Below are 144,179 nucleotides of genomic sequence, written 5' to 3' on the forward strand. Positions count from 1 at the left end.
TGAAAGTTTTCCAACACCTTTGAAGTGAGAGACTTGAGAATTTTCTGGCTGCTTAGCGTACATGGTTCAGTAGACCTCAATGTTCCTAGGATGGTTGATTCTTTCTTCTCCCTTCCTTTCAGTCACAGGAAAAGCTCTTATTTTCTAACTTACTTCTGTGTCAGAGAGACACTACTTCTAAATAACCCTTTTTCTCCTGTTCACTGACTGGGTGGGAATATGGCTAGACCTGGAAGAAGGCTCCTTTTATCTCTTGTCTTTTATATGCTATACAATACAAGAGTGACACTGGAAATGTCTACTTTTTAAGGTAAGTGCACAGGTATTAATCTTATTTTAGGAAAATGAAAACTATTTGAAACAAAGTTGTAAGTGAATCAACTAGCCATCTCCTCCATGCCCACCTCCATAAAAGCAACTGTGTGGAATAGTTGGGTTTGCATCATTGGTTTATTCCATGAAACGTACCATGTAAATCAAGATAAGAAAGTATCACCCGACCTTTGACCTGAGATTTTTTAATGAGTGGACCACCTTTATACAACTCATTTGCTGCTTCATTCAAGATACTTATGAATTTTTTCAACTTGATAAAATGCTCATCCTTGATAGTCAAAACACTTCTGAGTAAATTGGCCCAGACACTTCTGGGAAATACATACTAGTGCATTAAATTGTCTGTAGGAGATTATAGAGTGAGTGAGACATGTAATTAACTCTAGAGCAGTAAACATCAAACTACAACATCTTTATGATTCAACTAAAGATCTTATTGGGGCAACCAAATCAGAATGTTTTTAAGATTTATTTTACTTGAAACGAAGAATGAAGAGAGAGACAAAGACAGAGAGAAATCTTGCATCTGCTGCTTTATTTCTCAAGTGCCTACAACAGCTGGGACTAGGCCAGGCTGAGACCAGGAGCCAGGAACTCCATCTGGATCTCCCAATTAGGTGGCAGGAGCTCAAGTACTTGGGCCGTCATCCATTGCCCCCCAGGTGCATTAGCACGAAGTTGGATCAGAAGCACTGAGTAGCCTGGTCTTGAACTAGTACTCCAGTAGGAGATGTCCAAAGCGGCAGCTTAACTTGCTGTGTCACAATACCCATTCCACAAATCAGGGTCCTAAAGTCAGGCGTGGGGGTCTGACATGCTGTATGAATCTGATGCCAGACCCTGAGAGGGTGTGGCTCACAGAGTTTACTTTTCCATGAGAAGTTTATGGAAGAATCTCACAAACTTAAAAGTACTTTATCTCTTAGGCTTATCATGTTGTTTGATATAAAAGCATTTTTAATTATAGTATGGAGGTGAGTATTCAATGCTATTGCTTTTTAAAAGATGATTTACTTATTTATTTGAAAGAGTTATAGAGAAGGAGAGGCAGAGGCAGAGAGAGAGAGAGAGAGAGAGATTGATTGATCTTCCATCTACTGGTTCATTCTCCAAATGGCTGCAATGGTCAGGGCTGGGCCAGCCCAAGGTCAGGAGGCAGGAGATTCATCCAGGATTCCCAAGTGGGTGCAGGGACCCAAGGACCTGGACCATCCTCCACTGCTTTCCCAGGAGCATTAGCAAGGAGCTGGATTGGAAGTATGCCGGCACTGAAGGTGAAGGCTTTATTAGCTAAGCCACAGTGCCAGCCCCCAGTGCTACCTCTTAAAATATGAATATATCAACCTGAAAAAGAAATATACTTAATATGTCACAGTTATTAATACACTGAGTATAGAAAATAGTTTTCTAGGCTTCATCCAGTAACAGAAGTGTGACAGATAAGAACAGGAAAGAATTGTTGGAAGGGCATCATAAACATTTGGAGGCACAGGCACAGCTGCCATTTGGAACACCCATATCCCATATCAGAGTATTTGTTTTAGGCATGGATACTTGGCACTTCTAATCCAATTTTCTGCTAATGTGCTTGGGAGACAGCAGGTGATGGCCCAAGTACTTGGGTTCTTGCTTACCCACATGTGAGACCTGTATGGAGTTCATGGCTCTGCCTTTGGTCAGACCATCCCTTGACTCTTGCCAGCATTTGGAGAGTGAAACAGTGGACTGAAGATCTCTTTCTCTCCCCTACCTCTCTCTCTGTCTCTCTGCCTTTGAAATAAATGAATAAATATTTTTAAAAAGAAACATTAGGAATGAGAGTCACTGTACTAGGAAGTTAGGCAAGATTCAGAGCAGTAGGCAATCAGCAAGGGAGGAGCAGGACTTGTAGCTGTGACTGAAGATAACACATCAACTCACTTATGTGTACTTTCCACTTCACAAAGTGGTTTCATGTACACTTTTACACGTGTTAATCTCATAGTAATTCTATAAAGTAACTAGTAGAATCAGAAGAATATAAAAATTACTAAAGATGTCTCTAGAGTAAAATTTTCCTAGATTTTAATTCCTGTTTCACTACTTCCAGCCTTTCTGAGTTCTGACAGAAAATGTCTACCTCTCCGAGTTCCAGTGCCCTCATCTGTGTACTCCATGGGGCTGTACTGAAACTCTGGATATTGAACACTGAATATTTACTTTCCACAGTGTCTAACATGACACAAGCTTAGATGAGAGCTTTTCTTATTTTTCATTTGGAAGGGAAACTAAGAAAAAAAATTAAGAAAATTAAGTGACTTGCTCATTATATCTAGTGATTAAGTTCAGAAGCACTGAAACCGTGTGTTTCTGGCTCATAATCCCACATCCCAACACTTTCCTCTCTACCATAACTTCTGAAAAGAACATGTTAGAGATCAAGAATGGAAGAGTATATTCATAATTTACACCTTGCTTACTGTGTCAATGGCCTCTTGTGAAGCTGTCCTAGGATATTATTGTCCCAAATATATCTTTTACAAATATAATAAAATTAGGATAAATTCTGAGTTAGATTTTTGGGAAAAAAAATACCTGTGGGATTATCCAACTGTTGCTTTAAGTGTAAGATAAAAGCTAGGCTGGCGCCGCGGCTCACTAGGCAAATCCTCCGCCTCGTGGCGCCGGCACCCCAGGTTCTAGTCCCGGTCAGGGCACCGGATTCTGTCCCGGTTGCCCCTCTTCCAGTACAGCTCACTGCTGTGGCCCGGGAGTGCAGTGGAGGATGGCCCAAGTCCTTGTGCCTTGCACCTGCATGGGAGACCAGGAGAAGCACCTGGCTCCTGGCTTTGGATCAGCGCAGGGCGCCGGCCGCAGCACACCGGCTGGGGTGGCCATTGGAGGGTGAACCAACGGCAAAGGAAGACCTTTCTCTCTGTCTCTCTCTCTCTCACTGTCCACTCTGCCTGTCAAAAAAATTTAAAAAAAAAAAAGATAAAAGCTAATCCTTCAGTATTACAAAACCCAATGAAGTCCTTGGAGATACCCTGAATAGGTCTAATTAAAATTTATTCTGAGCAGAGAATGAGTCCTCCTGTCACTTCTAGCGTTTGAACTGTACTGTAGTACCTGTGCTGGCATAGGATTCCCTGGCTTTCCTCTTCAAAGGAGCTGCTCAAGAAATAATCCCCAGGGTGTACAGGAGCCAACTATCAGCACCAGTGGTTCTATCAGCTTCCCTTTGTAGGGGAACTCAAGAAAAATAAAGCCAACATACTACAGCAGTTGTGGGAATCAATCAGGTAAAGTCCTAAAGTGTGAGACCAGCTACAGGAAAAGGACTACCTGATTTGCAGACTCCCAACAGACCATCTAGCTCCTTGGGCAGTGTTGAATATATTCTAGCTATCCAAGCTAGTCAAGCAGTCTATCAAAGAGTTTCTGGGATACATACATAAAATATATAGACTTATACATATATATGTAATAATTAAGAGAAAAAATCAGTGGCAATATTATCTGCTTATGAAAAATCAGAATATATTACCCTGTAACAGTTTGTGACTGAGATTACCATAGACCAGTATTCCATTGCCCTTTCACTGCAAGCCCCCCAACAATCACAAAGAGAATGAAACATCTTCATGCATTGACCAGTAACAACTGTTCCACAGGGAATCAACTAGAATAGGAGTAAATAACCTCTAGCCATTCCTGTACTAGTAAAATGCACCAGAGTTGTGATTAACACAAACCTTTGGATCCAAGTGTTAAATAGCAACAGTTACAAAGCCTAACGTGCGATTTTCCTTCTCTCACTCTACGTATTGACTCCAAATTACCAAGTCAGTACTTGGAGCATGTGCTCTGCATTATGTATGGAGGAGAAATATTGACAGTGAGTGCACTTAACTAAGCCTACCCCATGCTCTGAGGTTAAAGCTAGAGTATCTGTGATCAATTCCCTCAGGGAGCTGTTAAAAAGCCAATGTGAACAAGATTCTCGATCCAGATGAGCCCACAACACGCTTATTAAGTCACAAAACACCGGACTAATGGCTATCAAGTGGTCAAGTGCAAAGGGAACTTGAACTGGAAAGGAGTTCAGCTTCAGGTCTGCAGTGTCCCTGTCTTTTTTTGTTCTATGGCTTTTTGGTTAAAAGCTTTGACAGAGAAGCAGTGCTGACCCTGTTTTTTCACCTAAGTAGATAGCTGTGTTATTCTTCTGGCTTTGTTTTATAGTTACAATTCAGGATTCCCATTGATCTCATCCCATTTGTACATAAATCTTTACAACCCATACTGCTTATGGATAAATAGTTGGGGGTAGAGAAGCAATGCCATAAGATGAAATTTTAAGTCCTCTAAGAAAAGCAAAACTTTCTAAAGGATCCATTCCCCTTAACTGCATTATCCTCAGAGTAATAATAGGACCCCTTCCCTGCCTTGGACCAGGTAACACTGCAAAATTTCAGCATGGCAAATAGATTGTGAGTACTGAATTCAGATTCATTGTAATGAGCTTTGCAGCCTTAGCTTTCGCTCATGTTATTTCTAGCAAAAGTAACCCCAGCTTCCAGCAACAGACACCTTGCTTACTCTTGAGTGTTTTCCTGGTAAATGTTGATCCTTTGCTGGGCTCTGAGTTCTAGTTACTATGAAAAGTGTTCTGTTGGTTATCTTAGAGCATAGAGCTGATAGCTCAGAGACTTCTGCAGGTGAACTGTACTAACAGTGATGAGATCATTTAATGTGCCAGATTTCACAAGGTTAGCAGATCCAGATTCCATATCTCACTGAGAATATGACCAGCGACAGCCAAGTCAGTTTCAGACTTGGCTTGCTGTATTCGTGTGATGACATTTTGGCTGTGTTCTAAAAACGTTTTAAAGGATGAGCCAGTTTTTGGAATTCATTGTACTCTCAATTTTGTGTGTGTGATAGAATAGTGAAAATTTCAAAAAACAAATATCATGGCATTAAAAGATCAATGATAGATTGAGGATCCTCTACAGGTGGGTGCAGCTTCTCAGATAATGACCTCCCTCTCCCACCCAAACCAATCTCTCAGTTTTGCATTGTGTCCTTTGGTTTCACTGCAGGCACATTTTCTTTCCTGGAAAATGGAAAGGTTTTTACATGCACCTTTGAAAGCATTTTCACCCTACAGCTTCCATACATAGCCTGGTAAGGATTCTGAGTCTTCAGGCTGGGTCCCATGAGCACACCGGAATCAAGCACTATGGTTGGGGCGGGCGGTGAAGAGTCCTAAGCTGCTGGCTTTAAGTCAATACTCCCTCCTTGGTCTCTATGGGCAAGCAGATTATAAGAGACTAGGACATGATGATTCTCAAAGAAAGGAATGATTGACAGAAAAGCAAAGCAAAAACAATCACTTTTCACTTTATTGACCAATTAGTTTTGTTTGTTTGTTTTTTGACAGGCAGAGTTAGACAGTGAGAGAGAGAGACAGAGAGAAAGGTCTTCCTTTTCCGTTGGTTCACACCCCAATGGCCGCTACAGCCGGCACGCTGTGCCGATCCAAAGCCAGGAACCAGGCCCTTCATCCTGGTCTCCCATGCAGGTACAGGGCCCAAGCACTTGGGCCATCATTCACTGCCTTCCCGGGCCTCAGCAGTGAGCTGTACTAGAAGAGGAGCAACCAGGACAGAATCCGGTGCCCCAACTGGGACTAGAACTCGGGTGCTGGCGCCACAGGTGGAGGATTAGCCAAGGGAGGCGCGGCGTCAGCCGACCAATTAGTTTTTCACTGTCCAAGGCTTAGCCTGGTTTTGTCTCTCAAATGGAAACTGTGCTTGTGGTAAGTTTTCATTTATGTAGATGAGTAACTGACATCCACTGTCATCAGTTATGTATTGAAGTAGTTTGCTTGGTTTCTTTTTTTTTTTTTTTTTTTTTTGGTTCATGAGTATTACTGATGAGGTCCTTTGTCTACAGATACCCCTGAGATATCTCACGTATTTGGGATGTTTTTCTGGAGTTTCAAAATGTTTCCAACAGTATAGGGAGTAAGTTCTGGTGCTGTCCTCTCTTCTAAGCTTCTGAGGCTTGCAGGACAGAGTTGTCAGTCCTGGCATACTAATGGGTCTATTGTTTCAGTGTTCCACTTTCCTAATTATAGAGACAACGCAGGCTGGGCATCAGCAGTGCCAGAGGAAAACCCATCACACAGCCTTGGAGAGTCTCTTGGAATGACCCAGTTTCTCCGAGAAGTGCAGTTTTCTAGATCTACTAGAAGTTTCTGAACTTTTACTTATTTGTTTTAAAAGATTTATTTAATTTGTTTGAAAGGCAGTTAGAGAGAAAGAGAGAGACAGAGATGTCTTGCCTCTGCTGGCTCACTCCCTACATGGCCACCATGGTCAGGGTTGGGCTGGACTGAAGCCAGGAGCTAGGAGCTTCTTCTGGGTATCCCACCTGGGTGCAGGGGCCCAAGCACTTGGAGCATCTTCTACTGCTTTCCCAAGTGCATTAGAAGTAGAACACCTGGGACATGAACTGGCACCCATGTGGGATACTGGTGTCACAGTCAGCAGTTTTACCCACTATGCCACAACGCCAGCCTCCAGTTTCTAAACTTTTAAAAGTGAATTAGTAATGTGGGTTAGATCTTCCATTTTCCTGCAATTGGAATTTATGAAAAGTAACACACTAAATTGTAGCCAAAAACCTTTCTGTTATTCATGAGTTTCTGATTGATGATGGCCTATAGAAGTCTATAAGTATGCTAACCAGAATTTCCCCAATATCCAGTACTGGGCCCAATTTCAATCAAATTAATGCAGTAAACCAAGACAATCAAATACTGTTTGATGTTGGTGGTTAAGTGAAAATGTCAGGTTTTCTGATATTATATCTCTTCATCTTCTGAAAAATTTTCACGTTTTTTTCCTATTCATGAATCAAGTTGCTAAGAGAGAGTTCAATTCCCATGGAAATAAACAACTAAATATTTTGAGATCAACAGCGTCCTGCATGCTTAAGCTCCTTACAAAGAACACACATCACATTGAAATTCTTTGTACTCCCAAAACTGAAGCTGCATTTAACATTACTCCCCTGCTACTATACCTACATCCAAGAATGATATGGAAGAGAAGTAAATAAATGCATTCTTGGCCTTTGATAATACAGATGGCTTTTTTCCTGTTTCTATGTTTTTTCTATATAGTATTTCCCCAAAGGCTGCGATCTTTGTATGTAAACTCTTCTTTAAAATCATCTTTAAATCATGTAACTAGGGCAGATTTCTTATTCTGCAATCACTTTTTAAAGCTATTTCAAAAAGTTCATGGAAAAGAGAAATTAAAAGATAAGTTTACTTTGGTTAAAAAAATTTTGAAATATGAGCAGATTTTTTCCATAATGTGCATTTTTCTATGAACTTTTTGAAGTACCCTCATACTACTATGTGGATGTTATTGTATTTCCCTTTATTCTTTTATCTTTTATTGTTTTATTTTTATTATTATTTTTATTTTATTTTTATTTTTTTTCTGGGGTGAGGTGCAACCTCACTGTGGTTTGGATTTGTATTTCCCAGATGGCTAGTGATCCTGAGCATTTATTCATGTGCCATGTGTTGGCCATTTGAATTTCCTCTTTTGAAAAATGCCTTTTCAATTACTTTGCCCATTTCTCTTTTTTTAAAGATTTTTATTTATTTATTTGAGACAGTGAGAGGGAGAGACAGAGAGAAAGGTCTTCCTTCCGTTAGTTCACTCCCCAAGTGGCCACAATGGCTGGAGCTGTGCTGATCTGAAGCCAGGAGCCAGGAGCTTCCTCCAGGTCTTCCATGCAGGTGTAGGGGCCCGAGCACCTGGGCCATCTTTTACTGCTATCCCAGGCCATAGCAGAGAGCTGGATCAGTACTAGAACTGGCACCCATATGGGATTCTGGCGCTGCAGGTGGAAGATTAACCTATTGCGCTGTGCCGGCCCCTGTATTTCCCTTTATGGATCCAGATAGAAATTGTCAAACTCACGGGTAAATGTAGTGATACATGAAAGGTATAACTCTTATTACAACCACCAAATGAGCAGGAAGTCTTTGATGCACATAAGCTTGAATGTATTTCTCTCTCCAAATCCATAAGAAGGACAACATTGGTTCTTGTCATAGTTGCTAATTTTCAACGCTTTTATTATGTATCATTCATCTATAAACAACTACTAATTAGCTACTGTTGGTAAACTTAGATGTATGCATAAGTGAATGCCTTGCTGATCTGGTTCTCACTGTTTACTGATTTCTATAGTTACAGACATGGAAAAAAATATGGTTTGGATAGTGTCTGTTCCAAGATGCTAAATATTCCTCAATTAGAGTAAGAAATGAGAAGGAAACAGTTTAATACCAAATATAGTCACCCTGTTTGAGAACTGGTACATTTGAGTAAATAGAAATGTTCCACACAACTATATCTATTTCTTCAGATGCTGGTGACTGAAGTCTCAACGCAACAAAAATATAGGTGCCTGATTACTTTGAGCCACATGCCCAAGTTTAATTGCCCCACCATTGTTAAAAAGTCAAAATTGGCTTCCAAACAACATTGTGCCTAGGTAAATATTTGATAATTTGCAGTCCTGTTTGCCCCAAAAGATGGTTATACTGCTGTGTACTAACCTGCGAGATGGAAGTGGATTTCTGCTGATGTTTTCTGGAAAAGTCTTTGATTTACTGATGAAAGAAGACATTTGTGGCTATTGTACCTCTGCTCTTTTTTCTGCCTTGTATGGAACTAAATTTTGGGTGTTGAAGCCACCATCTTACCATTACAAAGGAAACACTAAAGATATTGGAGATGTATTATACAGCAAAGAGATACTGAAGCAAGAGCCACGGCCTCCTGAATCTACCCTTCCTGATTTATGGGAAAAATAAATTATTATAAAATCACTATACAATGTGATTCTGTTACTTGCAACTCAACACTGAATTGACGCTTAGATCTGATTTTCTCCCATACTGTTTAAAAGCATTATTCAAGTCTTTAATCACCAAATAAAAGGAGTGAACATGAGGCATAATAACCACACACACACACACACACACACAAACCCTTTGGATTCCATTCAACTTAAACTATTAAAATTACATGAGCATTCAAGTCATACTTTTCAGTTATATTTTATGATATACATTGCATCCTTGTGGATTATTTAATACTTGCAAGCTATAATTAACCTTTATACGTAAAGCAAGCTAAGGTTCATAGAGGACAAGTAATGCTTTAAAGGACACAGATAATAAATGACTAACTCAAGACTTAAGCTTAAGTTTCTGATGCCAACTAGTATTTCTGTATAATACAACAAACCTAGGTCAAGGGGGAATGACAAAGAGAATGTAGTCCAGAATTAATTACCAGAAGCAGAAATGTTTGCCTCCTCCAAACCTGTAAATAATGTAAACTGCATGTAAGATGGACTGATATAAGAGATTGGATATGGGCTGGGGTGTGCATATGCATGTGAATGTATAAATGGTGGGGGATAAGTATCTTACATTAGAGCTCTGGAATGTCACTCTGAGCATTGGTGGCTTCACATTCTTACATTTCAACACTGTGAAGTTTGTTGTGTATGAAATCCCCGCTCATTAAACAGTACTTGAAAAAAAAAATTGACTTTCTCTAGGGCGGGAACGTCTGAGCCTGTGTGCCATATAAGGCCTGCAAAATCATTTGATCTGACCCTGAGAATGCAACTGCACTCAGGATCCAAAGTCCAATAAATCTATAGTAGGCTAATTTTTAAATTGATAATTTTGTATGGCCCACAACTTATGTTATAAATATTAATATGGCACTTTGTCCCTGCACGCCATGGTTTGAATGAAGTTTGTCCCCCAAGGTTTCATGTTTTGGAATCTTTGTCCCAGTGTGATGACGTTAAAATGTGCTACTGAGCATTTAAGAGTTGGAGCCTAAGGTCTTGCTGGGGATGCTGCCTCCAGAAAGAATCAAGGTAGATGGATGGGGACCCTGAGTTAGTTACCTTAAGAAAGAGTGGTCATAAAAGAGCAAGACAGGCCCCTCCTGGTCTCTGACTTCGTGTCTCATCATGTGACTGCTCCTTCTCACAAGTGCTCCCTCATGAAGCCATCAGTCACAATGTGATGCAGCAACGAGGGCACTCATGAGAATCCGCATCATGTTGCTTGGATTTTCAGCCTCTGACACTGGGAGCTAAATAAATCTCTTTCCTTTATACATTACCCAGCTTCAAATATTTTGTTAGAGCAATGGAAATATAACAAATAGATAATTCAATTATAACCTGAGATGCAACATACTTTATATTTTCATTTGCTCTTTATGCCGTATTTCAGTTTCTTGTTGGCTATTTTGTATTACAGAAGAAGTTGGCTGCATTGAATTCTGGAAAGTAGTTTGGAAAGCCAATTTATGTAAATGTGATAAATAAATCAAACTGAGGTCCAATAAATTACATTAGAATCTTCTAGCATTTGTGATCAAACTAATCAACAAATACTGTTATATAGAAACCTGGGGTGGGAAAACTCCCTCCATTCAAACAGGCACCAGAGACAGTGGAGGATCAAAGCAGTTTATTATGCCAGCAGGCTCAGCTGGTATCTTTTCCTGAGAACTGAGCAACAATCCCAAGTTTCTTACAATATTTATAGGTTCATCAGTGTCATACCTTAGCTGTTATAGCATTGGTGGGTTTAAATTGCAGCTACATGACTTAGGACCACATTTCTAATGGTAGGTGGGCCTGGTATGTTTGTAAAAAAGATACCAGGGGCAGATTTATTAGGACAGATTCATGACTGATGTTTACAGAAGCAGAACTTAGGACATCTTCCCTCCCTAGACAAGATCATAGTGGGCAGCTGCTTCATTAGTTAATTGCAAGCAGCCACTTTTCAAGGTTTGTGTTGGGAGGAGAGGTCCGCTTTTCTTTGTCTGGTTCTGGCCGAATTTCCTCTACAATACTAGACAGCATTTATCGTGAGCAGCAATCATGTGCTATAGTTACTGCTGTTATACCCAAAGAGTTTTAAAATCATGATTCTTTATTTATAATGCCCGTGCTTTACCTCAGAGTCAAGTGCTGCTTTAACTGCATCCAGTCTGACTGTCAACTCAATGGCTCCCCACAAACATCATTAGAGGTCATGACATTTGTTTGTGGTGTGTTTCTCTCCCTCAAAGACAGGTTTGGTGGCTGTCATCTACCTGTAACCAGGAGGAAACCCACACATCCTAAGTCAGCCCCTTTTCTCAGGAGCTAACATGCCAGAAATCTCCCCATTAGATATTTTGGTCACCAAAGTTCCTCTAGAAAAGATCTGTGTCTTACGCCTCTTTGAACCTTGGTAAAGCCTTCCCCCCAGTGTCTTGCACAGTGTAGGTCCTAAATAATAAGAAAAATCAAAGCAAGAGGAATGGGATATAGGAAGGTAGAAACCCAATATGAACCGCAGATTTCAACTATTTAATACTTTTGCTTAAGGTAAAGTTAGGTTAGGAAAAGGACACAAAGGCAGCTCCTGGAGTCATTCCAGTCCGATATTTGCCTGAGGCAGAGCAAGATACATTTCTTTGCTTTGTAAGCCAGTGACCTTTTTGTGTCTGGCATTGACCTGAAGGCATAACAAGGCTGTCAAGGATGGTGTCTTTCTTGTAGAGTCAGGTTCTTTGAATAAAAAGGGAAGAATGCCTGAAGGCAGGGTGGTGAGATTGAAGACACATCTGGGGCACACAGGAAACTATCTCAGCAGCAACATTCCCCTGTCAATCTCCTAAGTGCCACTTCTGGTCCGCTTGGCCCCATTCCCCCACCAGGAGAGAAAACAGTGGTGCTGGGAGAGAAGGAGTGCACCAGGGCACTAGCCAAATCCCAGTTTGAGTACTTAACCACTTACAGGGTTTGCTAAGAGTACCATGTACCACACAGATGCAGCTTAACTAGGCATTTCTGTTGATGGTGGCGCCCCAAATCTCCTTGCCATTTGAAATGGACAGGCGATCCTTTTAGTCCTATGTGAAATATTTATGAAGTTGTGTATCTGTTAAAAAGAGGCCATGTTGCTTCCCAGATCTGGCTGCATGCCAGAGAAACAAGTCTGAAATAAAATATACCAGATCATCTGCATTACTTAATGAGTAGTGTGTGGATCTAATTTAGAACACAACTCAGCTATGAATCCATAACATGATTTCTCCAAGAGAATGAAAGATATTGCATTAATGACACAAATTAATATACAAAAGAGGTTGACCGTTTCATCATCCATGTATGAAATGGCAGTTTGTAGATTCTAAATTAAAAAAAAAAAATCAACCTGAGACTTATTCTCCTTATCACATAGCTGTCCTAAAGGTCATTGTTACTGCCTTCCTTGCCTCCTTCCTTCAAATACATTTTTCACTCATTAAATGTAGGAATTTATATTAAAATCAGTTTTGACTAATTAAAGCTGCATGAAGTTATGCAGGTAATATAGCATGAAAGAATTATTTTTCCAAATGTCTTTTATTTCCCATACATTTTAAAAACCATTTAAATATTTCTATTAACAATAATTATGCACATTTATGGGGAACAGTATGGCATATCAATACATGAATACAATGAGCTTCACAGAATTATTGTAAGCAGTAAATGACATCATGCATGTGAGGATGCTTTGTAAAATTTAAGCATTATGTAAATGTGAGTGGTTATTATTGTTGCTAACTGCTGTAATTGTGGTGTGGTCATTAGGCAACTGGCATTGTGCTAAGTGCTTTCCATATATTATCTTGTTTGACATTATTCTTACAACAATCCTGTCATGTGAGCGCTGTTAGTATCCTAGTTATACAGAAGAGGAAAATGAGACCGAGGGAAGTGAAGTAACTGGATGAGTGGTACACAGTGACCAAAGGATGGCCAGGTAAAATCTGAGGTCAAACTAGTAACGGTATGGTTAAGAACCAGATATAGATTCAACTCCATTAGTTATTGTTTTCCATTCACTAGTTCACTCTCCAAATGGCCACAACAGCCAGGTCTGGGACAGGCTGGAGACAGGAGCCTGGAACTCCATCCAGGTCACCCACCCAGGTGGCAGATACTCAAGCACTTGGGCCATCATCTGCTGCTTTCTCAGGTGTGTTAGCAGGGAGTTGAATGTGAAGTAGAGCAGCCCAGATTTGAACCAGCAATCATATAGGATGCCAGTGTCACAAGCAGCAGCTCAACCTGCTATGCCATGATGCTGGCAACTGTAATTTTATTTAAATAAACTCCTTTTATCCTAAAAGAAGATTCAGAAAAAAACCATCTTTTGCTGACCAAGAAATGGAGAGTGGATCTGTCTCCTGGTCTCTGTAAAATTGTGGTCTCCCAGAGTACATATCTTGGGTGTGAGGATTGGGGTGAAGACTGGGGTGAGGGTTGGGTGGGCTGTTAGACCTTTACCTGTTGAAAAGCTTTCCAGAGTAGTAAATATTGACACATCATAGACATAGCTGTCACTGAGGAAACTCCAAGGGCTTAGACTAGAAATGGCTACATCTCTATGGAGGTGGGGCTAAATTCTATACTGCATATACAAGCACAGCCCAGACTTCTGATTTAGTTTAGAGTTCAGACAAGTTAGAGGAAAAAATCGTATCTCATGAAGTGTAAGTATCTTCTGGCACCCTGTCCAGATTTGCTTCTACTACCCTAAATGATTACTAGAGTAAGAAATCTGCTTCATAGCAGCTATTACAACAAAATACTTTGAAAAAAAAATATCAGGCAATGGTGGGTTAATATATGATGTTAGTCCTAGATCCTTAATTTGTATGCCCTCTTCCAATGAGGATGAAAGTCCAATAATAAGGGAAAATTTGTTAGTAAAGAGAAAGTAGGGAAGAGAAAAAGTTCTACAAGAGGTAATGGATTTCTGCTTAGTCTTTCTGTTGAGGAGTGACTCGGGATTGTATGGTTTTGGTGGAGGTTAAAAAAGGGGGTGGTGTGGTGAGAGAAAGCCATTACGTTAGCAAAACCAAGATTTTGAGCATGTGTAGCTAAATATGAAACTAAGAACTGCCCTAGAGCCTTCGTGTTTAATTATCAAATAAAGAATCTACAAATAAAAGAGGATTGAGTAACTGGATAGAAAACTTCAGAGCTAAAGACAAGGCTGATAAGAACTCTCTTCATCTCGTGTCTTTAGATACCTGATGTGGCCAATGAGTAATCTTAAAACTCCTGTATCATAGTAGCATTTTCTCCTATTCATGAACAGATTATTACATAAAAATATATATGTCACATATTGAATTTTTGGTAGAAAAAGAGGGAAATAAGAACACATGTGTGCACTTGCTTCTTTTTACAAGAGAAATACAATAGATTTAATCCAAATAACCAAAGAAATTGTTTATGTACACAAGGTACTGTGCAGGGGCAGGCAGGGGTGGGGAGGCAGACTGTGAAGGAAAGGCTAGAACATGATAGTTCACTGAGTATAATTTTTTGTACATTTTTTGGCTTTGTGGAACTTGTGTTTTGTATACTCAAAAATAAAAATTAAACCAGTAAGAATGGTAAGAAAACAACCGATAATTGACTACAAACAGAAACAATCACAACTGTCTTTCAAATGAACGGAGTAATCACAGAGGAAGAGCAAAGAACAAGTCAACATATTTTAATCTTATTGCACAATTACCAATAAGTAATAGATGCTTAACAAAATTCACCAGTCTCCCACTCTGTTCATTCCACTTATTCAGTGTATGATTCATTTTCTATAATATTTGTAAGGTGGTTGGAAGACAGAGGAAGTGCAGCAACAGGTAGTCTTGGAAGACATGACTGCAGAGCATCATATACTGTTTGCCTTTAGATTTTCTGTGGAACATTAAAAAGTTACCATTTGTCCTGGACTTTCCAGGGAAATTATTCTCTCAAATATTTTATTACAATGTACTTTATCTTACCAATGTTTGGGATTAGACAATATGATTGCTGCTAGCATATTTTATTCATTTAATAATAAAACGAGTTGTTGGAGAAATCATAACTTGTGAATGAATGGAAGATCATCTATAAGTTTTGTTTTACTTCAGTCTGCTATAATGAAATTCCATAAACTATGTGACTTAAACAGTAGACATTTATTTCTCATAGTTCTAGAGTCTTTCAAGTCCAAGATCAAGGTGTGTGTCAATTTCATTCCAAGTAAGGGCTTTTATCCTGGCTGGCTGATAGCACTCGTCTTTCTGTGTTCTCACAGTGCAGGGAGAGAGAAAGAGAGAGCAAGCTTTCTAGTATCTTCATGTATGGCTACTAATCCTATCATGAGGATCCTACTCTGATGACATTATTTAAACCTAATTACTTTCTACTATCATCTTATTGGGACTTAGGATTTCAGCATGTGATTTTGGTACATTATACGTGTCTAGAACTATGTTTATAACAGAGTTCCTTGTTTGAATACCCACAATCCAGAGGGAAATCTGCAAGCAAATCTTAAATTTTTTATTTAGTTTTTTCACTTGTTTTTATAGTGGTATGCATGTAACAATTCTAAAAGTACTGTGTGTATTGCTAAGATTGTGTAAATAAGTAAATATAGTGAAGTTGTAGGAAACTAGGGTTTTCATTGTGATAAAATGGACTATGAAATGAGGGGAGGCAAAGATGATCCAGTGGGATTAGACTGAAATTGGAGGCATCAAAAAGAACACATATTTCCTATGTCCACTGAAAGGGCAAGAAGCAGTGACTTATCAGGAATAATGACCATTCTTACAGCTTAGATTTTGGTTTCTAAATGTCATTGCTCACTAAGAGGAAACAAGGCTAAATGAAGATATGACTGATTCTAGCACCGGAGCAGGGAAGATACAAGATGAACATCTGGTTGTTGAGGATACAATAAAATGGAGGTGTATTAAAAGACATAGGAACCAGCTTAAGGGGTTCCCACTGAATGCATTAGGTAAAATTCAGCATCAAAATTAAGTAATTCAATGGTTTTTAACATAATTAATAAAACAGTACTCTATGAGGGCCTAATGAACACAGAAAATAGGAAAGAAGGTGTCTTCCCAACAGTTGAATGCTGAATGACAAGTGATTGATTTGGAAAAGCTCTCTGTTGCAACCATCACAGAACAACTAGCTTTAGGCAAGAATCTTCAATGGATACCACATCTAGGGAGAGAAGTTTGATGAGAAACAGAATATTTTCATAATCTCAATCTCTATCTCTATAGATTGTTAATTAGCCTTAAGAGATGCGGGTGGGAGGATGGTTACTCTACAGTGGAGAAGTTGGACAACAATTTGACCTAGGAATCCAAATTCACACTACTAATGAGTAGAAGGTAGACAAGGAGCTCAAGATATGGCATCCTTACAAGAATACACCCCCTGTATCATGATCTAACCAGGCATATGTTATCTGAATGGAATGAAAAGAAAGCAGCAGATATAACTACTAAATTAAATGAATGACTTCAGATCCTGTATTACAGGGAAAAAATGCTATGAAAATAAAAAATTTGACAAAACTGGAATATGGGCTAAAGACTGAACAAATTTTGAAACAATGTTTAATTGCTTGTATTTAAAATGCCTCTCTTTCTCTCTTTGTATATAATAATATAATATATATGAGACTATAATATCCATGATAATATGTTAGCACTGTATGATAAAAATTAAAGGGTGATGGGGCCAGCGCCATGGTGCAATAGGTTAATTCTCTGTCTGTGGCGCCGGCATTCCATATGGGCGCCGGTTCTAGTCCCAGCTGCTCTACTTGCATCCAGCTCTCTGCTATGGCCTGGGAGGGTGGTGGAAGATGGCCTAGGTCCTTGGGCCCCTGCATCCACGTGGGAGACCAGGAAAAAGCGCCTGGCTCCTGGCTTCGGATTGGCACAGCTCTGGCCGTTGCAGCCATTTGGGGAGTGAGCCAACAGAAGGAAGACCTTTCTGTCTCGCCCTCTCGTTGTCTGTAACTCTACCTCTCAAATAAAATAAATAAAATATTAAAAAAAAATTAATGGGTGAGCAATGGTGACAAAGTAGTATACACTGGGCAGTGGCCAGCAGTGTGGTACAGTGGATTGAAGCCCTGGCCTGAAGTGCCAGCATCCCATACAGGCACTGGTTCTAGTCCTGGCTGTTCCTCTTTTGATCCAGCTCTCTGCTATCGCCTGGGAAAGCAGAAGACAGCCCAAGTCCTTGGGTCCCTGCATCCACATGGGAGACCTGGAAGAAGCTCCTGGATCCTGGCTTCTTCGGATCGGCTCAGCTCCAGCTGTTGCGGACATCTGGGGAGTGAACCAGTGGATGGAAGACCTCTCTCTCTGTCTATATCTCTCTCTGTAACTCTGTCTTTCAAAGAAATAAAACAAATCTTTTAAAAAAATGTATACACTGGGCAAACTGGAAAAGGGTACACAGAAATCCTCTGTCTTAGCAGCCTTCTTGTAAGTTAAAAGTATTACTTGTTTTTTTTTTTTTTTGCTTTCAAACTTTTATTTAATGAATATAAATTTCCAAAGTACAGCTTATGGATTACAATGGTTTCCCCCCCATAACATCCCTCCAACCCGCAACCCTCCCCTTTCCCACTCCCTCTCCCCTTCCATTCACATCAAGATTCATTTTCTATTCTCTTTATATACAGAAGATCAGTTTAGCATACATTAAGTAAAGATTTCAACAGTTTGCTCCCACACAGAAACATAAAGTGAAAAATACTGTTTGAGTACGAGTTATAGCATTAAATCTCAATGTACAGCACACTAAGGACAAAGATCCTACATGAGGAGTAAGTGCACAGTGACTCCTGTTGTTGACTTAACAAATTGACACTCTTGTTTATGGCATCAGTAATCACCCCGGGCTCTTGTCATGAGCTGCCAAGGCTATGGAAGCCCCCTGAGTTCACTGACTCTGATCATATTTAGACAAGGCCATGGTCAAAATGGAAGTTCTCTCCTGCCTTCAGAGAAAGGTACCTCCTTCTTTGATGGCCCCGTTCTTTCCACTGGGATCTCACTCGCAGAGATCTTTCATTTAGGGTTCCCCCCCCCCGAGTGTCTTGGCTTTCCATGCCTGAAATACTCTCATGGGCTTTTCAGCCAGATCTGTATGCCTTAAGGGCTGATTCTGAGGCCAGAGTGTTGTTTAGGACATCTGCCATTCTATGGGTCTGCTGTGTATCTCACTTCCCATGTTGGATCATTCTCTCCCTTTTTGATTCTATCAGCTAGTATTTGCAGACACTATTCTTGTTTCTGTGATCCCTTTGGTTCTTAGTCCTATCATTATGATCAATTGTGAACAGAAATTGATCACTGGGACTAGTGAGATGGCATTGGTACATGCCACCTTGATGGGATTGAATTGGAATCCCCTGGTATGTTTCTAACTCTACCATTTGAGGTAAGTCAGCTTGAGCATGTCCCGAATTGCACATCTCTTCCCTCTCTTATTCCCACTCTTACATTTAACAGCGATCACTTTTCAGTTAAGTTTCAGCACTTAAGAAGAATTGTGTATTGATTACAGTATTCAACCAAAAGTATTAAGTAGAACAAACAAAAAAAAATACTAAGAGGGATAACATATCAAGTTGCTTATCAACAGTCAGGGTGAGGGCTGATCGAGTCACCGTTTCTCCTAGTGTTCATTTCACTTTAATAGGTTTCCTTTTTTGGTGCTCAGTTAGTTGTCACCTATCAAGGAGAGCAAGTGGTATTTGTCCCTTTGGGATTGGCTTATTACACTCAGCATAAATTATTCCTTTTTTAAAGATTTATTTGTTCATTTGAAAGGCAGAGTTAAAGAGAGAGAACAAGAGCAAAAGTGAGAGCGACAGAGAAAGAGAGAGAGGGAGAGAGAGGGAGAAAAAGGGAGAGAGAGGGAGAGAGAGAGAGAGAGATGGAGAGATGGAGAGAAGGAGAGAGGGGGAGAGGGAGAGGGAGAGGGAGAGGGAGAGGGAGAGGGAGAGGGAGATGGAGAGGGAGAGGGAGAGGGAGAGAGAATCTTCTGTCTGCTGGTTCAATCCCCAAATTGCTGCAACAGCCAGTGCTAGGCCATGCTGACACCAGGAGCCAGGAGTTTCATCAAGGTCTCCCATGTGAGGGGTAGTGGCCCAAGTATTTTGGTCCTCTTCTGCTGCTTTCCTGGGTGCATTAGCAGGGAGCCACCATGCTGGCTCCTGAGCTTATTTCTAAGGACAGGTGCTAGGCCTAGCAGTTACATTGCCCACATTCCATATAAGAGCACCTGGATTCATTTCCTGCCTCCAACCTTTGGCCTAGCCCAACCCTAGCCATTGAGGACATTTAGAGAGTGAACCATTACATAGGAGTGCTCTTGCTATCTCTCTGTCTCTCCATCTCTCTCTCTACCTCTCAATTAAATAAGTACTTTTCTCTCTCTACCTCTCAAATAAATCAGTACTTTTATAATAACCTAAATTTCCAAATTAGAATATTAAATGGAATTTAATTTTTATAAATTATTTACATTGAAAACAAAACCCCAGGAAAATAAATGAAGGGCTAAATTTACAAAAATGAGTCCTAAATTCCTGACCGATGGCAAGATAAGCAGGGTTTTTCCTTTCATGTATTTAAAGCCTCCTGCTTGATCGAACCCCTCTGAAAAGGTTTCTTTCCCATTTGCTCAACTGCAGTTTGTGGGTCCACCTTCTGATTCCCTTTCTTCCAGCACAGTGACCCCATGAGTAGCCTGTGCGTCCTCATTTGCTTCCCTTGCATTGCTGCAGTCCAGGGAGGGCTCCCAGAAGAGCACAGTGAACGAACGCCTCACAGACTTGGGAAGATTCCCAGGCCATTCCTTCCTCCAGGGGTCCTTTTCCCATTCAGCTCCACATCCAATTTTTTCCTCTAGGTAAGCAACCAGATGGCTCTCTGGGCCTCCATGGGGCCTCCAATGTAATGGGACCTAATTTTACATCTTGTAGAAGGGATGAGAATTAAGAATCCTGACCAATCAAATTACCAATTACCTCATATCTGTGAAGCAGTCAGCAGCTAAGAGAACTTTAGGGACATTCTTTCATTTACTCTCCATGGTCTTTGCAGCACAAATAAGGGATGAGAATCACATGCCCCACCTTTCAATAGGAACAGCTGAGGCTCAGATGTATTAAGTGCACCATTCACAGATTTGGCAAAACCTCCTCTTCAGAAAAGAAACATTTTAACCTTTTTGACAGCAAAGTTTTGCTTTCAATAATTCTTTTGAGGTCATAAGGTACAATAATCATTAAAAGAAGCAATTAACAGTGCTATTATTATGCACCCATCTTGGATCACCTACAAAAGAATACCCTACAGCACCTGTGAGTCCTCAAATATCCTAGGACATCCAGGGCATGACTCTGCGTGTGTGTGTGTGTGTGTTTGTGTGTGTGTGTCCAAATTCATATTTTAATTGCCCTGTTAATGACTTTAATGTATCTATTCTTTGAGAAAAAGCATGAGATTATGAAATATGTCACTTTTGCTTTGAGTTTTGCAAAGTAGAGCTTTCCAAATGCTGCAGAGTTGTAAAGCAAGGGGGACTTGAAACACCGCCACATCTATTCATTCCCTTCTAGCAGGGTCTTTTTAGAAGGAATCCATGAAGATGACACTGCTCTTTATTATCCTACAGATTGGCGAATCAATAGGAACACAATGTAGACAAAGGCGTCATCATCAACATCAACTAGTATATTCATCTCCACAAATTTCATTTTTTCCCTGTATATCTCATGAGGAGTCTCCAGCATTGTGATTGTAATTATTTATCCTGGCAGGTGTTGGGTCTAGAAGTTAAGATACATTGGAGTGCCTAGATCTGACTCCCAGTTCCAGCTCCTGATTCTAGCTTCCTTCTGATACAGAGCCTGGAAGGCAGTGGTAATGGCTTACAAGTTGAGTCTCTGCCACCCATGTATGAAATCTGAATTAAATTCCTTCCTCCTGGTGAAGACCCCAGGCCAGCAGCAGTTGATGCTGGCATTTGGGAAGTGAACCATATATGGGGTGCTCCCCCTCTCTTTTTGTCTAATAAGTAAATGATTTATTCTTCATTTTGGTAATAACATCATTAGTGTTTATTTCTCTCTCTCTCTCTCTCTTTTTTTTTTTTTTTTTTTTACTTTGCTTTCTTCTCTCACTTTTCTTTAACCTGATTCAGTGGTCTTTTTTTCCTCTGAGTTTTGAGTGTTGCATCATACTTTATGTCCACTTCAGTGCTGCCTTTCCTTCTTCAGATTTAAAACTGAATCTTAGACCTTAAAGGCTTTCTCCCTCAGTCCACAGTTACAGGCATAACATGAATGCTGATCTTGAATTAACTGCATCCTAGGTGAGGGAGTTTCAGAATGTTCATAGAAACTTGTATTATCTTTTAATTTTATTCTCCCCTGAACTTCTGAAGCCCTTAAATTACTAAGCATAATTATTTTAATAGGGGTTTAGCACTTAAAATGTGTTTCCCCTATAAATTATGCTGTCAATTTGTATTTTTTGCTTTTTTCAGAATTCATATATTGAGATTTATTAAAGGAGTAATTATGGGATGTTTGCTGATGATACTCAAAAGCTAATCTCTGAATGTGGCCCATTGCTACCAAGTGAATATGGAAGCCTGGGATCCGAGCTTTTTCTAAGCAAAAATAATTGGGAAAGAATTTAGTGCAATTTCCTACTTAACTTTCCCACCTAATAGTACATAAGGCCAATCTCCTATGACAGTAAGTCAGGGAAATTATTGCTCTTTCAGTGCTAGAAGTTGAACCAGTTTGTTATTTCATTTTATAAATATTTATTGAGCACTAAAATTATGAGGCATTGTTTTAGCTAGAAACTAGATGTGTGGGATGCAATGATCAATGAAACAGTGCTCTCTGGAAATTTATATTCCCCAGGAAAAGACAAATAATACACCAGCAAATAGACAATGAGTAGGATGGCTGTAGGTAGTAACAAATTCCGCAAAGAATACAAACAAAGTAAGGGGATGTGTGAGAAGAGATGTGGGCTTGGTGGCTGGATGGACTGTTCAGGGAAAGCTTTTCAGAGGAAACAGCATGTGAGCTGAGACCTGAATGATAAGAGACAGTGAGACAGTGAATACAGACACAAAAGTCCTAAAGCCAGAAAGATGGTGGCATTTGAAGAACAGAAGAAAGGCCAGGGTGTTGAGGGCAGGGAGCAGGGTTTGGGGACAGGAGAAGATATCAGAAGGGTGACTCCATGCTTATTTTGCATTTATAACAAACAGATGACATAGTGGAATAGGGGAGGTAACTGTATAAGACAAACGAGTTCAGTTACTAATCCAAGAGAATAGTGATGCTGGTCATTCTTAGGGCAAACTAAATTTTTGCTCTGCCTTTTAGCTAAAACCTCTAGAGTCATGGAATGAGGAACTGAGATTGGGTGGGGGTGGGAGGTGGGTCTTTGTTACTCATGATATGGACTCTGCAAGCATACCAGAAAGTGTCTGCTAACAAGGTGAGTCATGTTTGGTCCCTAGCTACTCTGTTCTGTTGAAATGACTCAGGCTGAGGGGTGCCAATGCCAGAAAGATCATTGCTTGGGGCCGGTGCTGTGGCTCAGCAGGTCAACGCCCTGGCCTGAAGCGCTGGCATCCCATATGGGCGTGGGTTCTAGTCCCAGCTGCTCCTCTTCTAATCCAGCTCTCTACTGTGACCTGGGAAAGCAATAGAAGATGGCCCAAGACCTTGGGCCCTGCACCCACATGGGAGACCTGGAGGAAGCTCCTGGATCCTGGCTTTGGATCGGCGCAGCTCTGGCTGTTGCGGCCATCTGGGGGATGAACCAGCGGATGGAAGACCTCTCTCTCTGTCTCTACCTCTCTCTGTAACTCTGTCTTTCAAAAAAATAAAATAAATCTTAAAAAAAAAAAAAAAAAAAAGAAAGACCACTTCTTGATTACAGGGTTTGACTCAGGTATGAGGGAACTGGAGATTGAGTTTCACCATGTAGGGAGTGATTGCATGAACCATGCCATGTCATAAGACCCAATGAGGGGCCAGCGCCATGGCTCACTTGGTTAATCCTCACCTGTGGCGCCGGCACCCTGGGTTCTAGTCCCATTTGGGGTGCTGGGTACTACTCCTAGTTGCTCCTCTTCCAGTCCAGCTCTCTGCTGTGGCCTGGGAAGGCAATGGAGGATGGCCCAAGTGCTTGGGTCCCTGCACCCGCTTTTCAGATCAGCACAGCACTGGCCGTGGTAGCCATCAGGGGAGTGAACCAATGGAAGGAAGACCTATCTCTCTGTCTGTCTCTCACTGTCTATAACTCTCTCTCTGTCTCTCTCTCTCTCCCTGTCTAACTCTGCCTGTCAAAAAAAAAAAAAAAAAAGACCCAATGATAACTCTGTAGATCAAAGCTCAGGTGGCTTCTAAGTCTCAATGCTGGAAGATAGCATACCCATGAGGACAATGTAAACTTTGTCCTTTGAATCCTTCCAGGTTCTGCTTGATTTGTCTTTTTTACTTGAGTGGTCTAAGTTAAATTATTCTAGTATAATAAAACTGCTGTTATGAATCAGCATTTCACTGAGTTCTGTGATTCATTCTCATAATTTATCAGATTGCAGATAGGTCATGGGAATCCTTGAACTTGTAGTGAGATGTGAAGTGAAAGTGACCCTGAGGACATAAGGGTTTGCAACTGGTATCTTACATAAGGGAAGTATAGTAGGGATTGTTGCCTCAGTTGTACAGTTTGTCTAACTCTTAGACAAATATTAAAATGAATTAAAATATGATCATTTTAGATAACAATAGTCCTAAAATTTAAGTTCTTTGTTAATTTCTATTTAGAGTTCCATTTCCCCAGTTTCATGGTTCATTTGGAACCTGAGGAAAATACTTCAAAAATTTGTGGAAAAAAATGAAATTGAAAGATAATTTTGGGGCTGGTGTTGTGGCACAGCAGGTTAGGCATCCCCTAAGAGTGTTGGTTCAAACCCTTGAAGCTCCACATCTGATCTAGCTCCCTGCTAAAGCATCTGGGAAAGCAATGAAGGATGGCTCAAGTGCTCGGGCCCTTGTCACCCACTTGAGAGACCCAGATGGAGTTCTAGGCTGCTGCCTTTGGCCTGCCCCAGCCATGGCTGTTGCAAACTATTGTGGGAATGAACCATGGATGGAGGATTCTTTCTCTCTATCTCTCTCACTGTTTCTCCCTCTTACTCTGTGACTCTGCCTTTCAAATAACCAAATCTTTTTAAAAAGAGATGTTTATTTTGATGCAAAAAACTGAAATCCATCCATAGATTTTTTTTTTCTTAATATAACTTCCATGGGTTTTGGGGGTTGGGGACAGATAGACACAGAGAGAGACAGATAATTGAGAGAGAGAGAGAGAGAGAAAGTTCTGATGGTTTACTTCTCAAATATATGCAACAGCCAGAGCTATAGCTAGGAGCCAGGAACTCAATCCAGGCAGATCACATGGATAGCAGGGTCTCAATTACTTGAACCATCACCTTTTGCCTTACAGGGTCTTCATTGTTAAGAAGCTAGAATCAAGATTCAGAATCAGGAATCAAACCCAGGTATTCTGAATGGTACATGGGTGTCTTAATTGCTAATCCAAAAACTTTGCCCATCATCAACTCATCAGCTTTCTGAAAACCTCCCAAATGCATGGAATTCAAAATGTTTTTGCATCCAATAAACAACATTATTTCCATTTTCTAAGAATTATTGAAGACAACTTGCACATACATACATGCATTTCCAAATAAACAAAATTTATAGAAAATAAATAAATACAATCTTGTTCATGGAAATGGAATGTGCTCCCAACAATGGGGCAAAGAGATAAGGATGGCTGGTTTCCAAATAATGTTGCCAGTTTATGAATGTCTTGAAGCGGTCATTGTAATGCCTTGCAAGTGTATATGTCTTAAATGACAGCACCATGGTTCTGCCAAGATTATGGGTCTTTAATCATTTTCTCATCCTAAAAGCAAGGGTTTATTTTATTTCCAGTTATGACCTGTGTTAAACATTGCTGAAGATCATACTCTGTTCTGCATAATAGCTTCACAGTGAAAAGTTAGTAGATGAAAACTGAGGGGTATGCTTTTTTCTCCAAGTAATTCAAAACCTGAAAATTAGATGTCAACAATCACTCAGACCCAGTTCAGTTTGCTGCAGTGAAGTAATTACTAAATGAAAAAGAAATTAAGCCTATATATATTTTTTTATTCTGCCTCATACTTTTTCTAAAGTAGTCCATCACACAGGCAGAGAATAGAAGCACAAAGCAAGAATCTGTTCTAAATTGTGGGTGATGGCTATACCGGAAAAGTGTCTTGCTAACAACAGACCTCACTATTTCAGCCCTTGCCCCAGAGCAAGCCTTGCTGAGATAACTCCAGATAGGCTCAGTCTGGTGGGGTACATGTCAGTGTTCTAAGGATAGCAGGTCCTAGGAGAAAAGGGGGTGAACAAAGTAGAAGATGTAGGGGCAGCAGTATTGAATTTTTTAGAAAGACTCCTGAAAGCCATTTTTCCTTAACAAGGCTCTAATCACAGTAAGGTTCATGCAAATTAATTCCAAGTACTAACCCCTTTCAGATTAATGGTAGTTTCTAGGACTGAGGAATAAAGAAGAAAAATGACAAGCCAGCACACAAGCATTTAAGTTTCTAAAACTCATTCATTCATTTTCCCTTGCACATATTCTACATGTATTTACTCTTTATTATATTCTCGCTGCTGTTACTGTTTTTGGAACAATGACTACGTATTGGTTAACTAGATAGACATGTTACTGCCCATGACTATGTTAACAGCTTTTAGGCTATTGAATGTATGCACATGCCACAGGTGTACAGGTCTAGAGAGGGAAAATTCCCACCCTCAAAACCAGTCGACCTTCAAAATTCACACTGGTATTTTCATATAAGGTAGAGAAATGTGTTTCCATTTGCAGTTTGGAAAACGGTCAAGGAATCAGTTATTTTGGTGTCATAGAAGAGGGTCTCTCTCACATTGGTTTCCTTCTATAAGATGTGCTGATGATTTGTGGATCTAGTAAAAAAATAATATTTCTCTACCCTCACACTTGCTTTAACAACAAAGTATTCCTTGACTAACCAGAAGAAAACATGCAGATGGAAAATACAATAGCCGTATGAGATAGTTCTGAGAGCAAAGAGTTGAAGGCAGAGACCCAGTTCATCTTATTCACCATTTATGACCAGTGCCACATAACAGTGGCTGAAATACATTAGGAGCTCAATGGCCACTGTGGAAAAAATGCATGAATGGGTAATGGAGCTTTGGAGTATTTTAGAGGAAGGACATGATGCAGACAACAGGGGAGGAAAAAACTTTGTCTTTCCTAATATAAAGCTGTTATGTATCTCTTCTTATAATAGTTGAAGAAGCAGCTATTTCCCATGAGCCACTTTATATTAAGGAGAATTTATAGGTACTAATAAATTCAAGGCATTTTATCACAAGTCTTATGAGGAAGATATGCAGCAGTTACTTATAGAGGTGCCTTCATACAGATTGACAAGGCTGATTGAGAGTTTTGTTATCTTCCTAACACTTACCCAAGGGTGATGCTGAGACTCCCAAACTCATACAACACACTATTTGTTACTCACTTCTGTTAATTCAAATGAGAATAAATGTGTAAGCCAGAAGAAGCCTCAAAATATATCTTTAAAGACTTTGATCTTAGAAATGTCACTTCCTATTTATAAACTTTATTTTCTTTGTTTTCAAAATAGAAGCATTGATGCCCATAATATTTATGGTCCATTAAGAACAATTCTATTATTTTTAAAAACTGCATAGAAATTATAGGTGCAACTAGAATTTTCATCACAATTTAAAGATCATTGTTTTGGAAGAAACTTTTGAATACAGATCTTCAAAGTCAAGTTACTCTGTGTTTTTTTTTTTTTTAAATCAAGGGCATCTTTTAATACCAAAAACGTGGATTTCAAGAAAGGATACAGAGCTTCTCACAGAGTTTAGAAGAACACATGGCAGAGGCATTTCAAGATGATTGAGGGGTCTTGACCCTGAAATCTTAAGAGGATGGAGAAAAATGCTCATACATCAGATGGATAACAATGGAACTGACAGATGAAGGAGAAAAAAGGAGAGGAGGAGACTTTTAACTATAATTCTCTAAAAAGAAAAAGTGACAGTGCTTACATGACTTAACATACTATGAATCAATGCACAAGCATAGAAAATAGAATGTGATCTTTGATGTTTAATACGAGGATTCAAACATGATCTTAGTCTTTAGGGAATAACAACGCTGGCAAGAAGATGGAAATGCAAAAGAAAATTTCTGACCTGATACTAGAAACGTGCCATAAAGCATTTGTGCACAAAAACAGTCATGCTTGTTAATGAAAATGATATTGCTGAGCAGGCACATAACTGTTATTGTTTATATATGGCACCATTTTTCCCACTAGACCTCATGTGGCATAAGGGTTCAAATGTGTCCCAGGACTTATTTTAGTTGCTAGGATATAATAATTCCATTTTTGTGGAATTAGTGCTAAGTCATTAGTAGCTACTTTTCAGCTACATACATGTTTTCATATATATACAAACACTGTATGATTTTACTTGCATGATGCATCTAAAGTAATCAAACTTAGAACAATAGAAAGAATGATGAGTGCCAGGGGTTGACTGTTGCTCAATGGGTATAGAGTTTGTTTTGTAAGAGGAAGAAGTTCTGGGGATCCATTGCACAACAACTCAACACTTCTGACCTATATACTTAAAAACATTTAGGATGGTAAATTCTAGGCTGTGCATTTTTTACTGAATTGAAAAAAAAATTAATTATTAATGAAGATGCAGAGCATAATCTATAATAAAACTACTTGACCAAAGGAATCTAAGTCTGCTGAGGATTCAGACTGCTGGTTTTAGAAATTTACTCCGTATATTTGTATACTTTCTCAGTACAACCAGTGTGGGGGGGATATTTAAAGAGTTGGTAGTATTTGGCTGGGTACACTGTCAAAAGCATCCTGGAAGCGTAACTCCTGCCTCCCCCTGTTCAAGAACTGCTGTGATCAGATCCCTTCTAAGGAGGCATGGACAATCTCCGTGAATAATGCTCTTCTCATCCTCCACTCCAGTGGCCTCCATAGCCATGAAGGGCAATGTGTCTGTTTATTATTCCCTTGTGGCAACCGGACTACCATGTGTGAAGCAAGCTGAAACTCAATTAAAGCGGATATGGCACCTGCAATCTTTCATTAAGTCCTTTGGCAACAAACACAACTGTAGACATTTCTTCTTTTCTGCTCCCTGAGAAGCACTCCATGGGTATCAGTTCTGAATGAGGAGACATGTAGAGGCTCCTCCAGGATCCTGTTCTGAAAAATGACTTCTTGGATGGAAATTCAGAGAATGTCAATAAGTAGCCTCACGCTGTTGCAGGGAGACGAAGAGGAATGGATCTTATTGCATTTCCTATCGATACTGTAAAGGAGCAGGAGGGGCTGAAGGAGGGAGGTGCGTTTGACAGTAATGGTTTTCAGCAGCTCTGACAAGCCAAGAAACTTCATCCGTTCATCACACTCTTCCCTCACTGCTGATTTTAAATGAAAACCCCTTACTTCAAGCCTGACTGACTTCTCTCTTGATTCAGAGTAATTGGGATCCTCAGAGGCTTCCCAAAAGGAAACGTTTGCTGGTTGTATCATCTCTGAGTGCTAACACTGGATTCGGGCGTGGCTTCTGTTCAGTATCTTGGGTATCACACCGAGGACTGAGAGTGTTGGGCTGCTGAAACCCACAAAGCCCACAGTGGGGGAAAAAGTCACATTACCAGCTTCTCCTCTCCTAGCTGGATCATCACCCATTTCAATTCCAATATATAATAGAAGCCATGATGCAGCCTGAAATCTTAGCACTCAAAACCATCTTGAAGTATTTCCAACAACTCCAAGCCATGCGACAAGCATGCATGTGTTGATATATGAAAGCATTAAGTGCATATTGCAATCACATTGATTACTACATGTCATGATTACAGATGGTCTGAAGAAGTGTAGGATTTTAATGAGCCAGTATGAATTTCATGTTCTACTTTTGGTCTGAGAAACAGTAGTAGCTCATTTCAAAGGAGATTGATTCCAACATGCCTCAAATTCTAAGGTCAGCTTGTTTCCTTTTGGATGGGACTCTCATTAAATGGACAAAGCACAAGAATCCAGGCCTGAGGTTTAAAGTAGAAAGGAAAAAAGAAAAATTTTCTAGGAACTTTGATTTAGTACAGAGTTAACATGGATAATTCAGAGCTTTTTCATCAACAGCTTTCAATCACCAGCTGCTTCAGCTCTTCTCATAACATTGTCTGTATAAAATATTGGAAGAAATATCACTTATAATATCCTCCTGTTTCCAGAACATATTTTCCTTGAACTTAATAGAATGCCTGTCTTTTACAGAAAACATTCTCTTCACCTGTCTGATCACATATTTCAGCAAAAAATATTCATATGAATATCATATCTATTTGATGAAAAAAATCTGTATGTGCGAATAATCATTACTTTTTGTGTTTGGCAACACAAAGTCATGACCCTTTGTACTCCCCGACTTTTGTGATTTCATTCTTATTGCTCCTTCCTTGTTTTTTTGTATGTAGTTTAATAGAATTGATTATACACCATCTTCCCTGATAGTCTTACTGTAATCTGGATCTTAGAAATGATTCCAAGTTGAAGGAGGAAACCTACGATAAGCCAAACTCTTTGGGAACAGGTCCCACGACCACACAGACATAGAACTGTGTCTTTCTTAAAGAAATGTGTGTACAGACAAGACTGTGTAAATTTCACTTTTCAAGAGACTGAAAAATGAGTTTGACTTTGACAGGAGCCAGCAATCTTGAAGCCATTTGCAAGGCCATGGCCCTACCGCCATAACTTAGGAAAGAAGAGCCTTGCATTTGGGGTGCAATTAGCACAGCAATAATCTATCTAGAGGCTGCTCTCTTCTGTCAGGGGAGTAGAAAAGGTTTTGAAAGCTTCTGAGTGAGTGCGAGGGCAGCTGTGACTTCTAAGAAACAGAAAACTCATATCAGTCAGATGTTTCTTGTTACTTTTGACCAAGCTTACATACTTCTGTATTTTATTTCCTTCTGGCTTTCTCAGTCACCATGTGTTCTGGTTTTACTTCTGCTTCCAAGTCTGTTTGTCATTCTTTTTTATTTATTCTTGGACAAAAATGACCTCTTATTACCTTTTATTTACTTCCCTCTTATTTTCCAGGTACCCTTTATATTAAGGTGGAAATATAGGGAGACATCATATCTCTTATATAGAAACTATGGAAAGAAGAGATGCAAAAGCAAAGCCCTCAAGACACAAGTTATCTTATCAAGAAGTTGGAAACTATAGAGAAAAAATGAGTTAAAGAAACAGATTTCATTTATTCATTTCACTTTTGATTCAAAAGTGAAGTCAAAAGCATCCATTGAATAGCAGACTGATCAGCTAATTTTGGAATGGAGTTTGTAATAACATCTCAGCAGAGGAATCTGGGGAGAGGAGTAGTGCAGAGAAAAGCATAGCAACAGTGTCTATTTTATTGTGTCTAACTGTGAAAATAGAAGGGCGTGTGTTTGTGCACACATGTGTGTTGTATATGTGTATTTATATCTGAGAAATGGCGAGAGAGATGGGTAGAACTGGCAGTTGTTGGAACATCCCTCAGTAGGTGTTGCCTTCCTACCATCGATACAATGCTCATCTCTGAATCTAGGAATCTTTCAGAAATCTGAAATAGGCAAGTTTGTTCCTAGTACTACCCACGCCCCTCCCCCCGCCCCCCAGTCACTTCCTTCTTCCTCACATCACCAGAGAGCCCTCACTTTAGCTCCTAACTCTGAAGGAATTTTTCCTGGCCAAGTTAAAAACCACACAGAGTTCTGAACCATTGTGCTAAAATTCCATTTCTACTGTTTCCATGCATGATGTTTCTATTGTTTAAGACAAGCTTGACTGATAAACTAAGCTAGATTATAAAGTACAAAACATTGCAAGGACATGAGATAGTTTTAGATTAAAATGCTGACAAAGACAATGTAGTTTTCACCACCTGCCCAGATCATCACCAAACTTTTAGACAACAGATTATGGGATCTACTGAACAACAACAACCCTGACATTAAGTTGTGTTGTGCTGAACACAGCAATTGATCAAATAGGCCAAGAATGTGTCGTGGCTTACTTAGAAGTGCAAAATTACTAATTTGCATATTTTGCAAGTTATCACTGAGATTTGATGATTTGCCCAAGTAAAGTGCTTAAAAATATAAAAGTTTAATGGGTTCATAGTCCATTACACTTCCTGACATTGCCAGTTGACACATCCTGGTATATTTTAATGCTTTTTCACACTTGACATGGTACTACTGTACAGTAATTAAGCTCCCATAAATATATTCAGTAGTGATTGCTATTTAAACTGATTAGCCATTGATTTGTTCATATCAATTCAATGACAACTCTGCTTCTCAAATTAAATAAGCCTACAAGATTATGACAGTGTTAACTTACATCATTTAATTTCAAATGGAAGAATAAGAATATACTAGGACAATATGCTTGGCATTGAGCCCTGTAAATTCATTTTTAATTAGTGGTTAGAGTTCGTATAAAATGTGTGTATTTAAGTTTTCTTACATCACGGTTGAGGAATCAGGATCACATGAAAAGTACTCAATTTATAAAATGTTTCTAGGGAATCAGAAATAAATCGTAAAATAAATCTGAAGGGCAGAAGTTAGCTTTCTCTCAGGATATTTACTTTGGCTAAGCAGATCAGATAAGCTTATGCTCTTTTACATGTACAGAGCATTTAAAATAAAAAGTAAAGGTAATTGCCTGAAAGCATTCCCTAACTGCTTCCCTTCACTCTTGTAAATTCTTTAACCATGTTTCTATCTCTCAAGTTTCTTTATAGCCTGTGGATGATATCCAAATTATTTTATTTGGCATTTGGAGACCCACATACTTGTATCTCATTTTCCCACCTTGTCATCTACTTCTCCCCAACATGTGCTGTCTTTGATAAGATCTGGTCTATGTATTTCTCTTATAAAATAAAAACTTCTCAGAACCTCTGCACAACCCACTCTAGTCACCTATTCCTTTGCCTTATTTTTCCATAAAATAATTATTTTTGTATTTGCCCGTGGCAGTGTTTTTTTCTTTCTAATTATGGCTCCCCCATATCAGGGTGTAAATAATCTAGAGATGATCTCTTTGCACCCAAAAGCACTGCAAATTGTCAAACACTTTTCACACTACACAGCTCTAGGGTGCTCTGTCCATAATGACCACAATGTCAACAGTGATCCCGGAAGGTTTGTGCACTTCTCCCAGTAAGGGTATAGTAACCGAGAGTTCAGCCGCAATCACCTCCCACTGAAATTATTCCATCATTTCCTTCATGGTTCTAGATTGATCTTTAGCATTTCTGACAACCCCCTGCTAGCCTCTTGTTTGTTATTGTTCCTATGAAATAACACAATATGACTTCTCTTTCCAATTCTCTTGATAAAAAAAAAAAAAAACTCATAGAGTTGTTTTGAAACACTTTCCTAACATTCATGTCTTAACACTGTGTAACAATGCCTTCCCTTATCCTCCAATTCTTCCATCACTCTTTGTACTTATTCCTTTCTCATGCCTCTCCTCTTTGTTCTTCTAGTGATCAGAGCTTAAAGTTCTTATCTCTACCCTATGTTTCTCTCTTTATACTCTGTCTTGGATAATCCATCCAACTATTATTATTCTTATCATCTCTATGAGGAATGTGGACAAGAATATCTATTTATTCATATATTCCTGGCATTTCCTCAAGCTTTGCACCCACAGTTCCAATGCCACACTGAACATGATTAATGGGATATGCTGCCATCCATTCACGTTTGTTATGAGCGAATTCTTTCTTCCTTCTCTCTATGTGCTAATGTATTACCAGTCTTCCTCTCACCAAGGATTGAAAACTGAAAGCTATCTTCTTTATTTCTCTTGACTTATTCACCCTAACCCTCGAATCCATCAGTAATCAAGGCATAGCAATAATTCACTCTTAATTCCTTCTCCCGTCTGGCACATTTGGTGGTTGTTGTCACATCCATGCCATTGCTACAGTACATGTTCTTCTTATCGTACATTTGGATTCCTTTAGTGAGTACCATCTAAGTGCCAAAACTACTAGCTGCTTTCACAAACTGCTGTCGGTTGCATATTTGTCTTCCTAAACTCAGGTGCTCAAACCCCAAAGTCCTCTGATAATAATAATGAGGATTGGAAAATTAATCACTTACAGCATTTAGTTAGAGGTGGCATATTTGTTAGGTGATGAGATTTGATTAGGTCATTAAGGAGGCACTCCCATGACTGAATCCTGCTGGCTTGTACGAGGTAACAGAGATGTAGATATACATGTGTACTCCCTATCTCTTGCCATGTGATACTGTATGCTGCCTTGGCAGCCTCCCAGCAAGAAGACACCTAGACCACACCCTCACCCCAGAGAAATGAGTCAAAATAAACCTTCCTTCTTTATAATGTTAGGCTGCCTCAGGTATTTGTTTTACTAACAAAAGGCTGAGGAATACAGAAAATTGGTACCAAGGCATGGGGCTGCTGCTATAAAGATACCTGAGGATGTTAAATTGCTTTGGGAATGGTTTACAGAGGGAATTTGGAAGAATATAAACAAGAAGTCTAGAGAAAGCCTAGAATGCTGTAAGCAGAGCATTATGGGTGATCCTGATGAGGGCTCAGAAGAGTAAGATGCTGATGTACATGTGGCCTGTAAAAGCCAGGCTGATGAGGTTTCAAATGGAATGAGGATTCTTAAGAAAAAGGTTTAAAGGCCACTGTGGTTGCAGCATCACAGACAACCTGGCTATACTGTGTCTGTGTTCTGAGACTTTGTGGGACGCCGAGATCATGCATGATGGGGTAGTTAATTTGGAAGAGATTTCAAAACAGCAAAACATTCAGATTAGGGAGGGAATTTCAGTCAGTTGCACAGTGTGAATCTGGAGACCCAGGAACAGAGTAGAAACATTTGAGAAATTGACAGCCAATAAAGAAAAGCCAAATGGTTTGCCTTGGAGCAATAGGAATGACACCTCAAGGGCACCTCTGAAGCCTGGAAAAGCATGTTTGTGTCAATCTTCTGGAACACAATCCTTTTAGGAAAGAGCCCCAGGGATCCCTGCTCACCAGGGTCCCTTGCTCACCAGGGACAGCTCCAGATTCTAGCTTGCTAGTAAAGAATTCTATAGCTACAGCCATGGCTCAGATAGGCCCATGCTGGACACAGACCTTGGCCTTGTTCAGGTGATGCTGGTCTTGCAAGTGCACAATAGTGTCATAGTGGCTTCCACCAAGATTTTAAGGAAAGCAATACTCTGCCATGCTGGGTCCCTGCATGGATCCTTTGATGGGGTAATACTTAGTGAAGTTATGGGACTGAAGCTGATGTAGAAACCCAGGAATGTAGAGTGACTAGCTATATGCAACTTAAGCACTGGAAAGCCATAGACATGTGCAGGCAGCCCTAGAGAGCAGCCATGTGAGTTTCAATCAACAAAGCCATTGGGGCATGGCTGCCCAAGCCAATGGGGGATCGTCCTCTGCCACTGTGAAGCTTTAGGATTTAATGTTTTCCCTGCTGGGTTTCAGTCTTTCTTTGGGGTGACTCAACTTTTTTTATTTCCCTATGTTCTCCTTTTGGAATAGGAGTGTTTACCCTGCGCTGATTCTACATCGTTCTTTCAGTATATTGTTTTTCATTTTGCAGGAGCTCACAGCTGAGTTTTCCTTGATTCTCAATTAAGACTTTGAACTTGGACTTATGAGCAATGCTGAAACATTAAGAATTTGGGTTTCTTGGGGAGAGGATGCATACAATTTGCACCATGAGAGGAACATGGACCTTTTGGGCTTTTGGGGAAAAATGTATATTTTAGTTTGGTTATCCCCCAAGTTCCATGTTTCAAAGACTTGGTCCACAGGGTGGTACTTTGAGGAGGTAGTGGAACCTTTAGATAATGAGGTCTAGTGGGAGACCCTCGAGTCATTTGCAGTCATGTCCTCAGAAAGTAGTTCTCAGGTTATCACTTCAGTTTTCACACAAGGTTGTTATAAAGGCCTGGATTGGGCTATCTTCTCTTTCTGTACTTAGCTCTATATGTGACCACTCATTCAAATAGATGCTTTCATGATTGCATTCTGGTCCTCAACAAATGCCAGACAAATGGGTTCCCCAGTCTTGGACTTCAGCCTATAATGCTGTAAGATAAATAAGCATTTTCTCTTTATAAAGTTATTTGCCTCAGATATTTCCTAACAGTAACTCAAGGCTGACTAATACACAAATATTAAATTTTTTTCTCTAGATTCTTTCTTCCAAGCTATCCTCAACCCAACTTTCAGATTAGTATTTGTAAAATGTTGATAGCCACTCTTTACTTCCTGGGCAATATCCCTCTAGTGGTTTATCCAAGAAATCCAACTACATTTCTCCACATCTTTTCAATATTCACCTACAATTTTGGTCACTGCTTTACAATAATGGTACTTTGAAAAAATGTGCCATAGACTTCTGAACCTCACATGAATGCCACTTTGCAATTTGAATCTGTAGCTCCTCCAGTCTGTACTATGGCTTGTGATCCATTTTCTGTTGGAATAATAGCAAATGTGACTCAAGTAGAGATTTGAATAGTGGTTTTGAATTAGGATTTCTCACACTTACTGCACTTGAAACCTTAAGAATACCATGATAAGCAGCCCTAACTAGTAGGATGTATGGTGTTCTGGAAGACAGCAGGAAACTATGGTGAATGACACCATACTGAATTACCATTCACCAGCCAGCTATTAGCTGCCTATCCATGTAGAAGTGATCCCCATAGGAATAGGCAGAATCATCCTGGACCAGAACCACCTGCAAGTATCCACAAAATCACTAACTAAATAAATTAGTTGGTTTAAACCACCAAGTTTTGGCATGGTTTGTTATGCAGAAAAAACTAGTAGATCCTTATGACTTTCTTATCTGCTTTCTAACATCTTTTAAAAATATTCTTATTCTATAATGTTCATTCATATCCTCTCTCTCTCTCTCTCTCTTCCTCTCTTCCTCTGTCTCCTAAATTCTTGTAGCCATTCTGACTGTACCATTAGCTCCAACAGATCTTCTTATTTTATCATCTAATACCACTAGATCAATGGTCTATATCACTTACTAGACATATAACAATATAGTCTTGTTGTTAATGTCTTATTAGTCTTTCTTCTTCAAATAGATAAAAATTCAGATCTGTTTCCCTAAATTTATGGTATTTCTTCAAAATTTATCATCAATACATGGCCAAAGTAGATTTTCAAGAAATATTTTTAAGAATTTTTTTAAATTAATTTATTTGACAGGTAGAGTTATAGACAGTGAGAGAGAGACAGAAAGAAAGGTCTTCCTTCTGTTACTTCATTCCCCAAATGGCCACCATGGCTGGTGCTGCACCGATCCGAAGCCAGGATCCAGCTGCTTCCTTCTGGTCTCCCATACGGATGCAGGGGCCCAAGCACCTGGGCCATCCTCCACTGCACTCCTGGGCCACAGCAGAGAGCTGAACTGGAAGAGGAGCAGCCGTGACTAGAACCCAGCGCCCATATGGGATGCCGGCGCCGCAGGCAGAGGATTAACCAAGTGAGCCATGGTGCCGGCCCCGAAATGTTTGTTAATTAAATGAATGATCCTTCCACAAGTTAAAAAACAATAAACTATTTAGTGCAAAAACAGACTGATAGTTTATATTATTGAAAGGACATAAGTTTAGCTTGCTGTTATATTTGAGTCAAGTTCTCTTCTCAAGTCATCTGCTCATTGTAGAAATCTGACTTAAGAACTCCCTGCTCAGAGATTCACAGAAAAACAAAACAAAGACCTCAACTTTTCTTGGATATCTCTTTCTAATCTTTCATAATAACAAGTAAGATGAAAGTGGTTTATCTTATCTATCTTTCAGCTTTATGTCAAAAGTACATTGTGATATGCATACGATGCACAATGAAGCTTAGATTTTTCTTCTGCAGGACCATTAAATTAGAAATTTCTAGCTTTTATTTTCTAGAATGCCTACAGCATTTTACTTCTGTACTGCATTAAAGTAATTTCTGCATTTAATATGGAATAAAGGCAAAGCTGTCTCACAATGCCCTAACCACAGGTACGTGGGCGAACAGTTGTCTACAGATTATAGCTTGGAAACAGATTCAAAGGAAAGCTAAGAAAGGCAAAACAACTCCATTTGGAATTTGAATCAGCCATGGAATTGGCATGCTTCAGTGAGGATCGCGTATTTTGTTTCCTGCTTCAGACGTGGTGCCCCAATACAAATTTTCCTTCCAAGATACAGGGTGTTGCATTCCAATCTGGAGAGATTTTGAGGCTCTCTGAGTAGAGAATTTAAAAAAAAGAAATAAAAAAGTAAAGACAGCATTTGGATCTACATTTTCTGTTAATATGCTATGAGAGTTCAATGTTTACATAAAATTATGATCTTCAGGTATTTTATCTCCTGTCCATCAAATTTTAAAACTTACATATAGGTACATGAGAGCCAAGAAATAGAGAATTTTAAATGTAGCACCTGAATTAAAAATATGATATTTGTAGTCTGTTTGTGATTATTCCTGATAGCTGTATGTTTGGTTTGTTTTTACATTTTGTGTCTAATAGGTTTTATCCATATATTCGTCAAAATAAAGAGGATGCCATTGCAGCCTTTCTTCTTAAATTCGTGACTGAATTTAAACTATGCACAATAGTAATGAAAAATTTTATTTTTTCTTTGAAATCTATATTCTTCACTGATTAGCCATGGAAATGAATTCCCAGTCAAGTGGGCATGGGATGGACAAAAAAATGAACCATTAGAGAAGTAAGAGTTAAGATAAATGAAGGAAGTTTGGAATCTTTTTCTCAGTTTCAAGACTGAAACGAATGTTCTGCTCACTCAGTCCCACACTGCATCCTTTTACCAATCAAAAAATCACTGTGGGGCAGGCATTGTGGCTTGGTGGGTAAAGCTGTCACCTGCAGTGCCGACATCCCATATGTGCCCCGGTTCTAGTCCCAGCTGCTCCACTTCTGATCCAGCTCTCTGCTAGGCCAGGGAAAGCACTAGAAGGTGGCCCAAGTCCTTGGGCCCCTGTAACCGTGTAGGAGAACTGGAAGAAGTTCCTGGCTCCGAGCTTCAGATCAGCCCAGTTATAATGTTGAGGCCATTTGGGGAGTGAACCAACAAATGGAAGACTTCTCTCTCTCTCTCTCTGCCTCCACTTCTCTTTAACTCTGCCTCTCAAATAATAAATAAATAAATCATTAAAAAGAAATTACTGTGCCCTAAACCTGAGGCAGAAAGATGCCATTTCAATAGTAAATAGATAATGAAATATTATTTATTGAGAGAAGGAAATAAGTGGAAAGACATGGATCATTTTAACAGCATGTTGCTTGATGAAAGAAACAAATAGAAAAGTCTACTTATTGTATTATTTAAATTATATGATATTCTGGAAAAGGTAAAGACAGAGACATAAAAAGATCAGTGGTTGGGAGGGTGTGGTTGAGCAATGGGTTGAGCTTCTGCTTGGGATACCCACACTCTATATCAGGATGCCTGAGACAGAATACAGCCTACACTTACAGTCTAGCTTCCTGTTATGTTCACCCTGAAAGGAAACAAATGATGGCTAAAGTACTTGGGTCCCTGTCACCCACTTCAGAGACCTGTATGTAGTTCCTAGCTCCTGGCTTTGGCATCTCCCAGTCCTGGCTATTGAGGGATTTGAGGAATGACCCAGTGGATGGAAGACCTCTCTCTCTCTCTCTCTCTCTAGCTCTGCCTTTTCAAATAACATATAAATAAACTTTAGAAATGTTTTCTAGGGAATCAGGGGAATGTGAATAGATAAAGAATGGTTTCTTCTGCTTTGTTTTCAGGTAGTGAAACTATTCTGTCATGAGCTGCCAAGGCTATGGAAGTCGGGTGATTACTGACGTCATAAATAGGAGTGTCAATTGTTAAATCAACAACAGGAGTCACTGCGCACTTACTCCCCATGTAGGATCTCTGTCCTTAATGTGTTGTACTATGTGAATTAACGGTATAACTAGTACTCAAACAGTACTTTATACTTTGTGTTTCTGTGTGGGTGCAAACTGTTGAAATCTTTATTTAGTATATTCTAAATTGACCTTCTGTATCTAAAGATATTTGAAAGTATAAAAGAAACTATTCTGTATGATATAGTAATGGTGAATACATGATGCTATGACTTTGTTAAAAATTAGAGAACTTCACAGCACAAAATGTTTACCTTAATGCGTGCAAATTAAAAATAGAAATCATTTATGTGGTGAAAAATGCTATGTTGGAATATAGAATGCGAAAAAAATCTAACTTCATTACAACCTCATTATATGAAACAATTTCACTGAAGTGGGTGGGTAATGATCTAAATATCTTGCAAGTTGATAAAGTTGTTTCCCATAGTGGTACAGGTTAACAATTCTCAAACCACTATATATACAGTGGAATTAAAATTAAGTAAATGGATGGCAGGCAGTGTATGTCAAGTTTCTTATTCTTGATTGGGGATATGTAGATAGGCATGGCTAAGAGGCTAGGATGATCCACATAGTAACAGATTAGAGTTGGAAGTAAACAGAAATATTTTCAGGTTATGGGAATTAATAGACACATATATATTTATTGGTTCAGTAAGTCCAGAGGGTTAGAAGTAATTGAACTCTGATAACAATAGGCACATCTAGCACTCAGATCTTGGTTTCTAAATCATTCTTCAATAAAAGGAATCAGGCTCCTTGGATAAACAGCTAATCCTTGCACTAGACCAGGGAGTACGTAAAATGAACTTAGAGCATTTTCCAGTGCTTGAAAGTGAGGAAGTGTCAAACATGTACGAACATACACATATACAAGGATACAAACACACAGAGGAGGTGGGACTGTGTCAAAGAGACATAGTCGCCAAATGAGAAAGTTCTTAAGGCAAAAGCTGGAATAAAGTGAGGAATTAAATAATGTTGGATTACATCCTAGAGTAAAAAATAAAGACCAACAAGTTCATGCTGACTTAAATAACTGACTCCATAAATGAGACAGAAGAGACTGTGATGGTTACTTCTATATGTTTACTTGATTAAGCCATGGTATCTGATTATTCAAGTAAACATTAATATAGGTGTTGCTGTAATGGTATTTTGTAGATGTGGCCAACATCTACCATCAGTTGGCTTTACAGGAGATTATTCTTGATAATCTGGGTGAGCTCGCCCCATCACTTGAGGGGCCTCGGGGGAAAAAGTGAGATTATCTAAAAGAAATACCACCTCTGAGATCTAGGCTACAACACCCACTCTTGCCTGAGAGTTCCCAGCAAGTCTTCCTGACCTACAGATTTCAGCCTTGTCAGCACCCAGAATCATATAAGCCATGTCTGTCTGTCTCTGCTCCTACTTTCCTGCTAGGTTATGAGTTCTTAAAAAGAGCATGAAAGGCCAGTGCCGCAATAGCTCACTAGGCTAATCCTCCGCCTGCAGCGCCGGCACCCCGGGGTTCTAGTCCCAGTTGGGGCGCCGGATTCTGTCCCGACTGCTCCTCTTCCAGTCCAGCTCTCTGCTGTGGCCCCCCGGGAGTGCAGTGGAGGATGGCCCAAATGCTTGGGCCCTGAACCTGCATGGGAGACCAGGAGGAAGCACCTGGTTCCTGGCTTCAGATCAGCGCAGTGCGCCGGCGGCAGCGGCCATTGGAGGGTGAACCAACGGAAAAGGAAGACCTTTCTCTCTCTCTCTCTCTCTCTCTCTCTCTCACTGTCCATTCTGCCTGTCAAAAATAAAATAAAATTCAAATTTTATGAAAAAAAAAAAGAGCATGAAAGGACACCAAGTGAGACAGCTTCCTTCTCTGACAATTAAAGTACCACCCTTTTTATTGTTTAGAAATGAAATAACCAGGAAGAAAAAAATCATTATTTTAGAAAGAATCCAAATTATTTTTCTTTCTGCCTTAAAACAAAAAGATTTAGTCTTGGACTAATTATCACCCCAGACAAATTATTCCTGGAGATAATTTTTCTTGGCCTGGGAGTGTAGAAAACATTGGTTTTGTAGAAAGTTTTGGAAGATCTATGAAAGTGTGTGTTTACCTTGCAGTTCATGCTCTTGAAAATCACAGTATCTGTGTAATTTTTCATTTACTGAAAAAGGTATTATGGTTCATGAACCATTGTCAGGCACTGTGTTTCATGCTGTCAGCCCATCTATGGAAAGATACTTGGTCTGCCTTCAAGGAGTTTGCAATCCAGTGGAGAAAGAAATATGCAAATAAACAAATATAAATATAGTGGCAATCTGTCATTCAATTAACTTTCTATAAAGCATCCACTATGTGCCAAAGCTGTAGCTTAGGCAATAGGAATCTGTTGGTTAACAAAACTGATTCAGTTTTTCCTTAAGAGGTTATTGTCTAGTGAAGAAAATATACACATACATAAAAAACAAGTAATCATACTAGAACCCACACCAGGTCTTCACAATATTAACACTACTGACACTCTGTACTGAATAATAATATGCGCATTATAGGATTTTTAGTACTATGCTCAACCTCTACACCTACTGGATGCCAGTAACATAGCCAACCCCCTTTCCCTACAACAGAACAATCAAAAATAGTTCCAACTTTGCTAAATGCCCATGGGAGATGTTTAAGAACTTTACAGCTGTGTCAGAAATCATGGAATCAAGGAATTTAACTGAGCCCCTGGAGAGACAGTGCCAGATGTCCTGAGGAGATATTTAGGTTGAAAACTCACTATGATACATCTAATTAGGTGATATAGTAACAGGAGGGTCTAAAAGGAATAAAGACCACAGTGGCTGGGCTGAATAAAGCCATCCTGAAATCTGGTCTCTGACACATTTTCCTATGTCTCATCCAGGCTCCTCTGTCTGTTGTCTCTTATTCACACTGAATTATCCCTTCTGTGAAATTCAGATGTTCCTTGATTGTTCTTAACCCTCACCCCCCGACACACGTATACACACACCCCATGTACATAGCACATGTAGCAAACTTTCCTGAAGATGTAAGGAGGATGCAGAAGAGAATTTCAGGAAATGCAAACACCTTCAAGTTGAGCATTTAGTTCATCTGTTAATAAATTTTTTTTAGATCCCATAAACAAGTATCTATTCTCCTATAAAGTCCCTCATCTCACACTAGCTACCCTTTTCTCTCTTATTCTCAGGACCCGACTACAAACAAAACACGTTTCCCTCAGTATTTCATAAAGAACAGCTTTACTTATGCCTTGAGGCCTGGGTTCCTACTGACTTGTACACACTTCATGTTCCTCCTTCTACTGTGGGCAGATTACTAAAATTGTTTTTTTCCAAATAAAGTTCTTGAGCTAAATGTGATGTTAACCCTTCAGACAATAAAGAAGTTGCCTTGCTATGCCATTTTGGAGTGATCTGAAAGGTGCAATGAAGGAAAACATGAAGGGAAGTTAGCAAAGTTGTTTTACAAAGAGAAGGGCTTTGCAGAGACTTTAAGAAGAACCTTGAGGGGCCAGTGTTGTGGCGCAGTGGGTCAATGCCCTGGCCTGAAGCGTCGGCGTCCCATATGGGAGCTGGTTCGAGACCCAGCTGCTCCACTTCCTGTCCAGCTCTCTGCTATGGCCCAAGTCCTTGGATCCCTGCACCCACGTGGGAGACCAACAAGAAGCTCCTGGCTCCTGGCTTTGGATCGGCACAACTCCGACCGTTGTGGCTATCTTGGGAGTGGACCATCGGATAAAAGACCTCCCTCTCTCTCTCTCTCTCTCTCTCTGCCTCTCCTTTCAATGTGTAACTTTGACTTTCAAATAAATAAATAAATCTTAAAAAAAAAAAGAAGAAGAAGAAGAAGAACTTTGAAGGAATCTATCACTGAAAGAAGCAACAGGAAAGGAGACTGGAAGGAGGAAGGATGCAAGATAACATTACAGATGCCACATACTGAGTACGGAATTATTGTAAAGAGAGTGTGGGAGTCACTGCAGGATTTTAGCTCATTGAATCAATTGAACAAGCTCTCATTTTAGCGGGGGAAAATCACTAACAGAGTTTGCCTTCCATGTTAAGGATGCCAGGTAGGAGGCTAGTGTAATGAGGAATCCAATGAGAGATGATGAGTCTGAATCTAAAGGAGGCATTTATGGTTAGAAATAATAAAGATACGAAGAGAAGGAGAGCCAGCTTTCATTGAATGCCATGTGCTAGGCACTAAAAACTTTAGACTTATTAATGATTTTATCAACCGAAGTTTATTTTTATTTTACAGAGATGTTTTCTAATTTGCCTGAGGTCATACAGCTAGGAAGAGGCAGAATCATGATTCTAATACAGACCTGATCCTAACCCAAACCACCAAACATGTGTTGTACTAACTACTCAACAACTGAGCCAGATTTTCTTAAACAACAATCTATGAGGGTCAAAGTTCATGGCAACTTTTACAAATGTTTTCTCAAAAAATCTTAGGTGAGACCTATAAAGGCAACATAAATGAAAGGTCTTTTTTGGTCTTCTGTATTGTTGTTGTTATTTGAGAGAGAGAGAGAGACAGAGGGGGTGCACACTCACCCTGGTCTAGCCCCCAAATGCCTACAATAGCTGGAGCTGGACCAAGCCATAGCCAGGAGCCAGGAACTCAGGTCCCAGTTTTCCATTTAGGTGACAGAGATCCAACTACTTGACCTATCTCCCGCTGCCTCTCCCACTGCACATTAGCAGCAATTTGGAATCAGGTGTGGAGCTAGAATTCTAAAGTAGGCCCTCTGATATGGGATATGGGCATTTAACTTGTGTCTTAACCACTAGGCCAAATGCCCACTCCTTTGGATATTTGTAATATGTAGGTTGGTAAGGACTGGTAAATGATATGACTTATATACAATAAGAAGAGAAGAGATGCATCTAGTTTGACTCCACTGTTAATGTTTAGGAATATCACATTGACTTTAAAAGAATTATAAAGAACAAAAGTGATAGAACAGTTGCTTTTGGGGTGAGTCATTTAGTTTTATAAACAGTAATCTTGATATACTTAAGTGCATCATAGATAGAAAATTGGATATATGAAACTTGATTTCTATAAATATTCCTGAGTAAATATAAATAAAGTTACCTAATGGCCAAGTCACACATGGCTTATAAATGGAGAGGATATTAAGACTTTTGTTCATATCTGGAAATCAAATACATAGGTATATACATAGATGCAAATAAATATATACTAAATATATACAGATATATATTATATAGATCTCATCCTCAATGTTATTTCCTCATCTTAGTGAATAGTAACTTTATTTTTTACTTTGTATTCAAACCAGAAAACTTGGCTCCATTCTTGACCTATACCATCTATATCATGTCTTCCCTCAAAACCATATCCACAGGTGTTTGGTCAAGCAGTTATGATGCTGATTAGGGTACCTCTGTCTCACATTAAAGTATCTGGGGCTGATTCCCAACAGTAGATTCTGACTCCCATTTCTTACTGATGATGATCCTGTGAGGCAGTGGTGATGGTTCAAGAAGTCGAGTTCCTGTCACCAATGTGAAATACCCAAATTGTGAGATCCTGTATGCAAATTCCCATCTACCAGCTTCAGTACGCTCTGGCTTTTGCAGGCATTTGAAGAGAACACTAGCAGATTGGAGCTCAATCCATCTATCCTCTCTATCCTTTATCTACCAATCATTTGTTATCTTGCTGTCATTCTCAGTCTCTTCATCTCTGTGCTTCTCAAATAAATGAATAAAAATTAAAAACAAAACCAAAAATATGTATCCAGCTGATGGGAATATCTTGATTTAACTCCAAAATGTGTCCAAAATTAAACCTACTGCCACTGTTATCCAAGCCTGTAGTTATTTTAATAGCCTTTAGATGGTTCTACTTCTTTTCTTGATATACTTACCAAAGTATATTATGAACATGGGAGCCAGTGATCTTTATAACATTCACAGCTTACATGGTCAGTTAATGTTCACCCAAGTTAGTAAGTCAATGTGATGGGGAAAAGAGAATCTTTTTAATAATGTTTATATCTACATGGAAAAACCACTCTTTTCTCTCTACCTAACAATAAACAAAAAATTACTTGAGACAGATTATAAACCATATGTAAAAGCAAATAGTATAAAATCACTAGAAGAAAATAGAAACTGAATCTCGGTAACATAAAAGCTGGACCCAGCCTCTTGTCTGTCTCCCTTAGCCCAGGGTGTCTTGCCTGTCCTTTATCAAAATAAATTCACTGATTAAGGAGTGTTCCAGCTGACCTTGCAACATTCTAATCACTAGACTCAAGGAGCCATTTGCTTCTCCAATAGATAAGAACCTTGATGGTTACTGGTATCTTGGTGTAATTTGTGTGGGGGAATTCCAGGTCTGGGCAGAATGTTACTGCCACATTCAACCCCTAGACCAACTGGAGCCCATCTGGCCATCATAAATTCCCTAAAGGGCACAACATCATTGGCCAATCAAAGGAAGGTCACGAGTTCCATTGACCAACCAGGAAGCTGGACAAAAGCTGAACAAGTATCTTTCAGCCCCAATTTCAATATATAACAACTTTCACCCTTAACTCCTCAGACAGCTATTAAGCAATAGTTGCCCAATCCTTTCTCTGCACTTTGCAATAAATACCTACTTTCTTCCTCCACCCTGAAGTCAGTGATTGGTTTTCTGTACATTGGGCCAGTGGACCCAACATGGGGGTTCCACAGCAATGCCTCCAACCCAATTTTGGGTGTTGTTCAGCAAAAACCTTTGGCAATTTGTGAAAATGTGTTAAACAGGACACATAAAGCACTGGCCTGAAAAGAATAAAGAAAGATAGACTGATTTCATTAAAAGCAAACGTTTCTGCTCATCAGAAGCTCCATTTAGGAAAGGAAGTTAGTGAACTCCGAGAGGAAGTTTGCAATATGTACCTCTAGAAATATAGCTGTATTCTTTATAGATGCGGATTATATGAAGAACTTTCACAGAGATGAATACTGCAAAGACAAGTGACCCATTTTCAAAATAGGCAAAATATTTGAGGAGGCACATCAGAAAGAATATATTCAAGTGGCCATTAAGTCCAGGAAAGGTGCTCAGCATTATGAGTCATCAGAAAATTGCAAAGGAAAACAAATAGTCCATTTCTTGCCCACTGGTATGGCCAGAATAGAAAAAGACCAGCAGTCCCAACGGAAAGCAGTCACAACTCTTAGGGAAGCTGGTGGATGTATAAAATAATACAACTGCTTTGGAGAATTGTTTTGAAGCTTTTGATATGAAATTAAACACACATCTACCCCATGAGCCAACATGACTGCCAAGTAAATACTCAAAAACTTTAAAAAAAACCTATGTCCTCAAAAATACCTCATGGAAGTCTTATTCATAACAGCTCCAAACTGGAAACAAACTGACTACCCATCAACAAAAACCTGGGTACATAAATAATTTACACAAATACACATTGCAAATGCACTGCAATAAGAAATGGATTACTTTGTGTAATAAGGATAGATGCCAGACACAAAAAAGTACATGCTACATAGTTCAATTTACATAAAGTTTAAGAACAGAAAAAGGGAAGAATTGAATGGAAAATATAAGATGGAATGCTGTCGTATGATGGGAATGTTCTGGATCTTGTTTGGGCTGGTGGTGACATGGGTCTATATAAATATTTAATAGTCGGGCCTGATGCCATGGCACACTAGGTTAATCCTCCGCCTACGGCGCTGGCATCTCATGTAGATACCAGTTCTAGTCCTGGTTGCTCCTCTTCCAATCCAGCTCTCTGCTGTGGCCTGGGAAAGCAGTGGAGGATGGCCCAGGTGCTTGGACCCTTGCACCCGCATGGGAGACCAGGAAGAGGCACCTGACTCCTGGCTTTGGATTGGCACAGCTCGGTTGGTTGCAGCCATTTGGAGTGAACCAATGAAAGGAAGACCTTTCTATCTGTCTGTCTCACTGTATGTAATTCTACCTGTCAAATAAATAAATAAAAATCTTTAAAAAAAAATAAATAATAGTCAAGTCTCTTAGAGTTGGAAAGATAAGGCCAGTACATTTCATTGTTTATCAATTCCATCTCAAAGAAATACAATTTAAAAAATGCAAGCCAGATCTTGTCAGTCTTGTAATAGAGACAACATTTTTCACAAGGGCTTTCAAATCTGGAGCGTGATCTGCTTTACCTCATCCTCACTGGCACTTTCTGATCTCATCTACCACACTCCTTTCCATCATTCTATTCCACCCAAACTAGCTTTGATGTTTTTTGAAAACAACAAAGTCATCCCTTGGGCCCTTCATATCCACTCTTCTCTTCCCAACTGCAAAGCTCTTCCCCAGAGACACACAATTTCCTTACTACTTCCTTAGTATCTGTGTCTGCTTGCATGTCGTCTTCTTCCTTTTTTTTTTTTTTTTTTGTTTAAAAGATGTAGTCTGTTTGTTTGACTGGCAGAGTTACAGAGAGAGATGGAGAAGAAAGAGAAGCAGTGAAGGAGGGAGGGAGGGAGGGATGGAGGGAGAGGGAGAGAGAGGAGAAGAGGAGAAAGAGGGAGAGTGAGGGAGAGTGAGGGAGAGAGAGAAAGAGGGAGAGAGAGAGAGAGAAACAGAGAGAGAGAAAGGTCTTTCATCCACTGGTTCACTCCCCAAATGGCTGTAATGGCCAGGATTGTGCCAAGCAGAAGCCAGGAGCAAGGAGCTTCACTGGGGTATCCCGTGTGAGTGCAAGGATCCAAGGACTCGGGTGATCTGCTGCTGCTTTCCCAGGTATATTAACAGGGAGCTGGATATAAGTGGAGCAGCCGGGGCTCAAATCGGCATCCGTATGAGATGTCAGAGCTGCAGGCTGCTGCTAAACTCATTTCGTCACAATGTCACCTCCCCCCAGTGTGATATTAAGAAACTTACCCTGTCAACCCTATTAAAATTAAATACACAAACACACACAAATAAGTATGCAACATCACACCCACACGCATGCATAGACACATAAATAATAACATACACAACAATCTCCTACATCAGTGGAACCCCCATTCCCTTAACCGCTTTATTTCCCTTAACCATTCACATCATCCCACTTGCTAAAATATTCACCTATTTTTGTTTGACCAACTATCTCCTTTAAGTAGAGTGGGTGCTTATGAGGGCAAGGACTTCATGTTTATGGTTCTGATTTTCCAGTATCCAGATCAGTGTTGCATTGCTATGGACTGGATAACTGTGTTCCTTTAAAATTCCTTTATTAAACTACTAATCCCCTTTGTGATGGTACTAGGAAGATGATTACTTCGGCAGTAATTTTGTCATGAGGAAAGAGCCCTTGTGAAGGGTATATTAGGTAGGAAGTCAGAAACTAGCCTCTGCGTGTGTGTGAGAAGGGCCTGAAGACCAGCACCTACTGTGGAAGCTCCAGAAGCCCAGCATCTTGCACTTCAAAGTGCTGCCCAGACCCTGATGACCTTCCTGGTGGCCCCAGCCCTTCCCTCAGGAAAGGGTTACCTGACCTGATAACAGGGGGCAATCTCAGCCTGGGGAGGAATTAGTCGTCAATAAGTATTTGTTGAATGAGTATTATTTTGATATTGATAATTATTTTATACCTTAAGAAAGTTATAAATTCTGAAAAAAAAATAGAATGTGTGATCAAGGAACAAAATGGACAAATTAAACTATAAGAAACTATTCAAAAGTGAAATTCATAATGAGACTGCTAGAATAATTCTAAACTTAGTGATTCTGGTGAGGGGTCACAGGCTAAAAGTTGGAATAAGCTAAACTCACACACATTTACAACCATCTCAGTTGGGGAAACACATTACTTCATTGTAACCTTGCATGGAATCGTGTTCAGTGTTATTGAAAGACCCATTAATTGCATGTTAATGAATGAAGAAGTTGTAAAGCATGCAGGGCTACTGAGAGAAGGTGCTTTATTTTTTAATCCATCCAAGTTTTATTCATATTCATAAAATGATAAAGTAATAATGCTAATTCCAGGGAAATAAAACATTTTAGAGCTGAATAGAAAGTACATTTAAGTTCATTAGAACTTCACTTTCTAAATAATTAGTTATTATTTTAATTATACAAATTATGACTATTAGACTGTAGCTAATCTTTTTTTTTTTATTTGAGAAGTTAGCAATATGTGTACTCCTTTCACCTCAGTTGTACTTCATAATGGGCAAAATTGGACAAAGCAAAGAAAAGGATTAATAGAAAAGTTCCCCGGTATGTGATAGATACTAAAGGTATGAAACTAAAATTCAATGAAGAAGGTAAAAGGGTACTGTAAAACATTTTCAGAACATGCTGTGAAAGCACTTCCACAAAAGTAATACTCTCACATTCTGCTAGTTTATTCAACAACCAAAAATAAAAGCTAGCCCAGAAATGGTAAGGATTGAATTAGAAACTCTGTAGATATAGTAGGAGGCAACACATTATTTTCAACAGTTGAAAATAGAAGGAAGCTTATGAAAAAGAAGGGTGTATGACCTGCCAGCTGTTAGACTAACATAAGCTCTCTGTGTGGCTGTCCTTGATTGTGAAGTCAAAAAGCATGTAAACAAGAGGTCACTATCCACTACTTCTGAGGTCATTATTGTTACTGGAGTTTATTGTGTATTATAGTGTCTAAATGCATGAAACTTTCTGCTACCACACAATTTAGGAGACAATCTAATTCTCACTTCCAAGGTTGAAATTCACAAAGCCATACCATATCCCATATAGCAGTCATTAAATGTTCTCCGATTTCAAAGAGAAAGATTTATGATCCTTTATATTAAAATACTCAGGTATATATAAATACTTTAGGCATCCAGTGAGAGAGAGCATGTGTATAGGGAAGAGTGTGAGAGAATGGTATAGAAAAGCCACAGGTAATAAAATGAGAGAGGAGATGAACATGTACTTAGTGACTTCTGTGTGCCCCATGTCCTTCTAACTTATACCTGCATTATCTCATTTGATGAATATAACTGTTAGGTAGGAAGTCAGATATGAGCTTATGTGTGTGTGACAAAGGCCTAAAGAAAAGCCATCTATATCCAGCATATGCATCTCAAAGTCATCCCGATAATGTTTCCGGGGCAGCCTGGTGTTTGCATCCTGCCCTGCCCCCTCCTACCCAATAACCTGCCAGGTGGGGGTCCCCGGCCCTTCTGCCTGATAACCTTCCAGGTGCAGCCCAGTGTCTGCACTTCAAATGCCCTCCCTGCCCTTCCTTTAATGGGGGCAGTGCCAGCCAGACTTCCCCCTGTCTGATAACTTCAGGGAGAAAACTCAGATAGGAGTTTTTCTATTTACATCCATAAAGTCTTTTGTTTCAGGATGAGATGTGTGAAGACAAAGACCCTCAACCAGACTGCACACTCAGCCCTCTGCTTCTCTGCTGAACCGCCCGCCTGGCCTGGTAATGTGATTTCTCCACTCAACCATGTAACCTCGCTCTTCCCCCAGTCCGAGCAACTGGGCACTCTCTCTCAGGTTCTGTCTGGAGAGGCACCCGTCTGTTCTTATGGATGTCCCTGCCCTAACAAACCTTGCTATTTTACTTTCTACTAATCTCTGTCTCACGCCTGAATTCTTTCTTGCACAAGAACCCTGCACAAGAACCCTGCCATTCGCTGGTAACATGATGATGAAACCTAAGGCTATCCTTGGGATCTAGGCCATGAAAATTCCTTATAGTTAAGAAATCTTTCTTAGTGTTACTTTTGACCTTTTTTTTATAACTAGAGTCATAAATTTTATCTTTAATGCTAAATTATTTTTAGTGTGAACTGTGATTAGAAAAAGTTATAATTCATGCATGTTATAAAAACAAAACAGTAGGGTTAAGTGTTGTGGCATAATGGATTAAGCTGCCCTTTGAGACAGCAGCATCCTGTATTGGAGTGTAGGTTCAGATAGTGGCTGCTCTATTTCCCATCTAGCTCTAGCTCTCTCTCTCTTTCTCTCTCTCACTCACTCTCTCTCTCTTTCTGCTTTTCAAATAAATAGATAAATCTTTAAAAAAAATGCTCTTGATGGCACCTTCTGAGGAGGCATAATTTTAAGCAGTTCAAATGACTGATAAGCCTTTATCCTTATGAATAGTACTCTAAAACAAAAATATGATCCAGTCCTAGAAATTTACCCAAACTAAATGAAATCAGCATATGAAAGGGCTGTTTGCATTCCCATGTTTATTGCAACTCATTTCACAGTAACTAAGATAGGGAATCAACACGGATGTCCATCAACTGTTAACTGGATAAAGAAAATATGTTATATATGTACTGTGGACTATTTCTCAGCCATAAAGAAGAAAGAAATCCTGTCTATTGTAACAAAATGGATGCATCTGTAAACTATTATGCTTAGTGGAATAAATCAATCACAAAAAAACAAATATCATATGTTTTCTCTTACACGTAGTAGTTAATAAAGAATACAAAAAATGTATAGGAATTAAATGGACATCTTGTGATTTGATTGCTGCTGTTAGCCCTTGTTTATATTCCCGGGGAACTGTGGTCTTTCTACTATTCACTTATTAAACATTATGGTTAGTGGTACATTAAGCCTGTGATTACAGAGTGGACTGAAATGATGTTTTTGCAAAAATTAAAGAAAAAAGAGGGAAGGAAGGAAGGGGATTGAGGGAGGGAGTAAGATTATATTCTTAGAATTGTACTTATGAAATAGATGAAATCAGTTCTCTTTTTATTAATAAGAATTAAAAAATATCTCCCTCAGGTCAGGTGATAGGCATAGTAGTTAAGCTGCCTGTTGAGATACTGACATCTCATGTCATGGACTGTCTGAGTTCAAGATGCTGTTATTGATAGGAGGCAAGAGTTGATGGCTCAATTACTCGGGTCCCTGCTATCCACATGGGAAAGCTGGATTGGTTTCCTGGATCTGAGCTTCAATTCTGGCCACGATCCATTGCGGTCATTTGGGGAGTGAACTATTTGATAAGCCCTCTTCCTCTCTCTCTCCTTCCAGGATAAAATAAATTTTAAAAAAATATGACACAGGGTTTGTTTTTTATCATAAAATGGGAATGCAGAACAAGTAAGTCATCTGGTAGGGAGCTTTTGCTTTTCCTGAGTTTCAAGCTAGAATCAATGAACTGACAAGTAACACTTGGCTTACAGATTTGAGAGAGAGAGAGCAGATAGAGTTAGGGATTTAGGAAGCCTAGGAATTCATGTAAAATCTACTCCTGAGAGAAGTTTAATTTAGAACAAGTGAAAAAAAGCACAGCCCAATCTGATGAAAAAGCAATGGGGAAATATGTGAAATAGAAACTTCTGACTTCATGGGCTTTTTAATCTTGAACTTAGATATCATTAGTCAAAGGATAGAGCCCTGGGAAAATTAGTCCAGAATGATGTGAATAGGCACAAAGCAGAAACGTGTGTTTGCACTGGGCAGTACAGGTGGTAAAAAGGAAAGAATGGTTGTGAAAAGACAGGGCAGAAATGGTCTATGTTTAAAGAAGTACATGTATTCAGGATAGTGAAAAAAAAAAAAAACAGGCTAAGAAAATGCTTAGGATAAGAATAGAATGTGACTGTAGAATTAATAAGCATAAATCACCTATATGTATAATTGTGCAGGAATTAAAATTACCCTTAATATTTTCTGAATAGTCAAACTGGAGTCACAGCACAATTACACACCACTGTCATACCTCAAAGAGGAGTTGTTTAATAGAGCTCTTTGCTACTGTAAATATCATATAATTAAGTACTATAACAGAAGTAGACTAATCTCTGGTCTTCACTTTTGCCTAAAGTTGGTAAATTACAAAGTCTTGTGGTTTTTCAAATGCCTAAATATTTACTAATTGCTCAAAAAATACCTGTCATTTGACATCTAAGTTATGATAGAAGTTGCATAATACAGTAAAGTTGTTCTTACTATCACAATTCAAAGGGCTTTTTTTCCCCAAGTAGATAGAACATACTAAGAAAATTCATCTGAGTTGAAAGAAATTGCAAAGTTTATGCCAATTAGGGAAGTACTAAATATCAGCAGAAAACCCAAAAATCTCAGAAGTCAGTCCTGCTCTATTTGATGCCATCGTTTAAAGAGTTCTAAGTATATTCTTAGAGACAGAAAGAAAAGATTATCTGTCATGTAGAATACAAATCATGCCCACTCAGGAATACTATCTTAATAGTAAATCAGTAGAAATTACTGCCAAGAAGAAGATATTATTCATTTTCAACAAGCTATCAATTGCAGGTGAGAACATATTTATCTTATTAATATGTACAGTACAAGTATAATTCACCTTACTGAAGTGTTTATATCCTGTCCTCAACAAAAATGTGTATTCTCAGCACCCCTATTCTATTTTGGTGACTTCTTTACTCTTCTGGTCACCAAACTCCTATATCCTGCTCTAATCAACTCTGAGCTTGCATTTCCATAATCAAGCATGTCTCCTCGTCTAACACCTCAACCAATTTGTACTCAAATACATAACTTCTAATACACCTTTTTACAGGTCAAGCCAGGAAAGTTTATGTCTCCCTTTTCCTTGGTAGTATGGAAATCCCAGGTTATAACAATTACATGTAGGCCAAGTTCACAGTTGGTCATGGTGGAGGGACTGGGAGTCTAAGGGAGCACATAGACAAGTCTAGTACCTGCTAACGCTAACCGATGGAGTAAATAAAGGGGAGAGTGATCCAACATGGGAAGTGAGATACTCAGCAGACTCATAGAATGGCAGATGTCCTAAATAGCACTCTGGCCTCAGAATCAGCCCTAAAGGCATTCGGAGCTGGCTGAAAAGCTCATGAGAGTATTTCAGGCATGGAAAGCCAAGACACTCTGGCAAAAGATCTCTGCGAGTGAGATCCCAGTGGAAAGAACAGGTCATCAAAGAAGGAGGTACCTTTCTCTGAAGGGAGGAGAGAACCTCCACTTTGACTATGACCTTGTCTAAACAAGATAAGAGTCGGAGAACTCAGAGGGCTTCCATAGCCTTGGAAACTCATGACTGGAGCATAGGGAGATTACTGATGCCATAGACAGGAGTGTCAATTGGTAAAGTCAACAACAGGAGTCACTGTGCACTTACTCCTCATGTAGGATCTCTATCCTTAATGTGCTGTACATTGAGATTTAATGCTATAACGAGTACTCAAACAATATATTTCACTTTGTGTTTCTATGGGGGTGCAAACTGTTGAAATCCTTACTTAATGCATACTAAACTGATCCTCTGTAAAAAAAAAAAAAAAAAAAAAAAAGAAATTATCAATTCCCAACTTGACTCTCACTGGGATTAAACATGACAATAGGTCTGCTCTGATTTCATCATCATTTAAAAAAATCATCTATTATTTTTCACTTTATGTTTCTGTGTGGGAGCAAACTGTTGAAATCCATACTTGATGTATACTAAGCTGATCTTCTGTATATTAAGATAATCAAAAATGAATCTTGATGTGAATGGAAGGGGAGAGGGAGTGGGAAAGGGGAGGGTTGTGGGTGGGAGGGACGGTATCGGGGGGAAGCCATTGTAATCCATAAGTCGTACTTTGGAAATTTATATGCATTAAATAAAAGTTTAAAAAAAAAAGATCCGATAATGCAAGATAGTACCTTCACTCTTGCTATTATCTTTTTTTTAAGTACTTATTTATTTGGAAGGCAGGGTGAGAGAGAGACAGAGAAAGGAGAAAGAGATCATCTATCTGTTGATTCAGTTCTCAAATGTCTACAACAGTCATGGCAAGACCAGGCTGAAGCCAGGAGCCAGAAACTCCATTAGGGTCTCCCATGTACATGAAGCAACTGAAATACTTGGGCCATCATCTACTGCCTCCTAGGCAATTAGCAGGAAGCTAGACTGGAAGCATGGAATAGCCAGGACTTGAACCAGCACTCCAATATGGGATGCTAGCCTTCCAAATGGTGGCTTAACCCAGGGTATTACAATGCCTACCTCTAACATCTTAATATTTTGGTCAAGAAATAATTTTTGAACTAAAAGGCGGAATTACAGCTGACTGTGGCAAACTAGTGCAAAAAACAATTCATTTGCAAAACACTATGACAGAATATGATCTTTCTTAAAGAGGGTACCAAGAAAGCTGTGGGTTTCTCAAAGGAAATGAGAATTTAGTTATAAATACCAAGCATGACCTGGTTGTAAAAGAGCAGTGAAGGCAACAGTAGTTGGAGTTCAATGTGAAGTTGCATTCTATATCCAATTTGAAACTAAAATCAAAAGTCATTAGCATTTAGCCATCTTAATCCTGAAATACTGGATCTCTTCTATGTTGGGACAAGTTGACTTCATAAGGAATTAGTGAAAATATTTTTTTGCAGTTTATTCATTGATACCCACACACCACAAAAATTACTGATCTGCTGTACGCATAAAGGATCTGTCAAGTTTGAAAAATCTATTGTAATTCTGCCTTATCTTATATTTGGCATCCCTAGTGATTTTCATTCATTCGATTATTCACTCAATGGACACTGAAACATCATTATATGTCCAACGAGCAGAGAGCTCATACTGAATATGGAGGTTTTTGCTACTACAGCTTAAGATCAAAGTTCCATTAAAGGGTGAATGTGTTCATGGGGTTAGTAAAATACTCATATGGGAGAGGAGTTACTACATGATAACCAAAAAAATGACCATTTTTTAATAACAGAAATATATATATATATATATATATTTTAAAAGAAATGAAAATTATGGATTAAGAAAATAATATTAAAAAGGGGAAGGTCAAGTGATGATTAATTTTATGTACCAACTTGACTGAGCTAAAGGCTGCCCAGAAGCTAGTAATTTACCATTTCCAGGTGTGTCTGCGAGAATGTCTCCAGAATATATAGTTATTTTAATTGGTAGATTGAATACAGCAGATTGCCCTCACCAATATGGAGGGGCATCATCCAATCCATTGAGGACCCAAACAGAAGAAAAAAGTGGGAGCAGGGCAAACTCTCTTCTTAAATCACTTGCATCTCCCCTGGATTAGGAGCCACACCCTTGGCTTCACTGGATCTCAGGTCTTTGGCTTTGTACTGGAACTACAGCACCAGCTTTCCTGGGTTTCAGGTTTATAGACAGCATATCATGGGAGTTCTCAGCCTCTATTATCACATGAGCTAATCCTTCATGATAAACCATATATATGTGTATATATATACATATATATACACACATATTTCTACACATAATAAGGTTCCGTTTCTCTGGAGAACCCTAATTCAGAAAAGCATCTATTTCCTAGGAAAATATCTGGCTTAATTTTATTCCAAAATCCAAGTTTATAAATGAGGAAGGATGGATTTGACCATGATTGACTATGGAATTTCTAAATATCATCCAAACATGATTGGGGGTGATCTAATAGTATTCTGTCCATCCTGTGCTGAGTATCTTGTTTAGGCTTTGCATCTTTTGAGTAATCCTGCTCAACACAGCAGCTTATGTGCTATTGATTCTCATATACAAATACAAAAAGTTATTTATTTTGGCTTTAGGAAGGAGAATGAAAGAGAGCCTGAAGGTGAGCAATAGAATAGTTGGGTAAATTGGCAGTCAGTCAGATGAATACAGTGAATAATACAAGAAGAGAGGAAGATCAAGAGTGATTTCTCAAGTTTAAGTTAAGTCCAAGCTGAAACTGAAGCCAGAAGACCAACAGGACTTCTGCATAATGACAAGTGACAAGTGATCCCCAGAATGATTTTCCTGGTATGGAGCCCTGCTAATCTCTCCTCTAAGTCTAATACCAACTGCTCTGGCTCCTATAATGCTCTTTGCAAAGATATGTGTGTGAGCACAAGCAACTATACTGTCAAGAAGGATTTTCTTTTTGATGTCTTTAAAAAACCAAGACAACTTTTGGTAAGTCGTGATTAGAATTTGAAAAGAGGAATGTTTACACTTTCATTGCTAGTTTATTTATGATTAAACAGATGTATTAGATGTTCATAGATTTGCCTGTGTGGTGAGTGGCTGGGAAGTGGGGAGAACGTCAAAACAAAACACCTTATCTCTGACTCAGAATAAATGTGTCTCTTGGGAGAAAAATTCAATTCATTACATCTTATAAATGTTTTAAAGCAACAACAAAATTAAGAATTTAGTGGATAGCCCTCTTTCTTGCTGTGGAGCCTTTTATAGAGTCAAGAGAAAACAGTAAATGAGTATTTAGTCAAATTATTCTGAAGAAACGCTTCTCTTAGAGCCAACGTCTCAGGACATAGTTGCCACTTTGCTCACCCCACTCCTATCACCTGCCAAGTTATGGTAGATCAAACATGTCTGACTTGGATCACATTTCATGGCCTTCTCTCATTCCTACTCTTTATCAATGAATAATCAGTTTCAGTCATTCAAGGCTCAGCTCATCACCTATTGATGAAGCCTGGTTGTCACCCCCTTCTCTAGTCAGAATCAATTTCTCCCTACTAACAATGCCTGTAACTCTTTGTTAATATTTCTCTTCTTTCTACCCCTAATTCAGAGAGTGAAAGAGGTCAGAGATGGTTCATTATCCTATTATTCTCTCCCAAAAGACCTAGAAAAAGTAGGTAGGGAGAGATTGAAGAAGACACTTACAGAAAAATAAGGGCCAAAAGAAGCAAATATTAATAACTGAGTTGTACTGAATGTTCATCCATGCCAAAATATAATTGTAAGTGTTTTGGATGTTCTTCTCATTTAAGCAATTCCTGCCATGTTTCAAACACCTTACATATCCTATTTTTTTGTCATCATAGCAATTTCTTATAGTTATTAATGTCACTGCTTTATGGACAATTAAGGGAAGATTCAGAGAGATTAAATAGCCTGCATCAGGTCACTCATCCATAAGTTAGAAAAAAGACATAAAGCCAAATCAGACTGATTTCAAAGCCATGGATCTAAAGAGCAACACAGCACTATTAGTTTGTAGAGATTTGAGGAATTTGGCAGATATTATCTGACTGTTAGCAATACATGCTCTTAGTATAGATGATGATGGTAGCAGGTAGGATAAACTACCTTGCCTGGAGACTAGAGAGATGAATTGCAGTGATGAGAAGTATTGAAGAAAATACTGCAGAGGCAGTGACAAGATAGAGAGGTTATTCACATGTGTGATAATGGATAATAACCCTGGGCTTATGGGGTATATTCAAAGTTCATTTTGGTATGATACTTAGTTCCAAATAAGATATAATTTCACTTTCTCTGTATTCCAATGAGAGCACTGCATAGCTGTAGGAAGGAAGGTGGTTGGAAGGAAGATTATCTGTTTCAGGTGATCCTGAATCACTGCACTATGATGGTGATGGTTGGATGTCAATAGTAGACAATATCAATGGTTTGGTGCCCTTAATAGTTGAATGCTTTTTCACTGAATGCTTTAGAGAATTTCAGAATCAGATATTGTTACCTCTTTCTTTTTAACCCATCAAAGCATTGCTACAGAGGTTGTAAACCTTCAATGAGCATATGAGTTTCTTTAATACAGCATTTTTTTCTGAGGACTGTGTTCTATAATTTTCTTCTTAATGTTCCGTGATTTGAAACAATTCAGCAAAATTTGGTAGTGTCAATGTTGCGGGTTCTGCTTCAGTTTCTTCTTTACCTCCATCTTTCTTTGTACATGACTCCACAAGTTCTTTCAATTCTTCATTGTGAACACATCTTGGTGGTCTTCAATATATTCTTCCACTTCTTCATTAAGCATGTCAGTCAATCCTTCTCCACTGAGTTGTATTGCTGTGTAAATAATTTTCCTAACATACCCATTGATCTCCAGAAGCCTTTAAAATCATTCATGACTTTGCTCCAAAGTACTTACAGCAGGCATTTAAAATTTCTGCTTTTGATTCATCCATTGCAGCTTTGATGAATGTTATTCCGTCAGAAATAGTAAATGATTTCCAGTAGTGCATTATGTTCAGATTAGGGCTTTGCTGATGAAATGCTGTAAAGCACCAGGAGGATGTATGTGGCCTTGACAAACAGAATAATGTCCTGGGCAAGGGAGAGTGTTGAGGTTTTATTTGGAGGTAAAAATACAATCTTGAAGGAAGTATCTGACCTAGCAGTTAAGATTCTGATTTGGGATGCACACATCCCATATTGGAGTGCCTAGTTCTGAGTCCTGACTCTGCTTCCCATTTCAGCTTCACGTTAATGTTCACCTTCAGAGTCAGAAGATATGACCCAGTGGTGGGGTCTCTTCCAGACATATGAAAGATCCAGTTTGGGTTCCTGACTCCCAGCTTTGGCCTGGCCCAGCCATAGCTGTTACAGGTGTTTGGGCAGTGACACAGTGGATGGAGACAGTTTCTCTCTCTGGTCCTCTCCACCCACCTTTCTGTGTGTCTGGCTCTCTTTCAAATAAATAAATGAAAATTGAAAAATTAAAATCTTGGCATTTTATAGCAAACAGATTCAGAATGGAAGGCACAATGTCTATTTTTAGTAGGACTTTAAATTCCAACTTTTCCTCTTCCAAGCATTTTGCTTCCAAGCACCAGTGGAGCCATTCCATAAACAAAATGGCTGTCACCCATGTTTTCTGATAATTTTTGTTTTTGTTTTTCGAAAGTACACAGGCTTTTCATCTGTAAACTGTACCAGGGTTTATCACGTGTCCTCCAGCATTGTCCCACAGTAGCAGAATTCATGTATCCTTTATGCCTCCCTTGTACCTTTATGTGTAAAGGTTCTAGTAGGCATATTCTTTAAACAGAAGCCCAGTTTAATTGCAATTAAAGACTTTTGGGGAAGATTTCTTTTCTCTTTAATCAATTTCATCTCTGTTGGAAAAGTAGCAGTAGTTTCTTCATTGGCAGATGCAGTTTCTACAGGGCCCAAACCTGTTCCCCTATTCATGAATTTGTATAATCATCCCTTGCTTGCAAAACAAAGCTTCCTCTCATTCAGCTCAGTAGATACCTTGCACTAGCTTTTTATAGGCTCAGTGCTTTCTGGTACAACCTTTTGCATCAATTGGAACGTGTTTACTGTTCATGTTTCCACACACAACTTCATGCTTTTTAATTTTCAATAAGCACTTATGTACTATGGCTATAACTTTTCAGTTTGAGATATGACAGCAAAAGCAGCATGAATTTCTTTTTCCTTCTTGACAATTTTATGGATAGAAGACTCATTCTTACAGTAGACCTGAGCAATCTCAGCATAAGATTTTTCTCCCTCAAGTGAAGGATGTTTACCTTTTCACTTAAAGGAAGCACTTTTTGGCTTCTCTTTTGGTTTATCTGAGTTGCCAGCTTCACTACTCGTGTGCTTTAAGGCCATTATTGGGTAAAATAAAGGTTTCTTGAACACAAGTACTGCTATACTGTGACAGTCAATCTTATAACTTAGATGGCCCCTAAGTAATTAACGAGTAGGTAGCAAAGAATGTGGACTATGGGTTCTCCATACAAAGGGATGATCCATGTCCTGTGGAGGGAGAGCAGGATAGAATGAAATTTCATCATGCTACTCAGAACAATAGGCCATTTAAAATTAATGAATTTTTTATCTCTGGGATTTTCCATTTAATATGTTCATACCACTGTTGACTTTGGTAACTGAAAACACCAAAAATAAAGCAATGAAAAAGTGGATACTGGGGCCAGTGCTGTGGTGCAGCAGGTTAAGCTGCCATCTGCAGTGCCTGTATGCAATATGGGCACTGGTTTAAGTCCTGACAGCTCCAGCTCCCTGCTAATGAGCCTGGGAAAGCATTAGAAAATGGCCCAAGTATTTAGGCCCCTGCACTCACAATGGGGACCCAGAAGAATCTCCAAGCTCCTGGCTTTGGCCTGGCCCACCCCCGCTGTTGCAGCCATTTGGGGAGTGAACCAGCAGATGGAAGCTCTCTCTCTTTCTGTCTTTGCCTCTCTCTCTTTCTTTCTCCCTCTGTTACTCTGCTTTTCAAATAAATAAACAAATCTTTTTTTTTAAAAAAAGGGAAAGTGAATACTACCATATATGCTTTACATCAGTAAACTCATGTAATATAAATACTATGTAGAGAAGTAGATATATAAATACAGGTATAAACCATACGGAGTGCCAATTCCCCTTAATCTTCACATTATCTTTTATGTCCAAATTGTCCAATTATCAGATAAAATTAAGGAAACTGGAAGCAACAGTCTACAGGTTCCAGGTTTAGGAAAGTTTATGCTCACACTCATGTTTCAAAATCTAGTGTGGAGCCGGCGCCGCGGCTCACTAGGCTAATCCTCCACCTTGCGGTGCCAGCACACTGGGTTCTAGTCCCGGTCGGGGCGCCAGAATCTGTCCTGGTTGCTCCTTTCCAGTCCAGCTCTCTGCTGTGGCCAGGGAGTGCAGTGGAGGATGGCCCAAGTGCTCGGGCCCTGCACCCCATGGGAGACCAGGAGAAGCACCTGGCTCCTGGCTTTGGATCAGCACGGTGCGCCGGCCGCAGCACACCAGCAGCGGCGGCCACTGGAGGGTGAACCAACAGCAAAGGAAGACCTTTCTCTCTGTCTCTCTCTCATTGTCCACTCTGCCTGTCAAAAAAAAAAAAAAAAAATCTAGTGTGGAACTGGAGTTAAATCTTTTAGCATTTTCCCAGTGTTGAACTACTGTAGGAATCAATTCAACTTAGAGAATGTTATTCCACAAAAAGAATTTGAGATCATAAAATCCAAGATCATCTTTTAATCAGAAGTAATTTTAAGGGAAATTAATTGGTAGAAACATATCAAGTTACAATCACCACTTTAATCAGGAAAGATACTTGGAGGTGTTTTTAAATTAAGATTCTAATAAATGGGTTTGTGAATAGGAAATAAATCGCTACAATCATCTGACAAGCATGAAGAATATTCCGGCAGCTAAATTTCATATCTTATTGGCCTCTCATCCATTCACCAACCAATTTCTCTTTCTCCTAATATCCTTCACTTCCAAGGGAGCCATCTAAAGATACTATTTCATTCATATTCAGGTAGGAAAATACATTCTTTAAATTCAGACACAAAGGGCCTAATATTCCAAAATATAGCCCAGTGAGGTCTGTATGCAATCCCAATAAAAATCCATTTGTGACAATAGCAGGCATTTTAAATTTCCCAACTATACACAAGAGATCATCTTGCATATTTTTACTGTCTCCCATCAAAGGGGTACTCTGATATCTCCTGAAGTCATGTTGATTTACTTCATGCCAACCAAGATCCTATTAACACTCTTGGCCACCTATCACCTATTTAAGATCATTGTCATTCTTTAGAGACATTTTCTAGTCTATGTATGCCTACTTTCAATTTAGCTTCTGGGGCATCTCTGACTCAACAGTTTTTCAAAGGAGAATATAATAAAGTAATACACAGATGAAATCATACTATGAGCTCCTGTATATAAATGTTATGTTCTGTTGCTTCACAAAATCTCAAAAAACAGAGAAGCCTTTAGACATAAGAAGGCAATGCTAAAAACATTTTGACACATATTTGCATGATACACATGGGACTCTCATTTTCTTGGTACTCATATCGAGATCTTAAGTGAGGCCAATTTTTTGTTGTATATTTTGTGTTTGCATACTCACATTCGTATATGATATATATGGTATCTACTATAAGAATACTTCAAGAAGTTTATGGAAAAATAAAATTAAAAGTAGAGTATAATTCAATGCAAGAATTTTTAAATCCATGCATACTTTTTCCATAATACTGCATTTTTCATGAACTTTTTGAGAATTTCTTATATGCAAGGGTTTAAAAAAAATTTTTTGTACCAAAATAAAACTCATCTTTTGATTCCAGTTTTACAAACTTCTGGAAGTACCCTCATGTGTATATGATATTTGTAAGAACATATACATATCTATACATAAGATACTTATGTACATCTCTCTTTTTTAATCTATGAAACAGAAACTGGCTGGTGGACATTTAGAAATTGCTGAAGAAAGGCAGAATGACTACAATCCCTGGTTTTAAAGAATGAATTCCATAAGAAAAAAAATTTCAAAGTTTGACCTGGAAAAATGCTATCATCCTACAGCAGTATTTTTAGGTGCTCTATATTGTTTGGAGGAAAAGAGATCTTCAGTGTCTCAGTTCACAATGGCAACCTGCATTCCACATGTCTAATAATTCAAGAAATGTAGGATATCACATGAATTCAAGGAATAGGGGACTGGGCTGACAGCTGTCATTTCTACTTGTTTCAACCAAAAGCCTATTTTAATCCCCAAATGTAGCTCAGTTTTTCCACATTCTAGCTTTTAATTTGTAAATCAGGATTTAAAGCATTCAATCTCTTTGGAGCATATTTAACAATTTTCAGTGACACAAGACCACAGTAATTAGTATTTGTAAAGAGATTTGGGATTCTGGATAGAAGCAGTTATAGAAGTACAGAATACTAGTGTTTCTGTTTATTAAAATTCAACCTTAAACAAAACAGAGACAGAACAACCTAAGAGAAATCAAAAGCACATAGGCACACATAGCTTTCACCTTAACAAAAACACTGTATTTTTTTCTGGTTTTAAAGCAGGATTTGCTTTAGTAAATATATAGAAAAAAATGTCAAACACATTAAGTCAACATTTTCGTAGATAGATACATGTCGGCTTTTTCTTTTCTTCCCTGAAAGATGGGATTAGCCTGAGCAGCGGTAGCTGTCGGAAGCTCCAACTCCCTGCCTCCCAAAATGGGTACTTGTAATTAAAAGCTTAGCTCACCTTATCCTTCCAATTCCCAGGCGGAAAGTCAAAGCCTGCATTTAATTGCATATATATGTGCGCATGTTTCTAAAATCAAAGCTCCGAAGGGAGCCGATGCTTGGGAGTCATGAGGGCAATGCACACACAGATACTTGACACAGAATCAAGAATAAAATATAACAGAGTTGGAGGATGAGAGGCAACAGAAATGTGGCACTTAGCTCCCTTTTAGTATGTTACTGGCTAGCATAGAGTGTACTTTCTGTTTCTGATTTCTACTTAGGGAAGGAGCAAAATCAAACCAAACCAAGTATAGTATATTTGCCTGAAGATTTGCATAAGCATATTTCATCCTTTGGTTAGTGTATTTAATCAGAGTTCTGTCAAAACTGGGATTAGAATGTGTCAGAGTCATTCTCTAGAGGGAAAACCAGCACCAAGTGTGCTTGCTCAGTGGGTGGATTATCGGAATGGGGGCCATTCAGAAATCAAGACCTTGATCAACCTAAAGGAAATCAGGATACAGATCTCAAGAACTGAGGGTCAGAGACCAGGTCAAAATGTCTTTTCAAGGAGGAAAAAGGACAAAAAGAAATAGAATTTCCAACAGCAGTTAATAAGCAAGGGCAAGGATATAGGTAGTAATGGTCATGGAAGGACTGGAAATCACATAGAGAAAACACAGTCTCTTAAAGGATTTGAGGTAGAGGCTATACTACTTACTGAGAAATAAGGAATCTTTTGACTGGATCCAGGCACCCTATCATGATAATCAGCTGCAAATCAGATTCAGTGATGAACCTTGCTCTGGACTGGGGTGAAAATCAAAGGTGAAGGATTATGGATAAAAAGGAGAGTTAAGAATTATCTAGACTCATAGTGCCCCGTGCACAGTAGGTTCTTAGTAAGCAACCACTTGATAAGAGCAAATGAATCCTCTTTGTACAGATGGAGCAACTAAGCCCCAAACAGAGAGAGTGACCTGCCAAAGCTAAAAGGTTAGAGCACGGTCACAACCAGAATCTTGCTTTCTCTCAAGTCTAAAACAGTTAGCACTACACTTGGTTGTTTAACCCATATGGTTATTTCCTGGGGCCGAGGTCATTGGGAGTCCTAAGACCAGGCAGGTTTTATAAACCGACATTAAATGTGCATGGAAAGCAAAGCAGTCACCCTTTGTATCAAGATGAAAAAGCCTTTGGCTGTTACTATTAGTATGGAGGTGGGATTTTCTTTGGTGTACATTTGGAGGAGATGCTATTCAAGATCCTAAAGGACCAAAAAAGCACAGAGTATTAAAAACACTGGTAAACAGGGATCAAAGAGCTGCAAGGTGCCTGTGCAGAACAGAGATACAGAGCACTGATCCTGTATTGGAATAAGTGAATGGCCCAAATTGGCCTCCCATGTTGGATATTTTAATTTTCTTTTTTTGCCTCTCAGAGTTTATATGATCCTTAGAGGTCTGGCCTTCCCTCTGGCAAAACTGCTGAACTAAGTAACCTATTTCCCCTCTCAGGATCTCAATCCATTCTCAAGCATCCATCCTGCCCAGGCTCTGCTCAGGTTGCAGCAGCTAATTCCTCTAAAGTATTTGCTGATAAGAATAGAGTATTACTCTTCACCAGGGTCTGGCCCTTTGCCCTCCTTCCTCCCCCATTCCTTCCTTCATTCCTTTCTTCCTTCCAAATGATGCATGTTTAACATGTCATTCATTTTAATAGACAAGGAAATAAATCTCTAATTGGTGAAATTCTGGAATAGATAGAATTAGTGAAGAACAATAACAACAGAGATACAACATAATCATTTTATTGCTCCAGGAATCACAAAATGAGGGTAAAGCCTTCTAACGTTGGGCACTAGGAGAAGAGGCCACACTCCAAGCCCCACTGAACAACTGGTTTGTTTGTTTATGTTTATGGTGGTGGTAGAGGAAAATGAACAACATTTATTGCATTTAAATATGGGGAAATTGAGGATAACTGCTCTATTAAAGAATGAAACAGAGGCATTTGTTTGATTCAGCACTACAGTTTGGATAGCAAAGCATCATGGCAAAATACCCTACAGAGAACACCTTGCTTACTCATTTGTGAAATTTTTACCTGGTTTTACAGAAAACCATCCTTTTCTTTTAACATTAACCCTCATTTTAAGTTCCGCATAAATTTCAGTTTTCAATATCATCTCAGAAGTTCCTTTTTGAGGAAATCATCTTTGTTATTCTGTTCTCTGCAGTTCTCCCTTATACTCTGCTAAGAACTAGGAGATCTTGTCCCTGGGTCGTTTGCTCAGTTCTCTCTCGTATATTGTCTGCAGCAAAAGGACACACTATTCCTCTGCTTCGAGGGAACATAGATCACAGGCTTATTGATTTATAGTTGTTTAGCCAGTGTCTCCTAGCAACTGTTCTAAGATACAGAGAAAGAGAGTTTTTCAAGCTATAGAATCTCTGAGAACACAATATAATATAGAACTTTAAATTCTTTCAGCAAACAAAAAGGAAACAACATCAAACATTAGAAAGGGGTTGAGGGAAACATAAAACAAGAGGATGGAAGGTCTTCCTACCATAACTCTGTTTGGTTTTATCTCGTTTTGTTGTATATGTGCTGTGATGGCTGTGTTATATAGAAACAGAGCTATTTTTTCTCCTGGTAATAGGTAACAGGTGAGGTCAGGGAAGAACCTAAACTATTCTGTTGGGAAAGGGGCCTAAGTTTCGGTAATAATAAGAGTTGGCCTCTCTTGATCTATACTTTAGAGTGTCTAAGTATATAGGAATGTAGTGTTGGATGCCAACTACCAAGATGAGAAAAATTTCAAGAAAGAAAAAAAAATTTTAAGTCAACAAAAGGCCAATAATTCAGATATATATTTTCAAACCATATTTATCTCCACCAGAGATTTTTAAGATTAATATTTATGGTCACTATGTGGACTCTAGGGAGCCCAGGAATTTTACTAATATTCAAAACCTTTTTGCATGAGTGTTTATGTAAGGGAATGCATGATTCTATTAGTCTCCAGTGTCTGCAACAGTATAAATACATGACATGCGCACTCTGTTGATTTCCTTTTAATAGTGTGTCACTTAAATCTTCCATATTTGGCTTCACCATGCTATATATAGGTGTTAAGTGAAGGGCAATTTATATTGGTTATTACAAAGGAATCAAAAAAGAAATCAAATCTCATGAGTATTGTTAAAATAGCAGCATTATTAAAAAGAAAATCCATGGAGAAGTAGCCCTCAGAGGCAGAATAGCACTGAAGAGTGTTGTATTTACCAAAAACAGTGGCTTTTTCTAATAATGGGCCAAGAGGATTTCAATACATGACATTCAAGGAACTGGATGCAAATTCTATGTGAATGAAAGGCTAACTGTTACTTTTTGTTTTCTTTTAGCAGAGCCTTGAGATATTTAAAATAGCAGATCTAAATTATAAAAACAATTAACTATCATATATCCATGCAATGGTCTGAATTTTTTTTTTTTTTGACAGGCAGAGTGGACAGTGAGAGAGACAGAGAGAAAGGTCTCCTTTTGCCGTTGGTTCACCCTCCAATGGCTGCCGTGGCCAGCGCGCTGCGGCCGGCATACCACGCTGCTGATGGCAGGAGCCAGGTACTTATCCTGGTCTCCCATGGGATGCAGGGCCCAAGCACTTGGGCCATCCTCCACTGCACTCCCTGGCCACAGCAGAGAGCTGGCCTGGAAGAGGGGCAACAGGGACAGAATCCGGTGCCCCAACTGGGACTAGAACTCGGTGTGCTGGCGCCGCAAGGCGGAGGATTAGCCTAGTGAGCCGCGGCCCAATGGTCTGAATTTTTCAGCCAAAAAAAATTAGAAAATGAATACCCAATGCAAGTGTTGAGAGGTAAGATAAAATGAGAGGTGATTAGACCATGAAAGAAGAGTGAATAGATAAACACCATTTTCTCAGGATGGATGAATTACTGCAGAACTTGATTCATTATAAAAAGGGGGATTTGATCACTTTTACTCCTTTTTTCACCCTCTCTCTTCTCCTTTCATCTCTGTCATGGGATGGTGTAGTCAGATAGCTCTCACTAAACACCAACACCTGAATTCCTAACCCTGTGACTGTAAGAAATAAATAGCTGTTCTTGTATTTTATATTTTGTGTTTCTGTGTGGGTGCAAACTGATGAAATCTTTACTTAATATATACTGAATTGATCTTCTGTATATAAAGATAATTGAAAATGAATCTTGATGTGAATGGAATGGGAGAGGGAGCGGGAGATGGGAGGGGTGTGAGTGGGAGGGAAATTATGGGGGAGGGGGGAAGCCATTGTAATCCATTAACTGTACTTTGAAAATTTATATTTACTAAATAAAAGATAAAACAAAAGGAAAAAAAACAAATTATGTTATGAGTATGTGCTATGGTTCAAATGTCAGTGTCTCTTCAAAATTCATATGTTGAAACCCTAATGCCCTCAATGATAGACTTTGAGGGGTGATTACATCATGGGGAAGAAGTAGTACCCTCATAAGATGGGGAGAGGAAAAGACCCCCGCCCACTCCTTCTACCATGTGAGGACACAGCAAGAAGAGGTTGTCGATGAGCCAGAAAGCAAGCACTCCCAACAATGAGTCTGCCATCACCTTGATCTTGGACTTCTTATATTCCAGGACTATGAGATATAAATTTCGGTTGTTTAAAAGTCACCTAGCGGCTGGCGCCGCAGCTCACTAGGCTAATCCTCCGCCTTGCGGCGCCAGCACACCGGGTTCTAGTCCCGGTCGGGGCGCCAGATTCTATCCCCGTTGCCCCTCTTCCAGGCCAGCCCTCTGCTGTGGCCAGGGAGTGCAGTGGAGGATGGCCCAAGTACTTGGGCCCTGCACCCCATGGGAGACCAGGAGAAGCACCTTGCTCCTGCCATCGGATCAGCGGGGTGCGCTGGCCGCAGCGCGCCAGCCGCGGCGGCCATTGGAGGGTGAACCAACGGCAAAAGGAAGACCTTTTTCTGTTTCTCTCTCTCACTGTCCACTCTGCCTGTCAAAAAAAAGTCACCTAGCTCATGGGATTTGTTATAGCAGTGTGAACAGAGTAGGAGAACATGTAATAGAATTCTATGCAGCCATTAAAAGTGATTATGTAGCTCTACCTGTGTGGACATTGAAACCTCTCCATAATATATTGTAAATTGAAAAAAAGAGTATCATATGATCCAGTTTTACACATCAGCAAGCAAAAGTACTGAAAAAGTGTACATTCCACAATGTCACCAGTGGATAAGCATCTTAGAAGTGACTCAACCCTTCTACCCCACCACCCCTGAACTTTGAAACCCTCAAGGGTCTTCAAAGGAAATACGAAAAAGGAAGGGTGAGTCCCAGCTGTGTACACTGGAAATATCCTGCAGTTCCTTTAGGAAGTCAAGGACTAGAACAATAAATTAAATAACTAGGGGAGCCAGAATCAGTCTTGCAGGTACCAATATTGCATTTCTCACAGCTTTGCCCAACATCCACGATGCTTAACACTGGTATTAAAGCATGTACCTCCCACAATACATGGAATTTCCAAAGGCTTACCAAAGATTTACCACTGGTATTAAAGCAAGAATCTCCCACAATGCACACAATTTTCAAAGTCAACATTTTCCCTTCTTTTTCCTCCTCTTTATTCTTTATTCATTTATTTTATTTTTTTTATTTTTTGACAGGCAGAGTGGACAGTGAGAGAGAAAGAGAGACAGAGAGAAAGGTCTTCCTTTTTCCATTGGTTCACCCCACAATGGCCACTGCGGCTGGCGCGCTGCGGCCAGCACACTGCGCTGATCCGAAGCCAAGAGCCAGGTGCTTCTCCTGGTCTCCCATGCTGGTGCAGGGCCCAAGCACTTGGGCCATCCTCCACTGCACTCCCAGGCCATAGCAGAGAGCTGGAATGGAAGAGGAGCAACCAGGACAGAATCCGATGCCCCAAACAGGACTAGAACCTGGGGTGCTGGCGCCTCAGGTGGAGGATTAGCCTATTGAACCCCAGCACCGGCTCCTCCTCTCTATTCTGATTATTCACCTTTGCTATTCCCACGCGAATTCTCTCTCTCTCTCTCTCTCTCTCTCTTTTTTTTTTTTTTTTTTTGACAGGCAGAGTGGGTAGTGAGAGAGAGAGACAGAGAGAAAGGTCTTCCTTTTGCCGTTGGTTCACCCTCCAATGGCGCAACAGCTGGCGCGCTGTGACCAGAGCACAGCGCTGATCCGAAGGCAGGAGCCAGGTGCTTCTCCTGGTCTCCCATGGGGTGCAAGGCCCAAGTACTTGGGCCATCCTCCACTGCACTCCCTGGCCACAGCAGAGAGCTGGCCTGGAAGAGGGGCAACTGGGAAAGAATCCATCGCCCAGACCGGGACTAGAACCCGGTGTGCCGGCGCCGCTAGGTGAAGGATTAGCCTAGTGAGCCTCAGCGCCAGCCGTGAATTCTCTTTTACTCCTCTACATACAAAGAAAGATCACTTGCAGGAAGGATAGGAGAGCAATCCATTAGTAAGTTTATTCTAGTACTTAAATTTTAATTCTACAGTATCAAGGTAGCAGCTGGGGTGTGTGGAGAGAAATAACACGTTTTGAACTCTGAACATGTGCTAACCCTTTTAATGTAAACCCTTTTAATGTAAATTGCTTTCATTTGAAGTTCACAATTACCCTAAATTAAAAGTAGCTTTTTTACTCTTAATTTTAAAACCTTATTTGTTGTCTTTTTTTTTTTTTTAATTTGAAAGGTTGTGTGCAAGGGAAGTGAAAGATCTTCCATCTGCTAGTTCACTCCCCAAACACCTACAACAGCTAGAATTGAAAATCCAGGAACTCCACCCAGGTCTCCCTAGTGAGAAATATGGACCTAAATACTTGAGTCTCATCTGCTGCTTCCCATGGTGTGCAGTAGCAGAAAGCTGGGTCAGAAGTGGAGGCAGGACTCTGTTCCAGGCAGTTTGACACAGGATGCAGCCATTCCAACTAGTGGCTCTTTTCTGTGCCATAATGCTTGCTGGCTTCCTTCCTCTGTTCCTTGCTTCTTCCCTCCATTCCTTCTTCTTCCTTTCTCTCCTTTTCTCCCCTTTCTTTTCTTTTTTCTTCTTTCTTTCTCTCTTTCTCCCTCCCTCCCTCTCTTACTCCCTTCCTCCCTTTTTCTCTCTTTCTCCATCTCTCTCTCCCTCCAAAACCAAGGGATACTGAGGCTAAGCAACCTATGATCATCCAGTTCATCCATGGCATGGCCAGTTTCTGATATTAGCTATAAATGGCCACAAAATCAAACAGCTTCCATTTACTAACCCAATAATCCTTGTCAGGTATCTGTTATATGCCAACCACTATGCTATATCCAGGAACTAAACCAGGGTCTTTCAACATTTTATGGAAATTTGTTTTTTTTTATTAATATAAAGAGAACAGATTTCATGAATTCCATAGGCACAGCTCCAAGAAGACAATCACAATTCCCTTACTCCCCCCAATCTCCCTCTCTACCTTATCTTCCTTTCATCAATTTTTGTGAAGCCACAATTTTAATCCACTGTATATGCACAGGCTTAAGGAAATTCACATTATGAAAAACTACGCATGGTTTTCAAAAATTTTCATATCAAAACTAACTTTAATTCAATTTTTAAAAATTATCCATTTATTTATTTTAAAGGTAGAGTCAGAGTGGAGTTAGAAACAGAGAGAGAGAGAGAGAGAGAGAGAGAGATTGATTGATTGATTTTCAATCTGTTGGTTCACTCCCTAAATGGCTGCAACTGCCAGAACTGGGCCAGTATGAAGCCCCAAGACAGGAGCTTCTTCCGGGTCTCCCACATGGGTTAAGGGGCCCAAGGACTTGGGCCATCTTCCACTGCTTTCTCAGGCACATTAGCAGGGAGCTAGACTGGAAGTGGAGCAGCCAGGACTCAAATCAATGCTCATATGGGATATACTGGCATTGCAGGCAGCAGCCCCACCCACTATGCCACAGCGTTGTCCCCTCTTGAAATAAATTTTCCATGAGGTTTTTGAGGAATCCTTGTATAACCATAGTTTTATCTTCAAGAACTCCACAGACCAGTGGAAGAGACGTAACTGTAATACTATGAAATATTAGGTGCAGTAATTCAGCTCAGTTCTTTACAAAATTGTCTTATGATAATTCATGATTTATGTAATCATCAGATCTTATAAGTACTTACAAATCTAAGTCTGGATTGGGAGTCCCCAAATTATAATCTTTTATGTTTCGTTCTATTTTAGATGACAAACACACATGTTCCATTTCTGTGCCATGTGTGAATAACACACACATTAGTAAACACATAGAAACCTAGGTTACTTGACTAGGTTTATATTTCATATATATACATATATACATATTTACATATGTAAATTCTGCTGTGCTGTTTTCTTTTGTATAACAAATATTGATAAACTTTATATTAATAGGTACTTATGTAAATTTGCAGCTTTATCTAAGGAAGCTGGTTTGAAGCACATGGCCACTTAAAAAAATCATTAGGAAAAATTTAGAAATCCAAAGAACGTGTTTTACATGAGGAAATAAGCATACTAACTAGCTATTAGGAATAGTCACACAATTTTCATTCAGGGTCATGGCAATTTGAATCATGCTCACTACACTGAATCATGAATTTGTCAGAAGAGGTTTGCATTGCAAATCTATAACTTGGATTTCACAATTTTCATAGCATTACAGGGGAAAAAAAAGCTATGCAATCCAGTGCATCTTCCCAAAGCAATAGAGTACAATTGAAGGAATGAATTTTTGTGTCACATTTAACCACATTTTACATGTGTTGCTAATATCTTTCTTTTAGATTTGTGGTGGCCTGCTCACTATCTCTAGCTCTCCCATTTTATACCTGCTAGCTTAGCAATCCTGAGATGTGAGAGTTTCAAATCAGAGAAGGACATCCGTTACCACCTCTATAAATGACAAACTAAACAGGGAAGAAGAAAATAAAAGCCTAAGGGTACTCGCCATTTTCTCTTTTGCAAGGCCTAATGCACTGAGATGAAATATAAATGAATTTGGGGACCTGGGCAGTACCCTCCCCTCCTGAATTTGTAGCTGCCCCCTCACATCTGTCTGTCATGTTGGTCACGGGTCCCCACTGTGAGAGTCATGGACTGAATATGAATGGTGCTCAGGACCCGAGACCGTTCCCTTTCTTTTCCTTCTAGGTTGTGAATTCAACAGCACCACCAGCTGACTCCATATCCAGCAGCAATTGCATAATGACTATATCTATGGCAAAAATTAAAACACGGGGAGCCGACGCAGTGGCTCACTTGGTTAATCCTCCGCCTGCAGCACCAGCATCCCATATGGGTGCCGTTTTCTAGTCCTGGTTGCTCCTTTTCCAGTCCAGCTCTCTGCTGTGGCTAGGGAGTGCAGTGGAGGATGGCCCAGGTGCTTGGGCCCCTACATCTGTGTGGGAGACCAGAAGGAAGCACCTGGCTCCTGGCTTCGGATTGGTGTAGCTCTGGCCGTGGCAGCCATTTGGGGGAGGGGGAGTGAACCAACGGAAGGAAGACCTTTCTCTCTCTCTCTCTCTCTCTCTCACTGTCTAACTCTACCTGTCAAATAAATTAAAAAAAAAAATTAAAACACGAAAATGGGCCTTTGAATGGTGAATCAGTAATGTCGGCCATATATTAGAATTCCCTATTTCATTCTCCTTTAAATGTAGCATTTGCCAGAATGGAAGCTTCTGATTTTTGCTTAGACTTCCTTCCACTCACAAAGGGCAGTACTGAGCATGACACGGGACTCAACACAGACCTGGAAAGCTCCAGAACGGTCAGGAGAGTATCCCAGCTGCTGGAAGATAAGCATTGTACTTACTTAAGAGAACTTAAACTCACGCTGCCAGTTGGATGTCTATAACTGCTGCATGTGAGTCCACTGTCAAAACGACTGCTGTGACTTGATATCATTTTAATTTGTAGTTTCCTAATGCTATTTAGGAACTGGAATGCCCTTTAAAATTACATAGCCATTTCCCCATAACAAGCTAGTTTTAATTTCATGCAAGAAGAGTGCACAGGGGACATGTGCAGGGTGGTGCTCAGAGGCTGGGGAGGAACACCCCACAGGATGGTGAGTCACTATGCTCCACTGCAGGATTTTATCAGTCTTGTGACTTTCTGAGTTCTAAATGCCTAGCAGGCTGCACAACTTCTAAAAAAGACAGAAAGGAAAAGGGGGTACATGCTACAGAATGATTTATAGGGATTGTAATGCCAGGACAGCACAAAAACCCCATAAATATTCTTCTTAATGTTTTACTTCATATGACAGCCTTCAAGTGATATATTGTCTGACAATTTTCAAGATGGCTATATAAACACTTTTTTTGCTGCAGTTTAATATATTATGAAGTCTCCACAGGCTAATATATGGAGCTAGGGAGTGTTCTTCAGCACACAGTCCTGATAATAGAGATTTCTATAACTAAAAAAAAATCTAACTTGACTTTGTATAGTAAGTTTCTTCTTAGCATCAAAAAAATGCAAAAACATATTTTGGAGGCAAAGGAAGAAAACAGTCAATGGTTCTATGTGGAATGTGTTTCCATTTTTACTCAGCTAACTAAAGTGTCTGTGATTCTCTGCATAAATACAACTTAAAATATTAGAACCTCTTCTCCCATCTTTACTCGACTCTATACCATAGCCAGAGTTTTGATAGTACCTTTTAAACTGGATATTTAAATGAAACAGGATGTTTCTTTTCTTTTTTTTTTTTTTTTTTGAATGCAGTCATCTAAGATACTAAAAGTGTCTTAACCTTGTAGAACCTCGAGGGACCATAGATACAACTCCTAGGGACTAGTGACATGAGATACTATACTATAGCACAAACAAGTACTTCTTATTCTACTTCTGAAATACAGTCAGAATCTGCTGTTCTGCATAACATGAGTATGGGCCATGCTGTGCCCTTTAGCAGAGTATTGGGGAGGAGGAAGCTATCTTGACGCAAAGTTTCAGAAGAATAATCCTAGAGAACATGTGATAACTCCTGGAGGAAGTTGATCTGAAGACCAAACACTGAATGTAGAGTGACACAGTGATTCTGTAGGCCTGCAGTGGTTTTCCAAAAGATATGATTTAAGGAAGAGAAAGTTGAGATGCCAACGAGGATGGAACTGTTAGCTAAATTAAGTAGGCAACTAAGCCATGCTGCCAGTGGTTCCACTGCATTTAAGGAAAGCAGTAGCCAGTGACTGACAATGTAGGGAGCAAGGTATAGATCCTGGAGAAGGAGACCTGCAAGAGTTATAAGGATGGTCCGAGCTTTAGACAACAAGGCTTGGGATTAGGCAGTTCAGTAGAATGGAATGGAAATGCAGAGTTAAGAAAGATGCGTGTGGTTAGAGGAAAAAAGCTCAGCTTGGTGCTGATGCAGTCCTTGGGAGAAAAGGGACACCTGGCATAGGGCTAAAGACTAATTTTCTTATTCCTGCTGGTAGAGAATTGGTTTCTAATATACCACCACGCCTGAATCTTAATGATTCAGGAATTAGGCAAAGCAGAGCAATCTGCTGGGAGCTCTTCAGTAGCCACAGCTGGGAGTACAGTGGCAGGAACTGACAAAGAAGTCCATACATAGCGGGGATCTTTTTTTATTTTAGGAAATTTAAAATAAATGGGAGAATCCATTTAAAGGGACACATTCAATTTCAAGAATACATCAAACTTAACTATTCAGAGGAAGAGAATCTGTGAAGAGTGATTTTATTATTACCTGAAAATATACAGGCCACACATACAAGAACCATTCTGTGGGGTATAGCATGCATTCATTCTGGTCTGACTATGCTTTTTAGGGAAAGGTGTCCTAGGGAAAGTCTCATGCCAGGTCTCAGTTCTGCTTTTAGTATCAGAAAAGATGCAGTAGTATGTCTACTCCCTCACTTGTAACATACGAATGTGGGTGAGCAGAGTGTAGAAGTGCCAAGAAGATGATCCCTAAGGTCCCTGTCAATGCTGACATTTGATGCTTCCATGATACCTCCCCTCTTGTAGCACATTGACTCTACCTGGGATATGACTCTAGACAAAAGTAGGCTACTGTCTACAAGTGAGAGGGCTCACTTGTGTTTATTTGCTTCCTGAGTGTGGTTAGGCAAGGATGAGGATGCTGCTGTCCCCCATATCTTTCACTAGACCAGAATATCTGCCTACCAGGGAGATGGTAGAAGACAAACTGCTCTACTACCAAATCAGATGATGTCTCTACTAATTTATGCTCATCAAATCAGAATCTCTTCTGCAAAGGCAGAAACAGAAAAGCCTGGGCTGGAGTAATTAACTGCATTAGGGTTAGGTGCTTCCAAATCCTGTCTATGCTACTCTAATAAAATAGTATCATTTTGTTTGTAAAAAAAAAGCTCAGTTTTCTAAATGTCTTTGCAGACAAAAAAGAGGATTTTCCAGCACCAAAGCTGATAAACACTGCATAGATATTTCTGATTTGCATTTTTTGGATCAATTAAATATATTTCTTAAATTACGAAATGTCCTATGGAATTTCTATAATAACCAGTGAGTGAACAAAAGAGACAGGGCCAGCCTGTGGCACAGCAGGTCAAACCATCTCTGGGGATGCCTTCATCCCATATCAGAGTGCTGGTTCAAGTCCTGGCTCCTCTGTTTCTGATCCAGCTTCATGCTAATGTGCCTGGGATGGCAATGGCTGATGGCCCAAGTCCCCGGGTCCCTGTTTTCCATGTGGGACACCTGGATGGAGTTCTGAGTTCTTGGCTTTGACCTATCCTAGTGCCAATGTTGTTGGCATTTGGAGAGTGAATTATAGGATGGAAGATCTCTCTCTTTCTCTCTCTCTCTTTCAAGTAAATAAATAAGTAAATAAATAAGTCTTCTTTTTAAAAAGTGGAGAAAAGTAATATCTGCTCTTGTGGTACTTACCATCTGTTTCTGTACTGTCCAATATAGGGTCACTAGTCAAATGTGGTTACTGAGTTCTTGAAATGTTACTGGCATATGTTGAGATGTACTACAAGTGTTATAGACACATTAAGTTTCAAAGACTCAGTGTAAGTAAAAAGAATGTGAAATATGTCAATAATTTTTGTTTTGATTATATATTGCTTAAATGAAATATATTACATATTATAAATACTACATATCATTTTACTTTTCTTTTTTTCACTTAATGTGGCTATTAGAAAAACAGAATTATATTTGGGGATCACATTGTGGCTTAATTATGTTTTGAATAAATAGCACTGATATATACATACATACATGTGCATATATATATATATGTCTGGTTGAAATAAAAACTCATCAATTTCTATGAGATGATGTGATAAGTACTTAAAAAACTGTCACAAGTAAAATATAATGGAGATGTGTACTTATAAGGCAGGAATTCTCCAACTGGCTGCCCTGCAAACCTGTACATTACTGGAAATCCATATCTAACTTTCCGAGTCTCCTGTTACTACAAATTAGTAATTAGTCTCTTGTCTAAGGTTAATCCCTTGCTATACTTTGTTTTCTTCTCATGGACTAACTTAATAATAATTTTCCCTCTTTTCTGTATTTTTAATTTTTAATCCTTCTCTGAAACTTTATTGGTACTATGTCAGTGTATTATCTATTTCATAATTTAAAACACCCTTCTCTCAAGCCACAGTTACCTTAAGCTACCAATGCCCTCCTTTTCACCCCTTCATAACCATTCATCTAGAAAGAGTTCTTTTTTTTTTTTTTTTTTTTTTTTTTTTTGACAGGCAGAGTGGACAGTGAGAGAGAGAGATATAGAGAGAAAGGTCTTCCTTTTGCCGTTGGTTCACCCTCCAATGGCCGCCGCGGCCGGCGCGCTGCGGCCGGCGCACCGCACCGATCCGATGGCAGGAGCCAGGATCCAGGTGCTTTTCCTGGTCTCCCATGGGGTGCAGGGCCCAAGCACCTGGGCCATCCTCCACTGCACTCCCGGGCCACAGCAGAGGGCTGGCCTGGAAGAGGGGCAACCGGGACAGAATCCGGCGCCCCGACCGGGACTAGAACCCGGTGTGCCGGCGCCGCTAGGCGGAGGATTAGCCTAGTGAGCCGCGGCGCCGGCCTAGAAAGAGTTCTTACCATCAAACATCCCACTCACATCTCAACACAAGACAAGCATGCTCTGTCCCCATCGGTCTACCAAAAATGCTTTCATTTTGGCTACATTCTCTGGGCACATCTCATTCTTTATTTATGACTTCTCTGTTGATCAATCTTGCTTGATTTCTTGCTGGTTTATTATCAGAATATTATAATTTTTTTTCTTCACACTCTCTGATCATTCCTACTTAGTCTACCTGACCATTCCTTAAACACTGGTATATTCTTTAAGGTTTTTTTTTTTTAAATCCTTCCTCACTTGCTCATATTCCTCTTGAGTGATATTCTGTTAATGAGTAAGAATATACTGAAGATTCTCAAATCTAAAGTTTTTAACCTCTCTTCTTCTTGGCCTGCAAATTCAATTTTCTATTGGATAATCTTCCCTACTGGAGTTTGATAACAACTGAAATTAACCCATCCCCATTATCAGCCTTTATCAATTCTATGATTCATTCTATACCCAGATTATTTGGAAATTCTGTAAATTTCCCATATATAATGTGACTGTGCTTCTCATTGTGCCTCAATATATGATTTCCAACTATACAAAGCTTTCTTCCTTCTTCCTCATTCTTCATCCTAAAGTGTGGGAAACTGTAATTCAATTCTGGCACAGATGGCTCTTTTTCTTAGAATTTTCCTTCATTGCTCAAGACTTGGCCAAGTTCCTGTTTTAATGCAACCCCACAGAACCCGGAGCTTCCTCCTTTGCAGCGCTCCTCATGCTTTGCTGTACCTCTTATCTTCTCTCCACGGGCCTTACCATCCTTCAAGGCAGTCGGTTCCCACTACTATATTATTCATCGTTGTGTTCCCAGCAACTAACGCTGTGCCTAACGTGTGCTGGTTCACCAGCAAAGTCTGTTGACCATGAAAAGGAGAAAGGAAGATCATGTGGACAGAGTGAATGGTTTGATGGCAGAGGTGGCATTTGAGCTGTATCCTGACGATGGTGAAGCTTTATCAATGAAGAGATGTAACTTTCGGCAGTGGAAATAACAAAGGCAACTGGCAAAACGAAGACAAGGATACAGGGGGAGACATGCTATAGGACTATTCGGAAGCAGACTAAGTATCCATGGAAGGAATGCTATAATATTAGAAAGAAATTGTGCTATGAGAGACTGTAAATATCAAACTAAAAATGAAGGACAATAGGAAATCAAGAAAGATATTTGTGAAGTAATGATATAATTTGTGACATGAAACAAAACAAAAAATAGTATTATGTAGAATGACCAAGAGCCAAGATTTTGATGTTTTAATAATATTAAAAGCTAAAATCTCTTCTTTACTTTAAATATGATGGAAACTAGAGGGAAAAATGAATGGGTAATGAGGAGAACTAAGAAGACTTAGTGTCTGAATGAGGGCAGGCAAGTAGAAACAATTGAAATCAAGCCAAAATAGACCTTGAATACAAGCCACAATTATCTTCAAGCACAAATGATCACTCGGAACTTCGAATCCTGCCAATGTGTAAATATGGCCACATGTGTTTGTGAACACAAACACCGAGGCTGGCTAAGTGTCTCCTGCAGTTGAATCAGCACAGAGAGCAAGATGGTTTTCTTATTTAGGACCAGAGATTACTCTAGAATGGGTAAGCTGACTGCCATTTTCTTCTAGGCATTTGGAATATAGATTGAAAGATTCTCAGAAAATGCAAATGTGGATCTTTTACCCTTGAAATGAAGGAAAAGATGAAATGACTCTGAAAGGTACATATCAAGGGCCAGCCATTTTCTATACATCCACTTAAAAATAAAACCCTTATGTAGTGTTACCTATAGGAATTCCTGGTTTGAATAAGAATCGTGCATAATGGGAAATTACAACAACTATCAAGAGTCATTCAAAAATTTAACTTGTCTCACAAAATAGCTGGGATATCCTTTTCTAAAACACATTATCACATAGGTGTCAGAATCCCTACTCCTCTCAAAATGTTTACCCTTAAGAAGCCATCTCTCCATAAAGGAGCTTCAGGCTACCGCACAGGAAGGCAGAAAGGAAGAGACAGCCCCATCCCATGTTGAATTTTCTTACGTTAAGTTCCAAAGTTAGCCATCTCCAAATACACAGGAGAGAGAGAACGCTTCAGAGAGATGCTTCCCAGGAAGCTAACACAGTGAGAGACATGAGGAGTCAGGACACAGCAGCCAGCCACGCTCCCCATTCCTGCCACATGGGATTGGTGACCAAGATGAAAGTGTGTAGTCCATCTAGGACTACAGGTTCTCATGTAAAATAACAATGTTCTTATCACAACACAGTATTTGTGATTCACTCAGATCCAACATTGTTATATGTGAAAAAATTTGATATTTCTCCTGTGTTCCTGGCACAAGCTTCTAAAACTCTTGGAAAATCCTGAGAGAATACATTTGGATGAGAACCCTGAGTTTTACACTGATGAGATTCATGATGAGCTCCTGCATGCTTTCAGCATGGGGACCAAAACACCAACCATCAAGAGAGCAGGGGCCAGGGCCAGCCCCACAGTTTGCAAGTAAAGCCGTCACCTGCACTGCCGGCATTCTACGTGGGCACCAGTTTGAGTCCCACCTGCTCCACTTCTGATCAGCTCTCTGCTATAGCCTGAGAAAGCAGTAGAAGATGGCCCAAGTGCTTGGGCCCCTGCATCTGTGTGGGAGACCCAGAAGAAACTCCTGGCTCTTGGCTTCAGATTGGCCCAGCTCTTGCCATTGCAACCATTTGGGGAGTGAACCAGCAGATGGAAGACCTCTCTGCTTCTGCCTCTGCCTCTCTGTAATTTGACTTTCAAATAAATAAATAAGTGAATCTTAAAAAAAAAAAAAAATAAAAAGAGCAAAGGAGTGAGCAGGGGCCCTGGGAAATAGAAAGTGGACTGGTGATCGGGTTCAATTCATTATATTATATAACAAAATCAGGCTAGACTCCAGACCCTGAGGCCCAGCAGAGCTTCCTGGTGGACACACTGAAGTGCCACCAGGGTGACATGCCCTGATGCCACAAGGAGTGGGCACAGAAACACTGTGTTCCAGCTGCTCCCAAACATGGCCCTGTGTATCTCTTTATTTTGCTGATTCTGATTTGTAGCCTTCATAACAACACTCTAGTTTTAACTGTAGTGCTTTCCTGAGGTCTCTATGTTGTTATAGTGATTACCAAATCTGAAGAGTCCTGGGATCCCTTAGAGGTGTAGCCAGTCAGAAGTGCAAGAAGCCAGGGGACTCCCATGGGGTCTCTGGCACCTGAAGGGAAAACATTCCTACTGGGAACCATGGCCTTAAACCTATGGAACTGATAACAACTCTGAGTGTTGGGTGCCAGAATAACATGGCAGTATATCTATTGTTGTCAGAATAAACATTTGCTTATGCAGGGTGAGACATACCACAGCCAAGGGAAGATGTGGTCGAGACTTAGGTGCCCGAGGAATTACAGGACTGGTGATTCCTAACAACTTTGGGTTAAGGGTAAGTCTATTTATGAATCTAGAAATTTTTTTTTATTTGTACTCAAATGAATTTTAAGGAAAACAAGTTCCAGAGCAGCTGTGTAACCCTGTTGCCCCAGGAGTCTTCAGAATGATTACCTGTTGTTTGGACAAGCCTTAGAGATATGCTGAGTAGCTTCTGGGTCAGCGCTTGTCCAATATAACATCTCATTTGTATCTTGCAGAGCAGCTAAGGCCTGTAACATGAAACTGTACTTACTATGCGATGACTACTACCAATTTCTCCAGCATATAAAAGCTGCTGAATCATATTCCAAATTCACAAGGCCTCATTCTTATTCTTCCCATCGAGTCTGGGTGGAGGGAGAGGAAGGGGGAGGTAGGGGTGAACGTGATACCAGGTTCTTGGTCTCATGCTACATACCTCTCAAAAAGCTCATAGATCAAACAGTAGTGAGTGATGAGAGACAAAAAAAAATGCCATCAGGTCTCTCTCTCAGTAAAGGAGTTTAGACTTTCAACATGATGAATTCTCTTTGATGAAAGAATAAAGAGATGTGTTGTCTCTAGAGGAAGCTGCTGGGGTTCCCATGGTCTTCACAGTAGGCATCGGGCCAGCTCCCCGTATCTCCTGTCTCTTCCTTGTTTTGTCTATTCCACATGGCTAAAATGAAAGGCACAGATGTCCAATTCTCCTCAAATATTTTCCTTTAAACTACAGAGGTAGATGCCTACCTTTCTCCATTTGAAGGATTAAACATATTTATAAGAAAAAAAGTCACAAAAGACAGTTGCATCAGAAGCTGCTGCATAATAAGGCCATGAAATATGAGCAGGACAGGTAGCCTTCTCAGGAGCCACCAAAAGGATCCATGTTGCAGTTATTCAGCCACTTGCTCAAGGAAACAAACACCAGAATCTTCGACTACACATGTTTCTTTTTCCTAAATTTTGAACTTACTATTTCATTTTGAAGTATCAGGAGCTTAGTGAAATAAATCCCAGTCATACAGTACAGGTGAATATCTTGTGTTCAAAATGCTTGGGACCAGAAGCATTTAAGATTTTCTGCATTTTGGAATGTTTGCATATGTACAATCAGTTATCTTGGGGACAGGACTCAAGTTTGAACACAGAACTCAATGATATTTGACATATACTTTATATGTACATAGCCTAAAGATAATTTTATACCCTATTTTTGTTGTGCCTAAATTAGGGCTGTGACCTGTCACGTGAAGTCAGGTGTGGAATTTTCTATCTGTGTTGCTTCATGCTCAACGTTTTAGATGTTGGAGCACTTTGGGTCCTGCAATTTTGTATTAGGGAAGCTCAGCCTGTATTCGTTTTCCTAGTGAGGAAATGAGTTAGTATGCCTAAGCTTCTGAGTCCAGCAGGGATGGAATTTGACCCTAGCATTTCTCAGGGATATTATTTGTATTCTGGGGCTGAACTGTTCTTAGAATTCCATTCTGTGTTGCTTTAAGACTAAATGCATCCTAAAACGTGACTTTAGAATTTGAGTAGTCTGGCTGACTTTCACTCAACAAGTACAGCTATTTAGAAAAATTTATCCATTCCAATTTTCCAGTTCTTCCTTCAGCCTCTTTTCATGCGGAGAAACACTCTTCTGGATACATGCAGACAAATTCACACATCACATCCAGCCAAGGTCTGCAGTAAACCACATTCACACTCTCCTCCCTTACCCATCACATTTCAAAACATTCATAGTATTTGTAAAGGCACAGCTCCTAGATTCCTATTTACACAAAGAAACCCCCAATTCCTGGTCCATATACATATCCGAATTTATGATTGCATCAGTTTACTGGGTGACAAATTACATTGACTGTGACATCAAATACGTCAGAGGACATGATGGGAATTCTAAGTTCAGAACCAAGTTCATGAGTGACTGCAGTGTCTCTTTGTGTGCAAGTTATCTCCAGTCTCTAACCAGCGGGGCCCTACTTCAGGATAATAGCCACACTGATCATTGGGAGTCATCAAAAGAAACATGATGATGGTTTTTAGTCTTCAGCTACGCTCACACACAGGTTCATGCACAAAGACTTTGGACATTGTTTAGTTTTGCCTCTGGGCATATCTATCACTTTCCTTCTTGGCAACAATCATACCTAATTTAGAATCAAATCCAGTCCTACATGTCTCACTCTTTAGTCAGTGATCTTGGATATGTTAGGAAGGGATATGTTCTATTACCACATTTCTGTTTTTACATGTGTGAAAATGAGGATAATGATACTTCCTTTGGAGGGTTATTGTTGGATTAAATGAAAATTTATGGATTAAATGGGAATGTATATTTAAATGCCTAACATAAAGGTTGGCTGATAACCAGTTCTCAAAACAGGTCAGAAAAGTCACAAAGCCTAGTGGATCAACCGAATAAAGAAGGGACAATTTAGAATATTTGAACCAGGTCAGGAAAGTTTTCTTTCCAAGGCAGAGAATTGGTGTGTAGGTGTATATAAATTCTGCCTGTCTTCAACTCCTCTTCCAAGAAGTTGCAAACTTGTCCATAGATATCCACGCAAAAGAGAAAAGTGGGGAGGGGAGAGAATAAATGCGCCCCTTCCTCCTCTACAACACTGTCACTTCTGATTTAAATATCATCATTTGCATATTTTTTATCTAAACTGAGAAAGGCCACCTTCTCACACCTAATCACCAGGAAGCAGCACGCAGCAGCCATGGAAGCTTTTTATCAACATGACAACTTTTATTTTAGTTTATAATTTAAAAAGTGAGAAGTGAAATGATAGAGATGGTATCATTTCTAAGGTTTTTTTTTTTAAATACATAAAAAAGTTCTCTGTTTTTTTTTTTCTTTCTTTGCTCTTGACACTGAGTAGGTAGAGGAAAAATATGGAAATGAGGTGGAAAAATAAAATGAGAAGTAATCCTGCCTCCTTCTATACACAAGCTTTCAGATTGACTAAGGAACATGAGTTTAGATAAAGCAAAAGGAAAAAAAGGAGGGAGCATAGGTCTGGAAAGACAACAGTATCAATAGTCCCCTTGTTTTTATTAAAAATCATCACTGTGTAGAATGTTTGTTAAACTTGAGTGCTTACAAAGTTAAACTAGAAGTTAGATAATCTGCCTTTTGGGAACAAAATTTTGCAATGCAAATTAAGTAATAATACATTTTCTTAACCTGAAATGAAACATAGATTGAATATTTATTTGAAAGCAGCATTTGAAATACGTACTTGGAAATTTCATGGGATTAGATAGGAATATGGGATAACATCTGGGCAGTATACTGCTATGTGCCAAAGAAACAGGCTTCTCTACCCGTAATGTCCATGTCCTCTCCAATCTCTCCATATACTTATGTATACAGAGTGGCAAGACAGCTTTCTCTTTTTTTTCCTTCTGTCTACTTTGTCTTTAGTGAGGAAAGTATCATTGGTAAGACAGAGTAAAAGATACAAGTTTTTAGCATATAAACTCATTGAAGTAATACTGCATAATTTGGCCAATATTAACAAGAGAAAGATGCATTTTAAAAAATTTTATATATTTGAAAGGATGAGTAACAGACAGAGGGACAGACAGGGAGGTAAAGAGGGAGATGGAAAGGAAGACAGACCGAGGGGTGGGTTGGAGGTCTTCCTTCTACTGGTTCACTCCTCCAAAACTGCAAATTTAGGGCTGGTCCAGGCCAAAGTTAGTAGCCAGAAACTCCACCTGGGTCTCCCACATGGGTGGCAGGGACCCAAGTCCTTGGATCTTCCTGCTGCTTTCCCAGGCATATCAGCAGAGAACTAGATTGGAAGTTGAACAGCCAGGACTCAAACTGGGGCTCATATAGGATGCAGGCTTGGCAGACAGTGGTTTAACCCACTGTACCATAACAGCAGCCCCAAAGCTACATTTTTTATAGTGAAGATTTGATCTTTCAGAAACATCTACCAGGGTCATTGTATTTGCATAGGTTAAGTTCCCAATTGTGATGCCCACATCCTCTATCAGAGTACCATTTGACATTATGGCTAGTCTGCTTCTGTCAGCCCTGGCTGCTGTGTACACCTGGGGAATGAACCAGCAGACTGAAAGATCTCTGTGTCTCTCTCTGTTTCCCTGGCTTTAAAGTAGATGGAAACAAACTCATTCATTCATTCTCTCTCTCTCTCTCTCTCCCTCCCTCTCCCTCTCTCCATTTCTCCCCATACGCATGTATTTATACACACACACATATAATCTATATTGTATATTTATATATATATAATATACACATACACATGAAATCTATCAGAGATACACAATAAATCTTTGCCACTGGCTTCCAGGTCTGAAAGAAATTGGGGTGAATTCTCTTGGATGGCACCAGCATATTGGCAGAACAGGAAATAAAAACAAATGACTGAGGAAAACATGATGAAGTAGGAAAAGGGAAGGAGATCTATGAAAAAACTTTAGATTCCCCTTGATTTCATGGAAAAAGTAAAAGAAAAGGAAGATGTTTCAACACCTTTCAGTGTCTGGACCAACTCCAATGGCATCCTGCATTCTTATTTGGCTTTCTGACTGAGCTTGAACCACCCCTGCTTCCTGTTTCCATGGCATCAGCCAGTCTGGCAGCTCTTCTTGATATAAACATGCCTTGCTTCCTGTGCTTTTCCATTAAATATCAATGTTTCTCAAAACCTTGCAGCTTGTTCTTCATTGTTTCTCACTCTATGACACTTCACAGAACAGCCTCTCCTAGTCCAATGGCATCAGTTGGCAAATACATGCAGATGATTAGCATGCATGCACACACATACACACACACACATCTCCTGAGTCCTAGGCATGAATATCGAATTATCTAACTAGATGCATACATAGAGGAGATTCTGAAAATGAGCATGTCCAAAGATAAAATCTTCTCATCTAACAAATTCAGTTCACTTATCACTATCCCAATAATTGCTCAAGGCTGATGTTTAGTAGTTATCCTTGGCTCCACTCACTCTGTCACCCCCTACATCCAATCAATAACTGAATTCCATGGAACACACCTCATAAATCTCTCAAATTTATCTACTTCTTTCCATTGTTGCTGTCAGCACTGTCATTCAAGGCAACATAATTTCCCCCAGAGCTCTACAATACCCTCCTAATTGGTCTCCTTATCGCTGGTGTTGCTCGCCTCAAATCCATTTTCTACTTTGTAGTCAGAGCAGCATTTGAGAGTCACACAATTTTACATGGCATTCTCCTTTGTAAGTCTTCAGTAGCTTTTCATTTTATTTATAATGTTATCCAATTACTCCCATCACACACATGCTTGCACATACCCCCCCACCCCCACCCCCCACACATACAGACACACATACTGCTTGCCTTGCTCACTTTTCCAAGCCCATCTCCAGCTTCTCTCTCACTCACGATATACGTAAGCAATAGTAAATGTGTTCCAAATATGCAAAAGTGTATTCTCTTTCTTTTTGTTTGGGACATTCTTCTTTCAGCATCTGAATATGAATGTAGCACTCAAAATGATACAGAGACAAGCTTGAGCCTGGCACTTCCTAACTATGTAACCTCCAGATATACTCAAACTTTTTCAGTCTCAGTTTCCTCACTGGTTACTCATCATGACTGGTTGCTGTTTTAGTAGTATCAACTTTATAATGCAAATTATAGATTAATTACTTAGCATAGTAACTGTCAATTAATATTATTGAGCTTAAACTTTCATACAGGTAAGGGAAAATATTTATTGAAATGTTAAGGGTCGAAACTGTGGCACAGCAGGTAAAGCTGCTGCCTGCAATGCTGGCATCCCATATGGGTGCCAGTTCAAGTCCTGTCTGCTCACTTCTGATCCAGCTCTCTGCTATGGCCTGAGAAAGCAGTAGAAGATGGCCCACGTCCTTGGGCCCCTGTGCCCACATGGGGGACCAGGAGGAAGCTCCTGGCTCCTGACTTTGGATAGGCGCAGCTCCAGCCATTGCAGCCAATGGGGAGTGAACTAGCAAATGGAAGACTTCTTTCTCTCTTCTTCTCCACTCTCTGTGTAACTCTGATTTCAAATAAATAAACAAATCTTTTAAAAAAAAAGAAATGTTAGAAACTAAAACACATATTCTATGTCAAAGTATTCTGCAAACTTTATGTATTATTATTACTATAGTTAACTTTCTTATTAAGTATATAAATTATAACTATTATTCATTTCTTTAGTTTACAGTAAATGATATTACCTCCATAAATAATATGAATATATTAATGAATTACAGAAATATATATTACTTATAACTATCCTATAGCCAAGAAGCACCAGAAACACACATACTAGTATATTAATCAGATTTATACTGCTATAATGTAATACCTGAAACTGTACTGTACAAAGAAAGGAGGTTCATTCAGCTTATAGTTACTGGGATTCAAGAGCATAGCACAAGTATCTGTTCAGCTCAGGTAAGGGCTCCCCTGGTTATATGACTACATAGAGGAAAAGTGAAAAGACAAACAGCAGGTTGTAGAAGAGCTAGATAAGTGGGCTGGTCTCGCTTGTAATAATCCACTAGACCAGCATTAATCTCTTCTGAAGATCTTGTCCCTGGGACTATCGTCCACTAGGTTCCACGTCTTTTTTTTTTTTTTTTTTTTTGACAGGCAGAGTGGATAGTGAGAGAGAGAGACAGACAGAAAGGTCTTCCTTTTGCTGTTGGTTCACCCTCCAATGGCCGCCATGGCTTGCGCACTGCGGCCGGCGCACCACGCTGATCCGATGGCAGGAGCCAGGTACTTATCCTGGTCTCCCATGGGGTGCAGGGCCCAAGCACTTGGGCCATCCTCCACTGCCTTCCCGGGCCACAGCAGAGAGCTGGCCTGGAAGAGGGGCAACTGGGAAAGAATCCGGCGCCCTTACCGGGACTAGAACCCGGTGTGCCGGCGCTGCTAGGTGGAGGATTAGCCTAGTGAGCCGCGGCGCCGGCTGGTTCCATGTCTTAAAGGCCCCACCACCCTCACATCCCGACATGGCAGACCAAGCTTCTAGTACATGAGCTTTTGAGAGACATGCTCAAATCATATGCAGATCATAGCAACCAGAAGAAAAAACGAGTTTATTAACTCATTGAAAATAAAAGAATAAAACCACAAGGTACAGTGGGATGTTTCAGTAAGTGGGTGCTAGGAAGGGCTTATAAAAACTGGGGTTTCTTCTGGGTTCTTCAGGGGGAAGATTTACATAAATGGTTTCCTTAGAAGAGAGAGAGAGAGAGAGAGAGAGAAGAGATATTATTTCATTAAATAATAATGTAACAGGTAGAAATACAATAAAGCTTCTAAAATCATTAGTTCAAATAATTATGTTTTCTGATAGAAGCAACACTACTAAAAAATTACTTGTAGAAGTACTGCATGACAGTAGTCAGGCTGGAGATGATGGGATGGAGACCAATTTTTAGCTGCTCTCCATAGAGCCAATAAAAATGTGTAAGGCCACTGAACAGCAGAGAAGGAAACTCAGACACTGTGAAACAAGCAGTCACAATTTCAAATAAAACATGTAAAATATATCTCATAGATGCAGATGGGGGAGCTGCTATAGTTTGAGTATTTTTGTCACCTCCAAAATTGATATGTTGAAATGTAATGGCCAATGTGATGATAATGAACAGGCGGGAACCTTAAGGAGTGATTTGGTCATGGAGATTCCTCCCTGGTGAGTGGAATTAGGTGTCCACATAAAAGGTCTGGATGAGGGAGATAATCCCTTTGTGCCCTTCCACTTTCTGTGATAGGAGGCACAGCTTTCCTTCTCTCCAAGAGCATTCAAAGAGCCATCGCAGAAACAGAGAGCAGCCATCATAAACAACTGATCTTACTAGTGCCTTGACCTTGGTCTTTTAGCCCCCAGAGCTGTGAGAAAATTATTTTCTGCTTCCTATAAATTACCCAGTCTGTGGTGTTCTGTCACAGTAATGTATGCACACTACGATAGCATGAAACCAAGAAAGATTTACTATAGCAGATCTGTATTTCTACAGAGTTCATGCAGGATCCAGAGTTTTTCAGAAACAGATAGTGTGACCTGGAAGATCAAACAGCAATCCCTCACCCAGAATCCCTTATACATGATGCAGGAACATCACAGGGTCCATTTGCTTGGGGATAAGAAAACATACAGAAGACCACCACTCCAATGGTTGGCATGTATCATCTCTTCAGGAATTTCAGGGCAGAAAGTGGGAAGACAAAAGATGGATAAGGGGCAGCTATATACAGATGAATAATGCTAACCCACTGTACAAAATGCCTGTGCATTTGCTAACCTTACTAGAAAGCTATGCACACCTGATAATTAAAAAGACAGAACCTAAATGAATGAAGACATTGCACATGACAGAGGAGTTGGTGAATCTGAAGAGAAAAATGTTCTGAGACAACATACATGAACTGGAGATTTGTTTTTCTAACTCGTTCTTCCTACCTCACCTTTTTAAAACAAATATTTACTTTATAAAATAGTAATTATGGAAACATTATGAATTATATCTGAGGGATATGAAGAAAGTCGTATTTGAAAGAATATTTATATAATTAAATTCCTACATAATTTTCAAAAGAACAAAAATACAAGGATTAATTATTCAACTCAAGAAATCAGAGCAACCAAATGCAATTAAGGGAAACAAAAGGAATGTATTAATAAAGATAACAGACAAAATTAATAAATTATAAACTACAAAACAAGTAACTCCAAAGACTGCTGTTTTTGCAAGAGAAAAAAAGTCCCATACAATAGTAGTTAACCTAGACAATAAAATAAGAGAAAACAAACAAAAATTCAGTTAGAATTAAGAATGGAGACCTATTCACTGAAATGTAAGACATTGAAAATGTACAAGAAGCATAATGAGACTCTCTTGATTAAATCTATATTGATGCTTCCAAAACTTAGATGAAATGAGAAATTGACCCAGAATAAAAGCAATAGCAGAAGGGCAAAAATAATAGATAGTTCCATTGAAAAGAAGATAAAATGGCAACCTATACACAGGGAGAATTTATTCATAATACATTTATAACGAAACATTCAGTATAATTCATAATCAAAATGCATAAAGAACTCTGAAAGTCGATACAAAAAAAAAAAAAAAACTCAGACAAATCAATAGAAAATTTGACCAAATGATTTAATAGAACTTCACAGAAAAAGTTATCCAAATGACCAATATGTACACGAAGAGGTATTCAACTTTTTAAGTTATGCCAGAAGTACAAATTAAAACTGCCATACTTACAGGGATCATTTCTATAGTTTGCAATTGGAGCTCTTATGGAATGCTGGCAGGAATAGAAATTTGTCCAGTCATTTTGAAAAATATTTTGCAGTCTCCACCATACCTGAATAAACTCATACTCCATGACTCAGCAATTATATTTCTAGGTTTCTGCTCAAGAGAAATGCATTTAGACTGTAAAGAAACACATATGCTAGCATGTATAGAATAGAATTATTCATAGCCAAAAACTACCCAATATATTTATTCACAGAAGATTGAATAAATATATTGTGGTATTTTCACAACTCACGTAACAGGATATTATACAACAATAACAATGATAAAAAATAATATGAACGGATCTCTTTATGTCAACAGAAAATTATATGCAAAGAAATTTTGTATATAATTCAACTTATATGAAGTACAAAAATGGGCAAAACTAACATATGGTGGTAGAAGTAATAATAGAGGTTACCCCTAGGAGTGGGGTGGTGAGCGGCATGGGCAAGGGAGGGTTTGTGGAGTGCTGGTAAAATTATATTAATTCATATGTATGCTGGGCTGGCGTCATGGCTCACTTGACTAATCTTCCGCCTGTGGCGCCAGCACCCTGGGTTCTAGTCCCAGTTGTGGCGCTGGGTACTAGTCCCGGTTGCTCCTCTTCCAGTCCAGCTCTCTGCTGTGGCCCGGGAAGGCAGTGGAGGATGGCCCAAGTACTTGGGCCCCTTCACCCACATGGGAGACCGGGAGGAAGCACCGGCTCCTGGCTTCAGCTCAGCTCAGTACCGGCCGTAGCGGCCATTAGGGGAGTGAACCAACTGTCTCTCTGTCTCTCTCTCACTGTCTATAACTCTGCCTGGCAAAAAAATAAAAAAATAAAAAAAAATATGTACATTGGCTACAAAATTATGTTTAAAAAAAATTCATTGAATGGACATTGAAAAAAAAATTTTTCAAGTGACCGTGGAGGAATCAGAGAAGAAAGCTGCTTAGTGGAAGGGAGGGAGGAAGGGAGGGAGGAAGGGGGGAAGGAAAGAAAAGAAAAGAAAGGAAAAGTCAAAAAATATAACCACTTCCTTTCTCTTATACAGCTCCTTCCTCCACTCCTCATATCCCCCAAAACAAACAGCAATAAATGAAAAAACAACAACAACAAAAACTTAAACATTACCCAATAATTTGCAGCAAAACACAAGGGAGGTCTTATGACAGGATTGCAACTTTGGTCCAAATGAGTTAATCCATTAGTACAATTCATCACAGAAAAAGGGGAAGTAGAAAATACTTTGAAAAATATTAAACATACTTTCAAAAACTATACTCAACTCTATTTAGAAAAATTCTCAATATATATATTATTTTAACTGTTGAGATCATATGTGCATCCTGTCATTATTTAATAAAATTGAAATTCATATTATAGAACTCATCATTTTATTGAGTTTTCCCCAGACTTTTGATCATTTTTTTATTTCAAAATTTATTTACTTATTTTCAACTTACTTAAAAGAGAGACAGAGAAAGAGATGGAAAGAAATCTTCCATCCCCTAGTTCACACCCCAAATTCTTGCAGCAGCCAGAGCTGGAACAGTCCAAAGCCGGGGACCTGGAATTCAATCTGTGCCTCCCATGTGTATGGTTGTGACCCAAATACTTGCACCACCATCTGCTGTCCGTCAGTGTGAAAATTACAAAGGACCTGGAATCAAAATCATTGCCGGGTTTTAAACTAGGCACTCCTATATGGGATGCAGAAATCTCAAGCAGTGTCTTAACTGCTGTACCAAACGCCACTCCCAGGAATTCTTTTTAAACTATGTAATTCAGTGGCATTTAGTATATTTGCAATTTTGTAAGACATTCTCCTCTATCTTGTGACAAATATGTTTATTACCCCAAAAGAAATCACATATTTATTAATCAGTAATACCTTGAGGTATATACCTAGAAGTGGAATTATTAGGGCACATGATAATTCTACATTTAACTGTTTAAGGGATGGCCAAACTGTTTTCCACAGTGGTGAAATACCTGAGGATTCCAATTTGTATTCATCCTAAACAACACTTATTAATTTCCATTTTGTTTCTGTTTGTTTTTAAATTATAGCTATCCTAGTAGGTATGAAATAGTATCTTTTGAGGTTTTGATGCCAACATTTTAATTGGGTGGCTTGTCTTTTTGTTTTTGTTGAGCTGTAAGAGTTGGATACGTGTTAGTATTGCATTCTACAGGTGTCCATGTCTTTCAAACAGATATATAAGCAACATACACACAAGAAAATTTCTCTTTCTCAAAAAAACCGGTATCATTTGGAACTGAATCATTTATATGTATCCTTTTAAAGTTAGTACCAAGTAAAAAATATACATTATTACTAGTGTAATTTAAGTACTGGTGATCCTGAGAGTAATGATCACTCTAATCATTAATTCAATCACTTGTGATTTCAGGGATGAAATACTGAAAGTAATGATCACTATAAACAGGATGAACAGGGCCTGGTGTTGTGGCATACTAGGTAAAGTTGCCTCTTGCAACACTGGCTTTCCTTATGGGTATTGGTTCATGTCCCATTTGCTCCACTTCCAATCCAGCTTCTTGCTAATAGCCTGGGAAAAGCAGCAGCAGATGACCCAGGTGCTTGGGTTCCTGCATGTGAGAGACCTGGAAGAAGCTCCTGGCTCCTGGCTTCAGCCTAGCCCAGCCCCAACTGCCGTGGTCATTTGGGAGTGAACCAGTAGATGGGAGATCTTTCCCTCTAACTCTCTGCCTCTCTCTGTAATTCTGATTTTCAAATAAATAAATAAATTTTTTTAATCAGAATAAAGAAAGAATGTGCATACTGATAGTAAATTGGAAGTGACATAAGCAAGTGGTTATCTTTATGTGCCTGGAAAAACAGAAAAACTATTAAGCAACATTAGATTAGTCAGGGAAGGATAGAGTAGTCTGGGTACAGAGTTAACCCATAAAACATAGGAGCTTATCTATAAATGATCAAATGTCTCAATATATATAAATACCCCAGCTACAGAAGCATTTATAGGTAACAGCGTAGTAAAATTTCACTGGAAAAAACATTAACCAATCTTGACCTTCAGTTTTCTCATCTATAAAATGGGTATGATGGTAGTCCCCACCCCTTCCCATGCTACATGAGGATCAGATGAGGAGGAGTCTGCTTGAAGTACAGAGCTCTACATAGGTGTTGCTCACACTATAGCATGAAGAAGAATTGGCCTGCCTGTATCCCTTAACACTAATTTCACTGGACACACCACATGAATTCGGTCTTTTAGAAACTCATGATTCAAGAGACATTTCAAACCCTGATTTATATCTTCATCAAGTAATAGGCTGTTATATTTCCAGGTGGCCATGCAATCGTCAAAAAGAACTAAAGGCAGGATTAACTGCTAATGCAAGATGTAAAAGAAAGAAAGAGGCCAGCGCCGCGGCTCACTAGGCTAATCCTCTGCCTTGTGGCGCCGGCACACCAGGTTCTAGTCCCGGTCGGGGCGCCGGATTCTGTCCCGGTTGCCCCTCTTCCAGGCCAGCTCTCTGCTGTGGCCAGGGAGTGCAGTGGAGGATGGCCCAATTACTTGGGCCCTGCACCCACATGGGAGATCAGGGTAAGTACCTGGCTCCTGCCATCATATCAGCGTGGTGCGCCGGCCGCAGCGCGCCGACCGCGGCGGCCATTGGAGGGTGAACCAACGGCAAAGGAAGACCTTTCTCTCTGTCTCTCTCTCTCTCACTGTCCACTTGCCTGTCAGAAAAAAAAAAAAAGAAAGAAAGAAAGAAAAAAAAAAAACCTTGGAATTACAGCAGTTCTTACAAAAGAATGAAAACACAGCAATAGAAATTGATTCTTATATATACATAAAAAGGTAAGAACATATTATAGGAAATAGTGTGGTTGCCCATCTTTGAACTTTTAGGTTGTTTCCATGTTTGATTTAAGGCAGTGCCTTTTTATAAGGAATCAGCTTATTTTCTCTAAGGCTAATATTATAAAATAGGAGGTAGACAAGGATACTCATAATTGAGTCCCTTGAAATAGTACTTGAAAAAGTTTTATTTATTTATTTATTTTATTTGAAAGGCAGAGTGACCGAAAAATGACAGAGAGAGACAGAGAAAAGTATCTTCCATCTACTGGTTCTCTCCCCAAATTGCTGAGACATCCAGCATTTGGTCAGGCTGAAGATAGAAGCCAGGATCTCAACTCAGGAATCCCATGTGGGTGGCAAAGAGCTAAGTACTTGAACCATGGACTGCTGCCTCTCAGGGTGCGCATCTGTAGCAAGCTGGATCAGAAGTAGAGTGGGGACTTGAACCCAGGCACTCTGCTATGGAATGCAAGCAACTCAATGCTGTGCCATGACACCTGCTTCTTAAAATAGCAATTCTATGACAGTATTCAATTTTGGTTATATGCTAGAATCACTCAAGAATTTTGTTTTTTAAAAATGATTTACTTATTTGAAAGGCAGATTAGGGAGAGAGAGAGAGAGAGAGAGAGAGAGAGAGAAAATCTCTTACCTGCTTCTTCACTCCCCAAATGGCCATAACAGCTGTGGCTGGACCAGGCCAAAGCCAGGAGCCTGGGACTCCAGCTGGATTTCCTGCATGGATGGCAGGGGTCAAAGCACTTTGGCCATCTTCTGCTGAGTTCAGAGGCAGATTAACAGGAAGCTGGATTGGAAATGGAGCAGCAGGGGTTTGGACTGCCACTCATATGGGATGCCTGCATCACAGGTGGAAGGTTAACTGTTGTATCACAATGCCAGCCCCAACCCAATAATCTATTATAAAATATGAATGCTCAGGCTCCATTACCAAAGGTTCCCATTAAAATCCTCTAGTCTGGACTAAGGAATTGGTCTTATTAGAAGTAGCACAGGTGGGGCTGGTGCTGTGGCGTAGTGGCTAAAGCTGCTGCCTGCAGTGCAGGCATCCCATATGGGTGCTGGTTCAAGACACAGCTGCTCCACTTCCAATCCAGCTCTCTTCTGTGGCCTGGGAAGGCAGTGGAGGATGGCCTGAGTCCTTGGGCCTCTGCACCTGCATGGGAGACCTGGAGGAAGCTCCTGGCTCCTGCCTTCAGATCGGTGTAGTTCCGGCCATTGCGGCCAACTGGGGAGTGAATCAGTGGTTGAAAGACTACCCCCCCCCCACCTCTCTCTCTCTGCCTCTTCCCTCTCTGTGTAACTCTTACTTTCAAATAAATAAATAAATCTTAAAAAAAAAAGCACAGGTGATTCTAATATAGAGACATGTGCCATGTCTTCAATGGATCTATAAGAAAATACTTACTGTACTGTATTGTTTGTCTATTTATCAGCCCTACTACATCTGGAATAATTTGTTCTTTTTTTTTTTTTTTTTTTTTTTTTTTTTTTTTTTTGACAGGCAGAGTGGATACAGAGAGAGACAGAGAGAAAGGTCTTCCTTTTGCCGTTGGTTCACCCTCCAATGGCCGCCGCGGCCGGCGCGCTGCGGCCGGCGCACCGCGCTGATCCGATGGCAGGAGCCAGGAGCCAGGTGCTTTTCCTGGTCTCCCATGGGGTGCAGGGCCCAAGCACCTGGGCCATCCTCCACTGCACTCCCTGGCCACAGCAGAGGGCTGGCCTGGAAGAGGGGCAACCGGGACAGAATCCGGCGCCCCGACCGGGACTAGAACCCGGTGTGCCGGCGCCGCTAGGCGGAGGATTAGCCTAGTGAGCCGCGGAGCCGGCAATAATTTGTTCTTGAAGCAAACTACGCAATGCCAGATTTTATTCCAACTTTCAACTAAATGACTCAAGTCCTTCATTTTACATTTTGTTTCAAAACATGAATGGTCTAAGTCTCATGGAACTCTGATGAGGTAAGTGAGTAATATCTCATAATCCACTACAGACAGGCTATAACAGAAATCTAACAGCAGTGACAGAACCACCATCCAGGAATAGTGTAGAATACTGTTTTCAAATGAATGGTTGGAGGAATTTTGGGAAGCAGATAACAAACAGTGCACCCTTGGATTTGGCAAAGCAGCCATGAGTTAAGACTTGAAAATCATATGCCTAAAGTAGATCTTTAGTATTGGCAAGCCATCTGGATCTTGATTTTATGTATTACCCAAAAATCATTGCACCCTTAGTAGACAAATAACCATATAAATGAAGGGAATATTCATTTCTTCACATATGGTACAGCCTCAGGAGTACTGTTTATGCTGAATAAACAATAAAATGTAGATCAATGCAGAGAACAGTTCAGTAATGACACCAATTGCTGGGAAATAGACATTCTCCAGTCATCTTCCAGCCAATTTCAGAATTTCCATTTAATAGAATCACAAACCAAGACCAAAGTCATCCCGTGTGCACCATGTGCACACACACACACACACACAAATCCTTTGTTTTTTTCCAGAAACCTAACCAAACCCCAAATCTGAAGTCACTTTAAGGAAGCACTACCAAGAGTATACATTTAAAATGATTCTTCATGCGACATTTGTGACACAAAGAAAAGGTAAACTCCTAGGAGAATCTAGATTTCTTTCTTCCTATTTTAGTCAGGGGCTGGAGCTTGATACATTTAAAAAGTAGAGTGTCAGTCTCTGTAGACATGAATCTACATTAACTGCTAAATTAAAATGAGGTACATTTTATGTGTGCTAACAAACCCTTCCCTGACGACTAGTATTGAGAACAGAAACCTCTGATTTCCTCATCAACAAAAGCATCCCTGCTCAGGATCATTGGCGGCTTTCATTTAGCAATCCATCTCAGAACTTGCTGGCATTCTTGGGTCACTGAGATGTAGACATCCAGTAGATCTCAGAAGGCCCAGAGAATTCCATCATTCAACATTGGTTCTCAGAATCTACTCTTGCTCCGTGTGACCTCCACCCAGGAATTCTTTCTGGTGAGGGAGTCAGCTTTATGGCCAACTTGATAGTGCCGGGCCAGATGAGGACAGAGTATGATGATACCTCCAGGCCCCATGTTCCCCTTGCTTGATGGGATTGCCTATGGTCTCACAAGCAAAATCCTTGCCTACTCCTTATTGAATGTTGCCATTTTGACCACAGAGGAGTAGCCACCTTGTATCTCTTGTCTCACTGAGATCCCTTGGGAATTAGAACCATGGGAGACATATGGTCCAATCTCTGGATTATAAATAACAAAGTTTTACTTGGGTACAGTTTAAAGGAAGAGAAGTTTCAACAAAGTATATTAACTGGTTTGTATAAACACAGCTCAGCAAAAACAAAAACACAGGCATGCCCCAAGATCTGACTAGAATAAACTTTCAAGTGATCTCATTAGGGTCTTACCATCTGGACTATGAAACTTCAGGCACTGTTTGCCTTTGGGTAAATCAGATTACCCAATGAAACCAGAAGACTACACTTCTAAGCTCTAAGCACTCTAATTTTAATCTTGCCACAACCCCAAGATACCACAAGTATTTTGTCATTTTACACTTGAGTAGAATTTGCCCAGATGGCCTCACTAGTTGGTTGGTGCCAGAAGGATACTCAAAACTGAATCTCTTTAGTTCAAATTTATCTTTATCTTGCCATATTGCCTTCATGACTTAAAAGTAAATTGCTGCAAAGACCCTGAAGTGAATATTGTAGTGCTGTTCTCTTCTCCCAGGGGGGTTTGATGTGGCAAACTGACAATGCTAGAGGAAAGGTTAGAAGAAGTAGAAGGGATTCATGCCTTTCCATGGTGGCAGACGAAGCCTGTCTTTTGGACTCATATAGTCTCTAGCTGAATTCTGACTTTTTCTCCTGTTACCTGCATCACTTTGGGCAATCTTCTTGCATCGTTATTGGTATATAGGAATATAGGAATATACATAACTACTTAGAGTGTCTTAAAAGAACTAACTGTGGTGACATCAGTAAATCTCCTAGCAGAGTGAGTCTAAGTAACTTTAATAGAATGAGGAAAAATACAGACATAAAAAACAATGGGAACTCGTAAAATAAGAATAGAAATAGGGAAAATCTCTCAGCAATAGAGTTAATCCATGTAGTAAATACATATCACAACACCAGAGGTTGCTATAGTGAGAAGATGATACACAGTAAAAATAATCAACAAGAGGGGTTGGCCTTGTGGTTTAGCAGATTAAGCTGCTGCCTGCAAGGCTGGCCTGCCATATGAGCACAGGTTAGAATATGGGCTACTCCACTTTTGATCCAGGTTCTTGCTTAATGTACCTAGGAAGGCAGCAGAAGATGGCCTTAGTGCTTGGACTCCTGCCACCCATATGCAAGACCTGGATGGAGTTCAAGTTCCAGTTTCAGCCTGGTCTAGCGCTGAGAGTTGTGGCCATCTGGGGAGTGAATCAGCTTGCGGAAGATATCTCTCTTTTCTCTCTCTCTCTCTCTCTCTCTGCACGTGTGTATGTGTTAGTGTGTGTATGTTCCTCTTTCTGTAACTCTGACTTTCAAATAAATAAAAAAACTTTAAAAAAAACCCTGAAATATAAAACTCTTTAAAAATAAACGACAGATTCTCTATGATTTGACTATGTCATCATTTAGACTTCTCAGAAACAGAGGATACATAACTTAGAGAAAATTTCAGGAAGCGAAAGACAGTTGATGGCAGATTTGGCACTGCAATTACTCAGTAAGAGGGAGATGAGATTCTGTGCTATACCAGAGATGGAAATATCACCTTAACAAGCATGGACAGCCCCCAATGGACTATAAAATCCATTTGGTGGGTACGATAATTCAAAAGAACCAGGTGGTACATCAGTAATGAGGGAAGACATAAATTTTAATTCATGAGGCTCATCAGTGTCCTGGTCAGAAAGGGACAAACCTTCCACTCTCCGGCTCAGTAATCCAATGTAATGGGAAGAGAAAAGAAAGCATTTTGAAGTGACACTTATCAGTACCAGAAAATACTTTTAAATATTAGTTCTTATTGGTACTTGCATGTGTGAGCATATGTATATGCAATTGGTGAATACATTCTGGAAAGGGTAAAGCAGGTTGGAAACAATCAGTAAATTTTTGAATTATATCTAAGCTCACATTCTTCATTCTCAATGCAATTGTTTCTTTACTCAAAGTCTGATGGCTTTATTATTGCCTTCAGTGAGAAAGGGGCTAACCAGACTTGTGGCCTATGGGGAAAAGAAGATTAGCCTATGTAATACAAACATGACTGCAAAATGGAAACACATTTTCCTTTACTAACACACTCTAAAAAGTAATTATCTTTTTTTGGAGAAGATACATAAATTGTGGCAGGCACAATTCATGAATTTGCTAAGTATTCTCCCCTGCAGAAGCAGTCCCTGCTGGTCCTATGTAACAGACCTTCCTGTGTAAAGACTGTGCACTACACACATGTGCTGCATGTCTGAGTCTTAAGCATAATGCCTGAATTAAGCATCTGCTCAATATACATTTAACAAGTGACTGAGTCCTATTTTTTTAAACATTCTTTATACTTCCACTAAACCTTTCTCTCTGCCTAATACACTCACACACAATGAAATTAAAAGATGGTTATTTTGCAAAAAAGAAATAGTTGAAATCCATAGAGTTTTCATAATGTACAATTCCTATGAAGTTTTGAAGATTCCTTGTATGCAATGACTTCAAAGATTTTTGTATCAAGAGCAGACATTTGGTGCAGGGGTTAAGATGCTGCTTGACACACCTGTAATCTATGTCAGAGTGTCTGGGTTCAGGCCTGGCTCTGCTCTCAATGCTAACACACATACTGAGAGGCAGCAGGTTATGGCTTAAGTAGTTGGCTCCTAACCATCCACCTGGGAGACCCGGATTGAGTTCCCAGCTTCTGGCTTCATCCAGCCCTGGCTTTGGCAGACATTTGGGGGAGTGAACCAGTGGATAGGAGATTTCTGCCCTTGAAATAAATTATCAAAAATTTTTAAATATTAATTTTAAAAAAATTTTTAAATTATTTATTTGACAGAGTTATAGACAGTGAGAGAGAGAGACAGAGAGAAAGGTATTCCTTCCACTGGTTCACCCCTCAAATGGCCTCCATGGCTGGTGCTGCGCCGATCCGAAGCCAGGTGCTTCCTCCTGGTCTCCTGTGCGGGTGCAGGAGCCCAAGCACTTGGGCCATCCTCCACAGGAGAGATGGACTGGAAGAGGAGCAACCGGGACTAGAACCTGGAGCCCAGGTGGATGCCAGAGCCACAGGCAGAGGATTAAACAAGTGAGCCACGGTGCCGGCCTCCCAAATATTAAAATTTAAAAAAAAGTGTGCACCAAAATGAACTGATCTTTTGTTTTCATTTTCCATGAACTTTTCGAAGCACTCTCATGATGCACCTACACACACACACACACACACACAGATATATATTTTATTTATTCTCCTCTGCTCTACTACTCTTCCCTTAGCATAGCCAACACTACCACCGCCTTGTACAGTTGCAATGACACCAATCACCAGACCCCACTCTTACCACCACCCAACCTCTCAAACACACCACCAGAGCTATCTTTCTCAAGTACAATACCACTAAAAATCACATCATCACTTCTTCATCCCAAACTCATCTCTATATTCTCACCCTTGATCCATCTCTGCTTTCCATCAGAGCACTTGCTAGCACCTGACAACATTTGTGCATTAGTTTTGGTTTCTTATTTATTGTTATCCTCCCCTACACGTAATGAGAGTTCTGTGGACACAGGAGCTTTGATGTCTTTACTTGTCTACCATGATTGGTTTGAACAGGTTCTAGTGCTTATCAGCTGCAATACATATTTTTTTAAATGATGAGTGAATCCCTATATTACTTACCATGAACACAGTGTCTAGAATGGAACAAGACATCAAATAATGTCTGTTGATTAGATAAATGGACACATGAACATGTTAAACTTGAAACTATGCTTGAATGTTCAGATTAGTGAAGAAATCAAAGCCAGTCTCTGGATCTCCTTCATTCTGTTCACTCTCCTCCCCTTATTCACACTTAGGGTTTTGCAGTTAATGAGAAAATCAAGTCTGCATGAAGTTTCAAGTTGAGAAAGACACAGTAGGAATTAATAGTGGGAGGCAAAGGGGGGGGCTTATTCTGCCCACTGACCAGCACATGTGGCTACAGCATGCCTTTACTCCACACTCCCTTAAAAACTGGCATGGACCAGAAATTAATAATTTGGTGTTATTATGCTTATATGTGCAATCAATTAACACTCTGTCTCTTCATTTATTTCTTTCTGGGCATCCTCCCAAAGCTCTAAATCTATCAGGTAATGGGAAACAACTATGAGACTATTACCCAAACAATTAAAATGAGAACAAAATGCTTCCAAAAAGAAAAAGTAAAATATTCATAAGATTTTCACCTCCCTTTTCTATCATGACACGTATATTTCCACAGCATAATTCCCTTGAAATTTAAATAAGAATCTTGGTGAATTTCTTTACAAATCATTCTTCTATAGATAAGAATCACAAAAGGGGCCAGTGTTGTGGCAAAGCTGTCTAAACCACCACCTGTGATGCCAGAATCCCAGTTCAAGATCTGGATGCTCCACTTTGCATCCAGATCCCTGATAATGCACCTGAAAAAGCAGTGGAAGATGGTTCAAGTGCTTGGGACCCTGCACCCATGTGGGAAAACCAGAAGCAGCAGCTCTGGGGTCCTGGCTTTAGCTTGGCACAGCTCTGGCCTCCACAGCCATTTGGAGAATTAACTAGCTGATGGAAGAACTCTCTCTCTCTCTTTCCCTCTCTATCTGTTACTCTGCCTTCTAAAAAAATTTGAAAAACACAAATCTTAAAAAAAAAGAAATGGGGGCTGGCTTTGTGGCACAGTAGATTAAGCTATCATCTGTAACATACTTGCATCCCACACGGGTACCAGTTTGAGTCCTGGTTATTCCACTTCCAATCGAATTCCTTTCTAAAGTACCTGGGAAAGCAGTGGAAAATGCCCCAACTCCTTGGGCCCCTACACCCTTGTGGGAGACCTGGATGAAACTTATGGCTCCTGACTTTGGCCTGGCCCAGTCCAGCAGTTGTGGTTATTTGAGGAGTGAAACAGCAGGTGGAAGATCTCTCTCTATCTCTCCCTCTCTTTCTCTGTAACTCTACATTTCAAATAAATAAATCTTTATTAAAAAATCAAAAAAGAGTTACCTTACATATACATTCTTTGAAACAGATTTATCCCCCTTTTTAGGAGTAAATGGAGAGCCTCCAGGATCAACTATGTAAGATATTTTTCATCTTTATTACCATAATAACCCTTCTGTTCACAATTTTAAAGTTACGCATCTTAGTACGTTTTGTAAATGCATGAAAAATAATAAATTTCTTAGAAAACATTGTTGAATATGCAAATATCTTTAAAATAATTGATCATTAACTTATTCAACAAATATCTATTAAGCATATATTTTGTGTCACACATTGTTTCAGAGTCAGTGGATATAACAATAAACAAAGGAGCTATATCCATGCCTCATCTATGTACCTACTTTATCTATTTAACATCTATGTCTATCATCTACCATATATATCTCATCTACATATATATATACTCATCTACAAATACACACACCCACCCACAGACATATCACACAGAAAGTGTGTGTGGGTGTGTGTGTTAAGTATATGCATTGGGCAGAGGACACTGAAAATGGACAAGAAACAATTCTTTAAAAAAAAGTATAGATAGTATGAAATGAATTTAAGCACTATAGTATCAAATTAAACAGGGAAAGGAAATAGGGAGTATTGAATGGAGGATGAAGAAGCCTTAAATAAATGAACAGGAAATACTGAATAAAGAAGTATTACCTGGGGCTGGTGTGGTGGTACAGTGGGCTAAGCTGCTGCCTGTCAAAGCACAGGTTCAGTTTCTGGTAGCTCCCTGCTAATGCGCCTGGGAAAGCAGGGAAGGGAAGGATGGCCGAAGTGCTGGGCTCCTGCCACTCACATGAAAGACTGAATGGAGCTCCAGGGCTCCTGATTTTGGCCTGCATCAGCCCTGACCATTGCAGCCATAGGACCAGCAGATGAATGATCCTCTCTCTCCCACTCTCCCCCCTCCCCATTTTCTTTAAATAAAGTTATAAATCTTTTCGAAAAGAAGGTATTACCTAAGTAAAGATGGAAAATAGAAGAGGGAGGAAGCAAGTGGGTATCTGGAGAACAGACCCAGTGTGACTGCCTATCAGTGCACTTACAACTCCTCTGTTCCTTACGGTCAAGACTCTTCGATGGAGGGGGTAGCATTTTGGACATCTACCTTCTCTTCTCATACTAATTCCTTCCCCTCCCCCATTTTGTTTCTGGGTAATTCATTCTATATATTTTATCTCTATTGCCACTTTAAAAAATGATCTATTATGATCTATTTTTCATTTTATCTGAATGGGAGAGATGGGGGGGAACGGAGAGGGAGATGTAGGGAGAGAGAGAGATCTCCCATTCACTGGGTAACTCCAAATGCATGCATCAGCAGGAGCTGGGACAGGCTAGAGTCAAGAACCCAAATCTCAATCCAAACCTGCTATGTGGTAGCAGGGACCTAAGTACTTGAGCCATCACTAGCTGCCCGTTCCACACCCTCATAGAGGTGCACATTAGCAGGAAATTGGAATCTGGAGCAGAACTGATACTTGAACCCAGGCATTCTGAAACAGGTTGCAGGCATTCCATGAAGTGTCTTAGATGCTCTCACATGGGATGTTTCCGCTAATCAGCTTGATGCTGGCAAAGGAACACAGAATCATTTGCAAAGAGAAGGTCTGCTGGGAATGAGATGCAGCATGCCACTCCCCCCACATCAAGACTCATGGAATGGGATCTTGTTTGAATTGGAAGGAACTGCAGTTTTCTCATGCTGAACTCCAGCCTGGTAACATATATAGCATAATAACACAAAAGAGGTAAGCAGTATACCAAGGATATACCAAAGAGAGAATCAAAATGTATCCATTACAAAGAAGGTGGTGGGGTGTGGTAAGAGATTGAATGAAATGGGCTATAATGGAAAAAAAGGCATGGAAGCTAATGTGACATAATTAACGCAGATGGCATTTAGAAACAACAGAAAGGGACAGACTGCTGAGACAAACAGGCCAGCAGTGTTGTTCAGGATAACTTCATATATCGTGGTATAATCATATGGCATCACTCTAACATTCTTGGTATTCCTTTCCTACTTCTTTCCTTCTTCAAGCACTGCTTCTCCATTGTTCATTCTCCAGGGGAACACCATTGCATCCAACCAGTTTTGCAAGCAAGAAACAAAATCTGTACTTGATTCATCCCCTTTTCCCAGACCCCACATTCCTATTGATCTAATTCTACATTGGGCAGCTACCTCCCAGATTTTGAAACATCGCTTATCAGTCTCCCTGCTCACAATATTGCACTACTCCCTAGAATCAACCTGCTTTCTATAATGTTGTCAAAGCCATCTTTCTAAGCCCAAGTCAGATCATGCTCTGCTAATTTTTAAAACTCTCCAACAACTACCTTTGAATTTCAGATTAGAATCCAAACTTCCATTGTGATTCCCAGTCTTCTTGCTTTCCCTTAAATCCAGCTTTCAGCACTCGCATTCCAGGCACTGAATATTCCATTCCTGTTAAACTTTCTCACTTCTCTGAATGCCACCCTCTAATCTAGGTCCTTGTTGGGGCATCTTTTTACTTCTCTTGAAAGCTCAATTTGAGAATCATCCCTTCTAGGATGCCTTTAGTCATTCATTAGGCTAGATAAAATAACTGTCTTACATCGTCCCACAGCATTTTCATATATCTCTCCTTAAGAGATCGAACTGTGATATTTATTTCTGTATCTCCAGGCCCTGGAATTATTTTGGTCCATAAGAAGTATAAATTAATGTTTATTGACTGAGTAAATAAGTGATTGTTAGGTAATTGACCAGCTCCTGAATTACAAAGAAAAATAAAATGAAGTAACTACTTTCAAAGAACTAGCAGTTCGTTATTCTTGGTTGTGGAGTTCTCTGATAGTTTATATGATGATTTAAGCTTCTTGAATAAACATGTTTTTGAGTTATGATTTGAATATCCCTAATGCTTCATTTGTTCTTAAGTTTTAAGAAGCCTGTTTATTTCGGAGCTGTATTTGAACTCCATTTGATACCATATTACCAAATTCAAGCCATCCAACCCTCCTTTCAATTAAGTGAAAGGAGCGATGACTTACAGGAACTGTAAATGTATTAAAAATGTCACAACCACTTTATTTATAGAGCAACATAAAAATCTAATTCAGGTACTTTTAAAAATTGACACAGACTAAGCAGAGAAGATGAGCCAGAAGGGATTACTTCGTGATCTAAAACTCAGCTGTGCAATATCTCGAACCTCAGCTTCAAATCCAGTCTGGGTCAAGACAACCCGTCATCCTCCAGAGACAGAGCACTGCCTATCTCGCAGTTCACCACGTGTGTGTTTTTCATATTGCTGAGGACTCCATGTACTTAGGAAACCTCATGGAATTTTTTTTTTATAAATGATAATGCTATCCTAATAAGCTTAGCCAAATTCAGAGAACGCTTTGATATATAACTGTCAGCTCCAGATAATGCCCTTGGGTTGTTAGCAATTCTGTAAAAATCAAATTCAGTCAACAGTTCAGAATTTGAGTTTGCCAGAAAGTTACCTCCTGCCACTTTCTTGCCCTTATCCAGCATCACATAATAAAATGAGTGTCTAATTACTATTCATGGATTTTGCATGAGTAACAATCTGTTGCTTAAACCCAGTGAGAAAAATGACTGACTTTTCAAATACAAAAAGGAAGTGACCTGATCATATTGTCACTTTTAAGCTTCTAAGTTTTATTGCACCATCCACAAAGGACAATGCAAACAGACTAGGAAATATCTGCATAACTTGAAAAATTTATGATTGATAGTCATTATCTTGTCACTGGAAGACACTTATATGACAAGTATTTATGATATAAGGAGGTTTCCAGTTATAGAGAAATAGAGTTTAGTCTGATAAAGGACTTTCAAGATTCCTAACACTGTTCACTTCAGGGCAAGAGGATTAGTGCTGATATTTCAGAACACCACCTTATTACATTCTGAATCCAGTTATTAAGTGAGAAAAGACATTTGGCTCGCAGTACATCAGTGCACAAACATACAGCTAGAGAACTTAGAGAGCACACGGAGAGGCTGATGAATAGATACAGGGAGGGTCATTAGGTCTCAAGAAACTAGAAGCAGAAAAATTAAAGAGTGCTTTGACTGACTCACAAGTGTCTATCATTCAAGGTGATGAGGGTATGTACAGCTTTGGTGGAGCTTTCAGAGACATACAAACAAAACTGTATTTAAAGCTAAGCCAATCATCTTGTGACCTTAGAAGACAGATGGGGAATGTTAAAGGTAAGCAATATCAATGGGCAAATTGAATTTCGGGCCATGAGGGTTTTGGAATCAATTTGACAGAGTTTTCCTGAGGCTTTGAAAGGAATAAAAATGCAAGTTATTCTTTGGAAAATCACAGTCATCTAAAAACCAAGATATTCACATTCTTCTTTCAAATGTTCCAACCGTTTCAGAAGGTGTTTCTCAGTGGAGGAAACTGGAGTGTCATCTGGCATGCCTTGAAGACTGAAGAGCATGCAGAAACAGCCTTTTTATGGAGGCAGAGGAGTCAAATCACGGTGCCTTACTAGAAATCATGCTTGATTCATTCTCAGAAGAAATATTTTAGAAAAATCGCCAAGGCAAGGTGGGGTCCAGAGGTCACGGGGAAAGCCTGGATGTGGAGGAAGGTGAATCAGAAGAGATTGCCTGTGTGAGTGCAGGCATTTATACACTCTCCTGGGACATGGGCATCAGCCTGAGAACTTGTCTGGGAGCCTTAGGTGACACTTTGTTTTTATAAAAAAAATTATTTAATACTAGCCATCTCCTCCTTATTAGGTTACTTTCCATCTTCCCTTCAGTGCAATAGGCCTGAATAGTATTTGTAACATCCAAGGAATGGCTTGATCCAAGGGTAGTAGACAGAATGATGGCTCACCAGAGATATTCAGTTTGTAATGCTCAGAACCTGCGAATATGTTACTTTATAGGACAACAGAGATTTTTCAGGTGTGATTATTTAGGGGTGACAAGATCATTCGATTATCCTGAATTACATTAGCAAACCCAATATAATCTCAAGGGTCTTTGAACAATGGAAGGTAGGGAGGGTGAAGGGGAAAGACACATCAGAGAAAGAGATGTGGCAAAAGATAGAGAGGTTACAGGGATATGTGGTCTTGGGCTAAAAAAATCAGGCAGGTACTAGAAGCTGGAAGCCAAGGAAACACATTCTCTTCAAGAGCCTTGAGAAGAAATGTATACCTGCTGACCTGTTTCAGATTTCTGACTTGGAACATAAGATTATACATTTGGATTGTTTGAAATGACAAACTTTGTTGTAATCAGTAACAGTATCAATAAGACATTAGGCCACAGGGCAAGCCTCTTCTTGCACATTCTTCCATAAGAATATCACATTTTGACCATTTATTTTCTTCACACTCATTTGTTCGTTCATTCTCTTATTCACCTCTAGTACCTGCTATGTTCTACTCACTCTTTGATGGATGTGGAAAGATAAACATCTGGAATCTGTCTGTGAGAAAGTTACAGCAGAAAAGGATTAGATCCAATTTTGTGGGACTACACATAGACTGTACCAGTCTATAGGGCAGGAGCACAAGGGAGCGGGAGATCAGTCATGCTAGGAAGTTGATTGGAAGAAACTTTCTTACATGGTAATTTTTTTAAAAAAGATTTATTTATTTATTTGAAAGTCAGAGTTACACAGAGAAAGAGGGGAGGCAGAGAGAGAGAGAGAGAGAGGTCTTGCATCCGATGGTTCACTCCCCAGTTGGCCACAACAGCCAGAGCTGTGCTGAGCCGAAACCAGGAGCCAGGAGCTTCTTCCGGGTCTCCCACACAAGCGCAGGGGCCCAAGGACTTGGGCCATCTTCTACTGCTTTCCCAGGCCATAGCAGACAGATGGATTGGAAGCGGAGCAGCCGGATCTCAAACCAGCGCCCATGTGGGATGCCGGGGCTTCAGGCCAGGGTGTTAACCTGCTGCGCCACAGCGCTGGCCCCACAAGGTAATTTGAAAGATATTTTCTTAGCTTTCCAGTGGAAAAAAGAAGGGAAGGAGAGCACTTCAGTCAGAGGAGTAGCATGATGTTACCACGGCTAAGTCCGTTCTGGAAGTGCAGGCTGTAAGTACTTCTGCTGGTAGACGTAAAAGTGGAGGCATACGTCTAGAAGACAGGATTTGGACTTTATCCTGAGAGTGATGAAGAAAATTTATAAGAACAATGTCCATTTTAGATGTGTTTTAGGAAGCTGGCTAAGCAAAGTCAGAGAGAGGAGTCAAAAGGTTAAACGAATATTGCAGTATCCCAAGCCAAACGTAATTCCTGTGAATGAAAAGCAGCACTGCGAGATGGAGAGAAAGACAGTGAATTAAGAAATATCAAGAAGGCAGAAATCAACTGCACTTGATTGGATCTCATGAGAAAAGAAAGAGAGTCTGAGGTTTGCAAACCCAGTGTTCCTCTTTCCAGAACAGGCACGGCAAGAGAACCAGCTGGATGGACACCAACAATGATTTAATCCATTTATATCATTCTCTATTTTATATATTCTTTGAGGTTCTAACGATTTCATGAAATACTATGTACCTTGGGAAAAGAGAAAGGGCCCATATTTTTTATATCTTTAGCATTTCCCTAGCCTATGATAATGCTGGGAAGATGATAAATTCTTGTTGAACTGAAAAGAATATTGTGCTCAGAGAGAAAGATGTCTGTTTCGATTCCAATTCAGATGTGGTGCTTGGGGTTTAAAATTACCCTGAAGGTCAATCAACATAGCTCTAGGCAAAGGCATATCTCTTAGAAATGGATTAAAGAACCATTGATGTTAGAATTTTTCTTCTAGCATGATGTATTATCTTCAATAATAGGGAAAAGAAACAAGTCTCCTTGTATTCTGTTTCTTTGATTTTAGGCATAACAGCTGAACAGGGTGGAATTTCAATATCTTGATTGATAATCTAAGAAACAGCGCAAGTAGTTTTGAGCACCTACTGTGTTCTAGGAGTTTCCCTGCAATGGAGATAGTCTTTTTTTTTCTTTATTCTATTAAAAGATGATTCAAATTTCTTCAAGGTTGATCAAATCCTCTGCCATAGAATTAATGACTAAAAGTTAAAAATACTGAATTAGGGACACCTCAGCTAATTTAGTCACAGTGGCACACATGAAAAGAAATGAATTCTCCCAGAGTTGCATCTACACAATCAAAATAGATTTTTATTTTGATTTGAATCATACCCTATCCCAATTCACCAGCTAATAGACTTATTTTGGCTCTGTAGTCAACCATAGAAGAAAAGGCATACTGAGTTTTTCCTATTCTAATATCAAATGGGACTAAGACCTTCAATAAATAAGCCCCTGTAACTGAATACTGTGAAAAATACACTTAAAAGACCTCCACACCACAGCTACTCCATCGGGGGCCAAGGCAGGTTTGAGTCCTAATTATATGGTAACATGCAGAACAAACCTGAGACCATGGCACTAGATGAGAACAGCTGGTGAGTATTTTCTGGATGCTGTCATTATGTTTTCTTGGTATAGAGCAGTAACCGACAATAGAGTAAGTCAGTTGTAGGGGTTCATTATTAACCCATGGTAACTGGCAGAGAAAATGGTAATATTTCTCAGTGAAGAATCTATCAGCAAATATCACTTCAAAGGTTTAATCTTGTGACCAGGGTCAGTAATTGCTTCACTATTCCTTGAGCACAAAGAATTTGGAGAATAAATGATTTATTGTTCTGACAACACAGGATGAATTTTAGCTTTTTGCAAAAAAAAAAAAAAAGAGATTTATTAATCCTGGCATATGTTACTCTTAAACCCAAGGAAATGAAGAAACATTGATCTCATTCCTAACTTTCAAAAATAAAGTTAGATATTAACCATGGAACAGCCAGCAGCACACACAACCAGCATCCCCAGAGATTTTTAGCCTGACATCAGAAATGTGTTTTGCTAGCTAAACACAGAGCCCTTCTATGGTGTTATACAATTTATGATAAACAGGTAGCCTTGATCCAGCAACTGAAAAGTCAGATCCACATCTTCAGTAAGGATGAACTGAAAGAGAGAGGCAGGTGGAGCAAAGGGACAAACATAGAAGAGGCAGAAACAGTCAGAAAGGAAATAGAAACAATCATTGCCTTTAGCAGAGCCTGTGAATCCCCTGGGAGTCTCATCAAGTGCTGACTGTGGTTCAGCAGATGTGAGGTAGGGTTGGAGATTATGTATTTCTAACCTGCTCCCAAGAGATGCTGTTTATCCCAGTTAGCAAAAGAAGCAAGAGTAGGAAATGTATCAAGAACAGCACTTTCCTGGGTTTAAGAAAGTTCTAACCACCGAAGCATACATGTTGTGCTTTCCTTCATAGTCTATGTTCAGGGCACAGTTTTGTCTCTAACGTCAATTTATTTGTTGTGTTTTCAGTCATGCATTACACCTGCTATGTTACATACAGGCCTGGTTTTTGAACAAAGAATAACTCTGCTTTTAAAGAACACTTTTTTATTGCTACTTCCTGGAGCGTCTATGAAGCAGGCATTTTGTCTTATCACCAAAGTCTTTTAAAAGATACTTTGGATGATAATCTAGAGTAACTTTTCCTACCCACCCTCAAAGAAACAGAAGATAGAATGAATTCTGGAAAAGTAAAGCAAATGAACAGAAAATACAAATGTCTAGACTGCCAATCTCTGAGGAAGAGAGTACCCTGATTATTAAAAACAATTTTTAAACTTTTGACAAACACCCTTCATGATTCAGTTCTCTCATGTGAAAGACTGGATCAGACCAGAAGGTCTGCTGTGGGTGGGGGATTCAAGTCTGTCTCTGCTTCTTACTGTCTAAATATTTCTTCAGCTGATGAAGAAACATTTCCTGTAAATCTTATGCATAAAAGCCAGACTCTCTTGCCAAAGTGGAAGACAAGGAGGGAAAAATAAAGAGTAAAGATGAGGAAGAGAAGAGGCACTTCAACACCTGTTTCCTCCTTTAAGCCGTACTCCTCCTACTGGAAGAAAAACATCCAAGCCAGCTCTTTCCCTGTAAACCATCTCTGCCAGAAAAACAGAAAAAAAAAGGGATTAAAAAATATCATATTGCACAGAAGGCTAGAGTAGTACTTGTGTAACACAATGGCATTCAGCCTGCCCAGATTTGCAAAGTGATGTTCCAAACATTTCACTTTAGTTTCAAAAATCTTATTTGCTCTTGTGTAAATATTTCCATGGCCAACATGGCATGTCCACATTTACAAGGTAGTATGATAAGCATTCCTAGGGGTGTCACCTGTTATAGACTTTGGCCAGGGCCACAGTGGCAGAAACAGTGTGTCCACTGTCTACTTCATGGTTCACATCCATGAAACGGGAATCCTAAGAACAACATAGTTGATCCTCATGAAGGAACTAAGATGATAGGGATTGTGAACAATAAACATTATCACCATTAATATTTCAGTTACCACTATCCACCTTTTAGCTATGTAAAGAGATATAACATTGGTTGATTAGAATAAATCTTTTTTACTCATTCAGCCAATCAAAATGTTTATTAAGTATGTAAGACTTCAATCCTAACTTGGGTACTGAAAGAGAAACAAGAAGATAAGCGTAAGACAGAATCCTCACCATTTGTATCCAGCAATCATGTTAAATTGAATAAACTAATATACATGAGGTGATTTATGAAGTAATTTTAGAATAGCCCTGGACAGTATATAATTAAATATTAAATTATACAGAGTCAGGAGGAAGAAATGGTCAAATAAGTCAGTGACAGGAAAAATCAATATAGACTGAAATGGAAAGAGCAATTATGTACAAAGGACGCACTACAAGGAATCAGAGCACCTGGTAGATCCATGTAAGGTGAGGCCTGGGATTGGTCTGCTCACCTGTGAAATGAGAGTGACAGTACTGTGTCCCTCAAGAGATCATTTGATGGGCTGCATGTAATGTGAAAATAAGAAGAAAAACTTACAATTTCTGTCTCTTTAACAATGAGCAACATTTCATGAAAAGAGGAGGTGTATATGTTCATGAAAGAATGATTAAGTAAAGAAGAGAGAGGACAGGCCAGCGCCGTGGCTCAATAGGCTAATCCTCTGCCTGCGGCACCGGAACACCGGGTTCTAGTCCTGGACGGGACACCGGATTCTGTCCTGGTTGCTCGTCTTCCAGTCCAGCTCTCTGCTGTGGCCCGGGAGTGCAGTGGAGGATGGCCCAAGTGCTTGGGCCCTGTACCCGCATGGAAGACCAGGAGAAACACCTGGCTCCTGGCTTCAGATCAGCGTGATGCACCAGCCGCAGCACGCTGGCCGCAGCGGCCATTGGGGGGTGAACCAACGGCAAAGGAAGACCTTTCTCTCTGTCTCTCTCTCTCTCACTCTCCACTCTGCCTGTCAAAAAAAAAAAAAAAAAAAAAAAAAAAAAAGAAGAAGAAGAAGAAGAAGAAGAAGAAGGAGGAGGAGGAGGAGGAGGAGGACAGTTATCACAGTTATCCAGGAGAGAGGAACAGTGTCAGGAAAAGCCCAAGGGGAAATGGGCATTGGGTTCTGGAAAAATAAAGATTCAGCGGGCAATAAAACCAGAGGCGGTTTGATACACTTTTAAAGAAAAATCACAAAGTTCAGCATTTAAAACACAAGAAGGCCAGCAGTGGGCTTGGGTGCAGCAACAACCTCCTCATTCTGAGCTCAAGCTTTCTCCTTCTTTCCTATTATCAGCGCTCTCATCATGCACGCATGGCTCAGTCTCCCACAAGCAGGCAGAAAGCCAAACAAAACAAAACAAGGCCAACGCAATGAAAACAAGGAAAAGAAAAGGACTGCCCGGCTCTTAGTCCTTTGATACAGGGAACACAGAGGAGGGGCGCTGGGGAGGAAGAGATTAAAAACCCTATTAAAGCCTCACCTTGCCCCAGGTATGGTGTTTGTACGCATTACTGGGCTTGCTTCTGTACCAGAAAATATGCTTTAGCCTATGGCCACAAGCAAGGTGGGCTGGGTAATGAGCATATTAGGGGATGGCAATTCTGTGATGTAAAAGGTACCAAGCCGAAGGGAGGCATGAGAGAAAACACAGGTGTGAAGGCTAAAATAAAAGAACCACAAGGTCCAGAGAAAGATAAGAGAAAAGCCAGAGAAAATGGTTCATTTGTAGTACTAATACATTGGGTTAAACTCCAAAACTTTGTCTCAGCTTTCAAAGACTACAGGGAAATTTTAAGAGAACAAGCTTTCCAGGGATCTGAGTAGATTACATAATGGGTAACACTGACTTGACAAGGGATAATAACAATATCCACAATATTAAATGTTAAAATATTAAATATTAAATCTATATGTTAAAATCCTACTGTGTGCCAGACATTCTGTTGGAAATCTACATTCATTAAATCTGTAAATATTTATTATTGTCTTCTATCAGATGTGGGCTTCTCAGAAACTCAAATTCCCTAATATTATCTCCCCATCCACCCCATGAAATCTTCCTTTATAAGCTGAAATTAACTCGAAGTTAGTCTTTGATTTCTATGATTACAATGTAAGACTGTAAAGCGTAATGGCACATTTTTTCTTGCTATAAATATTTTTCCCTGCGTTAGGAAACAGCAAGTTGAGAGACAGCAGGATTACTCATGAAGGAGAAGGAAGGACGATGAAAGAAGACGCTAGGGAATAGGCAGAATTCGAGCATTCAAGGACCGGAGTTCTGAAAGAGGTGCCCCAAAGCAGGCACTGTACCTGCTTCCTGCTCTGGATTCCACCACTTTGCCCAGGGCTGATGTTGAGCACAAGGCAGGTATGGGTGGAATTTTAGAATGGGTAGCAACAGTATATCCCTGAGGAGGGGTAGAACCCTACTTATTATGATCAACTGGTACATGTCCAATATGATGAAAGAGTAGGGCACTCAGGTATCTTATAGCAAAATAAACACATACACACATCTACTAGTCTAATCTCATCCCATTTTACAGGTGAAGAAGACATCAAGTGACCTATTTAACTGTGCAGTGCAGCCAGCCGGTAGTAGCAGATCAGAATTAGGTATGTGCTGGCACCTACCCAGTGTCCTCTTCATTTCTCCCTGCTATCTTAAGAATGTGTCACCATATCAAATAATGGTCCATAATACCCAAGTAAATATCCTCTGGATTGAAATGAAACAGAGTTAGACAACATTTTCAGTCCCATTTGGTATGGCTAATAGGATATAATGAATATCACTTAAAACCCAGTAGGAGAATATGGGTTTCCTAGTTAAGCAGTGAGGTATACACACGCATACACAAATTAACCATATATTGTAAGATTTTCTTTGGCTAACATTCTATTGTTCATATTTTGTGTTGTTGGAGTATGTGTTGTAAGAATTAAATAAAATAACACATAGAAACCTAGCTGAGTATTGAGTCTCATCCCTTCTCTCCATTGTCAACACATGGGGGGAAAATAAGCAATTCTCTTGTTAGACTTTCTGCATGCTTTCAAGATCTTCTCACAGCAGCCTGATTCTGTTTAAACTTTTTTCTCTGTCTCTGAGATGATGATCAAAAGAAGATGTAAGAATTTTCTTTTTTCTTGATTAATCACCCACTTCCACCCCTACCCCAGTGTGTAGGAACTTGGAGGAATAAGAATCTTACTCTGCTTATAATTTTTAATGCAAGGATACAAAGACAAAGCAAAAAATGTTTGATATTGCTACAAAAGCCAAGGAAAAATTCTGAAACACAAAGGATACATGGGTGGTTTCTATATTTTACAAAGAATTGATCATGAATTTTGTCATGGATGGTGTATGGTTACAGGTGATTGTGCACTTACCCTTATGTTTTTGCTTAATACTCATCTAGATGGGCACATAGGGAAAATATTTTGGACTGGTTATTTAAAAGCTTAGAAAGTATGCATTATTCTTGTCCATTTATGTGCTTCTCTTTTCTCACCCTATACTGAAACTTAGAGCAAAGGTTGTCCTTCTAAATCCCATTGGTTTTAGAAAAGAGTAGGGTAGGGAATGAAAATAAAAATGTCTGAGTATGCTCTCTGAATCTGGAACCACTACAGATACTCATTTAATCCTTACAACTAACTTGCCCTCTGTAAAGCAGAGCTCCAGTTTTTGGTCTTCCACTAGCACCCAGAACAAGGTACAGCACATAGTAGGTGTTTCATGTGTACTGTACTTGTTCAATGGACAAATGAACAGTTCTCAAGCTAGATAGCATTATCTTCATCATACTGATAAGATTGAGGTTCAGAAAGATTAAATTCCTGGCCATGGTATTGAAGTTAAACACTAGAGAGACAGTATATAAATTGAATTCTTGAAATTCACATCCAGACCTTCATTGTCTCTATGTTGCTTTAGTGAGAAGAGCAATGGGTTGAACTCTGCTCATAAAGTCTCATGGCCTCACAGACACAGAGATGAAGTATGTACAGAAGGAAAATGATGCCGATTCAATTCTTCCTAGTGAATAACATGACCATCCTTCCTGCTCAGTGACCAACATTAAGACTTAATGAAAAAGAATAAAGGTACATCTTGTAGCCTGAAGACCATGCCAATTCACTGAGATCATTTTTAATGATCTAGGGCACCATCCACCCGTGGCCAAAGATCTTGTGTTCTAGCCCTTGCAATAAATTAGCAGTGAGACTATGGGCCAGTCATTGAGTATTACTCCTTTTTCAGTTTCTTCATATGCAAATGTTGGAGATTAGAAGAGAAATGTTAGTGAGGGTCATTCCATACCTAACATTTTGTGATTTCTTCTTTCTCAACCACAATGGGGCAGCTCACATATTAAAATTCAAGGGGGCAAGTGTTTGGCCTAGTGGTTAAGATACCTTCATGATCTAGGAGGACTTGGGTTTGATTTCCAGCTTCTCCCAATTGCAGCTTCCTTCTAATGAGCACTCTGGCAGGCAGAGGTGAAGGTTCAGGTAGTTAGGTACCTGAAACCTAGATTGTGTTCCTGGCTCCCAAGTTCCATCTAGCCCAGCCACAGCCATCGAAGGCATTTGGGGAATGAATCAGCAGATGGAAGCTTTCTCTCCCCTGTCTTTCTGCCTCTCAAATAAACAAATAAAGAAGTGCATAAATATTTTTAAAAGAATCAAAAAATCCTTTTTTTCCTTTGTTCTCTATCTCTTTAAGTAATCCCATTTTATTTTAGAATTCATAAATCAATCATAGTTACATATTTGGAGCATCGACTCAAGAGCATTATGAATTGGGAAAAGAATGGGACATACTTTGTCTTTGTCTTGGCACATGGACCATTACAATTATGTTCATTGATGGTCATCTTTCTTTCTTTCTTTTTTTTTTTTTTTTTTTACAGGCAGAGTGCAGAGTGGACAGTGAGAGAGACAGAGAGAAAGGTCTTCCTTTGCCGTTGGTTCACCCTCCAATGGCCACCGCGGCAGGCGCACCGCGGTGATCCGCAGGCAGGAGCCAGGTGCTTATCCTGGTCTCCCATGGGGTACAGGGCCCAAGCACTTGGGCCATCCTGCACTGCACTCCCGGGCCATAGCAGAGAGCTGGCCTGGAAGAGGGGCAACCGGGACAGAATCCGGCACCCCGACCGGGACTAGAACCCAGGGTGTCAGCGCCGCTAGGCAGAGGATTAGCCTATTGAGCCGCAGCGCCGGCCCGGTCATCTTTCGAATAACTATACTTTCTACATCCTTACCTCTTATTTATCGGTATTTTAAAGATTTATTTATTTATTATTTGAAATATATAGTAAGAGAAAGAGAGAAAAATCTTAAATAATTTGTTCACTCCCCAAATGGCCACAGCACCCAAGGCTGGGCCAGGCCTAAGCAAGGTGCCAGCAACTCCATCCTGGTAACCCAATTGGGCAGCAGGGGCCAAACACTTGGGCTATCATCTGCTGCTTTCTCAGGTGCATTAGCAAAAAATGGTATTGGAAGTGGAGCAGCTGGAATTTGAAATGGTGCTCTTATGTGGGGTGTCAGCATTACAAGTGGCAACAAACCCATTGTATAATCTCACTAGCTCCTCTCGTTTATTATGATAATTGTTATTTTGATTACACAGACTATTACAGATTTATTCCTTATTTATCATTTTTACTTTATGGTCCAAAATGCAAGTTTGTTAAGGTTGAAAACATGAAAAATTTTAACTGTTGTTACAGCCAATGAGCCATGAATTAGAAGATTAATTGCTTTCTCAGAATTGTATGTTTCAACTTACAAGGGAGAGGCAGATAATGTTTACTAGTGAAGTGGGTGAGGAATAAGAAAACAACATAGTGATAACCAACAAATAGGAAGGCTCGTGAGGCGGGAAAGTAGTAGCAGAGACTGGCAGGGATTGTGGTTGAACAAAGACATTAGGCCCTGCCTAAAGAGGCATCAGGTTAGCCATACAGAATGATAAGGTTTGTGAGACTGGTGCTTGGCCTAGTGAGCTAATCCTTTGCCTGCAGTGCCAGCATCCCATATGGGCACAGGTTCATATCCGTTTCTCCTCTTCCGATCCAACTCTCTACTAATGGCCTGGGAAAGCAATGGAAGATGTCCCGAGTGTTTGGGCCCTTGTACCCACATGGGAGACCTAGAAGAAGCTCCTGGATTCTGGCTCCTGGCTTCAGATTGGCCATTTGGGGAGTGAACCAGCAGATAGAAGACCTCTCTCTTTGTCTCTCTCTCTCTCTCTCTGGGTGTGTGTGTAACTCAGCCTCTCAAAGTAAATAAATAAAAATCTTAATGAATGATAAGGTTTGTACATACACATATTATGCTTTCTAAAAAAGTCAGAAATATTTATTTTACATGAAATGTACCAGCTTTCAATGCTGCCCAAATTTCTGAAAATAAAGAAAACTATACAGGTCAAATAATGTATGTCTCTAGACTGAGGCTGGCAAGGGGACTGCTAGCTTGAGAACTCTCATTTCAAAAAATTTCTGAGAATTATTGTTTCCATCTCGAGCAGCCAAAATGTGTATCTCTGTGTGCAGGTTTCTGTGTGTGGGATTCAGCAGTGAACTACTACATGCTAAAAACAATAGAAGCACACTGATGAATTGAACTGTGACCTCATAGGAATTAAAGAATGAATTCCCGTGCCATCCCAGATTGTTCTGCTGGACAAAAGTTACTGTACTCTACCTGGAACTGGAAACAGCAGATTATTACAGATTAAGGGATTAGAGCAACCGAGGTAGATCAGCCCCTGTAAAGATGATGAAGGGTGTCCTGACATGTGGGTCGAGAGAAGTGTGACAGTGGTTTAAGCAAGAAAGACCTCACCCAAAGGTGGAACTTTCGGGAAACATGTAAGGCTGCACCCACAGATCATGCCCTAGCAGGTGCGAACTTCTTGAACATATTTCTCTATAATAATGAACACTAAAGTATATAAATTTAATTTTTTTCTAAGGACATTTCTAATTATAAAGTAGTTTCCTAAATGGTGTGCTAAAAAAGCTCATTTAACCTTTTGGCAAAATAAAAGAGACCTACCCTAGCCCCTCCTCTCTCTCTGTGTGGTGGTCTCAAGGGTCTCAACTTTATAGAAAGGGCTCTGCCACCCATAAATTCCCTAAACACCAGCAAGAAGTGTGCAGTGCAGCAACTCAATGTAAAGAAGGATGGAAGAGGAAATCCCATGCAGAAGAAACGGTCAAGGTGGCAAACTGGAAGAGGGGGTGAGACAAACACCTTGACCAGAGAAGTGATGGTGACCATGTACATGGGTTGTAATTACACAGTGAGCTGGCAGAGTCCCAGCTGAGGCTAGAATAATTTTCTGTCCTTTATTTCTGTGCTACAATTTTAAAAACTCCAAATATGAAACCAATACAAAAAATTTCTAAATGTAAGTACTACTTTTTATGCAATGTCGGCTCTTCTCCCATTGTCTAGTCTTAAATATTCTGGCAAAACTGACACGGCTGCAGAGTGAAATTTTTCTAAACTAACATTTTTTAGAAAAGAATTTTTGTGTGAAGATGTAAGGAAACTTGGTTATTATCACACAATAAAAAAACACAATAAAATAGTTGGGGTCAGCATTGTGGCACAGTGGGATTAGTCACCACCTGTGATGCTGGTGTCCCATATGGGCTCCAGTTTGAGTCTAGGTTCCTCCACTTCTGATCAGCTCTCCGCTAATGTGCCTGGGAAAGCAGCAGAAGATTGCCCCAGTAATTGGGCCCCAGCTACCCATGTGTAAAACCCAGATGAACGGGGCTGGTGCCCTGGCTCACTTGGTTAATCCTCCGCCTGCTGTGCTGCCATCCCATATGGACACCGGGTTCTAGTTCCGGTTGCTCCTCTTCCAATCTAGCTCTCTGCAGTGGAGGATGGCCCAAGTGCTTGGGCCCTGCACCCTCATGGGAGACCAGGAAGAAGCATCTGGCTCCTGGCTCCGAATCGGGGTAGCTCCGGCTATAGCCGCCATTCGGAGGGTGAACCAACGGGAAGGAAGACCTTTCTCTCTGTCTCTCCCTCTCACTGTCTGTAATTCTACCTGTCAAATAAATAAATTTAAAAATCTTAAAAAAAAAAAAGACCCAGATGAAGCTCCTTATTATAGCATGCATCTGGCTTCAACCTGGCCATTGCAGTAATTTGGAGAGTGTAAACCTGGATCTCTCTCTCTCTCTCTCTCTCTCTCCCTCTCTCCCTCTCTCCCTCTCTTTCTATACCTCTGTCTCTCAAGTAAATAAATCTTTTTCCTAAAAAAAAAACTTATTTTGTTTTGTCTGTTTAACACTTCCCTTACTAGTATCCCCTTGGGCATTCCTAACTATCTAGGGATTTAGAAAGGCATGGATAATTAATCCACTTACAGACTCAAAGTTGTTTCCAAAAGTCACAAGCCTGGGTGAACTGAAACCCAAACTTTCATTTCACAGCTTATCAACTGTGCTAATCACTTCGGACCTTACTTTCCTTTTTCTGAAATCTGCATTTTAGGACAATGTTTTAAAAAAGAAGATACAAATTCATAATTAAACACAGCACTCTGACCATATCTCTAAAAGTTACTGGTGGGGTAAACATGGATAACATGTAGACAAGTACAACCTCAGACACATTCTGTGAGTATTGAGATGTAAGGAAAAATATATGTATATTTTGTAACAGCTTTCATGATAGAAAATGCACATGCATTGTAGGAACTATCTCTTTTTTTCCCTCTTTCCAGCACAAAGTAACAGATGGGCTATCTCAACTAAAAATGCCAGTACTTTATTGACCAAGCTTCTGCTAGATTCCATTACAGCAATATGTGAATTATAATTTGTCCTTTCAGGGACTAGGGATGTATGATCCTTAATCAAGAAAACTTGGTTTGTTTATTTTCTCATTCCCCTACTTCAACTGTTATTCCATTTTTAAGATACTTGTAGCTTTCTCATTCTATAGTGTAGTCCCATAAAAGAAGTATTTCCTTTCTGACTCATAATTCAATGCTCAGACTATTAGGACCCTACCACCTGCTAGAGGATGAAATGCATCTCATTAAAGATAGCTGCCATTATTAATGATCAAGCACAGTTCAATGAGTACAGTGAAACTTTAAACATAAGCATAAAGCAAAACACTAAAGATAAATTAGGGCTGCAATGAAACTCAGCTTCAATAAAGCATCTGGCTGAAATATCTATATTCACCTTCAGTCTAATACACCAGAAAGTATGGGCTTCTGAGTATTAACTATGGGCAGTCCACATAACAAATATTCATACTTTAATCTCTCAATCATCCTGCAAGTAAATCTAAACCTAAACCTTGAAATACAACCTAAAAACCTTTAATGGAAAATCTACATAAATATAGATTTTCAGAATTTATCTCTTTTCTGGGGTATTTTCAATGAATTGGGTATTATCTGCATTAGCACGGCACAAGGAATATGTAAATGTTTGAAATTACTTGATCCAAATTTCTCTTCTGCTTTCATATTGAATAAAGTAATTTAAAGCATTTTTCAGGATAATAATGTTCATAGTTTACCATTGTTTCCCCGAATGTGAGAAAGGGTCTGATTTATAACATTATGCTATTGTGTTTTCTTATCTTATTAAATAACGCCATTTTCTGCCTTTCTCACCCAAATAGCATCTGCTAGTCACAAAACTAGAAGCACATTTTTTAATTAAATGCTTATTTTATTTTCCCTAGGGACAATGAATTACAGAATTTCTTCCTCGAGATTTACTGTTTCCTTTCCCTTTATCTCAGCCCTCAGTATACATCCAATATGTCCTCTGAAGTAACAACCATCCCATCTGGCTGAGAAGTGATGGACACGGCTCCTTAATCACACTGTACACTCTGTTCTTGGCACCTCCACACCAGAAAGATATCCACAAATTGGATGGAATTCAGAGAACAGCAAGGAAAATGATTAAAGAGATGGAGGCAGTGACTTATGAAGAGAGATGAAAAGGACTAAATCTGTATAGCTTGGCAAAGCAACAACTGAGGTGGCGTATGATAACTGTCTACAAGCGTTTGAAGAATGTAAACACTGAGAGAAGGGAAGGCATTTTTCTAGAATGATCTGTGGAATAAGCAAGAGGGCCAGAATTAGGGGAGAGAACTGCTGAGAGGGGGTGTTTGCTCACCAAATTGCAGATGCTAATGAATAACAAAATGAGGTCTAAAGAGAAGACACCACATCTCACGCTTCTGGTTATAATCAGGAATGATCAGCACTGAGAAAATGGTGAGTGAAAGAACAAGTAATATCGGTCTGTGTGTATGCTTACACTATCTGGGCTCTCTCTTTGTGTTTACCAAGTGCTTCCACATGCATTACATCATGACATTATCACAATGGTCTTAGGCATTATTAGCTTAATAAAAAAGAAAAAACAGGTGAAGTTTTCTGAAACTATTCATGGAAACATCTCTAACCCTGACTTTATACTCTCTTTGTTCTTATAACATGCTGTATCCTAAAATTTATTACAATTTAGAGAGCACTGATTTAGAAAATGGGTATAAATTTAAGATTATATTTTAAACACTAATCTGTCTTCATTCTACCTGTTCTGTTGCTTTCTGGGTATAGTTTAGATATGAAGAGATAACAGGACAAAATTCTACAGAAAACCCAGTGTGAAAATGATCCCTTTCTTTGTTCTCTGCTTACTATTTTCTCTCAAGTGATGGTTTCCATCATCATCTGAACTCTGTTAACGGCAATCTCCACACCATTCACTAACACAAGATGCTGAGATACACTTAACATGACACCCCACATCCTTGCAAGTCAATTTCTTGCATACCATGAACCAAATTCTTTTTTTAAAGGTTTATTTTTTATTTATTTGAAAGCCAGAGTTACAGAGAGAGACAGAGACACAGAGAGAGGTCTTCCATCCACTGGTTCACTCCCTAGTTGGCTGTAACAGCCAGAGCTGCGCCAGTCTGAAGCCAGGAGCCAGGAGCCTCTTCCAGGTCTCACACGTGGGTGCAGGGGCCCAAGTACTTGGGCCATCCTCTACTGCTATACCAGAAAGGTAATTTTGCCATAATCCTAAAATGGCAGAGGCCTTAAATGCAGACCATTGGTGTTTCATGGGATTAACACAGAGTTGCTGTATTTTTTTTCTCATCAAAGCATTGATTTCTAAATTAGAAACATAAACCAGTATTTCTTCCTTTTTTTTTTTTTTTTTTTTTTTTACATAGACGATGCTTTAAAATAAAGAAAAAAGGAAAGAAACACTGGCAGAAGTAGTGCTGGCCTACCTTGACCACTGAGAGGGAAACTTTATAAGAAATTTTGAATTCGGGAGCCAAATAGTGGTCTTTTGTTTCCCCACGCGGAGATGACCTCAAAGCAGAATTAAGGATCCCTCTACCTGTTGGGGGAGCTGGAGGAGGAGCCATGCAAACTCTGAATCACCAAGGAGACATGAGGCCTATTTCTCTGTGAAGCTAAACTTCAAAAAAAAAAAAAAAAACAAGCTAAGAGATACAAAGGGAAACGTGTGACTGCTCTGACAGCAAAAACAAGCAAATATCTCCAGAGGGGATTAATCCCTCAGCTTCAAAGTACCCAAAACAAAGAGAGCTGAGCCAGCTTCACTGGGAGCAACACCTGTCCATCAGACAAGGCTGAGCTAATCAAAGGGAAAACAGTGCTTCTGAGCTCGTCTCAGCTGCCTGCATGGCCGACACCAAGAAATCCGTGTTCACTAGGAAGACTCGACTTTGCAAATGCAATCCCTTCTTGTGGAGTCGCGAGGACACACAGAACGCCTGTGTGTCCTTCCATGTCACCCAGGCTCTGATACAGCAGGTGTTCCGTTTCACAAGCACGTCTAATTGTAAGGAAATACATCGGTAAAATTTGAGCCCAAATTTAAGTCTAATTTATGGATCAAGTTTTGGCCTGAGGAGAACAAGTCTAATTTCACCTCTATGTGGGAAACCTTCAAATACAAGGATGCCTATTATATTCCCGTGAAATATTCCTTCCTCTCTCAGTTTAATCATCTCCTCTGGTGGTATACAAATGCTTTAACCATCCAATTACCATCTAGTTTTTAATGATTCTTCTAAAATATATTGGCTATTGTGAAACACAAGACTAGATGTAATCTAATCAGGACAGGGTACATTTGGATTTTTACTTCCCACAATCTGGAGGCTCTGTTTTCATTAACTCAGTGTAAGATCACTCTGCCTCTTGTCATAAATTGTGCCAAAAGTCAATGGTTGCATTTACATAAATTGCAATTAAGTTACATTTCCCCCAACCTGTCTTGCACAATGTATGTTTTAATCTAAGTCTGAGACTTCATATTTATATCCATTGATTTTCAGCTTGTTAGCTTTAGCTCAGCGTTTAAGCTGGCAGTCTTGAATTTTTATTTTGTTATTCAGAATATTAGATATCCCTCACAAATTAGGCTTTTGATAAGCAGGCTCTCTCTACTTTGTTGTCCAAGGCACTCCTAAAAATACCAAATAGAGCAGGGCCCAAAGCAAACATAAATGCCACTTGAAAGAGACTTTCAGAATATTTCATCAGCTAAATACAGATTTGCTTAAATGCTTAATTTCTTTATTTTTTTTCACTCTTCCATTTATGGGTCTTAAGCAAAGCTCTTATATTTTGGAGAACACACCAAAGCTAAAAGAACACTTATTTGAATACTGGTTTCTTATATCTCCTTGCAGATTTCTCCTTCTTATAGACAAGGTTACACTCAAGTCCAAGACTCCTGCACAGGTGGGACTTTGCTAGGAACCTCACTCTTCAGGACTGCCCTGCAGTGCTTCCTAGGATATGCAGGGTCCCAGGGGACATTCAAGAGTAGACTGTACACTTACTTGGCTCACACTTTGGGAATCCATGATAGACTGAGGGGCAAGTATTTGGCCTAGGCTATAAGATGCCAGTTAAGATGCCTATGGCCCATATCAGAGTATGTGGGTTCAATAAGCTACCTCCAGCTCCTGAACCCACCCTCCCACTACTGTAAACCCTAGGGAAATGGTAATGATGGCTCAAATAATTGGGTTCCTGCTGCCCATGTGGGAGGCTGGAATTCAGTTCCCAGTTCCAGTTTCAGCTTGGCCCAGCTGTGGCCACTGTGAGCATTTAGGAAGGAAACTACTGATGAGTGGTTCTCTCACTCTGCCTGTCTTGCTCTGTCTCTCAAATAAATTAAAAATCAAAAAGAATTAAAAATAATTTGGGATTGGCTGTTGAAGTGAGAAACACTCTTCATGACTGGATTTACCTTACCTACACTTAAGGCAAAATAAAGTTGGTAACTTTACCTTAGGGAACAATGTGGTATGACAGGAAGTCTGCAGTTGGCTCTCTCCATCTGCCCACAGAGTTAGGTCTTGTTGGGGGCAAAATGCTTAGCATGGTAACTAATCAGCACACTCTCCAAACAGCCCCTGTCTTTATTTTCAGTTGCTTGTTACTTCAATTTACACCGATTTATCCTCCTTCACAACTCAACCCACAACTTTCTCATTGCCTGACCTGAGGCATGGATAGCAATTTTCAGTGTAATCAGCCAGAAGATGTAATCAGTGCAATTAACAGATGGATTGGGAATACTACATGAAGCCTAAATTAAAATCCCACTAAAATTACTGTACTGTATCTGTAAATACTTGCACTAAACAAATATTTCTTGGAATAAGTTTCTGGCAGTAGGATAATTATTTTAATGTAAAACTTCTGAAGGAGTTTGACTCCCATAACTGTCTCTAGTTCCTTATAATTTATTGGGAACCTAGAATATGTCTATTTTGTATAACAAAACAAAAGTAAAATAGGATGTTATCCTTCCTGGAGGAAGACTGCTTTGTTGAACAAACAAGTCTTAAAGCCATGAAAAAGTTTTGAAAAATATTAAAAGCTAGTGCTGTGCTAAAACTGCAAGTAAGGTGAACTGAGTTTGATGTTTGGTACTGCTAGCAGTCAGGCTTGAATGCGATGGGTCATTAATGTAATCATCTACAAATTCCTTATCGCCTTCCCTATCTACTATACTTACTTCACACCTTCCCCAGTCCCCCCACCAACCCACCTTTCCTGTACAGGAGCAGATAAATGGTGCTGGGGACAGGATGGGAAGGTTTACAAAACATACAACTAGCCTTGCTGACTTAACTTTAATTCATGACCAGTAAATACTTTTGGACCCTGATCACTGTCAAAATTCTGTTACTGTTCTTCAATCAGTTTACTTTCTTCTTCTGCGAACATCTTATTTCAAACCTCCTCATATTCCTTCAATTTCCCATCAACACTCCTCTCCTCACTTGAAGTTTATGCTTGCTTTATACTTTGTCAATAAAATGAGCTACTAGAGGGAATTCTTTGTAATTTTCAAAACAATTTGGAAAAGCTGACTTGGGTCTCTGGCTCTCCTAATCTACCATAAAAACTTTCCTTCTCTCAGAAATGGAAGTCTCTTCACTTATGAATCTCATCAACAAGTGATTCCCCAAGGATTTTGTTCCTTCCTTTTTCCTCCTTCTACTGTATGAGAAATCTTTCCTGCATGCATGCACATTCCCATATAAATATTTGCACATGCTCTGTATCTCCCATATTTAGAAAGGTGGGAGGGAGAGAGGGAAAGAGAGAGAGAGAGAGAGAGAGAGAGAGAGAGAATGAATTCCTGTAATCTACCATCTGCCTGGGTTTTTCCATTTTTTTTCTGTTGTCCTTCATAGCTTGACTCCCCATCTTTTAATCACTTTTCACTCATTCCATTTTGGTTTCCAAGCTTACATTCTACCAATTGTTTTTCACAGATGATTTCCATGTTGCTTATCTTATTGATGATAGACAATAATCCACATAGTGGACCATTCTCTCCTTCCTTAAATTCTCTCTTCTCTTGACTTAGTATTCCACACATGCACCCCTGGTTTCTTCCCAGTTCATGTGTCTCTTTTCAGACTCCTTCTTTGGCATATCTTCAATCAGACTAATAAATATTGAAGTATTTCAATATTGCTTCCAAACCCATATTCTCAATTGACAACTTTTACTCACTGATCTCATCCAGACTTGCAACTCCAAGTGACAACTATATGTGAATATTCCCAAATTATTCATTCAGTCCAGATTTATTCTGTGGGCTCTGAATTGACTATGTATATCTACACTTGAATTTCTGCCAGGAATTCTCATGCTTAATATGCTTACATTGGAGTTCTTGATTCCTCACTCCCTCTCTGAAAATAGAAGAAAAATGTAGACAGAAGTGGAGAAATTAAGGGACCAAGAAGTAAAATGGAAGCAAAGATGATGTAATAAGAGTAAGGGAATGAAAATCTTGAAGAATTTTAAACGTCTATAGTTAGAAACTGGCATTTTGAAGTTTAATGTAAGAATAATAAGAAAAGAATATTTTATGAGAAGTTAAATGCATTATTAGTATGTATATTGATAACTAAAGTTGAGTTAAATTTTGTACTGTGAAAGAAGCCAAGGTATGGATTCAGAATGATGTTCTTATCAGTCACGTGGAATCTGAAATGGAGTAGAAAATAAACTTGTGGGGCCAGTGCTGTGGCACAGCTGTTTAATGCCCTGGCCTGAAGTGCCAGCATCCCATACGGGCATCAGTTCAAGATCTGGCTGCTCCACTTCCCATCCAGCTCTCTGCTGTGGCCTGGGAAAGCAGTAGAAGATGGCCCAAGTCCTTGGGCCCCTGCATCTGCAGACCCAGAGGAAACTCCTAGCTCCTGGCTTCGGATCGGCATAGCTCCGGCCATTGCAGCCAACTGGGGAGTGAAGCAGTGAATGGAAGACCCGACCCCCACCCCGCCTCTCCTCTCTCTGTGTAACTCTGACTTTCAAATAAATACATAAATCTTTAAAAAAAAAAAAAGAAAAGAAACTTGCTACAAGGATAAAGACCAAGAACAGTAGAAAATAAGTGATACTTGGAAGAAGGTTTGTTTTCTCTTAGTTTGCTTTTATGAGATCAGAATAAGATTGATCAAGAATTAGTAATAGTGAAGAAATAATCTGAATATTTTGACAAAATGATCTTTCTCCACTTTCTGAAAGGTTTCCTGGGTATGCAGCTTCCTTGGAAGTGAATGGGGCTTCAATTAAGGTAAACCATGATGAGGAGTTGAGAATGAATGACAATTCAATGACTGTTAGTAAAACATTCTACAATACACAGAGGAAAAAGTTGAGAGTTCTAGTAAAACAGAAGAGTTAAGTGGGACTCGGTAATCTGTACAGAAATGAAAGTAGTGATGAGAGAAAATGATATTAAGTTTTGACTATCCATGAAGAAAGGTGACAAAGATAGGACACAGTACACAAATTCACATACATCTTAAAAATGGAGCCTAATGCCTTAGAATGTAAATAATAGTCTTTCCAATGGTTGGAAGACCAAGGCTTCCAGACTGCAACAAGAAAATTTAAGTTAATCTATTTTGCTTAACTTCATAAAACATTTAAAACAATAAACACATGGTTAAACAATCAACACATGATTTAGTTAAATCTGGTAGGTTCCATTCTCAGTTTACTTTTCTCAGTGGACAAATCATCTCTTATGGCATCTGTAGCTATTTCATAGTCTCATAGGAACTGGAAATAGCAAAGTCACCTTAGCAAGTATGATACTTGATCCATTATTTATAATATGGAGTATCATTCAAATTGACTTATTCAATGAACGTTAATGTCCCAAGATATCTTCTCTCATATCTTCAAATTATTTCAATTTACATAATCAGTGTTAAAACAATGAGTATTTCTGAGAGTAGTAGAATAAGAACATAATAAAATTAGAGCTTACTCCAGACTACAATTTTAATGGAGATTAAATGATTGAAATATTTAGAGTATATTTGAGAATACAATGTTTAAAAAGGATAAATGATTAAACTGACTTATGCTTCTATATGGTGAGCTTAATTCTCTCTAGAATGTTATGAAAGAGATGAAATATTCTTCAAAGTACAGGACACTCCTGAGGTTTTTTTTTTTTTTAAAATTCTGCATATCACAATTTATGTAAGGTTCCTCCACCAATTAACAACTCCAAACAACCAGAATAAGTAAGATTTAAATTCAGTTATTTAGCATTGACCCTCTGATTTCCTTGATTTCTTAGCCCCTTTCCCAGTGCCCATGTCAATCCCTGTTCTCCAAGATCATCAGATGTTTGAACTGTGTTTGGACTGATAATCACCTCTATCATGCTCTCTAACACCATAGATTTGTTTTGTCTTTCTTGAACTTTATATAAATGAAATCATACAGGTTCTGCTCATTTTATGAGCAATTAGCTATAATTGTGCTGAATAATATAATTAATATGAGATTTTATCCAGATTTCACTAGAAAAGATGCCCCCAAAATGCACTGCATATATTTTTCAGCTGAAATTGTTGTCAATTTGCTAGAAGGAGAGGCATATTTTAACAGTCAGGATACATCTTAGGATGTTGTAGCAAAAAGAAAAAAAATAAATAAAGTGATATGAGTATGTGAGCAAGAGAAAAATATATGTTCCTCTCACCCAAAAAAGTTAAGGTTGTTGAGTTGAGTATGGTGTAATGGTTTAGATGGCATTGGGTCTTATCAGTTCACCAGTATAAACATGAGGCTTTCATGTCATGGCCCAAGATATTCTTTAGGTATTCCATCATTATTTACCCATTTCATTCAGTAGGAAAGAGGAAGGAAGGGAAAGACATGTCTCTCCACTGTTCACATTAGTCATTTAAGTCACTAGGTCACACCTTTCTGTATGGAAGTTTGGAAAGATTTTATCTCTGGGCAACCATGTACCCATTACAAGCTCTACTATTGCAAATCACTGGATAATCTGGTTTAGCTTAGTAATCATTCTTTTTTTTTTTTTTAGCCTGCTATATACATTTATTGAATTTCTTTTTTTTTTTTACTTTTATTTAGTAAATATAAATTTCCAAAGTACAGTTAATGGATTACAATGGCTCCCCCCCATAACTTCCCTCCCACCCGCACCCCTCCCATCTCCCGCTCTCTCTCTCATTCCATTCACATCAAGATTCATTTTCAATTCTCTTTATATACAGAAGATCAATTTGGTATATACTAAGTAAAGATTTCATCAGTTTGCACCCACACAGAACATAAAGTGCAAAAATACTGTTTCAGTACTAGTTATAGCATTAATTCACATTGGACACTCTTGTTTATGGTGTCAGTAATCTCCCTAGGCTCTAGTCATGAGTTGCCAAGGCTATTGGAAGCCTTTTGAGTTCGTGGACATAGATCTTATTTAGACAAGGTCAAAGTGTTTCTTTCCTCCCTTCAGAGAAAGGTACCTCCTTCTTTGATGGCCCATTCTTTCTACTGGGATCTCACTCACAGAGATCTTTCATTTAGGTGGTGTTTTTTTTTTTTTTTTTTTTTTTTTTTTTTTTTTTCCAGAGTGTCTTGGCTTTCCATGCCTAAAATACTCTCATGGGACATGCTCAATCGGACTTGCCCCAAATGGTGGAGTTAGAAAGGTGCCAGGGGATTCCAATACAATCCCATCAAGGTTGCATGTACCAATGCCATGTCCAAGTGATTTCAGTTCACAATTGATCACACTGATAGGTCTAAGAGTCAAAGGGATCACACAAACAAGACTAGTGTCTGCTAATACTAACTGATAGAAATCATTCTTATATGCCACTCAGGCAGATCCTGTAGTACTGTTAGATGGAAAGGAGGATGAGAATGAAAGGAGAATGACTTGATGCAAGCAATTCAACAGGGTCAGACCAAACCCACTCATACAGAGCCACCTGCTGCTCATCAGACACTTCTGTACTCTGCCACAGAGAGGTGAAGAAGCAGGACTCTAGGCAGCCACAGGGGTCACTATTTCGGACACTATTTCTTTAGCCTAGGCATTTTCCTGGGTCTCTTTAATGGCTATGGAACTGACTGTGTTTCCCATTTGATCCCTTCTCAGAAATCCCAGGTAAAAAGGCGGAAACATTGCACAGCCACAGACACAGCTGGCAGCTTGGTTTCTGGACCCTTAATCACTCCAATCAGTGCTTCCTACACAAAACCTTTTCAACAACCCCAGAGCCAAAGGCCTCAGTTGATGCCACCAGATTTCTCTTTCAATTCAAGTCTTACAATTAGACAGCTTTGTGTGTTTTTTCACATTTATGCATTATGATGGCTATTTAGACTGTGCACAATAGTCTCCAAGAATATGCTTCCCCGATCGGATCCATGCCTTTCTCCTACTCAGCAATGCTGCTAAAAAATGCAAAGGCATTCAGCGAAGGTCACGAGCAATGCTAGTTGTTAAGGCAACAGGCAACAGTTTCTTTTCCTCCAGCTCTGCACCAAGAAAGCACAATGTAGAAACCTCCATGGAGCCTCATGCCCTGCCCTGCCTTGAGAGCTTGGCACTCTTATTCTGCTGCACAAAAAGTCTTAGTATTTTGTCCATGTAGTTGTACTTTCACAGAAATTGTGTGATCAAACCCATCCACTACAAGACATATACCCCACCCATTTTATATGGTTTATGAGAAAAAGTCACACCAAAAGGAAGTGGTCATTTCTGCTACAACGGTGAAAATAGAAGTTTTATTACAGCGTCTGACAGCTACACAATAAATGGGTAAGAACATTCTAGAAGTAACTAAAAGCTGTGATCATCTTTTTTCCTATACAAAGCAGTTCTCAAAAGCACCAAATACCCAGCAGACAAAATGAAAATAAAAACTCAAAATTGAGCATGAAATTATAAATCACTCATCTGTGACAGAGGAATGGCACTTAAAGATTTAACACAGGTAGGATCCTGGCATTCACATTTCTACTCTGTGGGGGTGGATCAGAGGGAACTGGGAGGATTTATATTTATTTTGCAATCCAATTAAGAAATAAAGGGTGTTTTTGCAGCAGTGTAGAAACACAGATAAAAGGCAAGACAAGGGTTGCTAAGAATCTTTAGGCAAAAGTAAACAAAAAAAGAAGGCATTTTAGCATATTAAGTAATACACGCAATGACTATTTTGTAGAATATTGGAGGGTGAAAATATCAATAAAAATCAACCAAAAATAACATTACTTAAAGTGAACTTACAGCATTTGAATACATGATTAAGAATTGGCTTTATATCATTAAAAAGAACCCCTATAAGTGGAATCCATTTATCCCAATATATGTTGATAGGGACAAGAACAATGTGAAGTAGACAGGAGGTTATCAATATATTAATTGTCAGAATATATTAATCTTTGGGACATGCTAATGAAGAGTCCTCCCACTTACTTTAGTAAATCATTGTCTAGTTTCCATAGTTTATTCTTCATATAACCCAGGATGCATTCCACGGATGATGGGCTCAGATCAAATCCTATCATGTATGGAAAATTCCATTGCTGTCCTGCAGGATTCTATGAATCCATGGACTTGCTTTCACAATGATACCGCTCTCATTCCTGTGTCCTGCTCGCTCAGACTCATGCTCGTCTTGCTCTCTTTGACTCTCTCTCTCTCCCTCTCTCTCTCTCTTTCTCTCTCTCTTTCTCTGTTCCACATGCAGAGAGCACACACGTGGAACATAAGGCTCCTTTCCATGATGGCACAGACATCACTTCAAAGCTAGGAAGGCACTGGATCCAAGGCTAGCCCTGGAGATGGAAGAATATGTCATTTTGCTCCACAATATAGCACATAACTCTTCCTAAAAGACATCTGGGAAATAATCTCCACATTTAATTTCTAATTAGTTGATTTTTGTTCTAAAGTCACTTGAGCCTACCATGTGGCTGAATTCCTGTGTTCACTTTTTAAATCTGTCATATTCCCATTTAGTTTCTAGAAAAGAGTAACTAGAAAACCAGCAGTGATTATAGTGTGCTGCTAATGGATGTTGGGTGGTCACGTGGTGTCAGAGCAGTTGTTTGGTGTTTGCTGACAGCTACATACACCTGCTAAAGGTGGGGAGTTCTGCCAGGAGAAAGGTGGAAATCATCCCTGAAGGGCCTCATAGCAACACTGGCAGGACAAGCAGTCTCTCTGCACCATGATATGGCCTGCTTGAAAATGTGGCACTGAGAATTAAGAGTAACTATAAACTTTTAAAGCAACTCCTGCCCTTTCTTCTGGAGTAGATAATGAAAGGCCAATTCTGACTATGCTTGTTTGCACTGTTAGGGACTTGGAAATTAAATAAATTATCTTTAAAATTCCTTCCGACAGAGTTGATCCTCTCAAGAGTTTAGTGAGTAGGTAGAAGTAATGTGAAGTGCCTCTAAGAATATGGAAATCGGTTTACCATAGAGAATAAAATTAGGAAAAACTGATGCAGACTAGAAGAGATTAGTCATCTGTAGAAGTGCCAAAGAGATTTTACAAAATGTGAAGCAAAGCAGATTTGGAAGAACCCAAGTAAGATGACTTGGGCAAAATCTTACAGAGGCAGGACAGGGAAATTAAAGCTAACACTTGATCTTCTATTTTAACCAATCTGAAAAAAATAGAGAGAATGCATTGTACAAGTTCAAAATCCTAGGACAGGGGTAAGGAAGTAATGCCATGCATCACTGGCATAATCTAGGTTGGAAGGTTCCTTGATAAGGATTCATGGATCTCTGATTGACAGGTATATGTTGGTAATGAAATGGAGTACAGACAGTGCTATTGTATCTTTATGTACTTTGCCACTAAGAAAACCCACTTAAATTTAATTTCGCTTGCTCCATGATCAAAACTTCCTGATTAAAATGAAGTTCCCTAAAGTGACTAGAGGATCATGTACAATTTCTAGAGGGAGACAGAATGCAATGGCAAGCTGACAGACATGTTGGATCAGCCTAGGACCCTTTGCTTCAATTTCCACGACCATGAAGCAGAGTTAGCAATGGTGTGTGTAAAAAAATCATATACATTGGAATAAACTTAACCAAGGATGTCAAAGATCTCTATGATGAAAATTACAAAACTTTAAAGAAAGAAATAAAAGAGGATACCAAAAAATGGAAAAATCTTCCATGTTCATGAATTGGAAGAATCAATATCATCAAAATGTCCATCTTCCAAAAGCAATTTATAGATTCAATGCGATACCAATCAAAATACCAAAGACATTCTTCTCAGATCTGGAAAAAAAATGAGGCTGAAATTCATATGGAGACGCAGGAGACCTCAAATAGCTAAAGCAACCTTGGACAACAAAAACAGAGCCAGCGGCATTACAATACCAGATTTCAGGACATACTATAGGGCAGTTATAATCAAAACATCATGGTACTGGTACAGAAACAGATGGATAGACCAATGGAACAGAAAAGAAACATCATAAATCAATCCAAACATCTACAACCAACTTATATTTAATCAAGGAGCTGAAACCAATTCCTGGAGTAAGGACAGTCTATTCAACAAATGGTGCTGGGAAAGCTGGATTTCCACATGCAGAAGTATGAAGCAAGACTTTACACTTTACACAAAAATCCACTTAACATGGATTAAAAACCTAAATCTATGACCCAACACCATCAAATTATTAGAGAACATAGGAGAAACCCTGCAAGATATAGGCACAGGCAAAGACTTCCTGGAAAAAAATCCCAAAGGCACAGCAGTCAAAGCCTAAATTAACAATTGGGATTACATCAAATTGAGAAGTTTCTGTACTGCAAAAGAAACAGTCAGGAAAGTGAAGAGGCAACCAACATAGTGGTAAAAAATATTTGCAAATTATGCAACTGATAAAGGATTAGTAACCAGAATCTACAAAGAGATCAAGACACTCCACAACAACAAAACAAACAACCAAGGGCCAAGAACCTCAATAGACATTTTTCAAAAGAAGAAATGCAAATGGCCAACAGACACATGAAAAAGTGTTCAGGATCACTAGCAATCAGGGAAATGCAAATCAAAACCACAATGAGGTTTCACCTCTCCCTGGTTAGAATGGCTCACATACAGAAATCAACTAACAACAGATGCTGGTGAGGGTGTGAGGGAAAAGGCACACTAATCCACTGTTGGTGGGAATGCAAACTGGTAAAGCCACTATGGAAGACAGTTTGGAGATACCTCAGAAACCTGAATACAGCCCTCTCACATGACCCAGCCATCCCACTCCTTGCAATTTACCCAAGGGAAATTAGATTGGCAAATAAAAGAGCCGTCTGCACCTCAATGTTTATTGCAGCTCAATTCACAATAGCTAAGACATGGAATCAACTTAAATGTCCATCAACAGAAGATTGGATAAAGAAATTATGGGATATGTACTCTATGGAATACTACACAGCAGTTAAAAAACAATGAAATCTGGTCACTTGCAACAAAATGGAGGAATCTGGAAAATATCATGCTTAGTGAAATAATCCAGTCCCAAACGGACAAATATCATATGTTCTCCCTGATTTGTGACAACTAACTGAGCACCTAAAAGGAAACCTGTTGAAGTGAAATGGACACTATGAGAAGCATGACTTGATCAGCCCTTGTTCTGACTGTTGAGGAGCAGCTTATTATTTTATTCTTTTTAGTATTTTCTTTTTCTACTTAATACCATTGGTTGAACACTTTAATTAACACAGAATTATTCTTAGGTGTTTCAACCCAACTGAAGATTGATCCATGTTAAAAACAAGAGTGGGAATAAGAGAGGGAGGAGATGTACAGTTTGGCACATGCTCCCTCAGACTTACCCCTAAAGGTAAAACTAAAAATTTGCCATGGGAATCCAAATCTCATTAAGTTGGCAGGTACCAATGCCACTTTACTAGTTAAAGTGATCAGTTTAAGTTCATAACTGATCATAAAGATAGGATTAAGTGTTAAAGGGATCACATAAATAAGAACAGTGTATGTAATAATATTTGATAGAATTAAAAAGGAGGGGATGATCCAACATGGGAAGCGGGATATACAGCAGACTCATAGAATGACAAATGCCCTAAACAGTACTCTGACCTCAAAATCAGCCCTCAAGGCAATCAGATCTGGCTAAAAAGCCGATGAGAGTATCCCAGGCATGGAAAGCCAAGACACTGTGGCAAAAAAATGACTGAAATGAAAGATCTCTGTGAGTGAGATCCCAGTGGGAAGAAGGGGCCATCAAAGAGGGAGGTACCTTTCTCTGAAGGGAGGAGAGAACTTCCACTTTGACTATGGCCTTGTCTAAATATGGTCAGAGTCGGCGAACTCAAGAGGCTCCCATAGCCTTGGCAGTTCATGACAAAAGCCTCAGTGATTACTGACATCATAAATAAGAGTGTCAAATTGTTAAATCAGCAACAGGAGTCACTGTGCACTTACTCCTCATGTAGGACCTCTGTCCTTAATGTGTTGCACTATGCAAATTAACGGTAAAGCTAGTATTCAAACAGTACTTTATACTTTCTGTGTCTGTGTGGGTGCAAACTGTTGAAATCTTTACTCAGTATAGAATTGATCTTCTGTATATAAAGATAATTAGAAATGAATCTTAATGAAGAATGGGATGGAAGAGGGAGTAGGAGATGGGATGGTTTGCAGGTGGTAGGGTGCTTATGGGGAGTAGAAGTGCTGTAATCCAAAAGTTGTACTTTGAAATTTATATTTATTAAATAAAAATTTTCTATTAAAAATTAGTGTGTGAGAGAAATTAATCAATACATGTAAAGTATTTAGAGCAGTGCAGAAATACAATCCAATTTGAATTACCTATTAAATCTTTTCATTGTTCTCGCAAATTATTACATTAGAAATAAACGAGTTAGAATGGTATGAGTTGGGTTCCCAGCTTGGTCATTTTGCTGTGTCCTGTGGCAATGCCGGTTGTGTAGGAATATGGAGGTCTGAAATAGTAACTTTTGAAAGTTACTTCCATTTTGTGAAGGCCAAGCCAAGTGGTCTCCAGTCTCCTTACACCTGTTTGTTGTCTTTATCCTGCCACAATAAAACAAAAAGGAAACCTGTTAAAGTGAAATGAATGCTGTGAGAAATGGTGACTTGATCAGCCCTTGCCCTGACTGTTGATTAACAACTTAATATGTTATCCCTCTTAGTATTTTTTTTTGTTTGTTCTACTTAATACTTTTGGTTGAATACAGTAACCAATACACAATCATTCTTAAGTGCTGAAACTTAACTGAAAAGTGATCGCTGTTAAATATAAGAGTGGGAATAAGAGAGGGAAGGGATGTGCAATTCGGGACATGCTCAAGCTGACTTACCTCAAACGGTAGAGTTAGAAACATACCAGGGGATTCCAATTCAATCCCATCAAGGTGGCATGTACCAATGCCATCTCACTAGTCCCAGTGATCAATTTCTGTTCACAATTGATCATAATGATAGGACTAAGAACCAAAGGGATCACATAAACAAGAATAGTGTCTGCAAATACTAGCTGATAGAATAAAAAAGGGAGAGAATGATCCAACATGGGAAGTGAGATACACAGCAGACCCATAGAATGGCAGATGTCTTAAACAGCACTCTGGCCTCAGAATCAGCCCTTAAGGCATGCGGATCCAGCTGAAAAGCGCATGAGAGTATTTCAGGCATGGAAAGCCAAGACACTCTGGGGGAAAAAAAACAAAAACCTAAATGAAAGATCTCCGTGAGTGAGATCCCAGTGGAAAGAATGGGTCATCAAAGAAGGAGGTACCTTTCTCTGAAGGTAGGAGAGAACTTCCACTTTGACCATGGCCTTGTCTAAATATGATCAGAGTTGGTGAACTCAGGGGGCTTCCATAGCCTTGGCAGCTCATGACAAGAGCCTGGGGTGATTACTGATGCCATAAACAAGAGTATCAATTTGTTAAGTCAACAACAGGAGTCACTGTGCACTTACTCCTCATGTAGGATCTTTGTCCTTAGTGTGCTGTACATTGAGATTTAATGCTATAACTAGTACTCAAACAGTATTTTTCACTTTATGTTTCTGTGTGGGAGCAAACTGTTGAAATCCTTACTTAATGTATGCTAAACTGATCTTCTGTATATAAAGAGAATTGAAAATGAATCTTGATGTGAATGGAAGGCGAGAGAGAGTGGGAAAGGGGAGGATTGTGGGTGGGAGGGAAATTTTTGGGGGGAGAAGCCATTGTAATCCATAAGCTGTACTTTGGAAATTTATATTCATTAAATAAAAGTTAAAAAAATAAAAAGAAAAAAAGAAACAAAACAAAACAAAACAAAACAAAAACCTTGGAGTTTGAAATTTGAAGGATGCTTTTCTGTTTAATAATAATAAAAAAGGAATGGGTGCATGTTTTCTGTAGCCAAGCTTGGTACTCAGAGCATGTATAACACCTACCCTGAATGATTCTGCACTTCCAATGAGAAGAGAATCAGTTGGAGTGGGTGAGGGCAGAACCAACAGATGAGGCATCAGCTCACTTTTTCTGCTCAGCGCCCGATGGAACTATTTTCAGCTTTTTGAACCATATAATCTTCATTACAACTACTCAACACTGCAGTTGTATGTGAAAGAGGCCATAGACAAGAGGTACACTAACAAGCATGCTGGGTATATAAAAAAAATGTTTACAAAAGAAGGTTGTGATATATATATGTATATATATATTTATGTGGTTCATAGGCTATAGTATGCTGATCTTTGCTATTGATCCAAGATCATAACACTGAGGTAATATTATCCAATAGCAGTAGAAATTGAGATAATTTAGAATTTGATTTAATCTGGTATCTATCTATTCATACCTGTCTACCTACAAACCTATCTTATTTATGGAAATATAATATTGAAACATTTTTGATATTAAAAACTCTACTGTTAATTTTCATAGTATTATTATATTTTAAAATATGCCTATTTTTAGAGATCTGTACTGAAATATTTCCAGATGAAATGATTGTATGGCTGGGATTTATTTTAAAATTATTGGAGATTAGACGATGTGGGAATAGAGGTAAAACAAAATTACTCAAGAATTGATAATTGCTGAGATTTCTTTATGAATAGTCTGTATTCTATTATGTTTATGTTTAATTTTCTATCATAGCAATTTTTGTATTTCTTTGTCTCATACACACATACATACACACACACATACACACACACATACACACATGTGCACACTGAGGTGGAGGTTGACAGATCAAAGAGGTAACTGATAATAAAGAATTTCCTGTTGACTTCACAATTATTGTCTTAAATGACAAAGAAGTTATAGTGAGGGGTGTAATGAAAAACAATCTACAAAAGAGAAAAAAGATGGATCTGATTACAGTCCCATTAGGTTCCAATATAGGGAAAAAGACATCCACAGAAAATAGGAGAAATGGACATAATTTCCTTTCAGAGACTTTGAATATTGGGACACAAGCCATGAAAGGAAGAGCAACAATGGTAGTGGAGTACAGGATTCACATCTAATTGTGGTTTATAAAGGAAAACTGTAGGTTTCTCTTCATGCTGTTTTCTCACCTGGGGATGTTTTCATTCAGTTGCCAAAATTCCCATCATCAGTTTGAGCCTTGTTCAGATGTCAGCTCTAGGGAGAATTTGTCCTCCCACAGTTTTCTGATTGCTTTTATCAGGGATGTGTGGTTATATCATCACTCATCTGATCACTAGTTTATTATCTTTCCTTAAGTGTACTTAGAGCGCTTGAATACAGGCAGCATCCGCTAGGTATCTAAGCAGCTATTATGGGCTAGCCCACTGTCAGTCACCAAAAAGTCCTTCAATGACTGCATATGCACTAACATAAGAGAAACAGAAGTAGGCACTGATGATCCTATTCAATAAGTTGCATTAGGCTTTTCTCTTTCTCCCTATAAAGTTATATATATTTAGGCCTAGTTGAATGCTAACTCTACCATCACATTTTCCACAACCAGCTTTTACTTCTCCTTCTGCAATACTGCGAGAAGGAATAAAGAAGACAAAAAGAAGGAACAGGCCATCGATAGAGACAAATGCAGGAAATTCTACCACCAGTAAATTACCTAACAGCCTTGGGACCTCTGATTTGCTCTCACAGCACACTACAGTATAAGTCAGGTTCAAACCACTGAATGATAAAATGATGAGCTTGAAGACACTCACACTCAGAGCTGTGCAAATGCTTTGGTAGGAAGAATGTGACTTTTAAGGTCATTTGAAGTTGAGATGAACATATTATTAAAGGCAATAACACATATACCTTCAACCAGGGGCATGGTGTTTCAAAACCAGGCCACCTTGGTTAAAAAGCCAGCTCTATCACATAGTAGCGAAGACTCAACTACTTAAAAACTTTTAAAAATGTTTTTAGTTATTTATTTTGTTTGAAAGGCAGGCAGACAGAGAAATAGCTATAATACATGGAAAATCCACTCCACAAATACTCATAAAGACCCCAAAATGGGAGATAAAGCTGAGGTCTAGGAACTTAGAACAGTTCTTCTATATGAGTAACAGTAACCCAATAGCCTGAGCCATTACCTGCTGCCTCCTAAGGTCTGCATTAGCAGGAACTGGAACTGGACTTGGGAGCAGAGCTGGGATTTGAATGTAGGCACTCTGCTATGAGTTATAGGCATCCCCATCATTGTATTGATAGCTCATATGCCCACCCCAATCTACTTAAAAGCTTTATTTTCAGTTTCTGCATTTATGAGATGGGATAAGGATAGTGCAGTATCTTATACAGTCATTGCGAAGACTGTGTAAATATAAGTAAAATGCATAGAACAGTGTCTGGCTCATAATAAATGTTCCTATATAATATAAACATTTGCAGATCCCTATATTAGGAACATGTCCAAATTCATGGGATCATTTTGCTTATTGCCCAAGGTGTCCTCCCTATGAGCTGCTTAGGGGTGCCTGCTACAATCAGTAATAATTGTTACTTGCTGGTCTTGTGATCAAATTATTGCTTCCAAGGCAAGACTGTATAATTTACTGTAATTCAGTTGCATGACGTTCTCTCCCTAGCCAGCTATTGTTCTCAAATTATTCTCATATTGGTTTAGAATAATCCGATTTGACCCTTATTTACTGTTGCCAGGAAGATTAAACTAAAGTCTTTGGCAGCCAAAAATGTGAGAGCTCAGACCAGTAGTCCTGGACTAATCCTTGTCATTCACAGCCTTAGGGCAGATCTGTACCCTGCCCAAAGAACACCTTGGTAGGCACTTGGCCCAATTCCTTGAACGCTCTGTGACTACACTGTTAAAGGACTCACTCAGGAGGACAGAAGCTGAATGTGCCACTAAGGCTTTACTCCAAACAAATACTTGGCAAGATGAGTTTATTTCTGGTTTAACCCCCTGAAGTGTGTGCATGTTGGGGCTCTGAAAATTGTAGCCATTAAAACATGCCTTTTTAACCATTAAAACCTGGATGGAATATTCCTAAATGTCTCCAAAGAAAGCATAAACCTATGGTAGTTCAAGAAAAACATGAGATTATAGAACTTTTTATAAAATGTGGAGAAAATAAAATGCTAGCAACTTTGCAGTTTGATACTTTAGTGTAAGCATTTGAAAAGCATGCACACCTGTGAACTCTGAAGCGTTCCATACCACACATAATGTCTGATTAATCACCAAAGTGATTACACTAAGTGGCATCCACAGTAATTTAAACAGATATATAAATGGTTTGTAATTATAGGATATTGGGCTCTATAATTCATTGCTTAGCAAAGAGGTATTTGTTTTGTAATTACTGTATCTTTGTGAGATATTTGCTTTGCATTTATGGTGTAGTTTATCCTGAGTTTGCAGGTTAATGACTATCTCTGGTTCCCTCATGTTTAAACTCAAGAAGTTTTTAATAAAGAGTGAAGCCACAATTACCTTGACAGATGAAACACTCAATAATACTTGGGAAGGTCAAAAATCTGGAGAGATTGCTGACAACAATCTCTTAATATAATCTCAATACAGTTAACACTTGATTTCCCCACACCATTGAGAGGTAGCATTTGTGTGGCTAATAATGTAGTTCAAGCCATGGAGCCTGTAGACTCATTTTGCAGGCTCTAGGAGTATATATTTCATATACATCGGTAGTAAGATATTCCCAGTGTGTGCATGTGTGTGCTTGTGTATACGTACCACCCACCACCCACACAGAACAACAAAGAGCTGGATAGTAAGGAAAAACTGAAAGGAAAGACTGAAAAGGTTTAAAAGAAATCATTCCCGCATCCTATAAATATGAGTAAGTTTAGTCGCGGTTGTGTAGCTGACTACTATGTAATTGTGTCCCACTGTCCATTTCCACTCAGTAGAGGGCAAAAAATAAGGGGTATATGAAAAAAAAAGAGAAAGGAATAGAAAAACAAATTAAGGTTAAACATGAGGACAGCTTCAAAGAGTATTTACACATTTTGTCTTGTTTGAAAATAATGGACAACAATAACTGGTGTCCATACATACACAATTCAGTCAAAAGAAAGGAACATACATCTAAGGAAAAGTCTTAGACCTGATGTAAACTGAAAATTTTGAGATTTCCGGACTTCCATAGTGATGATCATCCTATAGAAAAGGAACTGTCCCTAAAGATAACAAAGGCAATGAGTGCTAATCTTTTCAATATATGAGAATGAATGAGACATTAAAAATTGTGCACATGTTTCTCTCTCTGTCTCTGCTTCTCTCTCAATCTCTATAACTCTGTCTTTCAAACACATAGATAAATCTTTTAAAAAAAGTACACATATTGAAGGACAGTGCATAAATGACATCAAGTATTTTGAGTGAATTATGATTCCAAATTAAATAAAAGTAAATATACAGATATTAGCAAGAAAGGAATGCAGTTAGCAGAAATAAATAACACATAATTAATGCATTAGGCAAGAAAGGCAAAGATATCTTACACTGAGAAATTCAATTTGTCTTATTATACTAGGGCATAACTGGAAATATTGAAATAATGCCATACTTGACATTCAGTGTCTTGTTTTAAACACTTGCAAAAAATTATAAATAGAACGTACTAATGCTTTCCTCGAGTTCTATGGAAATTGATCACAAATGGCCAAAATTTCTGTTTCCCTTTGTTGCCAGAAAGAAAAGATAAAATTGCATCTGCAGAGTTTTTAGTAAATTTGAAAATGTGAATTGAGTGAGATTCATTTTAAAAAGGCACAAAGAGAATCCATCAAAGTACTGGAGATGATACGCTTTACCAGTTTCCAGGCACCTCTTAAAATCTCTCCATCCCAACCTTAGAGAGTTCAGCTTGAGCATGATGAAGGGTTATTGTGTAGCTGATTTCAGACTGAGACCATGAACTCAAGACATTTTCCAAGGTTATTTGGGGATGGTACAGACATAAAGATACATATTTAGACATACAGAAAGCAAATGTGCTAGAGTAGTTTTCTAAAACACTCAGTACTTCACATTCAATACAC

General features: G+C 39.4%; 1 long non-coding RNA gene across 1 annotated transcript; it reads right to left on the minus strand.

Moving 5' to 3' along the window:
• Positions 1 to 6,209: 6,209 nt before the first annotated feature.
• Positions 6,210 to 113,685, minus strand: LOC138849285 (uncharacterized). Its single transcript, XR_011387894.1, has 2 exons — positions 95,706 to 113,685; positions 6,210 to 35,689 (listed from the first exon to the last, which is right to left on the minus strand). It is a non-coding gene; the product is annotated as an uncharacterized lncRNA (long non-coding RNA).
• Between the last annotated feature and the right edge of the window lie 30,494 nt (positions 113,686 to 144,179).

The sequence above is a fragment of the Oryctolagus cuniculus genome, chromosome 4, assembly GCF_964237555.1.
Source record: "Oryctolagus cuniculus chromosome 4, mOryCun1.1, whole genome shotgun sequence".
NCBI classification, from domain to species: domain Eukaryota; kingdom Metazoa; phylum Chordata; class Mammalia; order Lagomorpha; family Leporidae; genus Oryctolagus; species Oryctolagus cuniculus.